This window comes from Calonectris borealis, chromosome 8 (genome assembly GCF_964195595.1).
Source record: "Calonectris borealis chromosome 8, bCalBor7.hap1.2, whole genome shotgun sequence".
NCBI classification, from domain to species: Eukaryota; Metazoa; Chordata; class Aves; order Procellariiformes; family Procellariidae; genus Calonectris; species Calonectris borealis.
The window spans coordinates 30,082,756-30,223,065 of record NC_134319.1 but is presented as its reverse complement, the minus strand read 5'-3'; the positions used below and the strand labels follow the sequence as shown (position 1 = coordinate 30,223,065).

Here is a 140,310-nt window from a genome sequence, read left to right as displayed (position 1 = left end):
GCAGGGAGCATCCCCCACAAAGACCAGATCTCCCCCCAGTTCCCACAGCGCTGCCCAGTGAGACTTGTCCTGTAGCCTTAACCACTCTCCTTTGCTCTCCCCACCTGCTGTCCTCCCTCCTCTGGGGTCTGGAGAGCTAATTAGGACCTAATTTCCTTCTCTCCATGAAGAGCAGAGGAGATGCAACCCAAAAGAGATTTCTTCCATGCAAGCAGCCTGAGGAAATCGGGATCTTTCATGTTGCTGGTGATGCCTGCCTCTTTCAGATTTGGGGGATGGAGGGGGCTTATTGATGGCAAATAGTGCTTGTGCAGGAGACTTGCCCAAACTGAGTGGGACTTTGCCGTGGAATAGTCCCGCTGAAGGTAGCAGAGCTACTCCATGGTCCAAGCGGGACCATAACGGAAGGAGAATGAAGCTCAGTCATGAGGGATACTTCTGGTAGAGTGGCTTAGGTCTTCATCCTGGTGTTTGCTGCAGACATGCTGGGCATATGTAGATGTCCGACAGTGGGCTTTGATAGCCTAAAACAGCGTGTTGTAGGGAAATGAGAAATAAATCTGTTTAAAGTGAAGGTGAAAATTAAACTGGTAGAGGATTAATGGAAATCCAGCCAAAGTATTTGAGCTAACACTGGGAAAAAAGCCCTAAATCCAAACTGGTGTAAGTTGTGCTCATGATTGTGTGTGTGGCTGCTAGAATATTTTTTTCTTCCTGTATGGACTTTTTTGAGGGAAAAAAAAAGAAATCTAATCGTGATCAGGACAAAAAGCTAAAAGTCGCAGATTATGCTTGCAGACCGAACACCAGCAGGGGAAGTGAGGCTGGACAAGCACTGAGTTTTAAGAAATCCATGGTGTTCTGTTTGATCCCTTTTTTTGGCTTTTCCTTCTGTAGTCTGGAGAAGCTAACGTCTCTAAACCAAAATATTTCTATCATGAGTAGTGTGGTTCCAGCTCCTAGAGCCAAGTGATCACGTTGGAAATCTCAGCCTTCACTCAGAAACTCACTCTTGGTTCCTGTGCCTACACAAACAGAGAAACTATTGAAGAACATGTCCTGCACGATCAGAAAGAAAAAGGACCCGGTGCCGTGTAACGTTACTCAGAGGTTGAACCGGTCGTTGAGTGCCTTAGCCTGGTGCTCTCCCCTCCCCTTGCCTTGCTGCCCTCCTCCGGGGTCCACCAAATTCCCAGCAGCAACAGCAGCCTGAATGAACTCCCCTGTGGTAGCCTGAGGCTGCCCGAGTGTCCGCCCTGCAGGTTTCAGCTGTTTTCCTTCAGCATCTTGGTGGCCCGTGGCTTTCCCCTAGTCTTTGTTCACCTTTTCTGCAGTAGAAAGATCACCTCGAGCAGCTTTCTTTGGTGTCTGTGTACAGGCACCCATTTCTGAAGTTAGCAAGGAGACAGTTCAGAGAGCATGAAGCTCCTGGTACCCCGTTACCCATCTGTGGACAAGATCCCTACCCCCACGCTGTGGTGTTTACATGAAGGGGCTCCCAGAAGTGCCTGTGCAAACCCTTGTTCACCCTCCTCACTTTATTTGTGCGAGGAAACGAAATGACTCGCATGGGGCTACTCCTGCAGGAAGGTTGTCTAAGCTTTTGCATTTCCAGTTTTAGTTGGGTCTTGCCTTGGGTTGGGCTGCTTGGTTGGGGATGCCATCACAGCTGACTGGGCTGTTGTCAGTCCAGATGAGACCTTTACATCACCTTGGAGCTGGGCGACATCAAGGGGTAAATCAGAGCATCTGAGACAATGTTGCTTCGTTCACGTGGATTTGCTAAATGGAGTCCAGCTGGATGAATGGACGGGTTGTGTTGTTTGTTTCTTAATTGCTGATGACCTCAGCCAAGAGGCAGCGCGAGCTGTCTATCAAGCCAAAGCGAAATATTATGATCGTGTATGTTTAATCTGTATTTTATTGAACCGTGTAAATAGATGTGCAAATTAAGGGCCTTATCCTGAAAGCATGGAGTTCTCCAGGGTTTTAGTAGACTTTCGGTCGCAGCTCCTAGGAAGTTGCCATGGTTACCCCGGTTATCACTAAGTTTGGGTACCATTCAAGGGAGAAAATGGTCTTGAGGCACATTCCTGTCGCCTGCTCTGTACGAACGCTGATCTCTCAGCCCCCCTGCCCCCGACATAGCAATAGGTGGCCGATTCCCTCTAAGTGGGATTTTTGAGCATGACAGGGATGGATGATTGATGAGGCTGGTGGAGCTTGACGTGTGAAGCCACAGGAGGGGTTCCCAGATGGAAGTGTATCCTGTAAATTATCTCTTGCTTTGTGATGTAAAATGTACAGTGTTTGCACTAGAATAGAAATTATCGTTTTCAATAAAAGGGGGAAAAGACTCCCCAATCCTTTCTATAAGCTGCCACATACGTGTCGCGTGTTGCTGCCCTGAGGTGTCCTACAGCATTGGCTGGGGCAGGGAACACGCTGGAGCTGTGCGGGAGACAGCGGGATCAGGGCTGGCAGAGCAGGGCTCGGGGCTGTCCTTCCCAGCAGGCTTATCCTGGGAACCCCACGCAGCCGACTGGGGGGGCCGCAGAGAGACCAGAGCAGAGAGGGGGACCCCTCTGCAGCGTGCGCTGTGCAAGGCAGCCGGTGAGCCAGGCAGAGGCGGACGCCGTGTCCAGATCCTGAACCACAGGATCCTTCGGTCAACGTAGGCAGCTGCGAACGAGTTCGGCAGGAGCGTAAGGTGGGAAGCATCCATGAAGACTTCTAGAAGAGGTGATTTTCAGGAAGAGGTGAGACACACCCATGGCTTTGCCCCCAGCTCCCTAGACCCCACCGGGCTGGTGAGACATTAGCGTGGAGCTGGAAGTGGGGCAAGAGGAGCGCAAGGGGGTCTCCCTTCAGAGAGGAGAGGGGACGGAGGGCTGGGCATCCTTAGGTGGGCTTTGGGAGGTGGGTGACCAGCACGGAGGGACGGGAGGAGGGAAAGCCACAAATTAGGAGAGGAAAAGGGTTGAATCCCACCACCTGGGCAGGGAGCAAAAAGAGATGGGCTCAGTAGGGAAAACACCCCACTGCAAAGCAGGGGAGATGGTCAGAAGGGGCTCAGAGGCTAATGAGGGCTAATTAGTGCAGTAGGCTATTAAAGTAGGAGTGGGGCAGGTGCTGAGGAAGAGCTTTTGCCAGGGGAAGACACCAAGGTGGGCTGGAGCTGGTGAGTTGTGCTTCAGAGAGCAGGTCTCTGCTGGGATCTGTGGTTGGGGGCGGTGGGGGAGATGCTGGGGGTCTGGGGCTGGTGGGTTTCTGTGTTTTCCCTTCTTGGTTGCCAAGTGATTCATTCAGATTTGAGTTAAATGGTGGGAATCTGGAGTGTGTCTGGGTTGGCCTCGTGTTTCCCTGCTGATCTGGCTTTTGATCCCCCGTGGGCAGAGTGTGTCAGGGTTAAGCAGGCTGAATGCAAGGGGCAATTAAATTTCAGCAGCCCAGCCCATGGAGAGACCCTGTTAAGAGGAGATGGGTATCTCTGCAAAGCCCTCAGCCAAGTTTGCATTCCTTGCAAAGCTGATTATTCACCCCTCTGAAGCTGAAATAATAATAATATCAGCCTCTTTCGTATTATTTTCTGGTTGCCAAAAGAACTAAACTTGCAAATAGCATAGCTTCCAAGTTGTTTTTGAGACTGGAGTGGTTTGGATTGAGTTGAAACAAGCCTCAGATGTCCATCCAGACCTGCAGCCGGCTCAGCTGAGCTCCCTTTGGGCAGGTGTCCATCTCCCAACCTGGCACGGCTGTGCTGTGGTTCCTCACCTGATGGCTGCTGGTCATCAGTGCACCAGGGGTTACCACCCCATGGAGCTCCAGCTCCCAGTTTGGCCTGGATTTCCCAGCAGGACCAATAAAAGCTATGGCAGAAGCAGCGTGCGGCAGCCTCCCCGCACGCAGCTACCGCTGCGTGCGGGGAGGCTGCCGCACGCTGCTTCTGCAGGTATCTGCTGAACATCTGACCATACATTACCGACCCATTCACTTGGGCTTCATCTCTTTAGGAAAGTCCTATCTCCTGCTTACCACTTGCTGACAAGGAGTGACACTGCTTATCTTCATCACAACCTCTTTTTGGGATCAGGAGGAGTAGATCCAGCCCCTCTTACTCTGATTGTAACTGGTGTCGGATTAATTTTCAGCTGGAAAATCTTAATGATAAACATGTGGATGCAGAGGCTGAATATGAGGCTTCTTGATTGAAGTTTCCTTCCAGTGAGAACCCAACAGCCATGGGAACGCTGAAAAAGAGACTTGCATTAGAGCAAGTCCTTGATCCTCTCCCGGGGGTGGTTTTCTCTCCATTCGGGGAGCCTGAACCCCAGCAGCTGGGGTGATGCTGAAGGAGAGGTGCCGGTCCCAAATCACACCATGCCGCTGGAGACCTTCCTTCTCGGCACCATGGCTGGTCCCTTCTAGGTCCAGCTCTCTGACCGGTGGCTACTGCTTGCACCCACCTGGATGGGCTGTCCTAGAAAGCCAGGAGCTGAAGTCCTGCCAGCACTGCTTCTCTGGCCGTGCCCAGCACAGAGCCTCTCCCAGGAGCCCATCTCGAGCAACGCGTGTGCCTGGATTGCATCTTTCCCCAAACTTTGGCATGGCTTTGAGCTTGCCCTTTGCAGTGTGCTGGAAAGCCCTGGGGCTGCCAGGTGAAGCCGTGGGGGCCTTTCACCCTCTTGGCTTTCTCTGCAGCACCCCTTGCTGCTTCCAGGAATATTTCAAAGAGGAGCAGCTAATCCCTGCGGCTCTCTGCCAGACTCCCCATCCGTCCTGGAGAGACATCCTGGCTATTCCCATGGAGGGTTTTCTTCTTGATCCCAGTAGGGAAGGAGAGGCTGGTCATGGCTCAGAGATGACTGGGACTTGCGAAGCAGAGGAAGCTGTGCCCAGCTGCTCTGGGTACTTACAAAAAATCCCTGCCCAAAGGTGACCCTAAACTCGGTCGAGGGCTTCCTGACGTGCTGGAAAACCTGCACTGCCTGAATCCCACCCTGCAGTAGGGTTGGATGGGTTGGGGTGGAGGGACTGGGAGCCTGGAAGTGCAGAGGGGTTGGAGAGCTGGGAGAAGTGGGAGCATAACTTTTCCAGCCTAACAGTGGGTTGGAGCTGGCCCTGAGGTTTTGGAGAGGTTGTTGCTTTATCCAAGGCAGAGGCTGGCCCACAACCCTGCCCTCCCCCTCTGCTCCGTGCTGGTGGGAAAGGGGAAGATGGGAAGATGCTTAAAACATCAGCGACATGAAGAAAAATTGGGTAGCTGTAGAGCTCTGCGAGTAGGAAAACAATAAATGTGCCAAATAGGTTTTTGGCCGATGCTGTCTGTCCAGGAGGCTGCTCAGCCCTTCATCTGCAGTTGTGCAGGCACAGCTCTGAGGGGGAAGAGGAGAAATTTGGAGGCTGTGGCCAGGGCTGGGCTGGGCACCCTGGCACCAGGGCAGTGCCCAGCAGTGCTCCCTGGGGTCTCTGCTTCCTCTTGCTGGCAATTACTTAACAAAATGGGCATCTTATCCCTAAATAATCCCCATCTGCACTTTAATTTGTAAACTCCATACATCTGAGGCTTTGGGGCAAAGCTTTTCAAAGGGGCTTGAGTGACTTGGACCCTTGTAGTCCAAAAGTCATCCACGGAAACGTTCCTGTTGCTCTTAAAGCACAACTCTGGCTCCTAAAGCAGCACGTTGGGCAACTGCTGCCCCTCGCCCACATCACCCCATTTGTGGGAAGCCCCCGGGTGTCTCCAAGCCTGGGGGTTTCCTTGTGGGAGCTTCCCTGCTCGCCCTTCCTGGCTCCTGCCCCCGCCGCGAGGTGCCAGGTGAGCCGGAGCAGCTGCCCGGCGGTTTGGTTGGGTCTCTACAGCCTGGATTTGGGGCTCAGCACCAAAAACTTCCCTTTCAGCCGAGTGGGGCTCCGCTGGGTTATTCCCTGTGATTCTGCCTGCTCAGCAAATGTGATGAAATCACAGGAAACGGCAAAATTCAGAATAGAGGAGTGGGGGAACCCCAGCTCCTTTCACAAGGCTGGAGCACCTGCATTTCCTACCTGCGGGCGGTTGAGGGATGAGGTGTGCACCCGAGGCTGTTCAGAAGTTAGGTCTTACCTAAAAGAAAGTCTCTGGCAGGGAAGGCAGGACAGCAATTGCTTTTGGGGGCTGGTGAGGACCATATGCTGTGCCCAAACCCTCTTCCACATGCCGTGGTGCCTGCTGTGGGGCAGGAGGGCATCTGTGGCGCTGCTGGGACCAGGGTGCCCTGAGTGGGGGGGAACCCCGGTGAGGTTGTTGCATCATCTGAGAGCCAGGTGTTGATTTTTAAATGAAGTTGAAAAGTGAGAGATTGTCCCCTATCGAGGTGGGGCCAGGAGATGGCTGGACCTTGACCTGTGCTCCCCCGCAGCCTCCCAGCCCACCTGCCGGGGTCCCGGGGGCGATGCTGGGATGGGGCCCTGAGGTCTCCAGCTGTGAAGATAAAGCTCAAATGACTTTGGGGCAGGAGGGGTTGACATCTCCATGTCATGGCAGGGACAGGCATGGTGGGAGTTAACAGCAGGCTGAAAGATGACAAACGGCAACCGGCATCTTATAATGTCTCATCTTTTTTTTTTAATAACTTTTTTAAGATTAGAGTTACTCTTTCCAGCGTCTTGGCCAAATTCTGCTCTCTGTCTAGCTGGAGTCCCTCGGCAGGCCCGGACAGACGCTGTTTTCCTTTGCTTCCTGCCTCTGCCTGTCCGAGCGATGCCAGATGTTGTCTCACAGCTGCTGTTTTCCAGCCCAGAGGTGGTTTCAGCACGGGGCCGGGTGGAGCCCTCCTTGCGAATGGGAGGTGCTAAAATTAGCCACGCTATAAACACATCTCAGGACACCACAAAGCACCCTGTTTTGGTGGCCGGGCTGCCCTGGGGCTGGGGGGCAAGACTGCCCAAAAACCAGCCATGTGTGAAGGAGGTGAGCGTTCCTCCATGGCCAACCTCAACGAGCGGAGGAGGTGGTGAGCCTTCCCCAAGGTGAGCGTGGGATGTGTGGGTTTCCCATGGCTCCCTCCTCCCACCACAGGGCTGGCACAGTGGGTGCTCCCAGCAAAGCCCATCCCTGGATAGGAAAGGTCACACCACACTTCTGAGGTTGGTCCTCATAACGCTGCTGAGCTAATGTGGTGGCTCTCCCTCCAGCAAGTGTGCAGATTTGGGACTGGCCTGGTAACACATGGACTATGGTCAAGCTAGAGATGAAGGCAGGATCAATCTAATGGGATGCAGCTCTATGAAAGGCCCTCTGTGGTTAGTGGAAAAACAAATGCAGCTCCAGAGTGTGCTTCATCCCCTGCTACGAAGGGTGTGAAGACAGCTAAGGGTGTCCTCCTTCTCTAGAAGGAGAGCAAGCTCAGGTGAAGGGTCATCCTGCCTGGGAAGTACTGCTTGGTGTGGACCAGAAAGGCATTTGACCAGGAGGACAAACCAGGTCCATGCCACAGCAGAAGGAGGTGCCGTGGAGGAGACTTCTATGGCAAGGGCTTCGCCTGTGGGACTGCACCCCACAAAACCACGCTGACTGTTGTAGGGGTGCAGGTAGAAACGGTTTCTGGAGGAGCTGCGCTGGGGAGTCTTCAGCGGACGTGTGGGTTGACGTGGCTGAGCCGAGGCTGGTCCTTCTGTAGAGCTGGGAACTGAGCTCCTTCCAATTCAGCCCCATCATTTCCTCCCCTGCCTCAGCAACAAGATGTGAGTCTTGTAGATACGGGACCCTTGGGGAACAGGGCTGTCTTGGAGGAGAGCTGACGAAGCATTGGGAGATAGCCGAGCTCTCCACTCCTCTGGCTCGGGAGGGCTGAACGGGACAAGGAGCCAGGGAGCTCTGCCACGTGCCCTCTCCTGCTGTTGCTTCCCATCAGAGAAGCAGCCTCTTGTGGGAAGCTTCAGCCCATCCTCAGAGGGGTGGGAAGGCAGCACCTCCCCGGGCTGGCTGGGGGACAAAGACCTTCTGGACCAAGTTGGGCCCTTATCTGGGAGGCGAGTACAGCTCTCCAGGCTGGCAGAAGATTTATCATCATGGCCGAAGGCTGTATCTAAAACTGGTTGAAAAATGGAGTTTCTTTTCCTGTGGCAGCTTCCAAGATTTCAGATATTTGACTTCATCCCAAATCAGGCCGAGGAGTGGAAATCTCTAAAAATACTGTACGGAAAATGCAAATATGCACAGGCATGGCAGGAGCGCTGACACGATAGATTTTCCAGCCTTGCTGAAGTGGAACATGTTGAGCCTTTGAAAAACAAACTCCAAGAAAACTGTTGCATTTCTGCAATGCCTGTCTTTGTGGCCCAAGTGAAATGTCCGAGCGGGACGCTTCATGTCCTGAGCTTGGCAGGACATAGGCTGTTGTCTCTAGCACTTCTGCCGTGGACTGGTTCTAGGTGTCTCCTCCAACTGTGCAATGAGCTCTGCAGTCAGTCCGGGTGGCCAGATCTTGCCCGTCATCTCTACAATAATCGCACGCACAGACAAAACCGTGTTGCAAGTTCAGAGGACAACCCGGGTGCCTGCTCCTTCCCCATCAGCCAGCTCTTCTAAGGCCATGAGGACCCCACGGTGCCACCCAGGTTGAGACACAGGGCGGGAAGAGCAAAAACCCAAGAGAACAGGATGCCCAAGATCACGGGGACCAGGATGAGGAGTTACAGTCATGCACTTACTGGTTATTTTGGCAATGCCCGATACTTGAATTTTTTCCCTTTGCAAGCTGTTTGTCAAGGTGGGGCTTCACTGATGGAATGCGAATATCCAAGAAGGTTTTCAGAGGTAAATAAAGGGAATCCTTCCAATACAATGACTTGCCTGTTGCGTGAGAAGAGAGATGAAGGTCCTAGAGGCCTTGAGCGTGTGCAGCAGTAAGGCATCCCTTACACCACAGGGTGACTTCTTCCTCCTTGGCCGACGTCTATGAGGGAGCAGCTGTGGCCACCCTCGCTTTACCAAGGAGAGCTTGCTGGCCAAACATGGCAGCTTTGAATAATAAATAATAATAATAATCTGTCTTTAATTTCCCCTCCCTCTTTCTGGTGATGAATGGCTCCCATCACAGCATGTGGAGGAGAAGCAGCTGTTGATGGGGAACAGGGTGGCTTCTCCGGGGTTTATTGTTTTAATCATGGCCTGAGTGAAAGTGACAGCCCGAAGATGAAATATCTGCTGAAAGGAAATCATAACTCTGGGTGACTCCACTTAGCTCCATGACTATTAAGAACGTATTTTTGTTGGACACGGAGGAACATGATTTCAACCGACTATGTATTTAAACGCTGTTTCTGTCTGTGTTAATGCTGTTGGGTTTGCAACGTCTCCGGTGCCCCAGTTGGGAGCTTAGATGTACCTGGAGCCTCGTGTCTGAGCCTCTCCAGCCTCGGCAGGTCTGGATTTTTGGCGGATCTGTGCTGCGCTAAGGAGGGGAAGCCATGAGGCTTTATAATCCCAAAGGAGGCAAGGTGGGAAACATGGTGTGCATGGAGTCTGCTCCCTGCTCAAGAGGAAGGACCCTCCCGGTGGGGGCAGGAGGATGCCAACAAAGGGGGGAATGCATTGGGTGACACCTGAGCAACTTGCACCCACCTGGTGACCATCCTCGCCAGCCACCTCTCGCTCTACCCAGGCTCTCATGTCCCTCTCTGGATATCTGCAGCAACTTGGCACAACCAGACCCTGCTCTTGCCCCGCTTCTGGCCCAGAGCCAGCACCAAAAGGTGAGCACCAGAGCGCCGTATCATGTCCTGATGGTGATAGTCTTGGTGTTGGGTGCTGTAAAGCTGTAGGTGGATGGACAGTGAGGAAACCAGCCTACAATGAGCATGGTCATCCTACCGCCCAGCCACCAGACTGGGACTTCTGCACGCCGCCTCTCCATGGCATGGATGGAGTTAAATGGCACATATTGCTGCAACGTGTTTAAACTGGCGCATCTTTCCTCCAAGCACCATAAATTTGGGGGAGAACAGTTAAAAATAGCATCTTCCATGTTCCTGAAAAAATGTTCTCATGTGCTCTGCTGGCTGCAGCCGCTGTTATGAAACAAAATATTTCCCATCAACAGTCATTAGCCTTCGAGTCTGGGCTACGATGCTGTTTATTACAATAAGAGCCGTTACTGAGAACGGAATGGAATTAGAATAGAAAAGTCAGCAAAATTATTATTTTCCTAATTAAAAAAATACATCATAGACCACTAATGGTGCCAGGACGTTTGCTATCCTTCCACTGGATGGGAGCCCTGGCAGCGCCTGCATTGCTGTGGTCAATCTTCGGCCCCCACCGTCCCAGTGCGGGGGGCCGAGGTGGCACAGGGAGGGTATAAGCATGAATGCGCCCCCGCAGCCACACGCACACGTGTGTATACCCCCGCGCACAACCCGAGGAAGCTGTGCACGCAAAGGTGGGTCCCGTTCAACACCTTTGGGGAGATGGCATTGCTGCATGTGTGTAACCTCAAGCTAATTGTTGCATGCATTGGCTTTATTGAAACCACCGGGAAGAACCATATGCTGAACGGCAGTGGGAAGGTGCCTGTGCCCAAAAATGTGTTTGGAGAATATGCGTTGCATGTGCTGCACACGTGCAACTAATATTTGCTTGCGCCGCATTAATGCATGCAGAGTTACAGCTGTAGGTGCAAGAGTCAGGACAGCAGTGATGAGATTTGATTTGGTTGGTTTGGTTTGCGTATCTCCTCTCCTGCAGGCTTTCATCCTGCCTGGAGGAGCCCTCGTGGGACCTTGACCAAGGACACCAGCCGGCGTGGGCATCCCTCAGCAGTGCATTTACAGCAGAGCGCAGGCACGCCGCACTCCTCGTGTTGCTGCGTGGGGGTGGTTTGCACGTGGAGCTGTGGCATCGCATCCAGTCCAGACCTCACAGCACCGATACATGTGTGGTTGCCCTCCGAGGGTCCCATCGGGCCACCTCACGCACCCTTTTCTTTGTCAAACACCAACAGGTAGCACAGCCCCATTGGGGCAGCAAAAGGAAGAAGGGAAAAGAAAGAGAAGGGGATGGAGAGGAGGTAGGTCCTGGGGAGGGGAGGGGTGGGGTGAGTGTGAGCAGAGCCTGGAGGGAGGGTCTGCTGTGTATTGAGGCTGGGACCATGCAAGGGCTTGGGGACCCCATTGGAGAGAGCTGGGATGAGCCCCGCTGTCCCTGCGCCCAGCAGGGTCCCAAATGGTCACTTTCTGGAAAGGAGGAAGGGTGAGTTTGTGTTAGTGTGGCTGAAAAGCTGCTTTCTCTCCATGTTTTTTGTTCACCTTTCCTAGTTTACAGAAAAAAAAAAAAAAAAGAGAGATTTGTTTAAAGAAGAAAATTTTTTTTTTCCTGGCCAAAAAGTACACTGGACAAACAAATCCAGAATCTTTCAAGAGAAGACTGAAAATGCGAAAACCCCCTCCAAAACTTTTATGTACTCAAACATCACTGTTTTAATGAAATCTAACATTCATGGTTTATTTGACACTGGGTGACTTTGCCTATGCTTGTTTTTCCTGGGATATCTTCAAGGTACAGGTCATTAAAAAAAACAAAGCTCGAAGATGCCGGCGTGCTGGCCAGGATGGCAGCGCGGTCGTCCGTGTCTCATTATGAATGAGTAACAGGGAAACGTACGCGTGGTGATTAATAACAATTCCCATGTTAACGACAAAAGCGATGAGGAAGGAGCCGGGTTTCAAAGCGCGGTGTGCCGGCTTGCTAACCTGGGGAGCGCCGGCTCCTTCTGATGCCAGAGCCTGCTCAGAGCAGTTCATGAAAAACTGGCCAGCAAGGAAGGAGATCTTTAGCTTTTTGACACCCTTTCTTTTTTTTTTTCTGGTCGTTCCTAGGAGGTGTAAGTTGCTTTACTCCATCTCTCAGCATCTCAGGACTGGATGTATCCATCGGATGTATCCTGATGTTGTATGGATGTATCCAACCATACAAAAGGTTTCTTCCCTCCCAGCTGAGCCCTGGCACCTCAGTGGAGGGTCTAGTTGAAGGATACCTGGATATCTGGACAATTCTGCAATTAGTAAATGCTACCTTCAAGCCAAAGGGCTGCTGATCAGAGCAGCCAAAGCGTGTCCTGGTCTCCTCTTGATGAGGCTGAACTGGTCATGGTGCTGCCAGACACAGCTTCGTTACAGGAAATTCAGTGTTGTCGTTTCTAGAAGTAAAGACCGAACTTGTCCTACTAACTGCCAGGAGTGAAAGAGCATCTAAAGCTAGTTTAATTCTCATCAAACCTGACCTGTTTTATTCTGTCACCATGAGAGCTGGAAAGCAAAGATGATGCAGCTCCCAGCATTGTGGTCCTTCAGCTCAGCAGCTCCCACGCTCTGCTCTGGAGCCTTGTTTCTCCCTCCAGCACCTGCTTCTTGCAAAATCAATCACTTTATTACAATTATTTTAATCATATGAATCTTGCTGATGATGTATGTCTGGGCTGAGACCCAGGAGGGAACAATTGCAACCCAAAGAAATTTGTCTTGGGAGGTATATTGGCTGTTGGGCTCAGGGAAAAGTGATGCTCCAGAGCTCATGTCCTGGTGTGCAACTGAGCCTCTCGCAGGTCTATCACGCTTTGAGAAGTTTACATGGACTTTGCCAGCTCTCCTAAACAAAGGAAAAATCTTTTCAAGAATTTCTTTGGCTTGATTTCTGACAGGGAAATTACAAAGACACCCATCAAATCTCTTGCAGTCAAAAACCAGTAAGTAGGCTGTCCCAGCAGAGAGAAAGATCTCCTGAACTTGCTGGAGATGAGGATTTGTTTCCTAGCCAGCATCCCCTGGGAAAGCCCAGACAGAGGGGATCTGTCGTACCACGACTGCTCTGGAAAGCCACCTGCAACACTGAATTTATGGTGGTTTGTAATGCAGCTTGTCCCTAACTCATACGGTCTGCACTTAAACACCAGTGTTGTGAAATGTTTGGTTTGGACCACGACTGGGAGACATGGTCCTTCTCCATCTCTTGGAGGTGGATGTCCTGTAGCCTCACTGCTGTCTCCTGGGCTTCATCCCTGCTCCAGGCATCCTGAAACTGCCTCCGGGCTCTCGTTGAGGGCTGGTTGTGGCCCTTTGAGGGGCAGCAGCGCGGTCACCACTGGCATCTCCCCAGAGAACAGAGGAGCTAGGCGATGGGCATGGCCTCCCTCCCGGGGGCTGGGTCACAGTGGGTTCCCCGCCGCCCTTCCTCGCCTGTCACAGAGCTGGAAAAAGGGAAGCACGTTACAAAATGCTTTCCATCACCAGGCAGCTCCCTTAGCCCTCGTGTTTAGTTTTATTAATGAAAAACATTAGCAGGGCAATATGTCAGCGGGCTACAACGCTCCAGGACTTGGTCTCTCCAAGGAATCACCCTCGAGCAGTAAGACACAGAGCTCTCCGTGTCTCTCAGACGGCACCTCCTGTAACCCTACCTCTGACGGGCCCTATAAATCCCTCTCGGATTGCTGATGGGACATAAATCTCCCTGAAACCGCGATGCTTACCAAACATTATTGCATTATTGAGACATAAATCCCGTGTCAGCTCAGTGAAATATCTGTGGCTATCGTGTTAAACGAGTCAAGACAGCTACTTAACTATTCCCAAACATTAGCTTATTAAAATGCAGGCAAGGAGCATGTGAGGAGCAGCCCAGAGGAGATGTTTTCTGAGCAGCCATTTATCACGTTTGTACAACAAGTCATAAACAGGTCTACGGCTTTTGGCTGTGCCTTGAATTTCCAGGAACGGAGATACGGTCGGGAAGAGCAGATACGGGAGGGTCTGCTCAGATGCAGGTTGTGGAGTTGGGACATCGGCCTAATTGCTGCAAGAAAGGACCAGTTTGCTGCTGCAGGCAGATGGTGCTGTGGCATTTGCAGCTTCCAAGGCTCAGGAAAGGGAGGGGAGCTTCCCAGGAGGGGAATAGAGATACAGGTGCATGGGGTGGGCGGCTGTGAGAAGTGGGAATCTCCGAAAACCCAGTGAGGTACAAAATGAAATACCATGTACTCTTACGGTGAAGTAACAAACAATGGAGCTTTTTGACAGCTTGAGTAAGAAAAAAAAGCCTTTCTGTGCCATATTTTAGCATCCCAGGCTGCAATGAATCCCCGTCTCAAGCTGGAGCACGGTCTGTAAGAGCAGCGCCCAGGCTGGAAGTCGTGAATCCGCCCCCGGAGCTGCAGCTCCCGTGATGGGGAGGATTTACAGCCTCTCGTTCCCGTTACCTTCTCCTTCAGCAGCTGCAGCAAAGGTGCCCTTCTCCCTCGTCTTGGGAGTCTCCCTCGCTTCTCACACTTTGCTTTTTCTTGCAGCGGAGAATGTTTTTTCCCCCCGAAGCACAGGTGAGACCGTCATTCTGCATCAGCCTTGCGACCCCCCGTTGCCCGTGAGGCTGTCCCGGGGGCCAGCGGTGCCTGGCGGGCGGTGGCGGGGGCTCCCGGGAGCCGGTCCTTCTGCAGGCGCTGGGAACTGAGCCGGGACCGCGGAGCCTCTTTGTGCAACTGGCCGGAGAGATCTCCCCGCAGGAAAATGAATCAAACCCGTCGCCAACTGGGACAACCCAATTACGTTGTGTTTGTCTGAGGTCAGGGGCTGGGGAGGGGAAGATTTAAAACCCCTTGAAGCCCCGTGATTTGGCCGCTCCAGCGACTGTTACGGTCCGTGACAGCGTGAAATGTCAGCACGGATGCTCTGCGAGGCCCGTTTGAACCGGTGACGTGGGAGCATCGCATGGGTGGGTGCCTGAGTCAGCACCCAGCGCTGGGACGGTGCCCAGCGTTTATGTAAACTCTGAACTGTGTACGGCCACCGAGCCGAGCTATAAATCTCCCAAGAAGTAGCTCTCGCAAGGATGCTGATCTTTCCAGGGTAAGCTGGAGCTGGAAGTAGAGGGAGAATAAACTTGCCTGCCGATCGGCGCTGCATGGACCTGGATGGAGCGACCTCCTGGGGGATGTGCGAGGAGATGCTGTCTTTGGAGGGTCTCCAGGCTGGATTCAGGACTGGTCCAAACACCCACTCAGGATGTCTCGGGGTAGAAAGCAGCAGCCTATTAGGAGTCAACCTACTCCATCCCCAAAAGGCCACGATTTCAAAGTGAACACTCACACATGCAAGCCATCAAAACCAACAAATACTTTTCTTTCATCTCCAGCGATGCTGTGCTTCTCTCAAAAAACATTTGCAACATTATTGGAAGAGCTCAGGAGGTCAACCCATCAGTTAATCTGCTCAGTAGCATGTCCAAAGTATGCAGGAGCAGGTAATAGAAACATCTTGGAGCTCTCTTGGTGCATGCAGCCATTCCAAATGCTTGAAAATGAAAAAGGACTTTTTCTCCAGAGAAAATAAACACAAGGACTGCCGATAGCTTAATTTGTTCACGGGGTCCCATCCGTTGCCTCACATCCTCCTTTAAAGGCACTTTAAAAATTGTAATATAAAAGCAAAAACCAAGTGCCCCAAGTGCTTTAGGAGCTGGTTTTCAAAAGGAAGATGCTCTTGTGAGACAAAGTCCCTTTGAGACAATGTGCTCAAAAATCAATTGTTTTTGAAAGTGGAAGTTTGGCATCGGCGAAAGGCTGTCAAACAGCAGTCAGAAACCCACTCCACAATCCCCAAAACGTGTTAAAATGAGGATCACATCCTACTGCCACTTGCTTAGACCAGACCTATGGTCCCAGTCTCCTGGGCTGGACCATGTCATTAAAGCCCAACCTGTTTGCATCCTATGGGCAAGCAGCTCTTGTGCTTCATCTAGTAAAAACACCCAACAGCGCTGCCAGCTGGGTGGCCCGTGCCCAAAATCTAATCACACCCAGGCATGAGCTGCTCCATGGTGTTGGCAGGAGAGGCACCGCCGTCCCCACCGAGCACATGGGTCCAGACCTGTATCCCCAAGCGGAGGAAAAACCAAGCCTAGGACATGTCAGCAAATTAACAAGCCAAGCAGTTCCTCCTCCAGAAAACTCTGCTGGCTTCTTCCCATCCAGCTGGACTTTACCCTGTGGGCTTGACCCCTTTCCTCAGGGCTGGAGTTCAAGTGACCTACGTCTAATTTCTCACCGCCTTCTGATGAGTGTTTTTATAACACTTTTCTCCTTCCCAGCTTTGGGGACCTGCCAGAGCTCAGCCAGAGCTGAAATCCTTCTGCTCTTTGACATCTAATTTCATTCTCTGCAGGATATTTCCTGGAGGGCTCGTAGGAGTCTTGAGAGAGGCCGCCCGGCCCCGTGGTGGGAGGAATCGGTGCCGATGGGGATCGCGGTGATGCTTTGTGGCCTTATAAATGGTTGGCAAGCACCAGGACTGACTCAGCCCATGCCAGGGATAGTACAGAACACATCCATCGGCCAACCGATGCCTGGCGGTGATGCAGAGGGGCTGGAGGGGCTGTGGTGCGAGAGGGGAGGAAGGTGGGCAGGGGTGAGGGAGGGGAGCACATCTCCTGCCCAGCTGCGTCCTCCTCTCCTGTGCCAGTGAGTGACCTCCTGGGATTTGATGCAGGATCATGGGCCAGTGCCTGTGCATGGACCTGGGGTGCTTGAGGCTGGTCCTGCAGCCCCGGCTCTGCCTCGTCCCAAGAGGGATGGCAAAAGGTTGGATGGGGGCCATGGGAATGGCTGGAGATCTTGTTGCTGTGCTGGAAACCAGTGGCTGGGAGGAACCGATGTGTGGGGTATGGAGTGGCACCCATGTGGGGGGAAAGTGTGTGTTGGAGGGTGCCGGCTGCCATCCCGCTGTGTGCCCTTCTCTGGGCTGCGCTGCCTGTTGGTGTGGGCACGGGGCTGACCTGAAATCACTGGAAGTGGCATCCAGAGCTCCATGAGAAGATGCTAGATTACCTACATGAGAATTGATTGTTGAAATCCACTTGGATTTTACAGGGACTGGAATACTGCACGTGGAAAGGAGGCATTTCTTCAGCCTTCTGCCCACGCTGCTCTTTGCTTGAACTATCCATTTTCTTTCCCCATCTTTGCAGACATACACCTTCCCACACCTGCCCTCCTCTCCCTGCTGTCTGGCTTCTGGGTGACGTCATTTTTGCAGGTCTTTGTAGCTATGCTTAGGGTCTAAGCTCACAGCAGAAGGTGCATCTCCTGGTCCCTGCTTCCTGGGGCTGGTGGCTTCCTCCCAGGTGCTTTTAGCCCAACAGCCACCCAAGAGCTGCTAACAGTGTGAAATCTCCATGAGTCTAGGCTTATTTGACCCAATCTGGTTTGGTGTGCTATTTTCACTCTTCCACCAGTTTTTGTGGTGTGTTTGTGGCCAAGATTGAGCCCTCTGAGCCTCTCATGCAGCCTGAAGCCTGCACTTCTGGAGGTACGAAGCACTTTGGGTAACCCTTTGGGTTATTTAGCTCCATCGGCATGGCAGAAAGCCCTGCCTTTACAGCCTTTTCGTTGCCCTTCTGTCACTTTGTGGGACAGGGAAGCCATTGTGTGCGCCCTGGACCCAGCAGCCATGGATTTTGAAATGCCTCTGGCCCATGCACATGGAGAGGAGCTGTCTTTTGGTACCTCTGCTCATTAGACATCTCTGCAGCCTGTTGACGTTACTCTCACGTACAAGCGTCTGAGCTGGTGCCAACAGCCCTGCACTCTGACATGGAAGTGGCCAAACTCAATTTTTGGTGTCCTTGGCTTTCTTTGATGTGTCGCCTTGCTGCCCCAAGCTTACGCACCCCAACCCATGCTATTCCCCGAGGTGGACCCCTCTTTCTCAACAGCCATGAGAAACATCCTCCTTGCGGTGTTTCCGAAAGGAAAAATATGTCCTTGGTTGCTGTAAATAGCACAGAGAAATGATTTCTCATGATCCTGCTAGGACCAATGTTTCTGTTGCTTGAGCCTCATAAGGTCCCGAGGCAAATGTCAGTGGAGAGTCCTTCTCACCGCTCCATGGCCAGGCCCTTCCCATGCTGTTGACTTCACACAGGCTTTTAGGAGCCCCTGGGGAGCCAGGAGCCCAACTGTCCCAGGTGCTGTGAGAAACAACCCTTTCCTCTGGGAAGTCAAGCCCTGCAAAGGAAGGATGAGTGTGTCCACTTTTCACACGCCAAATGAAGCTTGGAGACCCTCACTGAACTCAAGTTGCCTGATAATTAGGTGTTGAACCTACAAGTATGAGTCTGGGATCCTTTTAACTGGATAGAAATCAACTCCTCCTGTTTATTTGTCCTATGATAGCTATCTCAAAAGGTATCAAGATGTCTGTGGTTGGGTGAGATGGTCCTCGTCCTACCTGGGAACATGACAGTGCTTACAGTGTGACTGCTGCTCGCTTCTGCCCCACGTGACCATGGGTTTTGTAAATCCCAGGCTGTGTCCTGTCCACACGCCGGGAAAGATGGGGAGGGAAAGGAGGGCAAACCTGTCTTCCCCTTTCTGGCTCCGTTTCTAGTCTTGTGCAGAAGCTCTACACCTGCAGCCTGGAGATGGTTTCCCAGGTGAGTGTTACTGATGCTGCCCCATTCCTGTGATGAGCTCCAGCTTCACCTCCTTCCTGAAGGTACAGGAGGAGCCGGGAGAGCAGAGACATAGGGAGGCTGGAGGCAGCATCTTTTTACTATTGCAGTGACTATGGCAAAACAGCATCTTCCAGGCCACCCGTCTGGCCACTGGCACCACAGACCGGCCCGAATTCACACCAACAGGCTCGCGCTGTGCAGAGATACGGCAGCAAATCGCAAGGGTCAGAGGTACAGCTGGCCTGGCCAAGGAAAGCACAGGGACCAAGGGAGCCATCGCTCCCTCCGCGGGAGGGCATTCGTGTCTGAAGGCAGCGGCAATGTGTCCCCAGAGCACCCCAGGTGCAGCCTGGTAACTAAACAAGTCCCAAGCAGCATCTTCCTCATGTCTGAGGCTGCCCCGTGCATCACTTCCAGGCTGGCACAGAAAGAAAATTGGCCAGGGATAAAGGAGGGTATTTCCCACATGGAAATAGGGCTGCGCATAGGGAGCGCTGCTCCCAGATCCCATGCCGCTATGAATCACCCTCTTCCCAGCCCCTGGGGAAAGTGCTGCCAGAGGCAGACCTGGCATATGGAAATTTCAGCCCTTAAGTCAAATATTATTTCAAAGCTAATGACAAACAAAATCTATTTTTGCAGTGGTCTTGTTTAAAATATTTCCCCTTAATCCTCTTGAAATAGCAGTAATTGAAAACGGTTCTTTGAGATGCCAGTGCATACTTCTTTAATTATATCCTGCGCTGCCTGTTTCCAATGAAAGGGCCCTATCTGTTTGCAGTTACCGGCCTTATGAAAACCAGGCTTGGGCCCAAGTCGGCGGGAACCCGAAATAAGAAACATTTCCCTTCAGAGGCATCATTTGAGCTAATTAACTTTAATCAGCCCAGAAACATCTCTTTGAGATTTCTTCCCCCGCCTTGGAGCTGGTGTGGATCCAAGCAGCCCCAAGGGCGAGGGCTGGCGGGGCAGCGGCATCCCTTCGTCCCTTCGTCCCCAGGTGACAGGCACTGTGGCAGTCCTTGCTGATGCACCCGAGTGTCCTCCGGGAGAGGCTGAGGCTGGCAACGCACTCAGTGGCTGACCGGGGCTGCAAAATCATAGCCTGATGCAAGGGAAAGAGAAACCCTCTTCTGGAGAAAAAACTCACGACTTTACAGGCAGTTTGAGCTGATGAGGTGGGGTGGGATGGAGCTACAATACAAGGACCTGCAGTTGGAAAGAGTGTTTTTACAAACCTGCAACAATCATATTACAAAGAGGGAGCGATGAGCCGCTGGCCAGAGGCATCATCTTTTGGAGGTGAGGACCCAACCTTTAGGAGAGGGAGTTTTCTGCGTGGGGAGCGGGTGATGTGCAGCGGAGCAGCCGCCATGCTGCGTCCCCGACGCACGAGCCAGAGCATCGCCAGCGCAAGAGGGTTGGTGTTTGAAGGCGCAGGTGGCGAGAGGGGAGCAAGTGGCTGATGGAGCATCTTCCCAGCCCCAGGGTGGCACACAAGCTGGAGGGCTGCTCCGAGCCAGGAGGTTTTGCATGGACTGCTTATAACAGCAGAGGCAAAGCAGAGCCCCGTTGCTGCAGCACCACTAATTAATGATAAAGAGCATCGCTGCACTTAAACGGGGCCTGAAATCTTAGCACTTTCACTCCTCTGTTTCTGTGAAGACGGTGGGATCGGAGTGATGCTGTCACCCGGGGGCACGTGAGGTTGTCCCCCCGTTTACGGGGTGATTGGTTCGGGTGCGCAGCCAGTGTGGGAGCTCTTCCCGCTCCTCCCGCCTCGGCACAAGCCCGGGGACGGCAGCTCCATGCTGGACTGTAAGCAGCTTCATTAAAAACGCCAGCCCGGCAGTGGAGGAGCAGCCGGAGCGGCCCCTCCGCGGCCCGCAGAGGGAGCTGAGCGCCCGCGGCTGCCTCCGGGCCCCGGGGCGGCCCCGGAGCAAGGCTGAAGAGCAAACGAGTCGAGCTGGGTACCATCAAATCTCCCCGCGTGGGTTGCGGGGGGATGCTGATGTATTGGTGTGGGTCTGCTTGCGAGTGCTGCTGGAGGAGCTGGTACCCTGACCGTGGCACTAACGGGGTGCTCGGTGCCTGCGGGTGAAGGAAGGAGGGGAAAGGCGGGTGTACGCTCCGTGCACTTTCCACCCAGCCGTGCTTGGTGCCCGGGCTGTGCGTGGGGTGGGATCTGGGGCAGAGCTGCCAGGTTTCCCCATAGTCTGGACCCCACAGCTCTGGGCTCACTCAGCATCAATGGCTGTGGGCACCGGGGAGCCTGGATGTTCTCTGGATCGCTGTGCCCTGTGCGCCTGGAGCTGGGGGCACAGAGCTGGCCGCATCCACACTGAAACCAGTCTGGGGTTGTTAACCCTTCCCGCCATAAGCATCTCTTGCTGCATCTGGGCTGTTTTGGACAGGAGCTGGATTAATTTCACCAAAATGCTTCTCACCCGCTGTTTAACCTGCACCATGATGAAGCCCAAGGGAGGAATTTACCTCATCAGCCTGAGTGTTGGGGCTCTGAGGGCACTAATGGGCTTTAATTGCCCCAGGCAGCCTCACCTGGGACCCCCACCCACACACCTACTGCCATGGACTCAGGAGTCCTATTTAAGCTCAGGTTCAGGCATTCACCTTCTTCCTAAGCATTTTCTCAAGACTTTGTCTGTATTAAGTAGGGAAGGTCCAGTTTTGACATCCTCCCTGATGGGTTTGGGTTTTTTCTCTTTTCAGTAGATAGGATGCCTCCCCAAGCCAGGGGAAGTGAGCTGGGATTTTGACTAAATTCAGGCTGGATGGTACCTTGAAGTCTCCTGCTAGGGTGGGCTGTGCGTGCTCCAGGGCTGCCCAGGCTGAGCCTGAATGCCTGTAGACCCAGCAAAGAGCCTGCTGTCCCATTGCATGTCCCTGGACTGACCCAGGCAGAGGCAATGTGGGAAGAGCAAGTCATGAAGGGCAACTTCTGCACTGCTTGTGGAGGGCTCCAGGCTCTTTCAGAGACCAGAGGCAGACTTAAAAGTCCAACAGGTAAGTTAACTGATATTTTAATGCAAATGTATTTATCCCTAGAGGCAACGTCTTCCCTCAGTTCCTTAAAACCCCTGCAGAGGACAGCCCCCTCACCTTGCAGGAGGAGACAGTGGTGTCATGTAGCCAACCTGCATGATGCTGCCTGCCCGGCTGGGAGCAGCAGGCTCCATGGGACATCCAAATGCTCGGAGCAAGCAGAGTGAGCAATGTCTTGTAATGTCATGAGAGGCTTTAGATGGGGATTTGGGATTTGTTTTTTTGTTGTTGGGCAGATGCTGAGGAACCAGATTATAAAGGGCCTGCAGGATTATAAAGGGCCTGCCAGGAAGGGAGCAGCCCCAGGAGCAGAAGATGCTGCAGCAGCCCAGTGAGTCCCAGCACACACTGGGTCCCAGGCGTGGTGTTACACATGCCCAGCAGGCAGGGTTTGGGCCAGGAGCAGCCTGCTCTGAGACTGGGGGCTTTTCTGCCCCAGATACCCAAATATCTTAGGGCTGCATCTGTCAGGGCTTCCTAAGTGCCTGGCTCTCAGTCTCCCAGGCTGGTTGGCTGCAAACAGAAACTGATGCAGGAGTTAGCACAGAAAAATGGGGAAAATATTCTTTGCAAGCTTGTTTGCTGGGGCATTTAGAAGTAGCTACAGGAGCAGAAATGAGTGATTGCTCACTTTGCTGTCTGCTCCCCGTGCACTTGGAGAGATTTATTGACTGGTAGCAAAAGATCAGATCCCTCCGTTCCAGATTGTCTGTGCAACCGAGCACTAATTATGGTTAATGGTTGTACAGAAGTGGATAATTTTTTTTCTAGCATGACAGCAAGAATAATATGATTTAGCAATATCCCTACAGCAAAAGGCCAGAAACTGTTCCGAGGTTATTTCTGCAAGCTTTGCGCAACAGGCAGAGCAATGGCAAGAAGACAATGGGAAAGGGCATTGGCATGGAAGGGAAATCAGTCCCACTGATCAGGGGCTTGGGATGGGCTTAGCCAACTGAATTGCTCATCCATCTCGGTACAGGGGAGATCTTGGGGCAGCAAGCCACAGGGGAACAAGCCCAGCGATGTTTTGCCATGCAGAGATGTTTTCCTCCAGCCTCCTAGGCTGCAAGCAGCTTACGAGTGCATGGAGCAGAGGTCTGCTTGCGGGGAGGCACGTCGGGAGAGGTGACAGCCAAGAGTCCTCTCTACCCGAAAGCTGCCAGCTCCTACTCGGTAGATGTGTGATGGAGAAAGAGGGCAGAAGTATGTAGCGTTAAAGTGCAGGTCCTGAAGAACAAGGGGGCTGTGTCGCATCCATTGCTGGGCTTTGCTGGTCAAAGCCATTCACCTATCGCTTTGTACCATGAGGAATTTGGTGCTTTCACTTCAAAACCGGTCTGATCACTAGGACTGTCTGGGAATGGGGCATGGGGAGCATAGACGGCTTGTGGGTGCAAAGGTGAGCAGAATAAATAACACGAGCGTAAAGACATCTTGGCAGTAGGGATATTGCTTTTGAATATGTGATATGGGGAAGTTACAAAATATATAAATACATAAAACAGCTCACAGAGTCACGGGGTACGCAACCAAATAAGCTTGGAGAAAGCAATCTGCAGGGCAAACAACATGTAGGTTAACAGTTCAGGCTGGGGCAGCTCCTTCAGGCTGCCTTCCCTGGGGCAGCGGTGATTTAGCATCCCAAAAGGCCATCCGGAATGCGAGTGTGGATGTGAAAACCAGGATGCAAGGTGGGCTTTTGTGTGAGAGGTGGGACTTCGAAGGAAAAAGGCAGCAGGATTTTACCTGTTGATTCAGTGTTTCTCCCAGGTTGCCTGGCACAGAAATCGGACAAACTGGATCGTGTGTGTGATGCCAATGCCCGTTTACACATTTTGCGGTATATGTGTGTTAAGTAACTCCAGGATATGACTGGGAGCTATAATATTCCCATAGTGACAGTAAGATACTGCTTAGTAAAGCTTTATCCAAGCCAGGTTTATAGCAGCCTGTACAGGAGTCACAGGAGGGAGCTAGAGATGAACTTCAGGCTTTTCTTTAAGGTGTAGGAGGGTCAAATTTTCCTTTTTTTTTTTTTTCCTATACAATAGGCATAAAGGCTAGAAATCTCCATTGTAAAGAAAGCTGATACTCCTCTTTAACAGCTTGAGCCCCGAAGCTGGGGCTTGGACAGCCTTGCTTGAGGCAGTGGAGGCATCTCTCCCAAGAGCTGTTTTCCATGGTTTGGGGCTCTGTCCTCCCTTCTAGTTCAAAATCATCTACAAACAAAGCCCTAATTACCTGCCTGGCCCAGATTAAGAGTTGTGGGTTAGTTTTTAAGGGAGCTCCCTGCCTCCTGCTCCAAGCAGCTCTCGAGGCTGCAAAGCCTTTTCACCAGCTGGGTCAGGAGCTCTTGGTGTGGGGAACATCCCTCTAGCCTTCCCAATGGTGAGTCGGGACCTTGGCACTTGGTCTGTCCCCAGGCTGGGGGGAACTGGGACGCAATCCCACCTGCACCCCTCTGCTCTCCTTCCCACCTCACGGATGGGCTGCTGCAAGCTGGATACTTCTAGGAGGATTTGCAGGACTTCTCCCTTGGCATCCCTCACGAATGATCACGTCCGCAAGAAATTTGTGCACGGGGAGGAGAAATCAGTAAAATTCCCCTGCCTGCAGTTCAGGCGGGTGCTGTGGAGTCGGGCTGCTGCACCCAGAGACCATCCCCTGAGCACGTCATCGGGGCTGGAGGAGCCTTTCAGAGAGGAGAAGGGACATTGCCTTCTTCAGGTGGGTTTCTTGTAACTGGCAATTAGCAGCCCTGAAAACATAACGAGGCAACTTGTCTCCCTGTTGCTGGGGAGCAGTGGTGGCCTGTGAAGAGAAAAGGGAGAGCTGTGCTCTGGGAGAGCCAAGCATGAGGACCTCGCTGGACATTTTGTTCCTGCTCTGCCTTGGAGGAAGCAGCCAGGCTAGCATTGAAGATGCTAGTAATTAAAGACCACCTCCCAGGAGTAAGGATCTGATCATGCCCCCGTACTGGGCACTGGTGAGGCTGCACCTCGAATACTGTGTTCAGTTTTGGGCCCCTTGCTACAAGAAGGACATTGAGGTGCTGGAGCGTGTCCAGAGAAGGGCAAGGAAGCTGGTGAAGGGCCTGGAGCACAAGGCTGATGAGGAGCGGCTGAGGGAACTGGGGTTGTTTAGCCTGGAGAAGAGGAGGCTGAGGGGAGACCTCATCGCGCTCTACAACTACCTGGAAGGAGGTTGTAGTGAGGTGGGTGTTGGTCTCTTCTCCCAAGTAACAAGCGATAGGACAAGAGGAAATGGCCTCAAGTTGCGGCAAGGGAGGTTTAGATTGGACATTAGGAGAAATTTCTTTACTGAAAGAGTGGTCAGGCCTTGGAACAGGCTGCCCAGGGAAGTGGTGGAGTCACCATCCCTGGAAGTATTTAAAAGACGTGTAGATGAGGTGCTTAGGGACATGGTTTAGTGGGCACAGTGGTGTTGGGTTGACGGTTGGACTCGATGATCTTAGAGGTCTTTTCCTTAATGATTCTATGATTCTATGTCCAGCTTGCAAGAGTTCATCTCCCCTGGCTCTTGAGCACCACCTCACACTGCCAGCCCTCAGTGATAACAGCGTCATGGGGAGGGCTTGCAAACTCTGGGTTTGCACCAACCTGCACCCTGGGTCCTGCGATCTCCACTGCAGGAGATGGGACAAGAGCGGCCCATGTGGAAAATCAGCATTGGAGGTGCTGAGCTTGATTAGCCTTCCTTCTTTTGCAGCCTTCATCCCAGTGAACATCCTAAACCCTTGGTAGATTTCTCCACTGAAGCAAGGAGGGGATCCTTGCCTTTCCATGAGGCACCTGAGCAAATCGCAGTAGATGGCAACTTACAACTCAACTCATCTGTGCCACCGGGGCTGGAAGGCATGAGGTGAGGACGAACGTGTGCCTGTGGAGGTTTGCTCAGGGTGGTTAAACCAGATGCCTTCTGCTGGGTACCTCTCTCCTGAGGACAAAAGGGAAAGCATGGTTAATTAGCAGGAATTATGTGATTGTTAAAACCTGTTCCAGGCAGGTGTGGTCACAAAGCACCCCAAGCGGTTTTGTGCTAAGACTTGAGCCGCTGGTGTCCTGTTCGCTGAACAAAGGCTGTGTTTGTTCCTTCTCCAGTGGGGGTGTGCCAAAAAACAGCTCAAACCTTGCAATCCCAGCCTGGGACCTCACCAGGACTTGGGACTCCAAGCAAGGCTTGCACGTTTGTGGTGGAGGACAGCCCTTTCCCTGGGGAGGTCCTTGACAAAATACTGGCAGGGCAGGGGTAGGAGAAGCAGCCAGGAGGAAGGGGTTTCCTCGAGCGAAGAGTAACCCTTGAGATAATGCCCACGTTTGGGAGCAGATCCCATGGGTTGTCTGTGTCCGTAGCACCTACAACCGCAGGCGAGCTGCAGCAATCACTGCGAGCATGGCAAGGGCTGTGTATCACTGGCCGGAGCAGTGCTTCGCCGGGGTTGCGGTGAAGGCATTTGATACACGTGTCCTTGTGGGCCTTTGCTCCTGCCTGCCAGGTTGTGTAAGGCTTGGAACAGAGCAGAAGCCAGGCAAACACTTGGGTGCCTTCATGCCAGGTGATTGCCCAAGAAAAGGACGATCCTGTGAGAGATCCTCAGTGCCAAGTACCTTTGAGCAGCTTGTGCTGCAACGAGGGCGGCTGTGGCTTCCCATGAGGTTTCACCTGGTGCTCCAAGGATCCTGCCTGCATCCAGACAGTGCCTCTAGAAAATAGCACATGGGCAGGAGAAAGAATGAGGGAGGACGGAGAGAAGCTCTGCCTAAGGATGAATCCCAGAGAAGGCATGGAGATGGACTGGAGGTCTCCAGAACACCAAGCTCCAAGGTGTAGTGTAGTGGGGAAGGGGTTAGAGGAGAGATGTCTTTGAGATAGACGCAGTAAGACGTGTTATTGTCTTGCAATTGCTGTACCTAAAAAAGATTTCATGGGAGGCACGGTGAGTTTTTTGGTTGGTTTGTCCTTGTCTGGGAAGGTGACTGTGGTGAGCTGTGAAGCTGAGGGCGAGCGATGCCCTCAGAGCTCCCATCTCCGCTGAAAGGCTGCGGATCAGAACAGCTCCCTAGGGAATGACAAAACCAACTTTCAGGGCTGGCAGAGGGTTAAGGAGAGCAAAGAGACGCTGTTACATTTGCTCCCCCATGGCAAGGCATTAGCATCCCCCGGGATGCTCCATCCATCAGCCCCGAACCTAATGGGAATGATCCTGGAGCCCTTTCCTGGAAAAGGGCTTTTCTCGCAAACAAAAACAGGGAAGAAGGGTGTGGAAAAGCAAATGAAAAATGTATCTTTAGCCGCGTTCAAGAAAAACAAGGGCTGGCCTGGGGAGTGCTCCGACGTAATTATTGCAGAGCAAATGCGAGGTGAATGCTCTTGTTTACTGCCTCGCTTTATGTAGCTCCAGCTGTGGATTTATTGTCCCCCCACCAGCTGTGGCTGCTGCAGCGCTGCTGGCTGCTCGGGAGGGCTCTGCCCAGCCTCCCGCGCGGGGTGTTTCTCATTTCATGCTTCAAAGATGGTTGAACAATGTAGCTGCACATCAAAGGGCTGAGCGGAGCCGGAGGGATGCGGGAGGAGAGGACGATCGCCGGCCCCACGGGAGTCGTGGGCGCCCGTGGGGCCCCGCTGCTCCCAGCCAGGCCAGCGGCACCTCCGGCAAGTTCGGTTCATCCCCGGCTGCCAACGGAGCCGGGAGCCCAGCTGCTGCTCTGCGCTCGCGCCGGGCGGAGATCAGAGGAGTCCCGGGGATGAGCCCTCCGCGAGGCTGAAGGCTGCTGCTGGCCGGTGTGATGCCCTGCTGGCCCCAGGCCCATTGCTGCGGTCAAGTCGCTACGCTGGGGCTTATTCCCCTTCGGCACACTGAGGGATCCTCTTCCCGGCTGTTTGGACTGAAATGCAACTTGGGGAAGCATTTGACTCTTGCTGCGGGTGTTGTGCCGCATCCAGCGCCGCAGAGCCCCGTCCGGCTGAAGCAGGAGCAGTGCAGCATGTGGTCAAGCCGCTGCCCAGCCTTGCAGCCAGGGTGCGTGCCGAGCATCCCCCTGGCTGCCGCCTCAGGGAGTCTTTGCATGCCGCAAAGGGATCAAAATTGGAGGATTTTTCACCCTCTGCTTCGACGGCGCTACCAGCGGGGGGGGTTGAGAGTGGCTGCACAGAGACCGGCTGTGGTGGCCGCTGACCACCACCCACCATCCGCCCTCGGTTAATGAACACATGTGTCTCTCTTGGTGCTGATGGCAGCCAGGACAAACAGAGCTGCAATCGCACGAGCTGTGTCAAGGCCGGAATCACGGCACGCACCAAGACAAACAGTGCCATCAGCCTCTCATGGCTCCTGTCACTGCAGGTTGTCCCCGGTCAGATTGCTGTAGCCCCCTCCGAGCACCGCGGGAAGCCACCTCCAGCCTCGGGCGTGCCACTGCTGCGAGGCAGCTTCGGGCTGGAAGAAGGCAGGGTTTTGTAAGTGAGACTGCTTTTTCCTGACTGTTCTTGCTCTTTTGGAGGTTAGGAGCCCTCTTCTGCTCTCACTTTCCTGTAGCATAGAATAAAAAGTCAAACAGGAGTTTGCAGTTGTTGGGCAGAACTACATCTAGTGCCATTAGAGATGTTGAAGCTTTTTCCTTTTTTTTCCCCAGGGAAAAACACCCTGACTTTTCTCTTTTTCTTTGCCTTCCCACACCTGCTGTTCTCCTTCCCTTTGTTTTCCCTTTTTAGAAAGGGGAAAAAATGTCCAAAATATTTTTTTTTTTTGAGGAAAATGGCAGCTGGGAAATGGTGAGTCAAGAGGTCCATGGCCTTTTCCTCTTTCAGACGCTTGACAGCTGTGTCACTCCAGGTTAATGATTGACTCTTCCTGCACCTTTGTTCCCTTCCTTCTGCCTTGGGTTGACCTTTCCTATCTCCATGCCAGGACTAGGAGGAGGCATGCTCTCTCGCTGTGCATTCCTCCTGGGTGTTGTTTTCTGACAAATGCTTTAATTCATAGAAGTCCTCCTCCTCCTCCTCCTCCACGTCGTGTCCTGCAGGAGAGGATCCACTCTTCCTCTAGGAATCCATAAAGCCAGCTTGGCAGTTTATTCATATTAAGTCAACTTAACCATGACTCCAAAGCTGATCCCTTGGAAAGCCCAACCAATTTGGCAGATAGTGGAAAAATTAGCAATTTTATTCTATTTTGGTTTGGTTGTTCAATCATTTTTTCTGGCATTCTCTGTTCTTTTTTATTTCAAGTCAATTTAGCATGAATTAACAGCCCAGCTTAGACAGCTTTAGAGGCTCCAGCAACTGCACGCTGTCGGCTTTCGAACAGGCGTACTCCCAGCTGAACGGTTCTCCCGTCTGGAGGCAGGGATTTGATGGATGAACTCCCACAATGAGACTTAGATGAAGAGTGTAGAGATGGATTGGGATTTGCAAACAGACTCCTCCGCGCTTGCCTGCGCTTTGTCCTTCCCCCACAGATGTCCTCTGAGACACGCTCGCCCCATTTATTAGAAGGGGAGAAAGCGGCCAGGTGCTTCGAACAGGAGCCTGCCCGGTGCCGGGGTGGCTTGTCCCCGGGGCGGTGCTGCCAGCTGCCCTCTCTGCAGGGGAATAACTGCAGTGCTGGGGTGGAAGGATGGGGCGAGGTTGGGCAGCCTGGTCCCACCTGCCGCATTTGACGACACGGGCATTGCTGTGCCGTTTCGGAGAGGGGTGTGTGTGTGCACGTATATGAGAGATGCTGCTCGTCCCATGGGCCGGAGGTGGCTGCTGCTGCTCAGTGACCCTGGGTTCTATCTTGCAATAATTTCAGTCTGACACTTTATTTCCTAATTTAGGAGCTCTGTGCCCACAGCTCCTCCTCGTGTTACAGCTCTGGGCTTGCTGAAGTCCAAACAGCTCAAGTCGCTCATCGATACAACCCCTCGGCGCTGGCCCTGCCTCCCGTGCAACGCTGCATAAAAGCCCTGCTCTTTCGGGGCAGCTCCTCTTGAGCTGCCGCTCCTCTCCACGAGAGATCCCCTGGGTACCAGGAAAAGCTCTTCCACCCCGCCCAAAACTTTTACGCACGTACCTGGGGGCTGCACGGGAAGCAGGTGAGCAAGGATCAGCAAGAAGCCCTCCCCCCTGGGTTATTTAAGGAGCTGGGGGAGCTGTGCTGGGGAGGAGGTGCCCTGCTCCTGCGGGGCATTGCCGGGGGCTGCAGACCCACCTGGGCGAGCGTGCCCGGCCGGTCTCCGTGCCACCACAGCCACGTTTCCCCGCAGGCAGGACAGCATGGTGCGGCGCGTGGCGGTGGTGGGCGCAGGCGTCAGCGGGCTGGCGGCCATCAAGTGCTGCCTGGACGAGGGGCTGGAGCCCATCTGCTTCGAGCAGAGTGAAGGCATCGGGGGGCTCTGGCGCTACACGGTGAGTGGCTTTGGCTGCCTGGTTTCAGAGCTGGCTGGGGAAACCTCTGTCCTTGGGGCTGGGAGTTTGCCCCCTGTGTGCTTGACCCACTTGCTCTGCTCTGATGGCTGCACATGGGAGGGCTTGGCTGGTTCAGTACAGGTCCCCAGGTCCCCTCCCTTACCCTGGGGACAGCCTGGCTGTCCCTTGGCTTGCTGAGCCAAATCCCCTCTGAACTGCCAACCCCTCTCCTTTGGGGACGGAGGAAGCCACCAGCTTCTCTCCAGCAAAGGGGCTGCAAACGCCTTGGGGCGGCACCGAAGACATCTCCCGCTCCCCTCAAAGCCCATGCAGACAGGGACGGCTCCGAAATGCAGGTCTTCAGGCTCTGCAAAAGTCACCCTGTGGGGCTGCCACCAGTCACCCCACCTTGGGGAGCACACACTGCTCCTCAGGGTAGCTCTCAGCATGCTTTTACCTAGTGGCCATGGACCACAGAGCCAAAAGGGAGCCCGAATGAAGAATTAGAGGGTCAGACCCAGAGCCATCTTGTGCCATGTGCCCACCCGCCGGCAGGCTGGGGCCAAGGGGACAGTTTGGGGTGTGATCGCAGTTGCAGGAGCATCTCAGGGTGCTGTTAGGGAAAGGAATTGAGCCCGTGTGAGTTAAAACCTGAGGCAGAGGGGGAGGGCAGAAAGCCTGTTCTGGGTGATCTGCAACATTGGATTCATCTCAAAACACAGACCACATGTTCTGTCTTTTCTGGGGAGGGCTCCAGCTAGTTCCTCCAGAGAGTTTGGCAATACTTTTTGATACATATAATGGAGAATTTCGGAACAGAATATCACTATTGAGGTGAAAAGTAAAAACCACTTCAGGTCTGTATCTGTTGGGTTTTTTTCTTTTATTGGAAGTCGGTAATCATCTGGCCAACCCAAATATGAATTTTCCAGCACGGAAACCTTGCTGCATTTTTCCCAGCTCTGTCCTGGCATCAAAACCATGGGGAAAGGGAAATGCATTACCTGTGTTTTGTGCTGTTAAGTGCCAAGTGTCAGGGCAGACATAGCAGGTGCCCCCCGATGGGGACAGGGTGATGTGTGGGGCTGGCCACTTTGGGCAGAACTGGACCAGGCCAGCACAGGCCCCACTGAATGGTGGTCTTGGGGATTTTGGCAGATCCCCCATGTCCTGACCTTCGGTCAGCGGGACACTGGCTGGCTGGCACGGGCATTGCTGGGTGGTAGGCACAAACCTTCGTCCACGTCCCAGGCCAGACCTGCCCCACGATTGCATAAAGCATGGGCAGCCGAGCCGCTGCGCCAAAGCAAACACATCCTGCTGGGCTTCTGCCTTCGCTTGTGCAATTGCCAAAGGAGCGATGTCCGAGCGCGCTAGCGGGATTTTGGAAGCTTTACGGGCAGACCAGGAGGAAGCTGGGCACTGGGAGGCCCCAGGTTACTTGTCTCCTGTGATATTTTGCATGTGTCCATGTGCACGAGTGTAGCTGTGTCACACCTGACCTCCCGATGCTTTCTGGATGTGCAGCAGAGAGGCTCTGGCGTGGTCCTTCCACAGCACTCCCTTCCCCTGAGGTTTCCACTTTCCCTGGCAGATGCGCATGGAACCGGCTCCTAGGTGCCTCGGGTGATGCCAACCCTCCTCCCGGCCTGTTAGGACACTCCTACACTCACAGGGGGTTATTTGGTCATTGCACTTGATGACTTTGCCATTTTTCTCTTGCTCCAGCCTGGAGGTGGAGGCCAGGAGGTGATGGTATCTGGAGGAGTTGGTGCAGGGCTCCAGGATAGGCAGGGGTCACGTCCCCCATAATGGGACACGTCCATGCTCCTCTCCCTCCAGGACCAGGCAGAAGAAGGCAGAGCCAGCATCTACCGCACCGTCTTCACCAACTCCTGCAAAGAGATGATGTGTTACCCCGACTTCCCCTTCCCCAACGACCACCCCAACTACATGCACAATGCCAGGCTCCAGCACTACATCTGCAAGTACGCTGAGCACTTTGACCTGCTCCGGCACATACGGTTCAAGGTAAAAAGCCTGGAGCGGAGAGGGGCAGTGAGTAGCGGGGGAACGTGGGCAGGAGGGACATTGCCTCTGTGCCTGGGTCTCCCTGCCTCAGGGAAAGTCCTGGGAGAAAATATTCCGGGGGAAAAAACCTCCTGGTTTTGTTAAAGCAGGTCTCATCAGGTCCCCTCCTTGTGCAGTCCCCAGAGCTGCCGGCATGAAATTGCAGGGGCGAACATCCCTGGGCTCCCCGGGACCTCTGAATCCCTAAACCTCTCGGTCTGCTCCGCGGACACCCATGGATCTCTTTCTTTTGTTTCTTTTAAGACCCTGGTCACCAAGGTTAGAAAACGCCCAGACTTTTCTGTGACGGGGCAATGGGAGGTGGTGACCCAGAGAGATGGGAAGGAAGAGACAGCGGTTTTCGACGCTGTTATGGTTTGCTCTGGGCATCACGTCTACCCAAAGCTCCCCCTCGACGAGTTCCCAGGTAAGCTGCGCTGGGACACAGCCGAGCAAATACCTTCCATCACAATGTTCTTCCCTGCAAAAAATGCCTTTTCAGCATTAAAAGGGGAGCAATATTTTTGGGGATAGGGGTCCGTTCAGGAAATCAAAACCTGTTTTTTTTTTTAAAAAAAAAAAAAGCTCAGTATCCAAACCATATCAAAGCAGGGACAATGCTAATCTTTCCCAGGAAAAAATTATTTCAGGCTGTTTCCTTTAACAGAAGATTTTTCATGAAAGGATTTTGTAAAATATTTTTTTGACATTTTACCACGATTTCTGGTACAAATATCATGCGCATTACCAGACAGCCTTTGCCTCTCTGTGTAAAAAAAAAAAAAAAAAAAAAAAAAAAAAAAAAAAAATTTCCCAAATTATTGGGAAAAAATTTCTTTCTGGCAAGAAATATTTGGTGCTGGGGGTCTGGAGGTGCTTGGAGGACATGGGCTTGAGGCACCAACTGGTCAGAAAAACTCCCATCAGGTGCTTTGCCATCTTCTCTTTTAAAAATGAAAGCTGCTTCCCTGTCATTCACTACCGCAAGGGTGTAAAGCCATGCGGAGGGGATGGAGTGCGGCTGTCCAGGCACCTCGGGGCGTTACAATAGTACGCTTGGCGTTGGGGTTACAATAGTACGCTTTTGGGGTACAGAAATACTGCGCAAAGGTATCCTGTGCTTGCACAGTATTTCTTTTTAAATATTGAATGAAGCCAGAGACAAATCCCATCCCATCCCAAACTATGGGTTTGCAGCATCCCTTTGTGTACAGGAAACATCTTCTACTGTGAGAAACACTCAGATGGATGCTCCAGCAGCATCTGGAAGGCCAAGCACAGCCTCCCCTTTTCATTCCTGGGGTGAATTATGACCCTTTCTGTTCTCCTTCCCAGGAATACAGAAGTTTAAAGGCTGCTACTTCCACAGCCGAGACTACAAGGAGCCGGAGAAGTTCAGAGGGAAGAAGGTCCTGGTGATAGGCTTGGGCAACTCTGGCTGTGACATTGCCGTGGAGCTCAGCACCGTGGCATCACAGGTACGGGGACCTACACCAGAGCCACTGGGAAAGGGGGGGGATCCTTATCTGCTTGAGCACATGCCACCACCTCTGAGACAGCCATCATGGGGGCAGCTCACCCTTTCCTGACTGTCCCCCTAGGTCTATCTGAGTTCCCGAAGCGGATCCTGGGTGATGAGTCGCATCTGGGACAACGGCTACCCCTGGGACATGCTGGTCATCACTCGTTTCCAGACCTGGCTGGGGAACATCCTCCCCAGGGCGCTCAGCGATTGGCTGTACGTGAGAGGCATGAACCGGTTCTTCAAGCACGAGAACTTCGGCCTCATGCCACTGAACAGGTACGCACGGGGCCGTCCACCCCCAAACCTCCTAGGGGTGCTGGTTCCGGACAAGGCTGGACTGTGCCTATCCTGGGCCGGCAGCAGAAGTTACCTCTGTGACAGCCCCACCACGTTTGCCCTTGCAGAACTTCCCGCAAGGAGCCGGTGTTCAATGACGACCTCCCGAGCCGCATCGCTTGTGGCGTGGTGGTGATGAAGCCGAATGTGAAGGAATTTAGAGAGACGTCCGTCTTGTTCCAAGATGGGACTGTGCAGGATGACGTTGATGTGGTCGTCTTCGCCACTGGTTACAGTTACTCCTACCCTTTCATGGAGGATGATTCCATCATCAAAAGCAGGGACAATCAGGTCACGCTCTACAAAGGCATCCTCCCTCCTCAGCTCAAGAAGCCAACCATGGCAGTCATTGGGCTGGTCCAGTCCCTTGGACCCACCATTCCAACAGTGGACCTCCAGTGCCGCTGGGCAATCAAGGTGTTTCAGGGTAGGTGGATGGACATGTGCTGGGCGAAGGTCTATTTTCTGTTAATGGGAGGCAGCATTTCCCAGCAGCAATGGGCAGGCTCAAACTGAAAATCAGGGCAGTGTCTGAGTGCTGAGGAACACAACCGGGTTTGGTCAGAAATATCAATAATCAGTTCTCCATGTGATGAGGTGCTTCTCATTGTGGGAGCAGGTCACTTTTCAGCTCACTGCAGATATCAATGAAGTCCCCGTGGTGGGGCTGAAGAGCCTCTTGAGCATCACTGTACACCTTTGAGGACAGGGGAGCCAGTGTCGGATCCCCAACACGTAAGCTTGACCCAAGCCCAGCTCTTGACACCAAAGGGAAGAGAGGCACTCAAAGGCTCGGCTGATCCCTGCAAACCCCATCTGCTGCAGGAGGCATCTCCTGGGCATCACTTCCCTTTGCCGATGTTCTTCCTGCTCTTTTCAGGACAGTGCACGCTCCCCCCAGTCACTGAGATGATGGATGACATTGATGAGAAGATGGGGAAGAAGCTCAAGTGGTAAGTTCAGCTCATGGGACTCCTGTGCTGGCAGAAGAGCCCTGCCATCGTCTCAGCCCCAAGTGGGCTGGATACAGGCACTGCGGAGGCCTGAAACAGGCAAGTTTGGGTGGAAAATTTGTGATGGAAAGATTTCCTGTCTGAAAAGGCTCATTTGCCATCACTGAGCGTTATCAGGCTGAAAAAGCATTTCTCATTCACACACATTCAGGGTGAGGCCCCAGCAGAAATAGAACATTTCCATCATTATTCTTCAAGTGACACTGTTTTGTTTCATAAAGCCCATGGAAGTGCCTTACTCTCCCCCCCTCTCTGAGTGTATCTGATATTATAGTGAAGCAATACTTTAAAAATATGAATATAACCAGTGAAAGCTGAACCTGGCCCAAGCAATGTTTTCTTTTGTTTTTAGAAACGGTTGTATTGTAGGAAGTTTCAAAACGCAACGTTTTCTTGTGAGCCAGATTCCTCCACTAACAGCAGCAATGATGCATGTCCCCTGGAGCCGTGGCCCCCAGCCAGCTCCGCTCCCCAGGTTTGGTGGGGGAGAGCAGAGGACAGACTCTGCCTTCACTGTGCTTAAAGAAAAAAATGGAGAGAGAGGAAAAAAAAAAAAAAAAAAAAGGTGGGGAAAACCTAAAGCAGCCCCTCTTTTCCTCCCTTCTCTCCCCCGAAGGTACGGGAGCAGCACCACGCTGCAGACGGATTATATTACCTACATGGACGAGCTGGCCTCGGCCATCGGCGTGAAGCCCAACGTGCTGAAGCTCCTGCTGACGGACCCGCGGCTGGCGCTGGAGGTCTTCTTTGGCCCCTGCAGCCCCTACCAGTTTCGGCTGATGGGCCCGGGGAAGTGGAGCGGGGCCAGAAAGGCCATCCTCAGCCAGTGGGACCGAACACTGCGGACCACGCAGACGCGCATCACCCCCGCCGCCCCCACCGCCTTCCCCTGCCTGACCGTGCTGGGGCTGCTCTTCCTCCCGCTCCTCCTCCTCCTCGCCACCCTTTACTGCTAGGGGACCCCGGAGGGACGTGGCGAGGACAGGGAGGGATGCAGGAGTATCGAGCGGTGTGCGTGCGTGGGATGCTTTCTCCTGCTGGGCAATGAGTGCTGCTGCCCTATTCGTTACCCTGAAAATAATTCATCAAGACATCCCTAAAAAATGTCATCAATAAATCGGGTGCAATCTCCAGGCCTGGTAAATTTGGGAGGTGTCTCAGCTGGGGCCATGAAAGAGTGTAAATACTAGCCCCAGTAGGTAATGCTGGTTATTTTATCCCTCTAAATCTGTTCAAGTAGTGGTGTATTGCTACATGTCTTTAAATCTCCCTGTCTCTTCTCTCTTTTTCCAGTGGAAAACTGGAGTCAACGTGTTTGGTTTTTCAAGAAAAGTTCTGGTGTAGAGCTTGTGCTCTGGCTAAAATGAGCTTGTCTGAACGATGTCAGGGAAGGAAAGAAGAGGGTTTGTGGGGCGCTGGCAGGGCAGCCCCTCTTCCCCTGGGGTGGTCAATAAATGGATGTGGGCCAGGCTGTCACAAGGGCTGGCTTACATCTGCAAAATGGGTTGAATGACCTCATCGTTATCAGACAGGGCGTCACGGCCCGTGCGCTGCTGAGAGCACGCCGGCTGTGCCGCTCTTCCCTGGGCAGATTGCAGGGAGGAAGCTACACCCAGCTGCTATTTTTTAATTTCTCTCTTCTGTAGCTGTTCTTATGTGTGTAAACCCACCCCAAGACCAGAACCCCAAACCCAACAGCATCTCTCCAAATGAGGACACCATGGGGTAGTCCTTTGCAGAGCAGAGACACGCCTCCCATGTTTCCTTTTACACCACCTTCCACCTTCCTCTGCTATTCAAACAATTAATTATTTTACAGGTGCAAAACCAGTAATCACCCATGATACTTTCACCCATTACCAGTTTGCGCCAAAAAGCCAGAATCTTAGCCAGCATTTCATGACATTGCTACTGCCGGGTGCCTTGGGGATACCAACGCCGAGGCCAGCTGCTGGGTGAAGATCAAGTGAACCTGCTGGGTGTCCTGCAGACCAAACATCACGGCAGTAATTTTTGCTTTGCTGAGGCAAAGTGCTCCACCTAGCAAGGACCAGTTTGCCAGCCCAGCCTGCCTCCCACGGCCCAGAGCTTGCTGAAATGGTGGGAGGCAACAGCATCGGTGCCGGGGGAGTGCCTGCTCCCCACACACCGTGCCACTGGGGCCAGGCTCCCCGTCTCTGTGCGGGTCAGTAAATGCTTGTTTCCCAGAAATCCCCCACCAATTAAGGGGAACGAGCCAAGCCAAACCATTACTACAGTTGGCCCGGGTATTTTAGGGCAGGTGAGGATGGGAAGCACAACTGAGCACCCAGCTCTGCCTGTTTTGCGTCGGCATCGCACAGCGTGCGGGGACCCATGTATTGATGCATTTGCTATGGTTTCCTTTCAGACTACAGCCATCAGGATAAAAAATACAAATGCCGGGACTTCTCAACCACCTGCCAGTGGGCTGTTGTCACCAAAACTAATGGGAAGGAAGAACTGGCCGTTTTTGATGCTGTGATGGTTGGTGTCACTCACCATATACATCCATATGTTCTGCTGGAGTCCATCCGAGGTAAAAGCTGTTTATGGAGTGCTGCTAGAGGCACATGTCTAGGAGCAGGGTTAACAAACTGCATATGTGCCAGATGGGGAAGTTATTTCCAGAATAATACCAGCCGAGCAGCTGTAAGATGGGAAGCCGGGGAGGCGGCTGGCCTGTCCACAGCCAGCCAGGGCTGCTGGTGCCTGGGACCCAGCCTACGCCCCACCGGAGGGGCTGAAACCAAAGCCTTCAGCCTGTCTTTGGCTGGAAGCAAATGGAGGTTCACTATGAGGGTTGGAAAGGCACCATCCTGCATGGTCTGGGGAAAAGCAGAGGAACAGCCCAAATGCTCAGCCAGCATCATCCCCTTCCAACACCTTGGTGCTGCATCCAACGCCGCAGGGCTACAGCCAGGCTACGGCGGTTGTCCTTGGCTGTTGAGACAAATGCCGCATGGCACGAGATGGATGATTCACCGCTCTTGGATTATTCCTCCCTTACGCCTCACAAAATGAGGCTTACACCTTTGGAAATATATCACAGCTGTTTGTGCTTGTGTTTCTGGTTTCATCCGTAAAGCCCAGAACTGACGATATTCCTGGAGACCATGCGGCTGTTACCGGGACCCAGTGCAGGAGGCAGACGATGCAGATCCATGGTCCCCAGATGGGTTACCACGCTGCTCACACGCTTCTCCAGAAAAGTCCACCTAACTCTTGAAGGGGTGGCTGCAAAAAGAGACCGTTGTAGCTGCTTCTCCACTTTCTCACCAGCTCAATCCCTGCCGCAGCCCCTTGTCGAAGATGCCGGCAAAATCCCACCCGGTGGGCAGGGCAGGGGTTACCATCTGGGTTTTCTGCAAAAAAGCTGTTTGTAATCCCAGTTTTTTTCCATGTGCATCCCTGCCATCTTGCAGCAGCAGCGTTGTGCGAGTCCTGTGCATGGTGTTGGGAAATGGGGTGCTGGGAGACGGTTTCTGAGTTTGGGGTCTTTATCTGGGGGAGAGGAGGACCGTGAGGAGCAATGTGTTTCTGAGCTGGTCCCATCACTGTGTGATGCTGCATTTTACAGGAGAGCTGTCGGGGAGGAGCACATGTTCCCGGCTCCCCCCCTCTAGCCAGTCTTTAAATGAATGCCAAAAAACAACGTGGCTCTTTTGCAATACTTAGCAAAGAGCAGCTCCCATTTCTGCTGTCTCAGCAGCAAGACAATGTTTCAATAGTTCTTACAGGCCATTTATATGCTTTCCTGAAAACTTACATTTATTCCGTTCATTCACTTCTCATAGCTCATTTTTTTTCAAGGATGGATGTGTTTCTCGTGAACCGTCGGAGCTCGGGCAAAGGCAGCTCTGTAACGCAGTGGTGCTGAAGTAAGCAATGAAATGGACCCCTGAGCTCAGCCCTGGCTTCACCCACCTTTCCTCTGTCTCCTGACCCAATATATATAATCTGCCTTGTCACCACCACCAAAATCTGGGTCCCAGCACCCTGGGATTTTAGGTTGTACCCAAAGTTGTGCTGAATATGGCAGTTCAAGGCTCCTGGAGCCCTGGACACTCCTTCCATCTCTTCTCCTTACAGATGTCGAGAAGTTCAAGGGCCAGTATTTCCACAAGACCCCTGAGGAATGAGAAGGGAAGACCATGTTAGTGTTTGGTCTGGGGAATTTGGGGTTGGACATGGCAGTGGGGCTCTCCCCAGAGGCCAAGGAGAAAGTGGACCCCTCCAGAGCAGAAGGAACGGTCCCTGCTGGGTGGTCAGTCCTGGCGGTGCCTTTCCATACACCCTAAGCTCGCCACCTGGAGCTAACGCTCTGTTCTGTAAAGCTGCGATTTTTCAAAATGTCTTCAGGGAAAACAGGTACGGCGGTGATTATCAGAACTATTGGGAAACACAGAGCATGACCGTGCTGGTTTATGTGTCCTGCAGACCAACACCACTTCGGGCCGCACTTTCTCTTTAGATAAGAGGAAAAATATTTTTATTATGCATTTGCTATCATGAATTTTGTTGTGTTTTGTGATTGACATGTTACAAGCAGGTCATTTCACCATGAGGACTATGGTCCCACACTACAGGTATTTCTGAGCACAGGGGACGGAGGAGTTGATCCCTGGGAAGACAGGACAGACGAGAACTCTTGTTTCCAGTCCTGACCAACCCATTATTTACTCTCTGGACACTAATCCTTCCAGACAAAAAAAAGGTTTTGTTGTTGTATCGTGCAATTGGTTACATATTTTGCAACCTGATCAAAACCATGGGAGTCCTTCAGCAAAGGTGAGGACTGGGCTGTCAGGGGGAAGCACTGGGGAGCTGGTATTGCTTTAGAAAAGGCAGATACGGGGCGGCTGGTCTTAGGATTTGCCTGTCCCAGGTTTGATTCAGATCAAGATATTCCTTAGGAGCAGCTATTGCCAGGTTATTCCACGTGTCACCACTCCTCTTCCCAGACCCACATGGTATGGATTAAACCGGAGGTCCTAGTCTTTTTTCTTTCCACCCCCCAAGGTCAATGTGTCCCTCCTCCTTCCAGTCAGAGGAGACAAAAGGGGCAGAGCTTGGCTCACAAGCTCCCCCAGCAGCATCGTGTCTCCTTGCTGCACCTCTCTGTGCACGCTGGGCTGTTGTCTCTCCTCCTGCCGCCCACCCTCCCATGCCATCAGTCCATTTAATTATTTGAAGTCTGGCTGCCTTGGCCATAGTGGTCCAACCTCCCTCAACCCTGATCTCATCAGCTGGGTGAAGCTTTCAGAGAAATAATCCAATAGTCTGTCCCCTGCAGAACAATTTCCTCCTAAAAAAGAATTTCCAAAATATAAATAGGAAACACCAGCCAGCAAGGTGGTGCTGAGCAGCCCCAAGACCCCAGGACCACCTGTGAGTGCTCAGCAGCTTCTCAGACCAATTAGCAAGTCACGGCATGAGCCAGTCAGAGCTCCTCTATCAATTTAATCTGGAAAGTTCCCATTTAAACTGATGGAGAGATGATGCTGCAAATTCTCAATTATCTCCAAATGTTGTCAGCTTGTCCCTGCTGTGGAGATAAAAGAAAACTTGACGACCACTCTAAAGGCAAGTATAAGGTTATGTGGGAGGTGCTGGAGTCTCCATCACCAGGGTTTTTTAAAACAGGTGAAGGAAACAAGGTGGTAAAGGTCAGTTAGAGCTGCTTTGAGAAGAAGATGGGTCAGATGTTCCTGAAGTCTCTTCCCATCCTGTCTCCTAGGGTCTGGTGAAGCAATCGGAGGTGAAAGAAGATCTGCCAGCTGATGTGAGCTAACGCAGCTCCACAGTGCCTATGCTGGCTCCTCAGCAAGGTACTTCTGAGAGGTCTGAGACTAGTGACTTGCTTAGTGTTGGGGGTTTTGACCTCTCAAAAAAACCTAATTTCTGGGAATAAATGCACAAAAGTGCTTCTAGGTGGGAGGTTGGGCTGGTGCAGGAGCCCAGGTCTCTACCTGAATTAGGAGTGCTGCCATGTCCCCATGCCAGGGGACGGGAATGTCAGCTACAGGCACATCTCCGCTGGAGATGCTCTTGGAGAGGCGGCAGGAATTGAAAGCATTTGAACTGCCCGGCCTGGGAGCGTGGTCAATATTTACAGAAAGGAGTCAACCGTGCCGACTGAATTTTTGAAAACGCTCGAAGGCTGATGGATGACTTCACCTGGTGGTGGTGGTAGGAAGACGCCTTCTGGTCGCGGTGTGCATGTTTTAATCATCTGCTCTCCAGGCAGCTCTTCCTTACGATTATTTGCTTACACGTTACCTTAACTGTAACTCCTGTTTGCTCTGACAGTTTCTTCAGTAGTTGTGTTTTATTACCTGTGAAATGACAGAGACAGACCCCAGACCCCTGAGGTTTGGCTCAGAAGCGATGAGGAGGGTCTAAAGCCCTTCCTCGCGCTGTGTGTTATTTGGGTGCATCTCCCATGGCACTTGGAGTGTATGTGTTTATCTGCTTTGAGTCCTGGGACAAAGACATGGTGAGCAAGGGAGGGTGTATGTATCCATCAGGGTTGTTCTTGTGAAGGCTTTTGAGTAGTTGTCTGGGGAAACTCTTAATTGTACGTTTTAAAACCTCCCAAACCAAGAATCTTAAAACTGCAGCTCTCCTGGCTTCATTAATGCAACAGGAGGTAACAGGTTTAACAAGCAGCTTCTGCTTGACAAATTCCTCGGGTTACGTGCCTGGAAAACACGGTGACTTATTATTAAATCAGATTAAACTTTGCCAACTATGTAAAACGCTTGTGCCCTCCTTGCAGAGACCTCCTTGCCTAGCAAGCAAATCCCTCCCCATGGTACCTGCTACAGCCCACGTCTGTTCCACCACGTCCTTCGGGTCTCCTTAGCAGTCATGTCTCTTCTGAGGTTTCAGGAAGAGTTTAAGATATTGAACGTACCTAGCTCTGATTGCAAAGAAATCAGAGCTCTGCCAGTGTTTGTCGCTGCTTGCTTCAGTGTCCTCTATGTGAGGGTGATAGTAAAATAAGTAGGAAAATGGCCCCCATGCTTGGGGTAGCAGTTTTGTAATTTTTTTAAGCAGGAAATTGCCTTTTGGCCTTGGGGCCAAAGCATAAGCAATTTTTTTCAGAGCCAAAATCCAGGCTCTAAGAAAAGGGGGTGGGTGGAAAACACATTTTCCCACCAGCAGCTGCTGGCAGCCTCCGTTCACCCCGTGGATCTGCCGTATCCCGCAGCCTCGCGGGAAGCAGTGGGAGGCAACAGCCATCTTTGGGGCAGCCTCACCTCTATGTGCAGTGAAGAAATGGTGATTAAAGCCTTCTGGTCAGTAAGTGGAGGCAGTGATAATATGGGAGAGGGGAAAATTAAGTGTTTCACTGACGAGCCCAGACCCCACATCCGTCAGCTCCTGAGCGTGTGTGGCAGCAGCGGCTGCTTGATGGCAAGCACCCCGCTTTGCTTAGAGACTGGCTTAACAAGAAACGCCACCTTTTTTCCTTTTTCTTGTCCCCCTTCACCATGATATATGCCAAAGGCTGCTGACAGAATCCTAGAAGACAGCAAAGCGGGCTGTGCTAAGACTTGTTTGTCCATAGATTTGCCCCTCCTTGGCTTAAAGTGTTATTTTAAACAGAGATGATAAAATTGGGGCTGGAGTCTTGCAGAGGAGGTGCCTTTCCCATCTCAGTAAGACTAAATGAATATATCAAGTTTCTCCTTCCCTCTACTTTAAGGATAAAAAGCCTGTTCCACAGCCCAGGCTTACGCCACGGTGCCAGGGAGCTTTGCTCCTCAAGGGGATAAGGGGCTTGCCAGCGGGCAGGTGCTTGAGCATCCCCTTCCCGGTGTTCCTCCTGAGCCACCACCGGTTATTTACTGCTCCTGGCTCTCCCCGTGGTCCCCCATGACGGATACACCCCTGGCATCTAATGAGGCTTTTGTCTCAGCATGTGAGGACGTGGATAAACCCAGCTGCTTGGTGTCTCAGGCTGGGCAGAGGGAAGGTGGTAAAATAGTTCCCCAAATTATATGCCCTCACTTGGCCTCACTTCATCCCTCGGCCAAAGCCCGTTTCCCCCAGCAGTTTGTGTGTGCGATGGCAGGGTCCCCTTCCCTCCCCGACGGGGCAGCAGCAGATCCCGCTTGCTCAGAAAGGGGGACAGGGACCTCTGCGGCCGTGCCCGCTCCTGTCTTCACAAGGACAGAAATTCAGGGAGACTGGCCCAAGGGCACCAAGGGATGCTCTGCTTGAATGCCAGACCACGAAGGCTTTTTTCAGCCCTGAGAACCTATTAAAACCCCCCAATGTGCTCGCTCCTCTCTGCTCTGCACAGACTGTCCCCGGTGAGATGGGTCCTGGGTGTCCCTGCCGGCGGGGGATGGCAGAGCACAGGGACCAGGATGCCACCCCTTGCCGTGCCAGCAGCAGAGGTGAATAAAGCAACCAGAACTTCCCTGTGTGTTTCCAAGGGCTTTTCAGCACCCTGGGCATGTGTGTGCATGTGTATAATTCCAGTAATTGTACTCCTGTACTCCCTGCTATCTCACTGTCCATCTCCACTAATACTTCATGTTCTGCACACCTGGTCCAGACCAAAACAGGGGTATTTAGAGAGGAGAACACCAAAGATCTGAAGCAGATCACAGGAAAGTGAGATTTAATCCCAGGGCACAGGGGCTTTGGCGGTGTTTCTACCCTAGACTCATGTGGTAACACTTGCTGCCTCCTGTCCTCCACCTCCGGACAGGCTCCAGACCAGATCCCCCGTCAGGGATGGCTGAAGCCACTTCTGCCGTAAGCAGCTGCAGCCTTTGCTGGCCCCATTTCTATGCCGGTAGCTCATCTATGACAAAACAAAACTTGTTCTTCTAGACAGCTTCCCTGAACTGCCCTCCCAAAAGCACTAACACCGCTCCTGGGAAGCTGCCGCAGTGTCCCGCTAACTGCGAGTCGCTTGGATGCCTGCTGGGAAACCCAGCAGGAGCACATAAAGAACAAAATATTTGCCTTTGTGGACTCCCTACTCCTTTTTGCTAAGTGCTGGCAAGCGTTTTTGCAGGTGTAAGGTTTTGTGCATCTGGAGAAGAGTCCAGTGGGAGGGAGGGCGGGAAGACGTAGCCTGTGCAAACCCCGACAGTGTCAAAGATGTGCGAGGCTTGTTGCCCATTTGCCTCAATAACTGTGTCCCGCTGGCCTGGGAGAGCAAACTCTGAAGTTTGATTTCGCAGGCTCCAGCCCCTGCAAGTGCATCGCTCTTGGCTGCGGCTCTCGGCCCCGGAGCATGGCTGGCACAGCCGGCCCCGGACCAGGCACGTGCTCCGAACCCGATGGGGTCAAACCCAGGAGCCGGGCGTTGGGCAGAAGCGGTGGGAAATCCCGGGGTAGGGAAGCCCAAGAAGGCTGATGTTTCCTCGTGGGTGCTAATGGGTGGCAGCCCAGGCAGTGCCCCAGCACAGGGGCAGTGAGTCCTGTCCCTCCACAAACCAAACATGTTTTGTTCAAGTGCATGGGTCTGCCACAAAGCTCAGCAAACATTTCCTATCGCTAACTTTGTTACCAATGTGCATCTTATTTCCACTTCTAGTTTCAACTCCCAGCTACCGGCCCATCTCGTGCCTCTGCAGCTTTGAACGCAGGCTCTGAGCAGATGTCTCTGTTGGATGGAGCTGCTTTATTTACCACCCTCTGTTCTGCAGACCTCGGATGGGTTTTTCTCCCCCTCCCTTGCAGCCTCCTTGGTTAATCAAACAGCTTAAAGAGCCGATAGCAAATTTGGAATCATTTACCCCTGGGAGACACCTGGATGGGTGCTATGTCCTGCATTGATATATCAGCTAACGTTTCCACTTTCTTTGTCTTTAGGGCCTTGCCACGCTGGTGTTCATGGCCATTTCACACTCTCCCAGTTTGCACGGGGAGCCTCCTGCCCACCACCAGCGTGGGCAGCTGCACGTGCGGCTGATGGCACAACAGCTTCTGCGAGCAGCGACCGCAAAACCAGCTCTTTTTTTTTTTGGAAGGTGCCCTGGGTGCAAGTCCTGCCGAAACCCTGCTGTCCTTCGGCCGCTTTGGCTCCCTTTTGGAAGGCAGCCAAGAGGCGAGTGAAAACATCCCACAGCTGGAGCTGCCCCCACACACGCGGGTCCCCCTGGCACGGCTGCGGGATGCATCTGGACCACTCCGGTCTCTCCCACCTACTCGATCCCCTTCAGGGATCATCAGCCAGGCCGGCCGGCTCACCCCGCACGACAGCAGAAGAGCCCAGCCACTCCTCCCACTGCAAACCTGGGTTGTGCAACCACCGTGGGAGTGGGGTGGCCGTGCCGGAGCCGGGGGAGCTGCCTGCCCTCCCCTGCCTCTGCCAAAGCGCCACGTCTCGCCTATAAATCGGGAGCAGGAAGGGCTCTCGGCGGCGAGACGGAGCACGGGCGGCCAAGGCTGGGAGGTAAGTGTCCCAGGGGGCTGCGAAGCCTTTCCACCCCTCCCTGCCCCACGCGAGCACCCCACAGCTTGAGACTTCTGAGGCTAGCTGCTATCAATACTGGCAGGGACAGTATGGAAAGTGTGGCAGCATCGGGGATGGGGTGGCCGAGGCAGTGTTTTCTGGATGTTATTTCTAGCTTCTCTGCAAAAGGATAAGGAATTAAATAGCATACGTAGCCGGGAGATGTTTGTGATATAAGTTAACTCCCACCATGCAAAAAAAAAAAAAAACAAAACCCAAAACAGTTAACAATGAGCAGCTTATGCTAGCGCTTTCTTCATTTAAAAAGGAAAAAGTCCACTTTTCATTCCAAACTTGGAAAGCAAAGTATTCATTAGGTGTTGCCTTTCTATTGAAAGTTGAAGCTGTTCATGGGGAATTCGGTGTTTTGTAGAAAAAAAAACAACTGTGTGCAACCCCATTTTTCTACTGAAATTTTTTTTCCTGGTGAATACACCATCCCCTGTGTGTGGTGGAAGCTGAAAGAACTTCTTGGGGCAGAAAAGCCAGTGCCACCCGGCTGTAGTGCCGTCCCGGTATGCTGGGTTAATAACCCAGCCCAGCAGGGTGTTCCCACTGGCGCTGGGGTTAAACCAGGGGTTGCAACAGCCCCCCCAGGGCACCTGTGTGGTGGTCCCCGCTCTGGCAATGTCCAGCTCAAGCCACGGCACCTGGCCATCATCCCTTGTTTCATTGCCCACCACTATCAGGAAGGGTTTGGGCCCACCATCCCCACTGCAGCCCTGGGAGCACCGTAGGGCTGGAGGTCGACCCGGGGACTGCTGCCCTTTGAGCCCTGGGGTTGAGCTGTTTGCAACCCTGCAACAGTCTGTCTGTCTGTCCAGCCCAGACCTCCCCAGCCGGGCGGCTTTGGGAGACAGATGCAAAAGCATCCCTAAAACCAAGGTGTGTTTCACCCACAGCCCCTCCGCCAGCCTTGGTGGCCATGTCAAAGTCAGCAGCGTCTTCCTCGGGGATGGGGGACAGGACCGCAGTCAGTGATGCAGAGGCTAAATAGTCCCGCTGCACGTTTTGCTTTCTTTTCTAAGAAAGGCAGGGGCAGATCTCCAAAGATAAAATACAAATATTCACAAGACTGATAAGGAGGGATAGTTTAAACACAACTTGTAAATAAAAATTGGCAGTGATTTGTGGCTTAACTACGTACTTTCAAAGCGAGTTGCCAGGTCAACTGCAGGGTTTTGAAAGCAGCCTGGCGAGCACGTTGTGAAAGTGGATGGATTTATTTAAAACAAAAAAAAAAAAAAAAGAGAGAGAAAATGAAGATTTAAAGTCATTTAATCTAACTTGTAAATTAAGAGCCCAGAATGCTGGTAAAGGGAATGAAGGTTTGGGGGTGGCATATAGAGAAATCCCCTATAGAGGGTACGCTGGCAGCTGCTCCCTGAGGGGGTGGTGACCACCTGCGGGGTTTCTCCCAGGTTAAGCCCCGTTCGCAGCCCGGGTGCCTGGCGGAGAGAGCAGGGATGAGAGTGGCGGTGGTGGGCGCGGGCGTCAGCGGGCTGACGGCCACCAAGGGCTGCCTGGAAGAGGGCCTGCAGCCCACCTGCTTCGAGCAGAGCCAGGACATCGGGGGGCTCTGGCGCTACACGGTGAGCTGGCGGCGCCCGTCCCCCCTTCCCGCGGGAGCTGCAGCTTTGCAGGCTGGGGAGCAGGTCAAGCTGAGCTCCAGTGGGTGGGGAAGGGGTGAGAGCTTGCTGGGTGCTGACCTCTCCCAGCTGCACTCCCCGAGACCACGGGAAGGGGAGCAGGGGGACTGTCCCCACCCCGGGGTACAGGGCTGATGCACCGCGGGTGCCATGCCAGGAGCATGTCGAGGCGGGCCGGCCAAGCCTCTACCCGTCGGTCATCAGCAACACCTCGAAGGAGATGTCAGCGTTCTCTGACTTCCCCTACCCCGAGGACTTCCCGGTGTTCCTGCCCAATGCCCAGCTCCTGGAGTACCTCCGGCACTATGCCAAGCGCTTCAGCCTCCGGGAGCACATCAAGTTTGGGGTGAGTGATGGGTGCCCCGGCGCTGCCCCGCTCCCCGTGCACGCCGGGTGCCAGCGGTGACTCCGCTTGGCTTCCACATTTCAGACCACCGTCGTCAGCGTCAGGAAACGTCCTGACTTTGCCACCACGGGCCAGTGGGACGTGGTCACGGAGGCAGACGGGAAGCAGACATCGGACATCTTTGATGCTGTTATGGTTTGCAGCGGCATTTTGTCCAAGCCATCCCTCCCCCTGCACTGTTTTCCCGGTACGGTACCCAGCTGCCTGCGGTTACCTGCTTCCAGGGGCTGGGGGGAGAAGTGTTAGCGGTTCCTCGGGGAAAATGCTTCCTTCCTTTTCTGGCTTCTGCTTTTCAAACCTCCTGGCACAAACAGCAATACATCCTCATGTTTCAGCAGCTTTGTCTTTGCAGGCACTGGTTGCTTCAGAGCAAACTTCCAAGGTAGGATGGTTTAGCCTTGGAGAAACTTTCTGCACGGTACGCAAGATGGGGCAAGGTCCTCTCAGGGAAGCTCCATCATCTTTGACAGGGCTGTATTCATCACTGCTGTGACGAATCTCCCCAGTTCTCAGCATAGAGAGGGTTGCCTTATCATCAGCGTTATCAAGTGCTTCTGAAGCCGCTCGTAGGACAGGAGAAGAGGTTTACTGGCTTTTCTGAACCTTTGCATCTCCGTCTCATAAAGGCTGAATCCTGAGACTGCACCAGCACAACTCTTGCACATAACTGTCTTCCACGTCCCACCCAGCACATGTGTCCCTGCTCACTGCCATGCAGGCATGTGTGAGACTCCGTTTTGGAGAGGAAGCACCAAGTCTGTGTGCGTGGGATGGAGGGCCACCGATTGCGTTTCCTTGCTCTTGCATCTGGATCTTTTCTACGCCAGTTCTCCCGACAAAATCCACAGTGCTCAAGTAATTAAAAGCTTTGTTTCTTTTTCCCCCAGGCATCGAGAGGTTTCAAGGCCAATACTTTCACAGCCGGCAGTACAAGCATCCTGACGTGTTTCAGGGGAAGCGCGTCCTCGTGGTTGGCATGGGCAATTCGGGAGTGGACATCGCGGTGGAGGCCAGCCGTGTAGCCGCAAAGGTACCACCGCCCAGTCACCCCAGGGGTGCAGGGAGGGTGATGCTGGGGGCAACAGCTCAGTTTGCCATCACCATAGGGAGAGTGAGCTGGGATCACCCCGCACGGTGTCAGTATTTCTGAACCTCTATTTCCTGGTCAAAAATCCACCCTGAAAGAAAGCCTTTGTTCTATTCTCTCCGGTTTCACCTCCATCTCCAGCTGCCAGGAGGTCTTAAAGATGCTGTTGCTGCTTTTTCATTGCGTAGCTGTCTGCACCGTGCCCCTTTACTTCATAAAGGCAAAGCAGCAAATTCATCACCCGAATCGTTGATTCTCCGCTCTCTCCCAGGTGACCGTTTGCACCAGCCGAGGTGCCTGGGTGCTCAGCCGCGTGTTTGACCACGGCTACCCATGGGACATGGTTTTCAACACTCGCCTTATGAGCTTGATCAGAAACAGCCTCCCCGGACCCCTTTCATGGGGGTTAATGAACTACAGGGCAAACCAGTGGTTCAAGCATGAAAACTATGGCCTTCAACCAGAGAAGAGGTACTTGGGGGCTCCCATCCCATGCGGTGTCACAGGGCAGGGCAGGGGGGACATCTCCAGCAACCAACATCAACCAATGCAGCAAACAGCACCCAGACTGGGGTGATCTCCAGCGGGGAGTTTGTAGTCCAGCAGGATAAGCTAAGCTGTAGCCCCCTTAGGTGGTGTGAGATGGAGCATGCTGGAAAAGCCCAGGAAGGACCAGAGTAGTTTTCCTCATGAGGCTCCCTGGAAAAAGAAGAAGAGGGAGGCTTAAAGCAGGGATCAGCTCTGAAAAGAGATGGTTTAAAGAGTAATTGAGTGAATGGAGGAAGAAGGCAGGAGATGTCCACGAGTCACTCAGACTGTGGGACAGGGTGACGTTGCTGCAGGGGTGAAACATGTCTGTGTTTGGAGAGGGGGGAGGCAGGGCTGTTTGCTCAGAGCAGATGACACCGGGAGATGGTGGGGCTGGGAGGGCCCAGGAGGAGGAGGAGCAGGGGCACCAGCAGGGCTTGTTCATGGTCTCCAACGCTCAGAGCCCTTCGGCTCTCTGCAGCTGCTTGGTGCGCGAGCCCGTGCTGAACGACGACCTTCCAAGTTACATCCTGACAGGGAGGATCACCATCAAGCCGGGCGTGAAGGAGTTCAAGGACAACTCGGTTATCTTCCACAACTGCCCTGAGGAGGAGCCCATCGATATTGTCGTCTTCTGCACGGGCTACGACGTCTCCTTCCCGTTCCTAGAAGAAGCAGTCGTCAAGGTGGAAAACAAGCATGCGTCCCTCTACAAATATGTGTTTCCAACCCACCTGCAGAGGCCCACCCTGGCCGTCCTTGGGCTGATCAAGCCGTTAGGAGCCATCATGCCCGTGACAGAGATGCAAGCACGCTGGGTGACCCGTGTCTTCAAAGGTAAGAGAGCTAACATGAGCTCTCCCATGTACCAAAACGCAGTTCAAACTGGACATGTCTTGTCCCCTCCATGCACCAAGAGGGATTTCAGTCCTTGGGGACTCCGAAGCTCACATCAAAGAGGACAAGGGAGCATTTATAGGGCTCAGACTTCTCAAGTTATTTCATTTCAGCTGAGCTACAGCAACGTGAGTGCATGATTGGTCCAAGGTACATGCAAGTTCATGACATCTATCTTAAATAACTCTTTTTTGCCCATTAAGCTGATGTTTTTAAACTAATGCTTTGTACCCTGCCTGCTGCAAGTTGAGAGCATGCACTCTGTTCCTTACTGTGTCTCAGCTGATGTGCAGTCCTGCACCTGAGCCTGCAAACCACCGTCTAAACTAGGTTGGTCAAGACAGTATTTTGTCTCTAAAATATTTTAGAAGTCAGAGCACAGAGATGGATATGTAAACCCAGATGCACAGATAAGAGTCGTTTTTAAGATACTGTGGTGGATCCATCCTGGCAGAATTCACTGCTCTTTAAGGGACAGGGTGGTTTGTCCACCATGACTACCAGAGGAGAAGAGTCCCACTGCCCCACAAGAGGAATTATTTGTAATTATTGGGGTGAGGAAAGAAACCCACTGGTGTTTTTTGTGGGTTTTTTTGATTGTTTTTGGTTTTTTCTTTATAGAAATAATAATAATAACCTCCCACTGGTGTGGAGGGCTGCATCAAGGCTCCTCCACAGAGCCAGGAGAACTCTGGGGTTTCTGGGATGGTGCTCTCTGGGGCTTGCACGGCCCATCTCACCCCACATCATCTGCCTGTGCCCCGATGGTACAGTCCTGTAAGAGCAGGAAAAGTGCAGGTGAATTCGTACCACCATGGAGGGCTGGTCTCTGGCAAATCGCCACTGCCAAGCTAAATCCAGCGACGAGGCTTTCCTGCCTTCCCAGGGAAGGGCTTCCCACATTTTGCATGGCTGAATGAGTTCCCAAGCTCCCCCAGGAGTTAAATTCTGCAGGACACTCTCCTCTTTTTCTAGGCTTGTGTCGGTTGCCGCCTCAGTCTGTCATGGAGAAGGAAGTAAACGAGAAGAAGAAAAACCAGGTGCAAAGGTAAGCCAGTCCCCGGAGCCCCGAAGGCTTTTTGGTGGATTGAAGAGCCCCTGGAGTTTGGGGGGCGGGAACACAGCTCACACTCTGCGCCTGCTCCCTGCACATATAGCGGGGGCGAGGGGGGGATGCCCAAATCCAGCCACCCCCTTATTTGTTTGCCCTGAGCCAACATAGCCTTTGATTTGACGCTGATATTTTGCCTGTTGATGATGGGAAGAAATTAATTCAGGGTAGTCGAGACTAGAGCTTGCTTGGGAGTTGGGGAGGTGTGCCACGGTCCCCAGAGGCTGAGAGATAAAAAGGCAGAGAAATTAATGGTAATAAATGCAAAGTAATTCAGCAAGGGGAAAAAAAGCCAACCCGAGGTGTACGTACAGATTGTCTCACCTCTCAGCACGGGGATCTGAATCACTGTGAATAGATGTCCCAGCACATCGGCACATAGTTCACGGGCAGGCAAAAGGTCAAATCAGAGGCTAAGAATTATTAGGAAATGAATGAGAGAAACCCAGGAAACTAGGCGATGTATTAATCCATGGTTCATCTAGATTGCTGTAGTAGAAAAGGTACAGAGGGCTGAAATACAGAACTGCACAGAACAATTGCTGTGTAATACAAGGCTAAACAGCCGAAGATGGGACACGAAGTGGTGAATTCTGCAGGGAAGGTGAACTGGAAGCAATTCTTCAATTCACCACATATTTTTGCAATACTCAGTGGAAATGAATGTGAGGGAAACTAAAGGGTACTGCCCTTCTCATGTTGCACGTGACTCCTCTGCAGAGAGCAAAGGGAAACTAGTTTAAAAAAAAAAAAAAAACAACAACAAACAAAACTGGTTTGACAAAGTCTTTTAGAAAAGGTCCACCAAAGTGAAAAGAGGGGGTCCAGGTACAACTTGTGGGTGATGGAGTGAAGGGCCAACTGACGCACGTGAGAAAGGTGTGTACCAGAGCCAGCACCACTTTACACGTGCTGCGTCACGGGCAGGACTCGGGACCGGACAAACCCTGGTTCCCACTGCACGTACACCCAGTCCTTTCCTAAGAGCAACCCAGTTGCATTCGGATGTAGTAACAACACGGATGCAGAGCATCTGACCTCCCGTTCCTCTCAGCCCTGCTGACACCAATCCTTTTTCCACCTCTTTTTCTTCTCCAATTCATTAAGGTTCGGTCTGTCCTTTGACGAAGTCCTCAAAACCGATTGCCTTGTCTACACGGACAAGCTCGCCTCCTTCATCGGCGCCAAGCCCAGCGTGCTGGGGCTGCTCTGCAGAGACCCCCGGCTGGCCCTCACCGTTTTCTTCGGCCCCTGCACCCCCTACCAGTACCGGCTGGGGGGCCCCGGGCGCTGGCAGGGGGCACGCCAGGCCATCCTCACCCAGTGGGACCGGACCCTGAAGCCCACAAGAACACGAGTCCCTGCCAGCTCCTCCAGCCCCTGCCCTTCTCTCCTGACTGTGGTGGGGTTTCTCCTGCTCCTGGTTGCCCTGGTTTTTAGTTTCCAGTAGATTTTAGAGCTTGTTTAGGTTTTTTCTTGTCCTTGGGGGTGTTACCTCAGGTCAGACAGTTCCACAGAGTGCTACAGGACAGGGGGAAAGGGATTTCAGCAGATCACAACAAATTTAAAACCTTAACCAGCAGCACAAACCTCTTTCTGCTCCAGCTCACCCCCATGCAGGCCTGATTAGCTGGGGATGGCAGCCTCCCCCACCATTTATTGCCCCACTGTTGCTTTCTTGCCGTGAGCAGAGCATGGCTGTGTGGTGTGGCCGTGCCTGGACCACGCTGGCCAGGATGCAGCAAGGACAAGACCAGCAAAAATGGTTTTGGGTGTTGCAGATGGGAAGGAGCACAGGTGCCCAGCCCTGCCCCGGATCACCCGGGAGCACTTAGTCCAGCGAGGGATTATCTGGGCTGGATATGCAGGTCAGGCTGTCCCTTCTTCCAACCTTAAACCCTATGACCCGAAAATCCCAGTTTGGGTTGAATTGGTGCATCTTTCCAGCGAAAGGGCCCTGGCTGCGGTGGTTTGTCACCCCTGAGACCGGGGCTGGTACCCTGCGGGGCTGAGCGCTCCCGGCTCCGCTTCCCTGCGCTCCCCACCACCGGACAATCCTGGGTTTTGTGCATGGAGAGATTTTCAATCAATAAAATCTCATCAGCTGTGGCAGGAGCGTGCTGCAGGCTGCCGCCTCGTCGTCTCCCTGTGCGCACGGGAAGAGCCGGGGGGTCCCGTGCCTGGGCTGGGGCCGTGCCAGCGGGTGCCACGGGCAACCCACAAGCCTGGGGCTGCAAGGGCTTTCATTGACCACCAAAAATTAGGCTGCACTGTGCATCGTGTCCCGCATCCACGCCGTCCGCTGGCGTGCGGGCAAAGGGAACGTGTTTTGCTGATTTCCCGGGGATGCCAAGCGAGCGCCTGCCCAGCGCAGGCAGCGCATGGTGGGGGCAGATCAGGACAACCCCAAGCTGCTGCTGGGGCTGGGGCAGCGACGAGCTGCAGCGTGGGAGTCCTTGCAAGCACAGCCCGCTTGGGCCAGCACCACCGTGGGGAGGTTGAGAAATTTCTGCCAGCGCATTTAAGCACAGCAGAGCGGGGGAGTGCGGGTGTAAAGGTCGGTGGTGCAAGAGCCGCAGTGAGCTGCCCGGACTTCAGCCTTTCCTTTAAATCTGCGGCTACAGAAACTCGAAGCCGAAGCCTGAGCAGCAAAGGCACAGCACTGCCCCGCAAGGTTTGCTCCTCGCTTCTCTCCGGCTGGGTTTTGCAGGCTTTAAAAGCGGGCAGCCAGCACTCCGGGGTTTTGGCGTTCGCCGCCAGCTTCGCCTCGCTGCTGTGGGGGGAGAGGGGGAGTTGCGGGGACCCTCCGGAGCAAAGCTGTCTGTGGGCAGTGCTGGAAAAGAGGGGTGACTTTAGCACCCCGGGCATGTCGCTACCTTTTCCCAAAGCCAAGGGAGGCTCTGGAAACGGGGGGCGGGTGAGTGTTGGTATGTCCTGCCCTGTTCCTGCAGATCAAGGAGTGGCTCGGGCTGCGCTTTTGGATGCTGAGGGGTTTTTTTTTGCACCTCCCTCATTTTCCCTGGCTTTCTGCAGTTTCCTCCAGTTCCTGTTTACATTAACTTACTTTTTGACACAAAACGGGTAGAAAAAAAGTTATAAATGAGTCTTTCTTCAGTTTCTGCAGTAGGAGTGTTTGTTATCTAATCGAAGTTCATGTGGGTTCATTTTTTTTCTAGTTTGTTTGCTTTCCAGTCAAGCTCGGTGCAGCTCAGTTTACACACCCTGAGCTTTGGGTTCCTCCCATTTATTCCCTGCATTTCCTGGGTTTCTTACCTTTTGTATATTCTGTAATCCCAGCCGCACTTTCACGGTGCTGCCTAACTTCTGAATCGCTGCGCCGTGCTCCTGCTCAGTCAGGCATCACTTTTTATTTTTAAAAACCCTTTTTGTTTTTGAGAGAATGCCCTTTAATGGGAAATTAAAAAGGAAAGCGTGAAAACGAGCCAGCTTAGCTGAAATTGTTTCTTGAAAATGTTTCAGGAGGATCACTTTGTGCAGGCAGAAGCAGATAGCTGCGAGCCCCTTCCCCTTCTTCGCATGCCCTGGTTTGGACCAGGAAAGGGAATAAACAGAAGCAGCAGCACAGCGAGGTTTAGAAGTGCCTCCTTTTCCCCCGCCGGCAGGAGAGGAATCTCTGGGCGCTCAGTGCGGGCTTAGCACAGCGGGAAGGGTAATGAACAGCATCCATCCGTCACGCTCGAGTCAGGAGCTGGGGATGGCTTTCTCCAAGGACAGTTTTCCTCCGGGGACACCTGCAGCCAGAGAAGACCAGGGGTGTTTTGCTGGGGATTGAAAGAAGGGACTGGTGTTTCTGCTAATCCCTGGGCTATTTTATTTCCAGTTGCTCGCACACCGGCCCGTTGCCTGCTGCAGGACAGCATGGTGCGGCGCGTGGCCGTTATCGGGGCCGGGGTCGGTGGGTTGGCCTCCATCAAGTGCTGCCTGGATGAGGGGCTGGAGCCCACCTGCTTCGAGAGGAGCGAGGACATCGGGGGGCTCTGGCGCTACACGGTCAGTGGGCTCTGCCTTCACGGGGAGGATTGTCCCTGGATTTGTCCCCTCCCTCGGATGCCCTTTGCCTGCAGCAAAGACGAAAGGGTGGCCATGCCCTCGGGGACCATCCCTGTCCCACGCTCGGGACTCTCCCTGACTCCAAGGTGGAGAAGGACATGGAGGGAGCAGAAGCCATGGTCATCAGGTGCTAGTCCTGGTTTATTCCTTGTACCCGAATACAAGGAGGAAAAATACGCAAATACTTTGGGGGGAGCAAGTCCTTCCCCGCACACATGCAAACAGCACTGCTGGCTTCACACAGGACTCCATGGATGGCGGGAGGGTCAGCGTGTACCGCTCGGTCATCACCAACACCTCCAAGGAGATGTCCTGCTTCAGCGACTTCCCCTGCCCGGAGGATTTTCCCAGTTTCCTACCCCACGGCCTCCTCCTGGAGTACTTTCGGATGTATGCCCGGCACTTTGACCTCCTGCGGCACATACGCTTCAAGGTGAGTGGGGAGCCCAGACGCCGTGGGGAGAAGAGCCATCAGTGGCTGCAGATACCAGGGCATCGCCCAGGCGGGACGGGACAATGTCGGGTGCGATCCCATGAGGACCACCTGCTTTTTGCACCCTGAACGCAGCCTTTTTGGCTCCATGGCTGCTCGAACATGGGCTGCCTGGTGCATCCCCCCCCAACGCCATCACCAGGGGAAAGGTGCAGGGTAGGATTTAACAGCTTCAGAGGTGACATGCAGCTCCCCGGGGACCCAGCCCGCCCCCAGCAGCCCCAGCCCTTCGCAGGCAGGTCCTCTCCGAAACACGGTGCAGTCCCTGACTGCTGTTTTGTTGGGCTTTGGTGCAAGACGACAGCTCTCAGCGTGAGGAAGCGCCCAGATTTCGCCACCTCGGGCCAGTGGGAGGTGGTCACCGAGACCGACGGCATCCGGGAATCGCATGTCTTCGATGCCGTCATGGTTTGCACTGGCCATTACCAGGAGCCCTACTTACCATTGGCTTCTTTCCCAGGTAAGCCCTGCCTCAGGAGTGGGGTGGGCTGGGGCTGCCCCCCGGGTTTCACCCAGCACCCATGGGTCCCTTGGCTGCATTTTCCTCTGCGAGCCTGCCTGCTCCACGAAGCCCCCATGCTGGGGCAGGCAGGACCCTCACCCTGTGGGAATGGTGGGGAGCATTCCCGGGAATGGGAAAACACCTCGTAAAGATGCAGCCAGGCTCTTGCATGAGAATTTGCAAAGCAGCACCAAGGCGAGGAGGTGCAGGAGGGTGGCATCACCCAGGGAGCCAAGACCTCCACAGGCTTCTCAGCTGCAAGCAGAGGTGGGAGGTGGAGGGTCAGGGGCTGCAGAGGGTCCAGGCACAAGGCTGGGGCAAGCAAATGTAGTAGGAGATGCTCCCTGCCTAGGTATCGACACTCGCTTCAAAGGCCGGTACCTCCACAGCCAGGAATACAAAGACATGGAGGCTTTCCGGGGAAAGCGGATCCTCGTGGTCGGAATTGGCAACACCGGTGGGGACCTCTCCGTGGAGCTGAGCCACGTAGCTGCGAAGGTACAGCTCCGCAGCGGTGCCAAGCCCAGCCAGGGACCATGAGAGCCGGTGTCTTGGGGTATGCGCAGGAAGCTTTGCCCACCGGCTTTCTCAATAAATAGCACTTCAAATTGAGGGCAATTGAAGAAGCTCTGCAATTCTTGGAGAGTTTGGGCCACCTGAGGAGTGGCCATTCAGTAGCTATGGGAACTTTGCAGAAGCCACCACGAGCTGTTCGGTTCATCCGGACGCTGCCTCTTTCCTTCAGGATAACCCTCTCGGCTCCTAAGTGCAGGAGATGGGATTTGCCATTCAGGGCAAAACCGACAACGAGATGTCTGGGCAGGAGGCTGAGACCTGCCTTCTCCCCCAGGTGTTCCTCAGCGCCAGGAGCAGCACATGGGTGTTCAGCCGGGTCTCGGACCACGGCTTCCCCTTCGACATGGTCAACACCACCCGCTTCAACCACTTTCTCGACTGGTTTCTCCCATCAGCCCTCACGAAGAGGATGAGGTTTCAGAAGTTCAATTCATGGTTTAACCACGCGAACTATGGCTTGGCTTCCACCAAAAGGTGTTTTTTTCTGACTATTTTGTTGGTTGGTTAGGGGGTTTTAATGGCGTGAAATGCTCAATTTTTAATTTCAGGGGATATTTGTGGAGTAGCAAACCATTGGAGCGGAACTCTGGCCACAAAAAATGTTTCGGGTCCCTCCCAGATGCTAACATTGCTGTCCTCTTTTCCACCTGCAAGCTCCAACTTTAAGATAATTATCAACGAAGAGCTGCCGTTTTGTCTCCTGTCTGGGACCGTTGTGTTGAAGCCAAATGTGAAGGAGTTCACCGAAACCTCTGCTGTTTTTGAAGACGGGACAACTGAAGAAAACATCGACGTGGTGCTCTTTGCCACAGGCTACATCTTCACGTTTCCCTTCCTTGAAGAGTCGGTTCGCAGCCTCTTCGACGATAACCGTTCCCTCTATAAACGCATCTTCCCTCCCCAGCTGGAAAAGCCGACGCTGGCCATCATCGGTTTAGTCCAGCTGACCGGCTCTGTGATGGTGGGAGCAGAAATGCAGGCTCGCTGGGTGACAGGGATCTTTGCAGGTGAGAGATGGGGTGCAGGGATGGGGGGATCTGCTGGGGTGGGAAGTTTGGGGCAGCCTGACCTGCTGTACACAGAGCCTAGGGCATATTTCTCCTGCCACAGTGCCCATGGTGGCCATGGGCATTAGTAGCACTGTAGCCTCTGCCCCCTAACTGCATTTCCACATCCCTGCTGCTCCACGCACGCTGCCATAACCAGCAAGCATGAATGCTCTTGGTAAAGGGGCTGGGAGCATGGGAAGGGGATGAACTTTTCAGCTTAAGGTGCTGCTGGAGGTCTCTGGTTTCTCTGTTCTTCTCAGGCTGGAACAAGCTCCCTCCCGCTAGCAAGATGATGGCCGATGTTTTGAAGAAGAAGCCACCGGTCAAAAGGTGCGCGATGCTCCCGCGCTGAGGGTGCAACGGGCGCTGTGTGCGTGCCAGGGTAACCTCAGGGAAAGGAGGCCCCTATGGTGGTCGTGTGAGGGACCCTCCCAGGACACCCAACTCTTCTTGGATTCATTTATTCCCTCACCACCCGTAGCAAGGTGGGGAAATGTTGTGGCTCCTTCACAAACAACGGGCCAAGACACCAAGGGCAAGGGTGCTCTGGAGCAGCTTACAGCAAGACCCAGGACCTGCAGGTCCCTTCCGCCAGGCCTTCAAGCTCTGCCCTCATTCCCAGCATGTCAAGATGGAGGTTTGGTTTCCTCCAGACTAAGGGTGCCATCTCGTGGCTTCTCCCTCCCAAATCCAGGCAGCGCAGAGCACTGGGGTCAGGGCCAAGCCCCATCCAGAAACCCCACTGGAGCCAAGCAATGCGGATGGCGGGCATTTTTGTGGCAGTTTTTGACGGATCAAGGCTTGAACCCATCCGTCGTGTACGTGGGAGCTGAAGTCCTGCCTTGTTGGCACTGGGATTTTACAGGAGGTCGAGATGTGACCTCAAGGCTGTGGGATGGGTGATGGTGCTTCCTTGCAGCAGCTTTTGGGAGCAAGGAGGGGACCTTGGGCCAGGCGGGGTGCAGGCTGGGTTAGGTCTTCCAGCGAGGCAGAGCTGGCTCATAGGACACTGATGAAAATCTGGGACAAAACAGAGCTATGGGGATTGTCACCAGGAATCCCAGCTATTGCCGACACGATGCTGTTACACTGGAACACGGGAGTCTGAGGTGAAACGGAGCTAAACTCGAGGTTGGCCCAAATTTGCTGAAGCAAATTAAGCACACGTCCTCCCTCTTGCGAGGGAGATGAGGCCTCGAGCAGAAATATCCTGGAGATCCCTCCCAGCATGGGAAGCTTTCTGCATCTCCCAGTTTTTCCCAGTCCCCTTGGCAGTCTTACCTGTGAATGTCTACTCTACCTCTCAAAATCGGCCAAATCCACACCTCTGAACCTCGAGGAAGGACATAGTGTGGGTATTTGTGGCATTACAATGATGGCAGTATTATGCTAGAACCGTTTTTGAGGCCACAACCAGGTTGCAGAGACAAAACAAGCTTCTGCCTATTCCCTGCCCCAGGGTAACTGCTGGGGACCAACCCCACAGAGGCTCTTTCGGTGCCTTTAGGTTTATTTGGGGCTGAGGGAGCTCGGCCCTGGAGATCGGGGCTTGGCCGATGTCTGAGTCCAGAGCTTTTGCTTTCCGTGGAGCTGGGAGCCGAGATGGGATGACTATTTGATTTTGTCTCTTTTATGTCCCATTGAAGGAATCCATCCGAGAGGGAGAACTTGAAGATAAGTTTTATCAGCTACACCGATGAAATTGCTTCGTGTGCTGGCGTAAAGCCCAGCGTGCTGAGGCTGCTCCTGACGGACCCCCGGCTGGCCCTGGCCATCTTCTTCGGCCCCTGCACTCCCTACCAGTACCGACTGGTGGGACGGGGGAAGTGGAGCGGGGCCAGAGACGCCATCCTGACTCAGTGGCAGCGGACGCTGAAGCCCTTGAGAACTCGGGTGGTGGATGACTCCTCCGATGGCTCCTCCGGCTGGCGCTGGATGTGCCTCCTGGCCCTGCCGGTGGCTCTCACAGCAGGTTTCCTCCTTTCTAAATACCCCCGGCCGGGCTGGAGCCCCTGGGCAGGTCCCCAGCTGTAGAAGAAACCTGGTGAGACCAGGTCCCGGACCAGCTGGGGACGGAGCGAAGCTGTGCCGCTGCCGGGTGCTGTCAGCGGGGCTGGAGCTGGCCCAGCGCCGGCAGGAGCCCGGACCCGGGCGCTGTCTGGTGTCCGGCCTCCTCCTGCCGGTGTTTCACACCCACCAAAGGCCGTACGGAGCGTTTACCCCAAACCTGCCCCAATCCGTGCTCGTGTTGCACCAGCACCGGGCTGGCCAGAGGGCTTTTGGGAAGAGCCATTTTGGGACGGGCTGGTGTGCACGGGGCCAGCCTTCCTCCCACCCTGCTCGCCCAGAGCTTCCTCCGTAAAATTTCAGCAAGACCCACACCACCCTGAGATTTTTCTGAAACACTAACTGTAGAGATCTTTGTAGTTGCCTGGTAACTTTTGGGACATGAAATAGGGAGCCACAAATAAAACTCACGTATTTGGTCTTCCTTGATGGTTTTATTAACGGTTTATTATTAGTGAGGGGGTCAAGTGGACCCACTACCCCGAGTTGTGGCAGAGGGTCCTCCCCCTCCCCCCCATCGTAAGAAATAATATATACAGTGACAAATCCAGATGGGCGAGCGTCCCCCCCCGTTGCCCGAGCAGCCTCAGGCTTGCAGGGAACCCTGAAGCCCACGGGGAGAAGGCAGAGCCTCCCCACGCACCCGCGGGTGCCTTCGTCTGGGGATTTTGCTGCAAACCCAGTGGACGGGCGCTGCGCACTTGCACTCGGGCTGCAGCCCCTTCCCTCCGGGAGAGCGTGTCCCCAGCCGTCCCCCCCACGACAGAGCGCCCGCTTGGCGGCAGCGCGCGCAGGCCGCTGCCGGTCCCCACGCGTGGGGCCGGGGTGGAGGGGGCGGCCCCGCCCGCCACCCAGCGCCGCCAGGGGGCGCACCGGGCGCCGCGCGCCCGCCCGATTGCGGCACTGCGTGGCCACGTGAGCGGCGGCGCGGGGGCGGAGCCGGAGAGCGGGTGCGCGCGCGCGCGCGGCGCGGTGAGGTCAGACGTCGTTGGCGCCGGCTTGGCCGCCCGCCATCTTGGCCCCTGTGTGGAAGCGGCTGAGGCGCGGTGTCGCGGCGCCGGGAGCGGCAGCGGCCTCGCCGAGTCCGGGAGCCCCCGGGGAGGCCGGAGCGCCGGCCCGCCGCGCTGCGCGCCAGGTAAGCGGCGGTGCACTCCGCTTCCCGCAGCGCCCCGCGGGCCTGCGGCGCGGACCGGCGCCGGGAGGAGCGGGCGAGCGGCCTGCGCCGCATGGCCCCGGGCGGGGGCGGCTTCCGCCCGGCCTGGCGGCGGCGAGCCCGTGGTCGGCGGGGAAGGGGGTGCCCCCGGGGGCCGGCACCCCGCTGCCCGCCGCGGCCGGGCGGAGGGAGGCGGCGCGGCGCTGGGCCCGCGGCGGGCGGGCAGGCCGGGCTGCCCCGCGCCGCTGGGCCGCGCCGCGCCGCACCGCACCGCACCGCACCGCATCGCCTCGCCGCCTGGGGCCGGCCGCGCCCCGCGCTGGGCACAGCGCCGGGCCTCGCCCCGCGGCGGCGGGAGGGGGCTGCTGCGGTGGGGGCGGCTGAGGGCCGCTCTTGGGGGTGTGCTGCTTTCTTCTCCCGCCCTCTCCCTCTGTCCCCCGTCCCCCCCCCCCCCCCCTTCTTTTTTAACGGCTCCAGGTCTCTCTCTCGCGAGGGAGATTACTGGAGAAACGTGCCGTCCCCTTCGCGCCTTTGCGCTCACTTTGTGGTTGTGATTCTATCTCCAGAAACGCGGGGGGGGGTGGGGTGGCTTTTCTTACGGGATGCTGGAGGAACATGCTGGGCACGGTGCATTAGTTTTCTAACTATGAAATATTCATCCGCAGTTCTTGAGATGTACAGTAAAAGGCTGTTCCTGGGTTATTTGATGTAGGACTGAGTGAAGCACCGTTCAGGAAGGTATTGTTTCTGCTCCTAGGGACAAGATTTGTGGGGGTGGGGTGAGCAGAGTCAGGGGTGTTCATATTGATAGCGCTTAAAAGATGGTGTGAGCATGGTTAGATGACACGGCTAAAATTCAAGCAGCCAGTCTGCAGTGGGCATAACGGGAGCCATCACCTAGGGATGCAGGAGTTGAAAATCTTGAGGCTAAAGATGGCCCAGATAGTTTCTGGTTCAGGCCCTCTTTATGGGGAAGGGGAGCATGTATGAAAGCGTGGTGCTGGGCATTGAATGGAATATTTTTCTATTTCTTTCCTTTTTGTGTTTCACGCATGTGTTTTGTAAGCTTGTTCCTTTGTGAAAGGTCTTGAACTCTGTATCATTGAGGAAGGACCGTTTTTCCTTGTCGCTCTTTGATTACTGGGGTCAGATGGGTACATTGCTAGAAGCTAGCATTATTTCCAACAGAAGGAACAGGAGTCTAATTTTTAATAGCTTTGTTTCTTCTTGTTGTGGTTTAACCCTAGCCAGCAACTCAGCCCCACACAGCCGCTGGCTCGCTCCCCCCCCCGGTGGGATGAGGGAGAGAATCGGAAGGGTAAAAGTGAGAAAACTTGTGGGTTGAGATAAAGACAGTTTAATAGGGAAAGCAAAAGCCATGCACAGAAGCAAAGCAAAACAAGAAATTCCTTCACTACTTCCCATCGGCAGGCAGGTGTTCAGCCATCTCCGGGAAAGCAGGGCTCCATCATGCGTAACGGTTGCTTGGGAAGACAAATGCCATCACTCTGAACTCCACCCCATTCCTCCTCCTTCCCGCAGCTTTATGTGCTGAGCATGACGTCATATGGTATGGAATATCCCTTTGGTCAGTTGGGGTCAGTTGTCCCAGCTGTGTCCCCTCCCAGCTGCTTGTGCACCCCCAGCCTCCTCGCTGGTGGGGTGGGCTGAGGAGCAGAAGAGGCCTTGACTCTGTGTAAGCACTGCTCAGCAATAACGAAAACATCCCTGTGTTATCAACACTGTTTTCAGCACAAATCCAAAACATAGCCCCATACTAGCTACTGTGAAGAAAATTAACTCTATCCCAGCCAAAACCAGCACTTTTCTGCAGTGAGGCATCAGGCCTGCCTGTTGTCTAGTCTTAAGAGCTCTGCTCAGACAAGGAACTGCTTTTGAAGGGGGGAGGAAACAGGACATGATCTCATTTGTCCATCAGTGAGAAACAAAAGGATTACCATTTAAAACTGAGTGCCAGGAGCTGAATGGCTGTCAATTTTCTTTGAATTACATAGTCTAGAGAATTTTTCTTCGAAGTTAATTTTGGGGTGTTTTAGTGCAACTCTGCTACAGTCTCTGTGGGACTAAGGAATCTCAAAGTTTGGGGAGTTCTTTGAACTTGGTGAATTTTCAGTGAAAAGGCAATTTGTCCCTCAGAATATTGTGTTCAGTGAGTGAGGAGTATGACCGCTTTGGTGGAGATGTGTGCTTAACAGGTGGCTGTTTAAACTGAAGTGAGAACTGGCTTAGGCCAGTGCTTGTGTGTGGAGACTAGGATTGTGGCATTTGAGTGTCTCTGTCACCTAGAACTCTGCCTTAGTGTATATGTGTTTCTTGCATAAAGTGTATTGCTTTGGTAAATAATAGCTTGTAAAATATGTATAAATCAATACATAATCATTTCTGTGAGTTTTGCTAAAAGAAATATTCTGTCTCTTTGCAGTTTAGTAGCAATTTATAATTTCTTTAGTCTCATTTAGACTTCATAATAGGAACCCTAGCTTTTTGTAGAGCAACCTGTAAAAATAGTTACCTCAATCTACAGCTTTAATTTGGTTGCTGGAGTCCTTGTTCAATGGTACAGATTTACGGTATACACCTTCTGTAGGTCCTGTTTCCCCATATCCTGAAGTCTACTAGGGAAAGTGAAACAGGCCACAGAGCAAGGAAAAGATCATACAGTTCAGAAGGGAGCTCTGGTGTAGGTTTTGTTCTGCCTGAATGAATGCTGTATGTCAATAAAGAGAAGGAATGTAAGTCAAAGCAGTGGGTATGTTGTATGGGGTTGCCTTCAGCCAGGTGTCCTGGGTTACTGAAAGTGCAAGCCCTTTATTCCAGAATATTTTCCAGGCTAACTAATGGGAGTCGTGAAAGTGGAGAGAGGGTGGAAAATGTAGTCTACCATGTAAGTATAGTGTGGATAACAGGCTTGGATGTAGAGATAGAAAGAAAAAGGTAGCTCTTGCAGAAGGATTAAACCCTTTCATAGTGTACTCTTGCAGAGGAATAAAACCTTGTGTAGTGTATTGGAGATGTGAACAAAGAAAAAATACTCCTCTTCGATCCTTCTGTTGAAGGAAGAGTGGGACATCTTCAGAGACCGTATATAGTAATGGAGGGTTTGAGGGGGGAAAAAAAAACACCTCCGCCCTGAAAATGCACCACCTTTCCACTAGTTGGGGATGGATGTTGGGCTTGTAATGACGGGACTGCCAGTGGTGTTTTACTGGTAGAACCAGTTGTTCATCTTCTGTAGCAAATTTTTTCTTCGCTCAGCTTTATGCCCTCATTTTTTTTCGGTTCTGGGTTTCATAAAAACCCCATGGAATCTCATGGGTGAAAGCAGGTGTAAAAATAAAAGCTGAGATTTGTGTGAGGAGGTGGGAGGAAATAATACTGTTGGTGAAACAAAAACGGAGTGGACAGAAGTCTTAAAAAATGCATAAAGAGCAGAGGAAGATGAAGTCCTAATAAAAATCAGATGAAGACAGCTTTTATGTCTATGAAGAACAGGCTAACAGAAATAGACTGTTTTTATTACAAATACCTCAACCATTACATAACATTCTAGCTAAATGCTAACGAACTAGTCTGTTACAGATTGCAAACACGTATTAAAGGGAGAAGCTGTGTATCGTTCACATTTTTCATGTTTTTATGTATCTGACACTGTTTTGATTAACGGTAAAATTATAGTGCAGGATCAACATTATATATCTTCAATCCAAAGTATGATGGTGATAAATTTAAACTGATAATGTATTTGAAAATAACGTGGGCTACGCTTTCAGGGGCTTACAACATCAGAGACAGGAATTACAGCACTTTACATTCAGGTACATGAAATGCACAAGTAGTGCCTGAAGAACTGTGGCATCATCCGGTGCTGGGTGACTGAGAGAAGAGGGGTCCATTAAATATTTCTCTAAATCAATGTGCAGCTGACTCCTAAGTGAAATGGCAGCTTTACTCAGTTTTTAGTTAGTTGGGATGTAAGATGCAGCTGCTCATTCTCAGAGGTACCAAATGGTTTCTTATAGTAAAACCAGCAATGGCTAGGTTGCCCATCTTTTGCCGCACTGCTTGCTTAAGCTAGCAAATCAAACTTTCTCTGCTTAGAAAAAGCAAATCTTTTCAGGCTGTTCTCATTAAATCATATAAACAGCTAAGCCTGTTTTAAAATTAATATTTTGTAAGCATGTGACCTTAATATTCCTAGATTTTAGTGTTTGTAAATTTTAACTTGTACTTTAAAATTATGACTGTAGACTTAAATTGTATTTGCAGGATAATAGTTTAAGTTATTCTTGGCAAAAGAAACATTATTTAACTGATTTGAATCTTCAACTAAGGTGGGAGTGCAGGAACATCCTCATTTTGTTTGAGAAGCCAATGATTGTCTCCCAATTTAAGATTTCATATGCTTTAGGACTTAATATATTTCTTCTATTTCAAAGTAACCATATATTCCACTGAAGGACCTCACTGTCTTCAGGTCAGTGCATTGATGCTTTCATTTTGCAAAAAATAAATTATTGTCTTTACAGAGCTTGTTTTATAATAGTGTTTAGGGCAGTCTGTGCTTCCTGTACAAGTGTATCTAGGTGTATATATAGGTGCACAGCATAAGTGTTCTAGTAAGGAGGAACAATAACATCTTCTCTTGCCAATGTGTATAAATAGTCTGTTGGAAAGGATGCATTCTAGTAAGAAAAACTTGCCTTTGGCTTGTGATATAACTACTGGTTAATTTGCTGGAGTCATCTTGGTTAGGGAATGTTTTTCATGCCACAGATCAAGCTATCAGCATGGACAGAGCTTTGTAGTATGCATTTAGCTTTGGATAAAGAAAAGTTTCTTGGTAAGTATTTTGATAATATATTGAGCCTTCTTAAATATTTACCTAGTGCATCTTGAAAGCAGAGTTTCAAGGGACACATGGGATTTTTTTTTTCTAAGCAGAATAAACAACCAAGAGCAACTGAAGATGTTAAACTTCATCTGTAGTCATTTGGCAGATGTGAGTTAACTTCCATGGAAAATGGGTTCTGTAATGCTGAAGGGCAGATACATAAAGCTGGGTATGCTGATAAGGCTTTTCTAATTTAGCTCCTCATCTTTTTTTTCCTTTTCTTTTTTTAACAAAACATGAGTGAATCCAGTCTAAAGCAGAGGGCTGAAGTTGACCCTTACTGTAATTAACTAGTGTTGTCCAGAACTGTTGTCAGTGTGGTTTTTGCAGCTGCATCCCTTACATGCTGAGCATTCTTTCAGTGAAGAAGGAGATGGTCTCTGCTCCAGGAGACTAGCAAGTCACAGGGAAAAACATGTAACCAGAGATCCAGAGGATAACAGGCAGCAGGTAGAAGAGACTGTTTGTGAGCAGGTATCAGCTCTCTCCAAGCTGGACCAGACCAAGGAGCAAATTCTACCACCTTTGTATGCACAGGAGTGAAGGTTTTTTTATTGATGCTGTCAATGGTGTATTATAAGCTGGTACATTTGGCAACCCTAGCTCTCACTATCACAGTGGTTGTATCTTTAATAGCCTTAAAAGCAAATATCCTGTAACATCTCTTAATGTTTCCTCCTTAACAGAGGAGAAATTATGATTATTTTTGATGTACATGAATCAGGTTAGGAATATGATAAGAGTTACAGGCAACACAGAATTTGGGTATTGAGCAAGGTGGGAAGTTTTGAAGGTCGTGACAAGTAGCTTAAGTTATTACTTAACTGATTAGAGTAACTGGTTTTGAACAGTTTTTTTATCATGCTAAGGTTGTACAGAACTCTGTATAAAATTGTTTATTCTGTAGATTCCTCCTGTTGATGACTGTGCTTCCATCTTCGGGTTGGACCCTTCAATAACAAAAGTATCTTTAGAAGGTGAACAGAAAAAAGTTGGAAAAAATAGCTAAAGAAAAGGGAATTCATTTTGGCACATCTGTTCACGAACAGAAGAGCTTGCCTGAACATTATTTCAAAGCAACATCTAACTGCTGATTTCTGAAGTCAAACACCTTAGATGTAACTATTTGTTACTTAAGGACTGATCTATGAATAGGAGCTTTGGAAAAACAAGTTTTGTATAAAAGCTTTTACTTAATTGCAGCTGAGGTCAGGGATACTTCAAAAGTGCAGAAAGGTATGATGTAGAGAGAAATCCATTGCTCGAAGTGAGTTGTGGTTCCTTGGGAAGAACACTGAAACTAAGTGTCACTTCCTCTGTCAAGAAATGTTAATTGTTACAGTGGGGCTCGGAAATTGTGGTAAAGGAGCAGGAAATGGAAGTCTTGAAAAAGATTTTTCAAGTTATTCAAGCAAGGAATGACTTTACATTTGTCTCTTCTGTCCTGCCCTCTTCCACTGTCCAATTCAACATGGGCTGGGTGGGGAGGGCTGGAAATATGCCACCACTTCAAATGGCATTGTTTCAGAGTTTGTAATAAAGTGCAAGGGCTTTTGCAGTAAGAGTATTATAACGAAAGGGAAAAACGAAACAGTGGAGAGATGGGTAATTTTACATGGCTGCAACTTCTGCTGCTCATGTGTCAGGAATTGGTCTATTTTCATGTACCTATTGATTATCTTTCATCAACTTCCTAAAAGGAAGTGTTTTGCACCAAACACTGTGACTGACTTAAGGAGTCAACGCTTGTTCAGCTCAGCTGTTGTTTCTGGTAACTTATCCCAGACAGCCGCCTGCAGAGGAACAGATCCTGAGCACTGTTCAGCCTGCCTCTGGAATCAGATCTGCTGAAGTGCAGCCGGAAGGGAACCGCAGCTCACTGCTACTCTGCATGTTTAGGAATAATCCAGCAGTATGTGGAGACTTCTTGCTCATACCTTTTTTGCTGTAGGATGCAAGTAATTCTGTTTCCTTTATTCTTGCAAATGGATCCTCAAACCCACCATTATCACCAGTTCCGATTATTCTTTCCGTGCAATTAGATCTAAATGTAGCAAGTGCAGAGAAGTGCTGACCATTTGAATATTTTCAGCGCGCTCATTTGAACAGAATGGGAACATCTGTATATCATTAGTTGTGTAGCTTCTTTTGCAGCCCCACTGTGGACTTCCCTTTTGCTCCCCTGTTCTCAGCCTGACAGAGCAACCGCTTCTCAGGATGCCACTAAGGAGGAGACTCCCCATGTCGCTTTCTGTGTGTGTGGAGACAGTGGGTATGCTGGTATTTTTGCCTTTCCAGGCTTCTGCCCGATGGTGTGATACAGTTGAGCAAGAAACAAAGTGGTACTTGTGATGGCATGCTAAGTGCATTTATAATTTTTTTAAGGGACTGTTTGTGATCTTAAACATTAACAGATGCCTTTACAGAGAGCGGCTGTAGTCAGGATAAACTGAACTAAATTAGTTTGTAAGAAGCCTAGTGAATAGTTGTAACTTTTTCAGTTACAGTTCAATTTCAGAATTCTAATGGGTTAGACAGGTCGCATTAGTTTTCTCTATTCATAGAAAAGCGCTGCCTACCAACCTACTATTTGAACACTGTATTTTGATAGCAGGTACGTGGCTTGTTTCTGCAAGAATTTGCCTTAATGTATTCCCTTATCTTTTTCTCAAATAGGCAGCAATTCAGTTTTGAGAGCTTTGAAGTTTTCTCATTCTTCTAATAATGGAAATTTCTGTAATAAATGCTTTTGTAAATCTTTAAAATAAAAATCTCGTTTGGCATCTGCAAGTTGAAAAGCTAATTGGGTGAAAGCACTTGCATTGTTCTGTTCCCAGAAGTAATGAGAACACATCTCATTATGATGCTCTCTTTAATTGTATAGAAACTGTTCTTTTTTTTTTTTTCTGGTCCTGGCTTCCTTCCAACACTTCAAAACTCCTGCCACAATTAAAAATTTGCAGTTTTAAAAAGTTTCTTAACCAACTGCATGAAACTGGAAAATCAAAAATCTGTCTTGCAAAAAATTTGCTCTAATGCTTAGTGATGAAGAAGTAAAGACTTGTAAAGAAATTGTCAGGCTAAGAAGGAATAAAATAGCCTGCCTTAAGAGTGAGCTGCAAAGAAGTTTTGAATCTTACATTTTCAGGAATTAATACATTTTTATTTAAAATGTATTTGGTAATCTTGCAGAACATCAAAATTATTCTAATTTATGTTTGAAGATTATCAGAACATGGCAAGAATAGTTGTGTTAGTGCATTAGCTTTATGGTGTGCTAGTTCTGACTTAGGTGTGGCATGCACTGACAGTCTCTTTACTGGAATATCTTGAAAAATCCTTTCTGGCAAAGCAGCTCTTTAAATGTACTTTGATAACTTGAAAATGGGCTGGTACTTGAAGGAATGCTTCTAATAGTACAGTTGTTAGTAGTTATTAATCTTTGTCATTTTTACTTGAGCTGTGATGGTGGTATTGAGTTTTTCCCACTAGTCTGGTTTATGTAGAACAAATGAGTAAAGGAGCTAGATGCTTGTAATACCCATGAAGGCTGTAGTATATTTTATGTGGTCACTATAGCCCACTGGTGAAATTTTAGTCTAGTAACTGTGTTCTTCTCATATAATATAGATTGCAGTCTTTTCAGGCTCTGGAAGCGTTTTATTCATGTATCAGTAAGAAACAAGATTCGTTTTACATAGCTGCTTTGTTGTGCCTCAACCTAAACTGGGAATTGCTCTGAAAAGAATTGAAAGCTCATTCCACCAGCCTGTGGGTCATTACTATTTGAGTTTGCCAGCAGACATAGAGAGAACTATTTCTTTAAGCATGAGTCCACGTTTACTTCAGTCATCAGTGGGAAGCTATCTGGGACAAATGCAACCTTCCAAAACTGTGACTGTAAGGACAGAAGCAAGATATGCTGGATTAGTGTTGAGGCGGTTGTGTTTATACCAAGACCATTCTGGTCCGTTCCAGTAGAGGTGAACGCTGAACCCAATGTGCATTTAGTCTAGTGGCACGTACGGGATTTCTGATTCTCATAATTTTATGTGACACATGCAACTATGGTGTACAACTTCAGCCTTTAAGTCCATTCTCTTTATTAGTTGGTTGTATGCAAATTCCATCAGTATATTAGTCTAAAGATCTATCCCTCATGTTGCAAAGAAGTTTGGAAAAAATGACCAAAGTAAATTTTCTAATCTCAGAAGCCAAATTAAAATCACTTCTGTCTAGATCTTTTAAGCCAGTCAACTTTTTTTCTTTGGCTACACAGAAGAGTAGAGACCTCAGGCTGAGTTTGGACATTGTGTATTTCACTTCTTGAAGGTACTTGAATGCTACAGTAAGTATGGGAGAGGATTTCTGTAGGAGTATCGTGTGCCTAAAGGTCTTGCTGCTGGAGATAGCAGATTTTCAGTTCAGAATTGTGATGTAAATATTCTAAGCAGAATGGTTTTTAGGGAGCTTGTGTATTTAATTGAGTATAAGCTGTATAGTTAGCCTGGAATTTACTCAAATGTACTTTAGGTGTTCAGGGGAGAGTATGCATGGCTTTGCATGAGTGGTGGAACATGGAGGTGCAGTGATAAGTCTAATGATGTTCAAGACTGGGAAGTTGTAGGCAATAGCAGAGGCTTTTTTGTTAAAACTCTCTTATGATACCTGTACCCTTTTTCATTGTCTAACTTCTGGTAATTCGAATAATTAAATTCTACTACTGTTTTCTTCTGAAATTCTGGAAATAGTGTTTAATGTGACAAGCAAGAGGGGGGAGCTTTGGAGCTTTATCATGTGTATTTAGGTTGAAGATACAAAATACATTGAAGGGAGTTTCTTGATTTGACCTTGTTTGATACTTTGATATTTGATACTTTTAAAAATTGATTTCTATTTTAATTGTAAACTTATCTTTAAAATACAAAGCTGTTGTCTTTCCTTTACAGAGGATGTAAATTTACTAGAAAACTGATTAGAAAGAGTGAAAACTTTAATGTAAAGACATAGGAGCAGTACTCTGAGGAAGTGTTTTTCCCTGCTGGGAAGAAGGGCAGGGGTTGGTTGTTGGTTGGTCCTGAACTCCCTTTAAGTCACCTGTTCATCTGCTGCTGGTTAGTAGGTGTCTGCACTCCAGACCTCATTCACTGCCTGTTGCTGGGGAGCATCTGTTGCTTTCTTAGGTCTCCTTTTCTGTGGTGATGTGCTGCCTCCTTACAAATTTTGTTTGTTGTCTGGGAAGCCCCAATGAGTCTATTTTGTATCTTAGTAGCTACAAAGTAAAAGTTAAATATGTTGCTGGCTCTTGGTGAGCTTCTGAATGGTAACAGTGAAACTACCCATAAAAAGTTACTAGCCACTCTGCTCATTTGAGTCATAGCATGTGAACTTCAGCTCAAATCATACCCTGTAGGAACTTAACTCCCATTGACTGTAGCAGGAGGTAGATGCCTAAATAGATTGGAAGCACTGTGGATGTAGTCTAAAATTTAAACTGAAAGGTGGTGCCAGTGCTTTGTCCTTCCAGATTTTTTCCTTGGAAAAGAGATTTTTTTTTTTTTCTTCCCCATTTGAACCACTTTACTATATTCATTCAGCTTGATATGATAAGGATTTAAAGACCTGCATTGGATTTTATCACAGCCAGAAGAATTCTGTGCAGGGCTTTGGAGAGAACCTTTCTTTTAGTTTCAAGAGAATTTCTTTACTTCAGTAAAACACAAGAAAGTGTTTTAAAAAAGTTAGGTAGTCATTGTTTGGTCATCTTTTAGTACCTATCAACCTCTAAAACCTGCTATCTTTGTACATCTCAAAAACATGGCTTTTTGTTCTTTGATAACTTGTAATATGCCTTCTATAGCCAGTCTTATACTATTTATTTTAAATGTTTCATTGATAGCACTTTGTACATTTTAGATTTAATCTCGTCTAGTGATAAAACTGGGTTTATGTCTGAAATGTGGAAGAATCTACAGCCAGAAGAGTACTTAAAAGTGTAATTGTAAAGCTAAAGTAGACAGAGGTGTTGCGTCTTCTGCATGTACAATAGTTGAGAACTGAGGCGCTTGCTAATTTCAGCATTTTGTTCATAAGAATATCTGTATTTATGTTTGAGTGCCTGTTTACATTGTCTCCTTCCTTTCATGTAAAAGGCAAAAGTGTAAGAAGCTGTTGATGAACAGCTTCTCTTATCCAGTAGGAAGTGGGAGACCAAGATTGGGCCACTGGTGTAAAACATGGAAGGAAGTAACATATGTGAACATTGAAAGCATTGAATTCCTGGGTAACAGTATTGCCTTAGATAATATTTAGATAGTATTTGTAAAAATATCGAACAGCTTTATTTGATACTCTGAATATAAACATGCAAAAAAATTATCCTTAAACTAAATGAAATGAAAACTGTCCTTTCTTTTCCCAGAGTTCTTAACTAGCTGTACTAGCATCATTCTGCCTGTGAAGGGAGGGGACCCTAACCTCTCTGTTACCTGAGGTCACTTCAGAAGGAGAAGATTTCATAAACAGTACAGGTATCAGAAATTGTCGTAGCTAAAAGAAAGAAGCTGTGTGACATGTGAAAATATTTAGTGCATTTTTGACAGTTTTATTGCCAGTGTGAGTTTATCCTGTCTGTGGCTTTTTGATTCCTTGTTATATGGGCACATTTAAAAGGACATGCTGATCGTGATTGATCCTATGGATCAAGCTTCTTTTGGCAGGGCTGTTCCACAGGAATATGATTTCTGTGCATGTTAAGTGAAATATTCATGCATGTATAGTTAAATATATATACAGATCTGTGGATAGAGACCAAATTTGAGGTTTGCATGGTTTTTGTCCTTTTATCTGTGGTTTTTTACTCCAGCCAGCTGTTCTTAACTCATTTTTTCTTTTGTTCTCAAGAATGCACTGGAAAAAAAAATGAATAGAACTGACAGATTATTTTAGTCGTGCTAATATTTTTCTGCTGCCGGATGTGTCCTAAAAGTTTATTTAAAAAGCGTTAGTCACTGCTATTAGTGCCATGTTAGACTTGAGAAACTCCTAACAAAAGCTCCCTGAGATGTTGTGGTTTGTTGCTGGTTGTCCTGTTGGAATGCCATATTCTAAGTGGCAGTATTTCTCACAGAAGACTATTCAACAAGCTGCCTTCCAGTCTTTCTAAGGTAGCAAAAGATTTGTTTGCTCTGTGGATTGCTAGTTTAAACTAACGTGCTTTGTGGTAAAGTTTGTTTCTGTGTAGACTTTGTGGGTGACTAATTTTGGTTGTTTTTCATTGCTTAGCTCAGTAGCTCTATTTAGACTGTTGTTAGGTGTCTCTTAGAACTGATGCAGACATATTTGTGGATGCTCATTTCTGGCATCCACAGGCTGCATTTTTATAAGACACATCTGTAGGATAATGTCCTAAAATGGCTTTCTTCTGTCATGATCTGTTTTCCACCTGACATACCTAGTTTTGGTAGTGTTTTGGAAAGACTTTCTTAGGCTTTAAAGGGGAGTAATTTGAAGAATGATAGAACTAGCAAAGCCTGCTTTGCTACAGCTTTGTCTCATGACAGAGTGCTTTGGTTCTAAGGAGCAAAACTCATTTTGATTTTCTGTTTGGTGGCCATTAAGAATACTCCTCTATAGATTGTCTAGTACCTCAGGGATCGGCCTGTGCTACAGTTTTTCCTCTGAGGTGATGGGTGCAGAAGAGATGGTGATTAAAAGGGTTTTCTTTTCCTACTCCGCCACCTACCTTCACGGAATTTATAGAATCAATGCAATCTTTGCATTGTGTACCCTCTTTCAAGTTCTGCTGAGAACCGCTAAGCCCAAAATCTAGAGATGGGGAAGAAAAATGGAGATGGAAATATGTGTTAGCCTGGCTTTCTAAGGAAATAAAACTTAGTATAGATCTTGTTCACGAATGAGTTGTAGTGAGATCTACCCAGAGCTCTTTTAAGATCTGGAGAGCTTCTGTTCTTGTAGGTCGTAGAGCCATGTCTGAGGTACATGAAATAGAAGCTCAAAGTCCCCAAAATCTTTACTGCAATTTTTAGCCTGCTTAGCAACAACCTACTTGACAATGAACCCTGCTGCAAATTGCTCTTGCGAGGGGAGGGAAATCCTGACCTTAGAGGCTTTTTTATTAGATACTTTGATTTGACAGAGACTTTTGCTACTTAAGTGTTACTGGAGGTTTTTGAAGCTTGTTTTCATGTCATATTAAGCTGACTAGTGCTGAAGCTATTAAGAATTCTTAATAGTGGGATAAATGGCCAAAACATGGTTTGTTGTTTTGGTTTTTTTTTTAATAAAGATTGGGCCTGAAAACCTCAGTCCCAGAATGATGCTTTGGGCACTACAAAGTTGTAAATATAAGGTCATCAATAAGAGACTGTTAGTTAGTGTGTATTTTTTATAAACATCCATGTCAGCGAAGTAAAGTCAGTATGTTTAATTGTAATTCCATTTGTTATTTGTGTGCAACCTTCTCTGCGCAAAACCATGTATTCAATAATTACACAATATTTTGGAGTGTTCATTTAAAATAACAGGGTTTCTTGATAATGGGTTACAAATAAAGCATGAAGAAGGCTTTTTTGGTTTCCAAGTACATTGAATCCAGTATCCTATGTTTCTCTGTTTTAAATTGGCTTTATATTTCTGTAAGTGATCTAAATTAGTCTCTTTTCTGAAGATTGCACAGGGTTTTTTTCAGAATTTAATATCTTGCTGCAGTTTATGCTTAAGTTTTACAGTTAGGAGACAACTTCTTCAGTGAAGTTCTAGAATCTAAATACGCCAGACTTACAGTTGAAATGAAACCTTTCCTTTCTAGCTGAAATTTTTAATGCCACGTTATTTAGCTGGGGTTTTGAGCGCAATCGCCTTTTGAAATTAGTAACACTGAATTTGGGAACATCTGCCTCTAACAACAATCAAGCATGTGGCAAAAAAGCTTCATTTTTTTCGGTTGTATTATTTAGTTCCAGAACTTACTAGAACCACATTCTTCAGTGTGCCAGAAACAAAGCTGTTCTGAGAAAAGTGGAGTTATGGCTGGTACAAATGACAAATTTGTGTATAGTGTTTTTTGCCCCTTAACCACTTTCTTTAGCGTGCTTAAAATAGTGTATGAAAAGTCTTTCTGGATTTGTTTCTTGTTTTCTGTTTTGAGAGAGATGCTAATATGTCCCAGTTATGAATAAACTTTCATGTTTTTTTATGATGATTCCTACTTCACAGATAGGCATTTGAGGCACGGAGAGTTGAAGGTTCTAGGAGATCTTCAGCAGGTTTGAGTCTTAAATGGTGTGCTTTGCCTTAAGTCATTCCAGCTCATCCTTCTCCAAATTTAGCCAAAATATAGCCCTTGGAGTGGAGGTGGAAGGGACTAGATATCCTAGCTGTGTTGAATAGGGAATGTGGGAATTACTCTAGTATTTACTTAATGTTTTTAAGACTTCAGAATTCTGGGAAGCTAATGTACAGGTTACCTGTCCTAACTGATTGTGTGCTTGTTGGCTAAATAGGCGTAGGGTGTGGGATTTCTTAAGATAGGACTGTATAAAAGATGACTGTAATATTGCTGAAGAAGTCTTTTGACATGTTACACTTGTGTAAAAAATAAAGGTGACTTTTTTCTAGAGGTTTAAAAATATAGCATATAAAATACAGATCTAGAGAGTTTGTCATGCGGTCATCTGTGCTTACATCAGCTAGGATGGGATGTCTGAAAAATACAGGGAATAGTAATCTTTCTCCCAAAGGTGAGGAATCACCATGCTGTGCCTCAAACATACACAGAAGCACATTAATTGGAAGGCCATAACGTAGAGAATACACTTATTTCCCATGGCAATAGTAAGAGTTGATCTGCTCCCACCAAAAACTGTGGATAAAGAAGCTAACTTTCTACCTGAACCTTTACACAACTCTCTTCGCCTTTCCATGCCTGCCTGTACTTCTTCACCAAGACAACAAAATACCGTAGCTTACATAGAATGCTGTTTTGTTCTCGCATGTATGTAAAATTGTTTTTTCATATGTATAATAAAACTACAAAATACTGAAATAGACATGATGGGAGAGAAGGAGGGAAACCAGACAAGAATTGCTGAGTTAAGTTGTTAGATGTTTTAAACTTCTTACCGGTCCAGTCCTCAAAAGTGACTTCAAAATATGTAATACTTTCTTCCTTATTTAATCACGTAAGAACTTTTTTCTGAAGTGGAGGCAAGATCTTTCCTAGTCTGCAGCTGGTCCTAATGGAACACTGTGCAACGTTTACAGACATATGATCTATACCATTAGATTCTAAACAGGTAATTTTGGGGAATTCTGAAATGATCAGGGAAGCTGGGAACTTAGTGGAAAAGATCTGTGTGGTATGTATGGGTTTTTTGTTTGCTGGGTTTTTATAATTATTTTAAAAATATAATTCTGCAGTCTGGAATATACTGCATTCTGTTTGCTTTTTTACCAACTATAAGTATCTAAGAGGGCACAAGTAAATATTCCTTAATAGAGACCAGAGTATCTAGAGTTTGTGGCAGCTACTTACTGTGCTAATTTCTGTACACATGCTTCTGAGTTTGTTGCAGAATCTAAATAAGCCAACCAGTTGCAGTCTGAAAAAATAGTCTGATACAGAAATTACAGTAATAATTTTAACCTTAAAATCTTAAGTCCACTGTGAAGGTCAGTTAACTTATTTGATAATGTTACAGAGTGGCTGAAAGGTAATCTTTGCTCCAGAATTTTGGGAGCGTTGTGCCTTCTGTAATTATGCATAATAGTAACTGTAGTCATTCAAAATGAACTGCTGACTTGCTTAAATTTCTTAATAGTGCAGTGAACCCTGCCAACTGCCGTTATTGCTTGTACTGTTGCCTGTCCTGTTCGCTATCATGGTAGTTATTTAGTTCTGGTAAGTAGTTCTGACATCTTTTATATGTTGCTGCTGTTCAGAGGTATACAGCTGTCTCACGTTCTTGCTCACATGACAGTGAGTCTAAACCTAGCGGACAGCAGCACTTCGCTTTTAAGGATTTGACTAATAGAGTTCAGACTAACAGCTACCTTACTGATAATAACAAAAGATATAAATATTAAGGCAAATTGGGAACCACTTGGTGAGTCTATAGTACTTGCCAACCTATTGTGTGCACAAATTAAACACGTCCTCTGTTAAAATAACCCCCCCCTATAGAGGGAATGATTCCAATGCTCCGGTATAGGACTGTAGCATGTACAACTAAAGTTTGAGTGAAAAGGCAAAGGTCTTGAAGCTAGGTGCATTTCATATGGCTTGAAACTATGCAATTATCTCTTTATAACTGTTGTTAGATGGCACTGGATGCTTGTTTAATGTGTGACCTGGCAGGTATGTTTGTAGAGGGCCATATGGGCTCTTCAGAGGGAGGATTTGTCATCCCTGGCTTGAGTACCTGGTCTGAAGTCTAATTTTGCAAGTGTATCTTCTTTGGCAACCAGTATCAGGTCTAAACTTAGTTAAATATGAATATATTGACTGGCCTAATTTAAAAGAGCACTGTTTGCAGTGCTTGATTTAATTTCTGCAAGTCAGATTACTGAGGAATGTGCAATTTTAATCAATTTAAAATATTCTGTTTCTTTCTCTTCGTAGTGTAACTTTGGAAAAACTTGTCAAACAGCATGAATTTTAATACTAGAAAAGGCATAGAGCTCGGCTGTAACGAGCAGACCAATTTTTGTAAATTTGACATAAAAAAGCATTTTTGGGGAACGTGATCACCGCCTCCTGTCCTTTAAGCTATCAAATGTTCTAGAAAGAACAGTTGTTAAGATTAAGATTTGTCCAAGTATGAATTCTGTCTTACTCTGTAAAGAAGAGAGTTATTAAGATTTCCCATGTTTGATCTCTACCAGAGGTACAGGCTTTGGAAAGTATGGCAAAAACTCAACATTATCTTAAACCATCCTCAAACTGCTTTCTGCTCTGCCTGCATCTGTTAGGGCTTTGCTGCTTTTGTGAATTGGGGGGGCAAGAAATGACCTGAGTCGTCATCTTTTTTCTTTTTTTTTTTTTTTCCCCTTGTGTTGTTTTTTTTTGCCAACTTGTAGATTATTCACCATTGTGAAGCTACTTCTTGTTTACAAAATCTGGGGCTGGGATGAGCCTTGGGCTGAAAATTAAAACTGTGTATGAGTTGTTCTCACTTGAAAGAGCGTGCGAGCACAGCTAAGTATCAAGTAATTATAGTGTATTACTTGATATGGTTATTTGCACACCTGAAAGCTTGTTTGCCACCCATGCGCTCCTGGTAATTATCTGCCCAATACCTTCTCCTCAGATGCTCCGGGATGATTGTGGTGGACTCTTTATCATAAATACAAGTCTGGGAGCAGCGAGTAACAGGAGAATTGAAGGGAAAGAATCTGTCAGGTTCTTTCACAGACATTTTACTGAAGTTTCCTCATAGAAGAGGCTAATGCAGGGCCTAATGTCTGATTTAAACTCCAGCTTGATAAACTAGTCTGCCTGGATTCAGGTCTCCAGACTAACTGAAAGCGGTTGCGTGGCCATGAATAATAATAATAGCAAAGCTTGACATGTTGTTGAATTGCAAATAAGTACTGGGGCAGCCATGAACAGTGAATGGTTACTTGAAATCTGCTTGACTGATAGCTCCAAAGATAAGCTTGTCTAAATTCGTATATCAGGCTGTTCTTTTTTCTTCCCTGTGCCTGTAATGATGTTTGAGTAGTGAGCTGTGGCTTCTAGTGAAACTTTGCAGCCTCAATATGTAGTTTTTTGGATAGATAGGGGATGGCCAAACAGCCGTATCCGAGGTCTGTGTTCTGGTTACAGGGTCCACTTGGTGAGCTGGGTTCAGCCTCTTTCCATCCTGTATTTCATGGTTTTGTATGACATGAGGAATGGCTGTTGATATAACACATGCTGTTGAAATAGCCAAATGGTGACTAATTTGGCAAAAGATCTGGGAGATGCTTTCTCCTTGGGAGAGGGGAGAATATATTTCTTAGCCATGTATGTGGCCCTGTATGAAGCTGAAGACTGTCCCCTTTGCAACAGTCTGTATGGATTGTAATAGAATAGCATCTGGCCCAAATCCTACTGAAGCTGGACCGTCCCAAGGTTATTTGCCATCTTCATTTCTTAGTCTTGTCAATCATGGCTTATAAATTGAGGTAGAAGGCAGGGGATGGTGGGAATGTTATCATTCCTATATAAAAGAAACTTCCCTGATCTTTTGACATTGGTTAATGTCTGTCACGACCACGTAAGTGCTTTATTCTTTGGGCTGCTTTCTCCTGCAGACTCTTCTTAATACATAGGTGCCTTGCGCATGAATCGAGTTCCTTTGGAAGATCTTCTGAGGCTCTGAGTTTGACCAGGGAGTTTGCTGATCGCTAAAAGGTTTCAGCAGGATGTACAGCTCTGTCTTGCTTATTGCTGTCTGCTCTTAGAATGAAACGCGAGAGTATTTCAGCTTACATAGCTGTTCTGGAATTCATATGGAAATATATAAAAAATTGTTACTGTAAGGGGGGTAGCAGGGGTTTTGGGTGTTGTTAAGATAAATTGACTATAAAATGTTCTGTTTAAGTGAATGCTCACTTGTGTTCCTGCCTGATGATGAGCAGCAACTCTGTCAAGTTCCTTCTAAGAACTTCTAGTGAAATATCAGTGATAATTACTAGCTTCTTTTTCTCAAGGCCTGCTAGTCTGGGAGAAGGAGGGAGGAGAGGGATAACCTGCTCCAACAGCCCTACTGCTGCAAGAAGAATAGTGTAACTCTTGGTTTAAGGAATTCTTCACCCTCCCTGTCTGAACATACTGTGTTCCTAGTTTTGATAAAGAAAACTTCTGACTCGGTGTATTTCATTTCTCTAGCTGCTGACTTCATGATGCTTTTAATTGGAAAAAAAGGATACAAATTCTAGAAATACTGCACCACAGTTAGTGGTATCTCAGTGTTTGGCTGCAGGAGTGGGTGAAGTCATTGAGCTTCCCTGGTGAGGAGCTAGCTGCTGGTGGAAACTTAGCATGCTTTTTTTTTTTTTTGTGAGATCATGGACAATATTTGCCACTTGTGAAAGGTTTGATACTAATTAAATGCTGATCCTCCTGATTTTGTGACTTTCAAATTGTAGAGATGGAAATATTTTAAAATTACGTAGTGTTACATAAGTAAACTGTTTTACTTTTCTGGTGTTTTTCTTTTCAGGCAAATTTTGAGGGGTGAGCGGGAGGTACCAGACTCGATGAGTTTCCATCGAAATGTCGGAAAAGTCAGGCCAGAGTACAAAAGCAAAGGATGGAAAAACAAAGTATGCAACACTCAGTCTGTTTAATACTTACAAGGGAAAGTCACTGGAAACTCAGAAAACCACAGGTGAGTAAACTGACTTTAGTTTTGCATTCTGTTTCTTCATTACCTTACTGTAGTACTAATTAAGAGCGCGAAGTATGTGAGCAGTTAATCACAGCAAGATTTTTGAACTGCTTGATAAAACAGTTAAGTGGAAGAATTCTGGAAAGCAATCTTGATTACAGTTTCTGGTTAGCTGTAAACAAGAATATTAGTTCAGGGAGACAGCATTTGCAGTCTAGTAGGAAGTAGAATGTAAGTATATAACTGTTTTATAGCTGCAGTCTTCATTTGTTATGAGCATATGACATGCCATTCCCCAGGTGTGCTTTTTACCGTATTTCAGAAAACATTTGCAATACTGGAGGTGTTTGATTAACAGGAAGGCAATGCTCACTTTCAGATCAAGTGCTTTGTCTGTTTTGCAGTCAAACACTGCGTGAAACTTATACTGAAGTTTCAAATAATGCCACTGTGAGCCTGTTTTTTTGTGATTGATTGGGTTGAGAACTGTGGGAAAATGACACTCTGAAGGCTATGAATTTGATTTGACATATTTGCCTAAATTGGGGGGTGAAAGAAGGGAAATGTCTTCAAACTTTGCTAAAATTTGCCACAATATTATTTTTAAAGGTTGAAACAGAGATGTTTGTAATGATACAACATGCCTAGGGTAGTATTGTACTTGTTCACCTGCGTTGGTTAGTTGGTAGGTTGAATATCCCGTGTCGTATGTTAGCTGCATATTGCTTTTTCATACTTGTGGTCTGAAGTAAGTGCAATTTGTAGAAATGTTTTTGCAAGAGCAGCATCTGCCAACTGATACTGGCAGCAAAAAAGAAATGAGCTGAACCCATGTGGGTATTCCTGGACTCATCAAGGTATGTTAAACCCCAGAAGGAGCAAAAGGATGATGCTTGACAACATGTTTAAAGGATATTAAGACATCAACATCGTATTTTAAATAGCTCCTGTAGCTTTCTGTCACTGAGCATTGTATATAAAGGTGGGGCCGCATATCCTTTTTAATTTCTGGAATAGGCTAACCATAGTGACTCGCTATTTAAGAAGTACTCAAGTTCTCCTAAACTAAATATTTCTAATTTCCTTTTTTTTTTTAATTAAATTATGAAGAATTTTGAATTTCTAATTCTTATCTCGTAAATTTTCTGAATTTCTTGCAAAACATTTTTATTGATTTATACAGCTTTACGTGAACACTACCTGCTAAACAGCACTCTTAACTTGCACTTTCTGTTTTGGCGTGCAGTTGCCGCACGCCATGGATTACAGAGTCTTGGAAAAGTTGCTATTTCAAGGAGGATGCCTCCCCCAGCTAACCTCCCCAGTCTCAAAGCAGAGAACAAAGGCAATGACCCTAATGTGAACATTGTGCCTAAAGATGGCACAGGATGGGCTTCGAAACAAGAACAGCATGAGGAGGAAAAGTAAGTGACCAATGAGATCAGGGTTGTTTTGCTGTGCCATTTCTCTCAAGCTTTCCCAAAACTAGGGGTGGGCAGGGCATGGGAAGAAATTGGCTAGACTTGACTGTCCTCAAGATAGCTACCAGAGAGGAAATAGCACCACTATTAATTTTTGTGAGGAAGAAGCTTGCTTTTAGGGGCATAGTTTAAAAAAACAAACAAACAAAAAAAAACCCAATAACAAAAAAACTCCACAAAAACAAAACCCCCTGCACACTTACATTGAAAGCAGGATGCTTATAAATCCCATGTGAGGGGATAAGTGTTTTATTTAGCCATCTGACGTGGCTACATTTGTGTAACTTTTGATGGTTGCTTAAAGGAAATACTGCAGCACGTTTTTGTAAGATCAGTGTAATCACCTTAAAATTCTCTTGAAACTCTAGGAGGAACCCTTAGGTACACAGCACCTTAAGTTAAATAATAACTTGCAAGTTCATGAGAGTATGCAAAAATCTGTTTCATTTAGTGTGATTGTGCTGATGTATGGCAGAGAAAGCTCAAAAATTCTTGGTTTCTATACATCTGTTTGAATCTCTATTTTCCTAATGGTTCTTAATATTTGCATTTTAATTTGTTTGGTTAGTATGCCATAAATTCTACAGACTCACAAAAATTTTCTATCTTAAACTTTACACTATTGTTTCACACTCCCCGGATATGTGATTTAAACAAAACAGAAATAATGGTGATGTTAATGCACTGCTGTATACCATATATAATATAATTTCCCATGCTCAGTACAGTTTCATCTGCTAAGTTTGTTTCATACTTGTACAGGAGATCAGCTAAAGAAAATAGAGACCACAGCTTTTCAATAATCTAATTAGAAAGTATTTTAAAGCAAATTTTTTGCTGTGTAAGCTTAAAATAGGATACGATTCTCACTACAAAAGGTAGAAGTGGGTTTTAAGTGTTTAGTCTTTGACATATAAATTGTTCTGAAAAAACACTTGAAGATAGATGCACTGATTGTATGTCGCTAATACTTGTGAAAGCAAAAGATGATTAAAGGTTTTCTTCCCATTCTTGCTGTCCCTTTATTTCTCCCTGTATACTTTCCTACATTTAAATGTCAATTTTTGACATCTCTCTGAAAAGCTGTTAGACTGCAGGAGTATAATGTTGTGTTTAGCTTTTTATTTTAAGCTTATGAAACTACAACTTTACAATTTTCTGCCCAGTGTTTTCTATAGATGTTTAACAACATCTTCCTGTACTTCAAGGTCACTTACACTTTGTCTAGTTAAATCTGTGTTGAGCCAGTAGCTTGTTTGACTAAAACACACTTTATTTGCATCTTTGTCAGCTTTCCATAGCCTGCTGCATGTGTTAGAAGTATATTCCAGTTGTTGATGTTGTGTTTAAAAATAAATAGCTGTCCCTTATCTGCACCTGGAAGGTGTTTGCCTTTGTATTTTCATATGCATTATTCTGATAAAGGCCTCAAAGACCACATACCAGTAAAACTAGTGGGGGGAGGGACTCATTCCCAGGAACAAATATGTATGCCCAGGCCACGAGTAAATTCTCCAAAATTCAGACCATCTAATGTGTTTGCTCAAGTCTTCAGACCATTTTTGTAACTACTGCTATATTTCTCCAGTATTTCAACATGCTTATAAATGCTGCAGTTTACATGTAAAGTGTTTTGGTATTCCTCTTGTAAGTGTTGTGGATAAAGGTAACTTCTTGATATCAGCTTGCTTTAGTTTAATTCTTTTTCTCTTGTATCACTGCATTGGAGTTCACATGAGTGAATTGTTGCCTGTGATTATGATTTTTTTTTTTTCTGCTGCTTTCCCAAGTTGTCACTCTTTCTATGGGTATTGCCTCAGTCCCCTTTTCCTGGATAGTGCAGCCTGTCATGTATTGATTTGATTAATTCAGCTAGCACCAAGCTGAATTCTTTCCCTTATCAAATGGTACTCCTATAGGACAGTGTTTGGATAACTCAAATTCTACATGGGCTCAGCTTTGAAACAGTAGAACTGCGAGAAATAAACTCTTAACAGTCTTGTTCCTTGTTTCACTTCTGTGTGACAAAGTACAGCCACGTATGTTCCAGACTTCCCCAAAGTTTGTTTAGAAAATGTGCAGCTGTAAGAAAATTAAGTAAGTGGAAACTGAAGAGATGAGTTTTTTTTTTTAATTCCTGTGATCTGTGGAAACAAATCAAAATTGCATTCAGTTATCCTTGTGAGAAGCCAATGTGTTTCCCCGCAGCAGTGATTATATCTTTTTTTTTTTGGTGATGTTTACTTCTACATCATCTCTGAGACTACCATATAAGTGCTTTGGGCTGATCATTGCAGAACCCAAATGGAACTGACTTCTCAGTGGCATTCCTCAGAAATTTCGGATTACTTTGGGATCTATTTAAAGCATTTACAATTGTTTATTGTAAGTTAACTGACATGATATTGCATTAGTTACCATCTTTACTGGCATAATAAAGTGATTCTAGACTACTGGATTTACCCCATAATTCCTGTTTTATCAAAAATGAGTACTACTGAGCTGGAGGTCATGACTTGTAGACACTAATGCTTTGGAGTATTAAGGTATCTGAATATGCAGATTGCAGAAATAGCTGTTCTTGAAAGAAGTTAAACAACATCACTGAATCTGTAGACTAGAAAGATCTTCAAGAATATGCCTGGGTTTTGTATTGGACAAAATGAGTGCTTATGGTAAATGTCTACCTCTTCATCGTTAAGATGGTGAAATTGAAACTTTGTTCTTAATAGACTTAAACTTCTGGGCTCCAATTCATGATACCCATAAATTTTATTCATGATATCTTTAGCTTTCCTTATCAGTTCCTTTTACTTCATAATTTCTGATGTATATTTGCATTCTTTCTCTCAGTTCATGGTGGTCGTTAAGCGCTTTCCTCTCTCAACTCCTGAGGCAAGAGAACACTATTCCGAATTATTCCCTTCCATGGTTGTAGATTGATTGGTTTTTGATTGTCCAATACACTACTTCAAAAGTTATAATTCTATTCATGACTGACTGTGTTTTCTTCCCAGCCATTTTCATTCATTCCTCTACACTTTGGGAAATCTACTCTTGAAAGAATTAGCTAATTTATTGCAATTTTTAAGTGTTACTATAACAACTCCTTTTATATAAGAAAATGGTTTTTCTGCAGAAAAGTGGTTATTGGTTCTTCAGCTGCATAGCTACCTCATTTCATTCACTTGTTTGCAGTAGTAATCCTGATGATTTTATTCTGTGTTCATCCTCTTGTATTCACAAGTGCTTTTCCTCTAATTCCAGACAGCCAGACGTGCCGCAGACACAGCCAAAACCTGCTGTTCCTGCTCCTCCAGAAGCAGCTCCTGTTGCCAAATCGTGGGCCAACACCAAACCAGGCGGACAAGATGGTAAGTGATGTTCAAGGCGGAGGGGTTTTTGACTGGCCTAGCAGTTGGGACTACGAATGTTGTGGAAGAAACTTTCTTGGCCGGAAGGTGAGCTGGTCCCTGTCACCCAAGTGAGCTCCAGCCTGATTTAGCAGCAGGTCTGACTGCCTTTTAAAGGGCTGGTATAGTCACCTCTTTTGGATTGACAGGGAAATGGTGGTGACAGTGTAAGGTCTTGAACATGGCTATGGTGACGAGGGAAAATCTGTCAGTAGTTATAATGCATACAATTTTGGCGTGGGAGGGAGAACCATAAACAGTTAGTGGTTGTTCTAATCATAATTTTGTATCATTTTGTGCAAAATGTGTGTAGTCTTGCTTCTATGTAAATGTCTGCTAAAGCAATATTTTTCCCTTTATTTTATAGATTCCTTGGTTATTTTGGTTTCAAAGTGATAGTGTTCAAGTAGGGTTTTTTCTGGGAAAAGCATTAAAGGTGTGTTTTGGGGTTTTTTTAACATAATTGTATGACAGGATGGAAAACTATTTCCATCAGCTTGAATCTTAGCTTGAGTGTTTTCATTACAGATGTAAGATCAGAGCTAAATCTTCAGCGGATTTTTTAAAATTGCTTGTAGAGTGAGAGGTTACTTAGAATTCCTGTGTCTCCATTATGAAAAATAACCTATGACATGTTTTATTCCTTAAATTTGAGACCTGCAAGCCTTCTGTGGCTATAAAATAGAGTTTTGGCTTCCAGGTTGAAGCAGTGAGCTCTTTTCTGGATAGACATCTTAAAATAGTAAAATCTGAATTGCATGGAGATGACTTCTAAGCCATTATATGGAGTTTGTTAACATTGCATATCTAATGATTTTGCCTTTTTTTGTGGTAAGTATTAGAAGTGACAATTCTAGATTCTTCACTTCGTGCTCTCCTCTCTGTTGTTCAGTGTTTCCCTCGTTGTCAAATATAGGAACTCTCCTCCTTTAAGCTTTTGCAGGAGTTTTGTAGAATAAAAAAAAAGGAATTAACACTGGTGCAAAGTGATCTGCATACCAGCCTTTCTATATAAGCTGATAAGATCATCTCTATGACACAGGAAATAGTGATTCGTCTCAGTGGCTTCAAAATGCATTTAGCTAATTATTTTGTAGTTACCATGGCAGCTTGTGTGCCAAGCCCAGATGGCATGCTCATTTCATTCAATTAATGCGGTAGTGGGTTTGCTATTTCAAGAGTAAATACAGAATGTGAATTGGCATAAGCTGCTTGCTATCCTCCTCAGTTTGAAACTCGGGATACGCCTGTTGTGCCCATGCTTTCCTGATCTGCAGTTGGCTGGTGGAACTTGTAGTTTTTCCAGATGCCCTGTACATGTTCCAGCAGTCATTCGGCTGGCTACCTCGTGCTCTTGTAAGACTTCAGTTGAGTGAGGCAAGACTAAATCCTTCTCTGATGCTGTTGGTGACCATATAGAAAGGAAAGACTTCTAAAATGTAATGGCAGCATGTATTTTTCAGCTCATGCATTGGCTAAGAGTTCGGTTTAATTGCTGCCATAACATCTTTGAATTCTTCAACTTCTTTCTGAACTGTTGGCTGCCAATCTGGCTATTTCAGGTTGATAGCTTAAGTGCTGTCAAGCTGGTCACTGAGGATGCTATTTGCAATTAAAACATTGTTGCTGTCACTGTGTAGGCTTGAGCAGAAAACATTTTTCAAGATTCATAAAACTCATGAATGTTGCATGCCACAGGACCTCTGAAGAGGCTCCCTTGTCTGGCAGGCCATCTGGTTAGTGTGACTGCGGTTTTCATTCCCCTTAAGCAAGTCGTTGGATGTAGCTGCTTGGGAATGTCAAGAGTCCAATGTCCATTAACAAAAAACAGTTAATGTGATCTGTAGTAGGTGAAGTTGGAATGAAGATTGAAAGATTTCAAGGCAGTTTGTAGGCACAGGGATAAATACTGGTATTTGCTGTCATGCCTTTACAAAGAAAGTACAAAGAATAAGGAGTTTATCCTTTTGCTTGACTCTTAATCTTTTAAAAAAAAAAAAATCAGGATCCCTGCGTTTTATTGTTATGAAGGATCCTTTCATGGATCAGCAAGAACAGAAGCTTTTCTAGCTGTTAGCTAAAAAAAAAAAAATATATGGGATTGGGGGGTTTTGGACAGCATATGTTCAGATCTTTTTTTGTGAGTTTGCCCTATAGTCCGTGTAGCCTAATATGATGTCTCTTATAGTAGCCAGTAGTAAAGACAGTATGTGAACAGGGCATAATTCAGGCTGTTGGAATAGAAATCTTCCCTCAATAAGATTAGCAGTGGTTTGGTACTAGAATGCTACTGACCTAATAGGTCAATATCCATTGAGGGGCAGGGGGGCATTGATTCAAAGTAGATGCTAACAAAACTTGCTAAAGAGGAAGATAATCTATGTATTTGGCTTCCCTAACATGTGCAACAGAAGTCTTAAATTCCAATCCAGAGATACGGTGTCAAGGGCTTTAGAAATCAAAGAATGCTACAGTTCTGATACTTTTCTCATAATGTAAAAGCTGTGGCCTTTTAAAGTCCTGAAGAATTGTTATTAGAACAGTAATTAATCTTAAGGGCTTTTGCAGTAACATAGCTGCCCATTCTTGGGTTGACTATAGTTGTAGAATAAAATGAAGGAAATCCTTGTCTGGAAGGGGCAGAGGGGGAAAGGTGTTAACAGAGCTGAGGAACTTCAGGTTCTCCCTGTGTTAAGTCTTGTTCCATTGTCCATTATTGCTCTCTGGTGCTTCTGGATTTTTCTTAGCCCCAACAGGTGTGACAGTTGGCCTAGTAAATTCAACTTTGGTAGCAAATGTGAATGCTTTATAAGGATTGTTCTTTGCTTATGTGAATTATGTTACCAGTAAATTGATGTGGCTTTAAAGTTCACTTTTTAAGGCTGATCAGGCTTTTATCATTTTCTGAACTGTTTTGACTACAGAAAATTGTGACTTTGTGAATATCTCACTGTGTAGGTCCAGCTATTCCAGTAAATAGTTATTTCCAGCAAGAGTTCCCCAGTCTGCCGGCAGCCGGGGATCAGGAAAAGTCAGGCAAAGAGAAAGATGCACCTGAAGAGCTCCATGGATCAGGACCCAACTTGCGACCACAAAGTAAGTATATACTGCAAATTTTTGTGAAATTGCATGGGTTTGTGTGGAACTCGTTTATTACAAGATTACTTGTGCCCTGTACAAAATAAATCGGTAAATTGATCGTTTTAATCAAAACACTCCTACACTGAAGAAACAGATTTTTGGGGCTTTCTTCTGCTATACTGTGTTCCTGGTGAGTGGAAAATAGGGTATTTAATCCTATGCTATAGTTCACTTTCCATTTTCCCAACTTAGTCTGTACTCCACTTGTGCTCTGAGGAACATTTGTTAATTGCACAATACTGGAATTTTCTTACTTCCAGCTGCTAGGTGTCACAACAGCTAAAATACGTATTTAAAGAAATCTCCTAATGTTAACTAATTATATAAATCATCATTAGGGTTGTCCCTAAATGGTTAGTACTCAAAGAGTAGCCTGAATAATCCTGAAGAGGAGGTGTAACCTACAGGATACCAAAAGAGTGGAGTGTGATTTGAAAGGCTAAGGCATCTTTAGCTCATGGCTGAGGTGCTCTGACTAGCTGGATGTATTTCAGCTGTGGGGGGTTAGATCTAGTGGTAACAACCATAACAGTGCTGACTTTACATGTCTCAGTGAAGAAATGTGTATTGCTTCCCCCAATCTTTTGGGAGGCATTTGGGATTGTGCCAGTGAGAAACAAGATTCCTTTCTTCCTCAGTTTTTTTTAAGAGGTTTGATGGACTAGGGATCCTTCCCTGCACTGTAGGTGGCACTACCTTGTGCCAGTGATAGGCAAAATGTGTGCTGCTTTTAGAGGGCTTGGGCTCTCAGGGAATCCTTAACTCCCTTCAGAGTTACAGGCATCAGTTTTCCTTGATTTGTTTCAATCAGGTCTTGCAGACTGAGGCCTATGCTTGTTCAGGTCCTAACTTGATTTTGATGTAAAGAATAAGTTGTCAAGAAATTCGAGAGATGTTCAACATCAAATTAGGAAAATAACTATGCATGTCTGTTCCAGCCTCCTGCAGGCAGTTATAGTTTTGGTCAGCACTGTACATGCTATATTAAGCCCTTCTTTCTGGTCTGACAGCAGAAAGCTAAACGGGCTTGGCAAGTACTGCCCCTTTAGCAGCTGTGCTCCCCAGCAAAGATAAGTGGAAGAACTGTAATGGATACTTAGGAGCATAGTTTAACACTGCTTAAAGAGTTTGCATCCCTAAAGGACATTATTTACAGTGTGTGTCTGCATTTTTGTTGGTCCCCGTGGATCTGAGCACTGCTGCTAAGTTTACTCTTTTTTTGCCCTAATCTGTGCTCTGTGGACAGAAACTCCTAAATGAATGGACTGCCTGGCACAAGTGATAGGTCATTAAAATCACTTACTTTTCCTAGACTTTTTGCTAGACATTCACACCCAGAAGTACAGCCCTCATCACTTCTATTCCATCCTTATCAGATAGAGATACAAGCCAGACTCTGGATACCTGTATTCACTTAGAAAGAGCTGCTTGAGAGTTTTGTGGTAGGCCTTTGCTGCTTAAGAAGCTTGATCTTTCCTTTGACAGTGTCTTCACACTGAGTCAACAGTGGCTCGCTTACCACAGCTAAATCTGTTTTCTCCTGTACTATTATCAGTATCCTTCCTAAATTGCATTGTGTTTTGGAAGGTAGAGTAGGACAACTAGAGCAGTCTATAAATTTGACTCTACCCTTCAGGAACACAGCTGGATGTAGGGCCGAAGAGGATTACAAAACAGCCTCTGTTTTCTCAAGTGGCCATTGCTTGTTTCAGTACCAAGTATGAACGTGTGTCTGCATAGATCACTGCGTCACTGAAAACTGGGTAGGAAGAATGTGTTTTTCATCATGCCTGTCTGTAAATCTGTAATATAAAGTCTGCTCTTGTTTTTTCTTGTACTGATTCTGTCCATGCAGATGCTACTAGTTGGAGAGAAGGTGGTAATAAGGGCAACTCGCCCAGTTCTCCAACCGATCAAGAAGCTAAGGCTCTTGGACAAGAAGATGGTAATGCTACACCAGCAGAACAAAATGATGGCCAGAAAGCAGCAGAGAAGAGGGATGTGCGCTTACCACAGGTCCCTCAGCCCAAGCTGAATGGCCAGCAGCCACCACCTATCTCATCTCAGTACAGAGCAATGATGCCACCTTATGTAAGTGATGGTTACGTGAAAAGTTTTTAAGCAGCAGGGATTGATTATTGGCTAGTGTGATTTCCTTATGCCCCTTTCTCCTCCCTCCATAGAATGCTTAGCAGTTCTGCTAGAAGGGTGGGATTGCAACCAACTCCTTAAAGGATGCGGCTATCTGTTGCCGCTCCTGCTACACTGCATTTGAACTTGTCAGGAGCTGATTAACCCCTGTAATCACTCCACCTTGGTGACTTGATGTGACGCACTTGTGATATTAAGCAAAACTGTCTTGAGTGAAGAGTCTTGCTTTACTTCCTTTGTGATTCCTTTGATGATCTCAGTATGCTTAATGCAATGATGTTTTTTAACGAATGGCTCCTGTTTTTAAACCTTTCTTAGATGTTTAATCAGTATCCTAGAATGGCATATCCTCCTTCCATGCAAGGTCCAACAAGGTTTCCCAATTCTGAGCCTAGCAGGTAAGAAACCTTATAAGTGTTATTGTTGTGTGGGTATGAACTCCTTTTTGTGACTCAATGAAAAAAAAAGAAAAAAAAAAACTTGCACTGAGTGTCTTGATTATGGTTATACACTGCGTAAGAACTGCCGCTGGTTAGTCTCGCAAGTTTGGCTTGTGTGAGCAGTGCCATGGAGTGGTTTGTGTTTGACAACTCAACTGCAAAACTTGAGGGAATTCTGCATGTTACAGGCGTTTTGATTGGGAAGAGCAGGAGTCACTTGGGGACGCTTTTGAAACTTCAACCAGTATTTTGCCCGTAAAAGGACTCTTCTATTGTTATAATGAAAGTAGTTAATTCCTGGTTCTCAACTCTGCTGCTCTCCAATTAAAATAGAACTGTAATGCATTATAAAACTAGTTTTCCTCCTCTCTGTGCATTTCTCCATAGTTAAGGATGGCTGTGCACATGCATGAGGAAATAGGGGATGCCATAGGCAGTAGGGTACAAACTTTGACAGGTGATCTGTGGTTGGGATCAGGAAGAGGACAGAAAGGCTGAGAGGGATGACTGGGAGAACTTGAGTTTGGGAGTAGGGAGAAGGTACAGAGCCTTTGACAGTGGGAAAGCATGAAAAGTATACAGAAATATCTCCGAGGTGGATAAATTGGTGATAAGAAGGATGCCAGATCTATGCAGTGTGTTGTTTGAAAGCTACAAGGCATGTGGTTTTCTACTGTCAACTGATGTTTGGCTTGTTTGTGAAGTGTGCAAGCAAGGCTATAGCATCTAATCATTCTCTTCCATAAAGAACCATCTGGTGGTGTATCAGTAATTGTTTGAACTACAATAGTCGCACGTGTGGATGATAGTTCACATTTATACTGTATTTGAGAGAACAGTACTGTATACTTCAAATAATTGTCATACAAGTTGACCTTTTATCTAGTCATTTTGCTGGATAAATAATGACAGTGGCTTTGTTTCTCTTTTTTTTTTTTTAGAGGGCCAAGGGGAAGAGGACCACCTTCATGGTGTTCAGAACCTATTGAGCGCCCATCCATTCTTAGTGCTAGTGAACTTAAAGAACTTGATAAATTTGATAATCTAGATGCTGAGGCTGATGAAGGCTGGGCAGGTAAGAACATCAGATTAATGGTTTCTGTTATTTGTAAATTGAATCTTTCTGAAAGATTAATTGAATATTTGTTTATGTATCAGGTGCTCAGAGTGAAGTGGATTACACTGAGCAGCTGAACTTCAGCGATGATGATGAGCAAGGAAGTAGTCAAAAAGAGAAGGAAAGTGGGTGAGTTGGTGTTGCCAATTGGGTGTGAATGCCACTTAACTAGCTTAGCTTTTGGGAAGGTTGAATGAAATGAGTGCAAATACTCATTCCAATAACATTTATTCCAGTAATTTAATACTGTATTAAATTGCATAACTGCCTGCAGACTCCAGTCAGCCGAGCATGTAATAGGAATGATCCTTGCTGTGAGGAAATTTCACTCTTGATAAGAAACATTGAGGATAGAAGATAAATCACCAAATACTTTTGTGGAGTACACCTTCCATTTTTCTTATTTCTTTGCACATAGTGATGAACAAACACCATCAAAAGATTCCCAGAGTCCTGATGGCCAGAAGGAAGCAGAAGAACAGACGAGTGCTAAGTCTGCCACCCAGGTTTCCACAGCAGCAACCAAAGGGTCTTACAGCAAAAGCTCTCAGCTTGATCAGGTTTGTGTATTCTTCTCTTCAGCTCTTCTGGCAACAGCCTCATCAGGAGGGGTCCGACTCAAGTGTCTTTCCAAACTGCCAGGTCAATTAAGGTTATGAACGTGAGTGAAAGCATTAGCTACTGTTTATCTGAGCTGTGGTAACTGATCGGGTGCTGCTTAGTCAACTTAGCTGCTTCTGGTCGCAAAATAAAAATAGCACATCTTTATCTAGTGTGTTCTAATGCACAGTTGTGAGGGGGTGAGAGCTCTTGTGTCGGTTACTGTGACTCAACTGACAAGCTTTAACTCGATACTCTTGTCTGTCCATCCCTGTAACAGTGAATGAAGCTGTTCTGGTGTCTATCATGTTTTATAGTGGCACAGAGTAAATAAGTGCCCAGTTGGCCCGTGCATTTTTCCTGGGTGTGGGGTTTTTTTTAGTTTTGTGACCCACTTTCTTCAGTGCAACTTAACAGTAGTATGTCAGCTCATTTCTGACATCTCAGGCGGGTAGATTTTATACAGACCATGTAGAATTCAGCTCAGCCATTTTGGTTATTGGTTTATCCTCTAGTAGAGGAAGATTGGCAACCATCTCAGCTTATGCCTGCTTCAGCTCTGTTTGGTCGTGTGTGTCTGTCCCCGTCCCCCCCCGGAAAAGCTACTGTTGACTTTATCTGAAAATTTCCCAGAAATGTTTTCTCTTGACACCAGTAATAGTGAAGATAGGAGATCTTGAATTGGTTTTACTTGCATTTTCTCTATATGTAAAGATCATGTTGCCTTTCAGGGTTTGGTGCTATATTGAATCTGAGGAAAAACAGTGCAGTAACATAATCTCTGAAATTTGGATGTGTGAATTTTTAAAGTAATTGTTTAGCTCTCAGTACATAAAGTGGAAATGTTCTTGCCCTTGTTTTGCATGCAAATTTGGATCATATGCAGATGGATCACTAGGTGTGGTATCTTAATGCAGAAGAGAACAGTAAATCTAAAATTTGTCAGCTTGACTGTTGTTATGAGCTTGCTTAACCCTGGTACTGTGTTTGATCCAATAGGATCGGGGTCCAGCACAGCCTTCTATACATGAAAGAGGTGGTCCTGCTCTTCATCCAAAATCTATTCTACCGCCGGTAAGAAAGATTGGAATTGCCCTTATTTCCTTGAGTTAAATTCTTTAATGCTGTGGTGGAGGGATTTAGGCTAAGAAAAGACAAGATATGCTTCACATAGGGATAAGCCTTTTCTTTAACAAGTAAAATGATCGTAGTGCCTGGGGCCAATGAGAATGGCACCCCAACACAGCAGTGCTGCTAATTGTGTAAAGCAGCCCCATCTTGTAAGTGGCATATGAAATGCATGAGAACTTCAAGAGCTTTCAGTTATCCGGCCCCATTTGGGAACTAGAGAGGACAGGGACATGGGAACGGTGCTGGAGGGCTGGCTGCCGAGGCAGATGAGGAGATGAGGTCCCAAATGAAATGTGTACATAGTAGCTTCTTACCAATTTTCAACCTTATTAAAATCTCTGTTATCCTGAGCTACCTTGAATTTCTTTGGCTCCTTGGGGGACTTTTGTCTGAGATCTGCCCTGAGTCTCTGTGATTTCAAGCAGCCTGTAACCAAATCTAAAAGATGTTTGTCATCTTTGCTGTCACTTTGCCTTAGTGATGGGGAGGAGGAGTGGTATGAGCCCAACTGAATCTTTACCTCTCCTTTCCGAGCTCAGGTTGCATGAGTCTGAACTGGAGCAGGAAGGTGGGGACTTGCTTTTTCTTCTAGATCTTGCTTTTTAAAGGTGCCATGCAAATACATGTGTTGACAAATAGTTAAATATAATATTTCAGCTAGCTGTTTATATAATACATGCTCAACTTGACATAACTGATTTTAATATTGCAGCACCCTCCTCCCCCTGATCGCCAGGTTGGACCTGGAAGGCAGGGACCCTTTCCCCCTAAACCAGTACCAGATGAAGATGAAATTTGGAAACAGAGGAGAAGACAGCAGTCAGAGATATCCGCCGCAGTTGAGCGAGCCCGTAAGCGGCGAGAAGAGGAAGAAAGAAGAATGGAAGAACAGCGAAAAGCAGCTTGTGCCGAAAAGCTAAAACGGTTAAATGAGAAATTTGGCTGCGTGACAAAACCCTCCCGGGAAGACCCTCTGAAAGAGAGGGAGAGGGAAAGGGAGAGAGAGAGGGAGCGGGAGAGGGAAAGAGAAAGAGAAAGGGAGAGGGAAAAGGAGAGGGAAAGGGAGAGAGAACGAGAGAGAGAGAAAGAGAGGGAGAGGGAGAAGGAAAAGGAAAAAGAGAGGGAAAGGGAGAAGGAAAAAGAAGAAAAAGAAAAACTGGAGAAGGCAAAAGAGCAAGAAAGGGAGCAAGAGAAAGAAAAGGAGTTGGAGAAAGAAGAGAAGGAGAATGAGAAAGAGAAAGAAGAGGAGAAACCAGCACATGAGGTGCCTGAGCCTGTAGAACCTGTGGCAACACCTGTAGTAGAAAAACAAGAAAGTGAAACCAGGAGTAACAAGGAAGAAAAAGGTATGCTTGCACGCAAGTAGGAGTTGTCTGTCTTAAAGCTGAGCCACAGAGCATAGTTGTAATCTAGGAGTCTAATTTGCATACCTAATTAACCTAGTGCATCTAGACCATTTATTTTCCTGGCACATTATAGCTACTCACTGCCCTTTGAGCTAGACCTGTTTGCCCAACTTATCAAAAGGTTAAAGGAAAAATTGGACTCTGTGATTTAGGCTGGACTTTGAAGAATGCAGAAGAAAAGCAGGCTTTCTTTTCATGCTAAAGGAGGGTCAGCAACTCATGTTGCTAAAAAGCAACGTAAATTATTTCAGCTATTCTGTTCTTTCAGCAAGCCTAGAGAAGTAGACACAAAGAGCACGTATTTAAACTTAGTGCATTTTTTGTAGTGGAACTTGAATGCCACAAGAGAACTGTTAGACTGTGCTTAATAAGGCTGTGTTATCCTTTAAGTGGATAAAAGTGATTGTAAAACCAAACCTTGGTTCGTAAAAAAATTGATTCAAATGTAATATGGTAGCATTGATAAGCACTGCTTAAATCACATAATAGTTACAACCTGAATGCCAGTGGTTGATTACCCGGTATATTTGAGTTTAAAGGGCCACTGAGAGATGTATTAACAACAATTGTTCTGTTTTGAGGGGTTGTTCTTAACTTTTTTTGCCTTTATTGGTTTTGGAAACTAAGACTGTGAGGTTAGAGAAGGCAGACTTTTCATTTTAGAACATACTTTATCTGACATTGTGGTGAAATTGTCATAGTTTTAAGATTCACTCTTGTCTCCCACGTGTGTGTTTTTCAGAAGATCAAGTCTTTACCCGACAAGATAGTGGTCGGAATGAGAAAGAGATTTCACAGGTGACTCATGAGAGTGAGCCAGACTCAGGATCTCAGCCTCGTCCTGCCGTTTCCTCGGGCTATTCTAAACAGTTCCAGAAATCATTACCACCAAGATTTCAGAGGCAGCAGGTAACTAACCAGTTCATTAAAAGAAGGAAGTTTATTAAAAGAATAATATCTTCTACCTCATTCTGAATAAGAACGTGACCACAGAAGTTTCAAAAAGCCCAAGTTGTTGGTTTCCAGCTTCTATAACATCTATGGTGTTGGCAGGAATTGTACTGCATGAAACACTTCTTGTCAGTTGCAAAGTATGTAAGTGAGCAGAAGGCAAGAGAGGCTTTTAAAACTGGCGGTTTTTGCATCAGTTGCTGAAGTCGAGCATTGCCCTGTGGTTACCTGTGGAACCTGAGGTTTGATCATTGTTTCTGCAGCTTTTCCTTAAAGGGTGTGACACTCACAAATGTAATTTGGACTTGGGACCTATGGTCTGAAGAGCACTTGCATTGATGACATGCACAAACTATAGGTTGTTCTGTGTCTCAGCTGAACACTAACAAAACTGTAGCTATTCTAAATTGTTCAGTCTGGTTTTCCCCCTTTTCTCCTGATGCATGTTTGCAATTAATTTTCAGAATTATTAGTGTCCTGGAGATAACTGTACTTGTTGTTTCCAAGGGTTATCTGAATTCTGCTCAAGTCTTCATCTTAACAAAAAGTTGTGTAATATTACTTTCTGTTATACAGGAGCAAATGAAACAGCAGCAGTGGCAACAACAACAGCAAGGTGTCCTTCCACAGTCTGCTCCCTCACAGCCTTCTAGTGGCCCTGTCCCGCCTCCCCAGCATAGACCCCTTTACCAGCCCATGCAACCACATCCTCAGCATTTAGCTTCAATGGGCTTTGATCCACGGTGGCTTATGATGCAGTCTTACATGGACCCACGAATGATGTCAGGAAGACCTGCAATGGATATGCCTCCTATTCACCCAGGTAAAATCTGGCAGCATTTTTTTGACTGCTGAGCTTTCTTGGTTTTGAAATAGAAGTCTTTCCCTAACCACACTATGTATAGTAACAGCAAATGGGTGGGTTTTTTAAAAAGAAAACCACATTATTTCATTGTTTGAAACAAAACAGATTTTAGTAATACTGGAAAAATTAGTCATGTGTCAATGTATAGTCAATCTTTGACTGTAAAATAAAATCACAGCTTTCTTCTGTATTGCAGACATGTTAGTGACAGTTAAGGATGTATTCAGAATGTCAGCGTAAGCCTTACTTTGTTACAGATATTAAAGCTGGCATGAGTTAGGTTGAACTGAGAAAAATAGTGTATTTACCATTTGTGTTTCATTACCTGTTAGCACTTGATACTACATTGCTTATTAAAAAAACCCATGAAATTTTGTTATTTTTATATTATGTATTAGCACCTCTAGAGTCATAGTAAATTTGTATTTTCAGATTTTTGGCACTACAAAGTCCTTTTTAACTTGTGGAGTGGCCTAACTTGCAGTTAGGAAAGCTATTGTGCATAAATAATACAAGTCTGGCATGTAATGTAATGGAGATACTTATCCAGCTAATGAACAAGGGAATGGGTATCCTGAATGAGTGCCAGGAAAGAACGGAGCAAATGGCAGGCTAAGCAAAGACAGTGAAAACTGTAGAATTTCTTTAAAATGTTACCAAAAAAAAAAAAGGATCCAGAGTCTTTAATAGAGTATAAAAAACCACCTGTACGTACACTCATCTTGCCTTTTGCTGTTCAGATCTTACATCGGAAACTTCATCCAGGTTTACAGGTCTACAGACCTGGTTCTTCCCATTATAGTGGAAGCAGACAGCTCTTCCTTTTGTTGGTACATGGGGTACTAGTGGTGAATATGATTTAGTCATTCTGAGGTCAGCTGGCAGTGAATAGACACTTGGTTTCAACAACGGAAGGTTCAGAGGGAAAGAGATCGGAGGAGAGAGAATAGCGTTCTTCAGTACATCCTGATATGCTTTGTTTGTCTTGAGGTAGGTTTCTTTGCTAATGTTAAACTGGTTTCAGTTGTTGAACTTAAATCTGTCACAGGAATTATGCCTCCCAAACCACTGATGAGAAGAGACCAGATAGAGGGATCAGCGACTAGTTCAGATTCATTTGAACATATAGCTCGCTCAGCAAGAGAGCACACTGTTCCTTTGTCAGAGCCCCGCATGATGTGGGGGTCAGACCCATACCCCCATGCAGAACCTCAGCAATCTAGTTCTCCTCCCAAAGTGTTAGAAGAGCCTGATGATTTGAGGTAAGCCTGAGTTATGTTCTCCTGCGTGTCACTTCTCTGAGCCGTACTTACATGCTTGGCTGCATAACTTACGTTGCAAAACACAGTTTAAATTGACTGAGTTATAGCTGCTCTTCACACAAAACTTTAAAAGGAGTTGTGGCTGGGGGATGCAGCATACTTGGCACTGTTGCATGAAACAAAAGACATGCCTGCTCTGTAGTGGGGTGTAGAAAGACAATTTACTCCTTGTTTAGGATCCTTAACCTAATTTGATGAATGGTGATTGCCATAATATTTTGAATTTTCAGTTTTGTAGAACACTTCTGTAGCGTTGTCCTGTTCTCCATCTGTTCTCCCTGTATCAGAGAACTTCTGTCTTATATATATTGGTTTCAAAAGTGGTGTGTTAAGCACAAGTGGTATAAAGCAAGACAGTCACTTTTGACCTTTGCTGCATGATGAATGGTCAGGAAGGCTTCCTCTACGTCTTAAAAGTATCCAAAAATTTTTTGCTGTACTGCTGTCTGGGTAATACTTGTTATAGTAGCCTGCTAACTTGGAGGCTTCATTTAAAATTGCATGTATAGCATTAACAATAATAGATTCCTAAAGCTAATTGTACATTTGATACTGAACTCTTAATCAGGATATTGACCTCTACAACTAGCAGCCGCTATAAAGATTAATAACTGTTACTTTCTTGAGCTGACCTTAATCCTTCATAGAAATAGAAAATATCTGATTTAAGTAAATGTTTGAGTAAAATCTTTTCCCCCACCCTAACATTCTTAATTGCTTGCTGCTTAGGTCTGAGGCACACTTGGAGCAAGAACGAGTTGCTGTCCCTGCCACTGCTTATCCTGTAGAACACAACCAGTTGGACTCTCATCCAAAGACAGACTTTTTCAGAGAATCAGGAGAGGTGGAGGTACAAAAGTTCCCAAGCAGGCCTTTGGAAGACGTACAACCTCTCCAAACTGACACACCTAACACAGCAGTTAATTTTGAAGGAGTGAATGAGAAAGTTACACATAGCTCTCCGGAAGAATTGATGCCTGTGGGAGAAAGTCACTCTTCGCTAAAGAGAAGCATTTCCCATGGTTCAAGTCACTCTCTAAAGTCAGAAGACCAGAGGAATGAGACAGCAACAAATATCCCTAAATTAAATAACAGGCCTATTGAGACAAAGGAGACAATTGAGAGACTTGAGATTAAGCCAAAAAAAGAAATTTTGATCAATAATAGAACATCAGAAGGACCAAAACCTGAAAAAACTTTCAAACCTAAGTCTGAAACAAGATGGGGTCCTAGGCCAGGTTATGGCAGGAGAGATGAAGGTGGTGATAGACCAGTAAGAAGATCAGGTCCTATTAAAAAACCTGTGCTTAGAGATATGAAGGAAGAGCGTGAACAGCGAGAAGAGCGTGAGCAGAGGAAGGAGAAAGAAGGAGAAAAGACAGCTAGTGAAAAACCTAGCAAGTCTGAAAAAAGTGACAAAAAGGAAGCACCTCAAGTGCCACTGCCTCAGGCTGAGCCAGAGACATCCGCCTCCAGCAGCGTTCCTCTGGCTAAGAAGGTAACCCAGGATGCTGCTCCGACACCAGCGAGCCAGGAGAGCAGTCAAACTGAGACTGCAGCTAAAGCTCCGGTTCAGCCACCCACACCTCCGGTCCAGCAGCAGCTACCAGCTGCCCAGCCTGCTGCTCCACAGCTTCCCCCTGCAGTACAGCAGCAGCCACCTGCTCAACCAGCAGCACAGCAGCAGCCACACGTTCAGCAACCAGCTACTGCAGTGAAGGAAGAAAAGCAGACTGAGAAGGTAGTTAGCAAGGAGGTTGTAGAGAAACCACGCTTAGAAACCAGACCAGTAAAAAGAGAGCCTGGCTTACCACCTAGGACATACTGGAAAGAGGCTAGGGATAGAGACTGGTTCCCAGATCAGGGATACAGAGGCAGAGGTCGTGGGGAGTATTATTCTAGAGGTCGTAGCTACAGGGGTTCTTATGGAGGACGTGGTCGGGGCAGTAGAGGCCATAATAGAGAGTACCCACACTACAGAGATCCTAAGCCTAGATCAGACCATGTGCCTTCAGGGCCAGTTAGGCAAAGAGAAGAGAGTGAAACTCGTAGCGAGAGTTCTGACTTTGAAGTAATCCCAAAACGGCGGCGACAGCATGGTTCAGAGACGGATTCTGACAGCGAAGTTCACGAAAGTGCAAGTGACACACTGCTTTCGGACAAAGACAGTCTAATCAAAGGCAAGCACCCAAAAAGAGAAGAGAGAGCTGATGGCAAGAAGCCTCCAAAGCCCCTGTCGTTCAAACCTGAAAACAGTATCAGAGTAGACAACAGATCCCTAGAAAAAACATACATAAGAGATGATGAGAACAAACCCAAACCAGGATTTCTTCCTAAAGGAGAGCCTTCTAGACGAGGCAGAGGGGGAATGTATAGACGTGGTGGCAGGGATCCTGGTGGGCGTCCTCCACGTCCGTCTACAATAAGGAGACCAGCCTACAGAGACAATCAGTGGAACCCTAGGCAAACAGACATCATTAAACCAGAAGACGGGGAGCCTCCAAGAAGAAATGAACATTACGGTCCTATACCAGTTGATAAAAGACCTCCAAAATTTGAGAGAAAGTTTGATCCAAATAGAGAGAGGCCACGAAGACAAAGGCCTGCTCGACCTCCAAGGCAAGATAAGCCACCACGCTTTAGGCGCCTAAAAGAAAGAGAGGCCGCATCAAAGATAAATGAGGTGGTAACCAACTCATCAACAAGTGCCACAGTTAGTAATGCAGTTAGTGAGCCCTCCAACACTGCTCTGGATGTGTCAGGAAGTAAGACACCAGACTTGTCCAACCAGAATTCTTCAGACCAGGCAAATGAAGAATGGGAAACAGCCTCAGAAAGCAGCGACTTCAATGAGAGGCGGGAGAGGGATGAGAAGAAAACAGCAGATGTAGCAGCACAGGTGGCTGCAAAGGCAGGAGAAAACGCTGGAGCTCCAAAAAGGGAAATAGCCAAGAGAAGTTTCTCTAGTCAGCGGCCTGGAATAGATCGTCAAAACCGACGTGGCAACAATGGGCCAGCTAAACCGGGGAGGAACTTCTCAGGGCCTAGGAGTGAAAGGCGGAGTGGTCCTCCACCTAGAAGTGGAAAAAGAGGGTGAGTACCAGCTTCTGTAAGGAAGCATATATAGTCGTAGTCTTCTGTTGTCCTCTTGTGGTTCAAAATCATTAATAGTCATTTTAGATTTGTAATAACTGGCAGAAAAGAGAGTAAGACAAACACGTGCACTTGTGGCTGTGTACTTTCTGTTTTTTCTGTTTGTATACAGACACTTGGAACATGGAGCTAAGAGCAGAGTGTTCTTATATGTATGCACAGTGTTAAAAAAGCCTAATTAAGTAAAAATTGCAGTGCTGTTTCTCAGAGTCGAGCTATGTTTCTCAAGATTTGGATGCAAGCTGAAATATTAATGTGAGCAGTTTTGCAGTTTAGTGCATAAATTGCTGCATTGCATTTGGCTTTTTGTATTCATAGATCAATCACCTAACATAGTCGAGCAAGTTGAGAAATGCTCGCCATTGAGACTAAGTTTTGTTTCTCTATATGCTAAAATTAATTGAAACTTGGTAATTATTTAATGTTACTATTTGCCCACTGTTTTGTAGCCACAGTGCACAGTAGTCTGGTAAGTGGGAGGCAGGACCAGATATTTCTTCATTGAATGCCTACCCTGTACTCTAGGACTCCTGGTGCTTGTAGGTTGCTATATTCTAAGTTCAGGTTTTGCCTGGGCTTAAAAACTTGTGATCGGTGTTCTTACCTCTGAGTTAAAACTCTTAAGGGTTTCTTTGGCTAGTCACTTAAAGGTGATGTTGAAGCAAAAGTTGGGTATTCCAGGTTCCACAGCAAAGTCAGAATGCTGCAAATCTGATTCTTAGGGCTTCAGATAGCTTTTGGCAAGTGAGCCTGTGGAGCGAGTATATTGTACCTTGTTTTTATTTGCTCACATTAGGTACTGTAAGCTTCTGTTTTGTTTTTTCCATGGAAGGCTTTACTGGAGTACATAGACCAAGCCAGAGTTGACCTTAAAATTATGCTTTTTTCCCTGTGATTCCTTTTGGCAGCAGTGTGTTTGATATGTCCCCAAAACAGCTTTTGCTGTTAAGCTTCTGCTCCTTAAGCATTGAGGAGCTGAAAGTAAAAGTCTGGAGCCTACTAAGAAGTTGCACAGTAGACACTTGGAGCCTTATAATGTGATCTGCATTAGATTGTTAACTCCTTTCTGAGTGTTCTCTGTGGCTGGTCATTAACTTTCTCAAATATTTTCTAATATAGGCCATTTGAAGAGCAGACAGCAACTGTGCCTGGTATTGATCCCACCAACAGCAACTCTTTACATCAGGAGGATGGAGGTGTTACTGCTGCAGGACAAAAGAGCACCAAGGATGCAAGTGGCAAAAAGAGAGAAGAACCTAAGGCTGGTCCAAAGAAGCCTAAGGAAAAAGTGGATGCCTTGTCTCAATTTGATCTTAATAATTACGCAAGTATGTATTGATAATATGCTAACAAGAATTTGTAACCCTGCTAGCTTTGCTGCATATAGAGCTAGATGTTTGAAAACTTAAAAAAAAGGAAAGGTGATTTTTTTTTTTAAACATCAGAATAATTGTGTACTTGAGTTTTGGTACCTTTGTCATGTCTAATTAACAATGTGTTTGCCTTTAAAAGGTGGCAAATCTCATTGTGTGTTTTTATGTATAGATAAGAACAATTTTGTTCTATCACCTGATCTTAACTCTGTCATTCAAATCATTTTCCACCACACATTATTAATCTGCTTAACCTTCGTAAGCAAAGGCAGTAGATATCACTGATAAGCTTACAGCTAATATTCAGGAAGACTGTTCATTATTATGTTTCAGTTTTTATTTCCTGGAGAGTCTTGTACAGGAACTTCCAATTTTTCACTTCTTAAAGATTAACTCCTTGTCTTCAAACTCAACAGCAAGTTGAAGCAGCAGCTTACCTTTAATCAGAGCCACCATCTGTGTATGTGGGGAAATGGCTTCCACTCTAAAGCAGATTTTGGCTTGGTGCGCTGCATCTGAAGCTGTTAAGACAGCAGCGTCCATACCTTTCCTTTTTCTATAGGTGTTGTGATCATTGATGATCACCCTGAAGTGACAGTAGTTGAAGACTCCCAATCTAACTTGAATGATGATGGTTTCACAGAAGTGGTGTCTAAGAAGCAACAAAAACGCTTGCAAGACGAAGAGCGCAGAAAGAAGGAAGAACAAACAGTGCAGGTACAAGACCAGCATTTATAATGGGAGAGAGCTCCCTGCAGTACTGGGAATGTTGTGAAGTGTGCAGAATCTTCTGTTCAAAGAAGCTATATTTTCACCTTATAAATATAACTAGATAGTTGTATTAATATTAAGTTTTTCAGAATTAGTAAATGAAATTAGTTTTCACTTGGTCATCTTAGGATTCTGTACTTCCTGGTTGGACAGTGTCAGGCAGGTGGAACTGGCAAACTGAAAACACCATTTTTCATACTGTGGTAAAGATTTATACTATTGCTTGTATATCAGTTGATTCCAGGAGGAAAATGGATGAGAAATCATTGTTCCTGTGGTTAAATACCCCTAAAAAAATAAACTTCTTTAAGACAGGGTTAATCAGTTTGCTTTTTGCTGCTACACAATGTACAATTAGTTGTCCATAGAGACTATCAGCTGTAAGAATAAAATTGGCTTGTGCTTACAGGTTTGGACCAAAAAAGGATCAAGTGAAAAAGGCCGAGGTCAGAATTCCAAGCTCCCACCCAGATTTGCCAAAAAGCAGCAGCAACAGGCAGCAGCCGCAGCTGCGCAGCAGGCACAAGCTCAGGCACAAGCTCAGGCACAGCCTCCGTGTACAACGCAGACTCCAGGTCAGCCACAGGCTTCTGTTCAGCCGCAAAACCAGGCTGCAGGAGGGACAGCCAGCACAGAATATACAGTGTCAGGCAAAGTTCTGCAGAACACCCAGGCTCACAATGGTCTAGGAACTGAATTATGGGAAAACAAGGTGCCTCCTACAGCAGTTCTAAATGACATCTCCAAAAAATGTAAGTGGTGTCTTTTGGATTTGGGGTGGGGGGCAAGCGTTGTAGTTGGAGAACGCTCATTGCCAGGTCTCTCTGTTAATGTCTCATTTCTACCTGCAGATATATTTTGCACAGGGAATAGAGGGCAGCATTCCCAAGTGCAGTGTTGTAACCTATGAATATCTTGGAAAAGAGATTTTTGCAGTATGATATTACTCAGTATTTTACGTTGTTGTCATGTTCTTCATTCAGTAGGAATGAGCAGCTCTCACTCCCTTGAGGAATCTGTGTTTTGTTGGGCTTGGTCATGCTTCCGAACATGATGATTGCCCCACTTGAAAGCAGCTAAATCAGTAGCATATTGTTGACTGCTGAATAGGTTAACAATTTCTTATCCAAAGCTTATTTAATCAAGAAGTCTATAATTTAATTCTCAGTCAATTGATAACTTTAGTCAAATGCATTTAGCAACATTGGGGTTTTTTTTAAACTCTCTTTTCTTAATTGTCAGTGGGACCCATTAGCCCACCTCAGCCACCTTCAGTCAGTGCTTGGAACAAGCCTTTGACATCTTTTGGTTCAGCTACATCTCCAGAGGTAAGAATGAAGGGAAGAAGAGTAGCTGTATATGAAGCTTACCCAAATGGTATCTCATTGGGGTTGGGTACAGATTATTCATTTGTTCAGGCGTGCACATACTTAAACTAGTATGTGTAGAATTCCATGAAGTCAGGAGTTAGTACAGAAACACAGGATACAGTACTTCTATGATTGTAGCATGGAAAAACTTTCTCTTAATAAAATCTCAGTCATTCACAGATTCTAATGATAGCTGTTATTCAGTGCATTTTTTAAATAAAAATATTGCCTAGTTTGCATGTGAACACTTGTGTACAGTTAAGTAATGTAGACAGAAACAGGATGTCTCCAAGGAACTAAATGTTTTTTGTGTCCCTTCTTAAATCAGAGATACAAAAAGCAATAGATGCTTTCTAACTATATTAGCTCTACTTACCCATGTAATTTGCATAGCCCTAAATTTTACGTTTAAAGTCCTGTGATTTTGTTTTCTTGGGCTTTTTTGGTCTCGATTGTGTTTTGGTCTCGATTGTGTAAGAATGTGACATAACTCTCTTAGGAGACCATTTTAACTGCATAGGGAGATCTGGAAATATTTTTTAATTTCTTATTGTTCTTCTCGAATTGAACATTAATTTTTGAACTTTCAGGAGAAAGTTTTGGACCTGAATCTGGACATTTTGATATTGCACTTGTCCCTCTCCCCCTTCTCTACCAATTCATCATCTTGATCTTGTTTATGTATTTCTCCACTGCTTTTTTTTATCTCCTTACTCTTGAGCTTGTATAAACAGTAGGAACTTGAGGAGGAGGAAGTGTATGTTCATATATTGTTTACTCTTGCAAATCTGTTGTAATCACAAATAATGCTTTTGCTTTTTTCTGCTTTTTTTGCAGAAAGTAAAAGTACCCTTTTAGAGGTTTTCAGCTGAGCATATTTTGTGCTTTTTTCTGAACCAGTGGCATTGTACTGATCTAGAAGTGTTTTGAAATGTGTTAAATGTTTACCTTTTAACTAGGGGACAAAGCCTGGGCAAGAAGGTGGAGTCGATCTTGGTATAGAAACTATTCAGTTTGGAGCCCCAGCTTCCAGTGGCAGTGACAATGAAGTTGGCCCTGTGCTTTCTGAGAAGTCCACTGATAAGCTACCAGAACCAAAAGAGCAAAGACAGAAACAGCCTCGGGCTGGACCCATCAAAGCACAAAAGGTAAAAGGTCATCTTAAGTACAAACTTTTAAACTTAAAGAAGTTCACCCAAAAAGAGATTACAAATAATGAAATACTCATTCAGTTAGGACTAGACCTATAAAAATTGCATTCCCCTTTTTATATTTCCTAAAACAATCAACGAGTTGGTCTTGGAGAGAAGAGGGGGAATTCAGTTCAAGAAGCAAGTGTACCTAAACAACATCCTAGCCCAGCAGATTTTGTCCATTGGTTCTGTGTTTGGAGCAAGGGATGTGACTAAGAGCAGGGACGGGATTATGAATTTGCGATAGCTTTGTTGGGAGACTATGGATGTGCTAGTGTTTTGTTTTTGTTTTCTAGTTTGGGGTTTTTGATTTTCTCTTGAGCTTACTTCGCTCAGGCTTTGACAGCTGTTTTGAAGCAGGCATTCTGTTTCTGCCCTGGTTATATCTCCAGTTTCAGTAGTTCTTCCTGCCACCATGCCTGCCTTGCCCCGCTCTGAATGGTGCATGGTGCCCTGCTTAGTTTTGTAGCCAGATTACCAAGATGAGTAATACGTCAAGTTGCAGGAAAATTAGTGTTTTGAGGAAAGGGAGGAATGTCAGAGCCACTGATTTGAAGTCTCAAATTCAAATGCACAGATGTCTGGATAATTATTTTTTTTTTGCAACTAATCTAGGAAGATTGGATAGGTAATCAAACTTATCTCAATTTAAAAAAAAATGTGTATTGCTTGCCCTCCAGAGATTTAGGGGCTCCATTCAATCATCATCTTTTATTTCCATTGTTACCACTCATAAGGAGTAATACTTTCTCCTCCTGTTGTTTAGATTACACTTAATGATCTTTCACGTTAATGAAATATACTTTCCTGTTATTTCCACCTCCAATGCATACTTATCTGTGCATCACTAGCACTCAGCACCAGCTTCTTACTCCCAGAAAGAGATGGTTATAGCAGATAAACTTGGCTGGTGACTTGCAGAACCAGCTGTTTCAGTCCCTCTTGATAGACGTCTGAGATTTGGCAGTGGTCCTGATGTAACTAAAGCCCTTTTGTCTTTCTAGAAGATAGGGTGTGTGTTTGTGTTGGTTGTGTTTGGAGGTTTTTTCCAAAAAAGCTGAAATCTGAAAGTGCAGTCACACATAGAATGAATTTAACTTCTGCTACATGAGGCACTCAATGGGTATACTGCAATTCATGGTCTTATTGCAAAATATGAAACCCATACAGCAGAGAAATATGCAGTAGTTAATACTGCTGGTGAATTGTAGTAACCCAGCACATTCAAAACCTGTATCTCAGATATACTAGCAGCATGCCTAAAACTGCCCCCGTGAAATCACTTAAAGATACTGAGCTCCAAAGTTGAATAAATAAATAGAGAGAGAGACTACTTTACACTGTGTAGAAAGTTCCTTTTTTCTGCTTGGTTATAGCTAATCAAGAGTCCTTTAGATTTTGTTGAAAGACAAATGTGTGACTAAATGGTAAATTCATTGGAGATTAACATTTTTGTGCACTCTTCTGAATGAGCAGGCTGTAATCCTTTAACTGTCTTGATGACAAAAAACCTCCAACAAACAAACAATTCCTACACACCCGCCACTCCCATGGTGATATTGTTTGCTATGAAGCCTAAATACAAACTTATGTTCAGGATTGGAGGTTAGTATTGTTGGACTAATAGGGGCAATGTAAGAGACCATACTTGAAACAAAGCAATTTACCTTTCCAAGTATGACCTCAAAGTGTCTGGAAGAATTTCTGCCTCTGCAAACTGTTAGAGCAAAAAGTATTTGGAGTGAGGTGGGTCTGATGTTCCTGACTGCTGCATTGCAGAGCTCTGTTTCTACTGTTGTTTTCTTCCTTCCCTCTGAAAGCTACTCTCTGCTGGCCTCCTGCGGGTACCAAATACCTTTGGGAAACTCCACCCTCCCCAAAGCCCAAAGGCATTGTATTGTAAAGAGTCTTCATCTACTCCTGAAACAGCTGGTTTGTATTTATAGAGACAATACCAGCAGCTTCTGTCTTTCCACTATCAAAGCTTAAGGAATAGGATTTTAAGTACTGCCTGTAAGGAATTTTTGTGCTGTTCTGTAGTGAAATGGGCTGAGTAGTCTCAGCCAGAAAGGATATGGCTATTTAAACAACAGAGCATTTGGGTTCCCTGAGGCCCTTCATTCTGCTTTAATTCAGCTGCACAAAAAGGAACTACTGAATTGCAGCAGTTATTCCAGCCATGGTGTCTGCAATATAAGGCAACACTTGCGCCTAGGTGTTTTATTTTTTCTGGATATTCCTGGTGCTCAATTCCTAGGGAAAAATGCTGCCAACATCCATACATCAAGATATCTTCAAATGAAGATAGAGGCTTCAAGTTCAAGTTTCCTGGGGCCCTGTAAAATCCCGATTCTCTGAAAATTAAAATAACCTGTATGTATATGAAGTCTTGTGACTTCTATACTTTTTTGTGCTTATCTTGTAAGGAGAGTCAAGCTGGCTTTCTTCATAGAATCATAGAATCATTAAGGTTGGAAAAGACCTCTAAGATCATCGTGTCCAACCGTCAACCCAACACACCATGCCCACTACACCATGTCCCTTCTTCTATAGGTTTGAACTAGATCTTATTTTAGTTGAACTCTTACCACTTCACATAAAACATGTACTGCTTGAAAACAATGATTTAGAGTCCTAGTGTTCACCATTAATGCATTTCAGGTACATATTGCTAATTTAGTCTCAAATGATTTATCCGTTAGAAAATGCTTACCCTTCAGGAAAGCTTTGTTAGATTTAAACAATTATTTTAAGCATGTTAGAGTATTCTTGTGGGATAGGACATGGGGGGGAAGACATAACTGACAAGTTAACACTAACTTAGCTTCCAGACTTGAGTCCGGTAGAAAACAAAGAGTATAAACCTGGTCCTATTGGGAAAGAGCGTTCTTTAAAGAACAGGAAGGTGAAGGATGCCCAACAGGGAGAGCCTGAGGGACAGGAGAAGCCATCTCCCACCTCTGTCAGAAGTCCAGAACCTGTCACTACAAAGGAAACCAAAGCAGCAAGTGAACTGAGCACGGAAATAGGAACAATGATATCTGTGTCTGCTCCGGAGTTTGGAACAAACACAAAGGTAAGAAAAATATTGACAAGTTACTAAGCACTGTATGTAAAATATGATTACAATGATGTAACTGACACTTAGTTGCCTGCTGGTGGTAGTTACCTGGACAGCAGAGCCCACTGACTAGCAGATATGAAACTGCTTGAATTAAACAGTTCTCCCAAAGTTGTATGGAGACATATTGTTTGTCATACCCCTGTACAGAGATCACCTTGGAAGGTTTTAAACTTTTTTGCTGCCTTATGAATGTGAAAAGTCTGTCCTGAGCCTTGCTGCGGAGAGTGGCAGTGGAGCCTGGTATAGGCAGATTCTGTAAACTCAGATATATGTGACATATGCAAGATGAGTGCTTGACTTTCAGTAGAGAACTGGAGTGAAGTAGTGTGCGCGATGGTTGGTTGAGTGCATGGATGACCTGAAGCTGTGAGTTAAGTGCTGTTCTGTGAAAAAAGAAATCTCTAAACTAGGAATATGCTAAAGCATTGGATGAGGCTCGTTCAGTTCACCTAAAGGGTCTGTATGTCAGCTCCTGTTGGCTTGGATATTGTCAAGGTATCCCTTGCAGAACTCCTTCAGGATGTTGTCCGTGTGGAACTCCCCTGACTTCTCTATAACTGCTCAACAGTGAGACAGTGACATGCTGTCAGGATTCATTGTTCTACAGCTCAGTTCTTAGCTGTGGTGCATTGATAGCACTGGCTGAAAAACATCTGCAGAGGCGCTCTCCTTTTTGCCTAAGGACCTGTGTGGGGACTGCTCTCCCTAGAGCAGCATTGTGTCTTGAGCAAGAACTATGGTTGTTATCTCTCGAACGTAAAGAAACCATGCAGTTTGAGTAGCTACTAGTGAAGTTACACCTGCTTTGGTAAAGGAAAAATGCTTCTTGTATGTTTGTAAAGCAGTTTTGTGAGTTTAGACTCAAGTTTGTTGCATGCTGTCTCAATCTTCCTTTCCCTAGTCTTAAGCAGAAATTTTCTGATGCTATTTAGGAAAACTGATCCTCTGCAAAAGTTGCATTAATAGTTGAAGAATCTGAAATACAGATCACTCACAATTTATCTTTGTCACCCGCAGTTGGCAAAAAAAAAAGACAATTTGGGCAGTTCTTTGCCAAGTGTCATGCAAGCAGAAGATGCTATCTCAATGAAGTGTTGTTACGGAGCAAGTGTTAAGGAGGATATTTGTGTCTGACATGGTAGCTGCAAACTTGATTTTTGAGTGGAATGGCAAATACGTAAGAAAATTCAGTGCTGGGATTTCTCATCCTTCCTGGCACTTTCCATCTTGTAAGTAGATGTGAATGGTTTATGTTGATACCAGAAACAGATAAAGTGCCCTTCTTGTATGCAGGATCAGAAGTGTAGAGCTGTAAACACCATCTTGCTCAAGTATTTGGTAAGAAGGCTGTTTGTATGTGTCATGTGCTTTCTCACTGTCTTTCAAGCTCCTGTGACCAGAGCTCAAGATAAGAGGAGGAAATGCTTCTACGCGGCATACAGAATAGGAAACATAGCTTTGTTGATTACTCCAGGCTAACTCGATACGGAGTAGCTCTACTAAAATCAGCATAATTTCCCCCCTACAATTGTATTTTTAAAGTATGAGATCTTCAAAAGGGAAGTCTGGATTTTATGCCTTTCTCGCCTGAGTTAAACATGGGTTGCCAAGGTTCTTTGAACCACCACAGTATTAAAGCGCCAAGCTTCTGTCTTCTGGAGGGAAGACCAGAGTGAAAGGAAACTTTCCATTTTGTGCTGGATATGAAAATTCCCAGTAATTTCCTCATGAAGTGGTTGCTAATAGAAGCATTTAATAATAGGCCTAAATATTCCTGCCTCAACAGTTCCAGGTTTGCTTTTGAATTCCTTTGTCATGAGTAGTTCCCGGGGCATCAGAGTTTTTTCTAGGAAAGGGGTGGTCATATTTTATATTTAATTCTAAGGAAGCTGAACCAACAACCTGCAGATTTATTGGATAAGATAAGTTTCATCTAGATTTTGCGGGAATAAACCAGTCTTGCTACTTTTTAAAGTGGCTTTTAAAATGGGTTCAAATACTGCTCCGGCCTTGGAGTTCCCGTACTGATCTGTATTGCAGCTGCTTTCTCTTGTCTTTGTACTCTTTCCATTGCTTATTAATGAGGGAAGAAGTGATGACATCTTTAATCTGTTGTTTCAATGTCAAGTGTTGAAGTTTTAGCAAACCTGAATGATTTCTCTTTTGACACGCTCTAACATCCTTCTCAGAGACTACTGCTCAGCTTCCAGGAAGGCACACTTGCTTTAGTGTATTTGCGGATTTAAATGTCTGTGAAAGTCAAGCCAGCTGTCCTCCTTCAGAAGCTTTGTAAGAGTACCCCATCCATCCCAAAACAAACACCTTAATAAGAGCATATGCATTTAATTGTACAATACTGTTTTACCTTAGAAACTGTAAAATATACATCAACTCATACTGGTGAGATGTTTAAGTTTAGAACATAAGCATGATGCTCCGAAGCAGTTGCAGCTGTTTCTCTTGGGTTTTGCAGTATTTTTGGAGTAAAGACAATTTGATGTGTAAGTGTCTGAATCGGGTAAAACACCTTACCCCTTGCCTTTCCCCACCTTACCATCTCTAAATTTTTGAAGCTTTCAAATCATAGGAACGATCAATACCTGGTTGTGGACATGACAATGAAATGTTTGCACAGGTAGTTGATAACAGCTAAGTCTTACAGAGACGGTGTCTAAAAGAACACAGGCTGTACGTGAGAATAGATTTTGAGTATCTGACAAGCTGTCTGGTTTGGGCAATTTACGTAAATCAGGAACAAATCAAATAGCTAATTAATCCCATATAGTACCCTGATCCTTTATAGCAAGGTCAGCTCTGAGGTTTGCTTTGCCCTTTTGTTCATAAAGTCACTTCAGGTTTTGTGATCTCTTTTTGGGCAAAGTAGGTAGTTACAAAAAGTTTGCCTGTTCTTTTTCTTCAGGTATAAATAACTTGTAGATAACTCCAAAAAATCATGTACAGCTTTTTGCTTTTGTTGTTATTACTGTTACTAGTTTATAATAAAGTAATCAGTTGGTTTCTTCAGTAAAACAGTTGTACAGGAGAATCACTTTATTTGAATTACAAAAGCTTATGGTGATAAGCCATATCTAACAGACTCCTAGACTTATTATACCAGTAAATGAAGGATGGTGGTTAACCTACAGTTTATGGAGTGGTGTTCTTACGGCTAAAGCATTGTCTTATCTGCATGTTCAGCAGGTAACTCATCCTTGTAGGATGGTTCAGCATTGCACATATACTTCTAAGGGCACCAGAGTTGATACAGTGATTTGTTTTTAATTCTAGTGAAAAGGCATTTTTGTGCTGTAAGTTTCCAAAGTGAGAAAGCTAGCAATAGTCTTGATCTGATTTCTTTTGTAAGGAATTTTAGTGCTGAGACCCTGTAAAATTTGCATCCAAACCTTGAAGGAATTTTAATGAAGTTATATTAAAAATTTCCTCTTTCTTATGCAGTAAAGCATTTTAAAAAACCAAGAAGCCAGTTAATTACTTCATTAGAAGGACCATGTGATTAAAGCCCTCGTGGGCTTGCCTTGTTCTACCCAAATTAAGGTTGCCTATTGGAATCAAATATAAATCTGCAACTTGCAGTTTGGTAGTTCGGATTGTGGGAAATATCGTATATCTCTTATTTCACCAGTTTAACAAGTGAAGGAAGTAACTAAATGGAGAAAATAGTTCTGTTTTCCTTCATAAATACAAAAATAAGTCAATGTGCACATCGTGTCCTCTCTCACGCCATTATGGTTTAGCTTGTCCTAGTCTTTTACCAAAATGAGCTCATCGTTTTAAGGAAGGTTCTTTGTTATTTGCCAGTTAGTATCTTGATGCTTTAATTGCTCTTTTAGGAGACATTGCCATAGGCTTGAGGAGTAAATTGAGTGTGCACTTTTTTTAATAGCTTATCATCAGCATACTGGTTGGATGCAATTAAACAAGCGTTACGTGCTTTGTGCCTTCAAAATCATTATGTGTTGGCAAGTCCAGGCACTCATCAGCAGTCCTGCTGCTAATTTGTCCTTCAGCTCCTTCTTGGTGTTTGGCTCTGTAAAAATGATAGAGCCTTTTCTGGGCTTCAGTCATGCAAAACTTGGGAGTTGGCAGTGCTTGCTAGAGAGTGGATCTTGGTTAATTCAGGGTCACACTGTTTATCTAATAAAGTCTGTGGGTCAGGTTCTGATAACATCTGTTTGCCTGTCCAGAATACGCTCAGTAGATATCTAGTGACAAGAGCTAAAAAACAGTGCTCAACACGGCTTCACAGAAGTACCAGTGCCTTTTTTGTTCATTGTAGGTCATTCTCGAGAGAGCTGGCAGTGTTATCAATGAGACACTATACCTACAACTGCAATAGCCACGAGCTACAGCTAGGTCCATGAAAGTGGACGTTGTTCATTGAGCAGATTAAGGTCCACCTAACTGTGACAAATAAGCTTCAAGGAAAGCCTCTGGGTAGACTAGAAACTTCAGCCGTTTTCTTCCTTGAAATCACTACCCAGTGCAGAAATCAGGAGGTAGACTTCATCATCCAGAGAAACTGAGTCTTGTGACTTTCAGAGGCAGGACTTAAAGGAAAGAAGATTGTTCCGCAAATTGCAACCATCCTTATGTGTTCTTTTCAGTCTGGAGGGCCTTACTTGTCATAGGTTTACCCAAGAAATTTCTGTATTTATTTAAAGCTACAGAAAGCTTTCAGCTAATATATTTTACTTTTTAAATAGGCTAAAAGTGCCCACAGGTGGCTAAAGCATCTTGGGTGACAAATGATGTTATGCCACCACAGTTCAATATGTCTAGTGCCCAGGCAGTACATCACTGAATATTCTTGCTTTACAGACTGTATTTTGACTTGTCTCCAGGTGTACGTTGTGAGGTCATGAGGCAAACTGTAATCTCCCAAGAAGTCTTCTGACCTCAGTAGCAATTCAGAAGCAAGAATTGCTGGACATGTCTTCTAAGAAAAAACTGGTGTGAAATTCTAAACTTCTGTTGCTTGGTGAACTCCTCCTGTAGAAAGGCTGACATCTGTCCAAGAAACTTAAAATCTAATTTAGATAAGGGAGATATTTTAATGGAATTATTTTTCTTCACAGGAGTCTGTAACAGACTACACTACACCTTCTTCTCATCCTAACACAGTGGCTACTAGCAGTACAAAAATGGAGGAGACTTTGGTGACGAACGTAAGTCTATTGTAGTGATCGTCTTGACTTTGAAGACAAGAAAATATTTTCGCACTTCTTTAAAGCACAAAATAGTGCCTTCAGTAAACAAGTCACTAGGGTTTCTTTCATGTTATCTAGCTGTGCATTGTCCAGTAATCTTATTCTGAAGGACAGTTGGTTTGATTAGTATCTGTTCTGGAATTCTTCATGTATTTTCTTGTCTTTTGAACAACCACAATGAGCTAAAGAGCACAGAAAGTGGAGAAGATGTGTCTAGGGGCAATTCTAAAAAAGCCAGGATAGGCATAAGGCGAGAGCATGCTCTCGGCAGCAGTTGGGACTTGAACCTGGTACCAGCAGCAAAGCTCTGTAGGCAATTTTGAAGAAAGGCTTTTACAAACAAAGGAATTTTGAGCTGAAATCACAGCAACTGCATGTGAAGGGAGCAGCTTAACGGTTTCTGAAAGCAGACAGCAGGCTTTCAGTTGTTCATTTGCTACGGAGATTAGGTGTGTGCAGTCCTCAAAGCCAATGATCGTGACTGTGTGAGCGTGGTGTAGCGATTGAGAGGACCAGCTGGGTTGTGACTTGTAGCAAAGTCAAGTTTGACTTGAGTGTGCTGGGATGTCAGGTTGGGAACTTGTATCTTGTGATTTTTGTTGTTTGAGTAGCAGAAATAGAATTAGCTCAGAGTTGAGTCCCTTGTTGATTGTGAGAGGAAAGAATCATACAGTAGGATCTCAGGTTTTTATGAAGAGGTGTTGTGAATTCCATCTAAGAAATGCTTTTCAGCTTACTGCGGCATCCTTTAATGCAGTTTTGAAGCAATACTGGTTGAACTTACTCTTCTGCTGGATTTTCTGGTGGTGTTGTGGTTGTGCCTTTGGTGATTAGTGTGGAAGACTGAATTCTTTTGTGTTAATGACGTTAGTGTATGCTCCCCTGTGGGGTGTTGGAGTTGGATTTGCAACACAGGAAATGGGGGCTCCTGGCCACAAAGGATCTTTGCTATCACCTGCTTCAAAGCTTCGGTATCTCTGTCTTTTGGATTAGCCTTACCTCATCCAGTGGAAGTCCATTAGCTGTGCTCTGAATGGAGAAGGAAATGGTCAGAAGTAATAGACTGGCCACTGCAGTATTTTTGATATATTTCATTTAAAACTTCTAGGAAATCCATCAGTGTTTTCTTAGACAAAGATAGCAATAGCATTATGTCACGTTTATTTCCTTAAGTTTCACATCTTTCATCTTTTGGAAGACAAGATAACTGAATTCAGTTATTGGATGGCAAATCTGTTTTGGTTTGGTTCATGGTCTGGTGACTTTGAAGGTTTATAGCTTCCTCTTTTCAGAAACTGCATCTCAGAACTCTAGGTCATGAAGCCCCATGTACTGTATTGGTACAAAAGGGGCCAAACTTGGCTTGGGAAGAATTTTTGCATATCAGTAAACTGAAATGGTACTTTAAAGTAAATCCCAAAGCAGAAAATTGGTATTTGTTTATGCAGGAGACATGGACACTTTAGAACCTTAGTCTTCAGCCTCTTAAAAAGAGATGAGAAGCATCTCAGCACCTGCTGAATGGCCTTTCCCCGCTTACCAAATTTTCACCTTATTTTATCAAAATCTCCCTGCCAAATGCTCAAGCCTTGAAGAAATTGTAGCTCACTTAATAAAGCTTGAGCTTTGCTTTTCTGGGGCTTTTGTAGTAGACGTAGTTAGAATGTGATGTGTGTTGCCTGCCTTTCAGGTGCCCCTGCCCCACACCCTTCCCCTCCCTAGGAGGGAGACTCTACAACAGAGCTCCAGCCTAACTCCAGTTTCTCCCGCTACCGTCGACCTCACCCTCAAGGTATGTACCACATCCCTCTAAGGGTCGTTTTCTTGCATGCAGGGGAAAAAGTTAATGGAGAACTTGCTGGTGAACCTTTTTTTTAGAGCCTTCCTTTGTTTCCTCTGCTGAACTGCTTTTGCATAAAAACGGATGGCTGAAACACAAGACTCTATCAAAGGATGCATTTAAATTATAAATCTCTAACCCCGTTTTGCATTAACACTTGGCATCTCAACCAATCTTGGCTCCCACTGCCCTGAAAAAAAAGATCCTAGCATTTTAGCATTGTACCATAGTGTTCATGACAAACCATCAGAATCTGACTGAGGTTTTTTGAGAGTTTAGCTTAAAGTAAGTTGCCTGGTTTGGTATTAAAGGCTGTAAGGAGTTGCTTGGTAAGCAGAGCTTGATTTCTTCTTAGCTGTAAGATTTTGGTGCAGTGATAATGTGGTTTTGAGTTGGATGGCTAAAGTTCTAAATAATTAAATGTAGGTGGTGTGTTGGTGTCTATGAAGGGCAGTTTGATCAGCTAGTCAGAACGTGTTTTGTTGTGTTATAAATGTTCTGTTGTTTTCTGCTCTCCAATGTAGAGCAAGCGTGTAGAATATTTTGAATGGTGTTTTCCCATTTTGTTGGATTTTGGACTGTGTGCATTGTATAACTCACTAACATAGAGTTGGGCTCTAGCTTTGCTACTGTATCTTTAGAAGTTTTTGGTCTGGTTTTTTTTTTTTGGTGTCCTAGATCAGCTTTGTGATTATGACTGCAGGTGACTGAACCAGTAGAAATACTGTTGCTGCTTCTAGTATGAAGGAAGAGTGATGTTTGAACTTAGTTTCTCTAATTTTTTAAAAGAAGAAATGAAACTAGGGATTGGATGCAGAACTAACACTTTGGAGAAACTTGCTTGTCAGTCCCAGTGAGACTTGCATCTCACTGGCATGGTTTGACAGCTGCTTGCTCATGTTCTCTACAAATGATAGTTATTAATGATCTCTTATTGAATCTTTGCTTTTCTTTTGTTAACACTTTATTTCCTGACAAAAACGTAACATCACTTTAAAACAATAGACCAGCAAAAATGGGGAGAGGGCTGGAGAGGGACAAGTAATTTAACAAAATTCTGGTTTTCTATTGCATTCTTGTATAATAAGTTACCATAATCTGACTTTCTGGCGCCTGAAAGCATTTTTCTAAAATAGCAGTCTCTGACTGTTTAGCAGCTGGATATCCGATTCACGTGTAATACAGGTAGGAATGTTACTAGGGCATGATGCTGCAAAGAATGTGGCACTGCTCAGTTATAGAGCAAACTGCGGTGTTTGTGTCATTCATCCTGCAGTTTCTTTTTCTGCTGTTCTGGTGTCAGGTGATTTGATTGCTTTCTCGGTGGATGATAGATCTTGGATCTTGTGTGCTAACAAAATATGTTGAAGATCCATGTTTTGAGGCTACCGTGAAGAACACTCTGACCAAAATCTAAATGGAAAGGCATTTGGATGCAGCTTTGTCTCTAATTTCTGTATTCCAGCCACTGGAGCTCTACCTCCTTTTTGCAAATGCTGAAGGCAACAAGCTTGTTTTGAAGCATGCGCTGAGACTATCACTTTCACAACAGGCCTTCTGGACCAGACAGAGCAGAGCTGCTCTTTGTCATCCTCTTCAATATAATCCTTGCTTCTTCTAAAAGATCCTTTTGGAGCAGCAGAGGGGAAAGCATTTCCTTCCTTCCCTTAAAAGAACAAAATCTCCAGGCTTTGCCTCCATAAAGAAATAATCCTCACACCTCCTCTTTCCTCCATCCCCTATCACAGAAAGCTGTCTGTGAGGAAACTCGGCAGGGGAACTCAGCCACAATTGCTCCCATTACTTGGCATCATTCTGCCAGGGTGGTATAAGGTGTTCATATGGGAAGGCTTATTGAGATCTCATGTTTCCTTGGAGTAACTTTGCTAAAGATACCTTTAGTAAAGCAGACATCCTCTTAAGGACTTAGCTGATAGGGCTATTGGTAGGTAAGGAGCTCGGCAAAAGGAAGTCCAAAGCAATCTTAAACTAAGTTGCCTGGCCTCTTCCATGTTCTGAGGTTCCATCTAAAATTCCTGTGTAGGCATCTGGTCCAGAATCTGACACGTCAACTTTCTTTTTCTGATCACTTAAACTTTGGCATACTTAAGGATACGCACATTGATACTTGTCTCCAGTTAAGTTTTTGGGTAATATGTACTGGACCATTATTGCAATGTGAAGGCCTCAATGGGTCAACAGTGAAAAGCCTCAAGCAACCATGATCTCCAACCTGTGCTCTCCTTTTCCCATAACTAAGCAAGCAGTGAAATTACAGCGCTTTCCCCAGCCTCGTTTAATTTGGAGCCTCTTAGTCCTTCATATCTGGTCTGTAGATGGTGCTACATTGGTGCTCCTAGAGTACCAGTCTGTTTTGCATCTTTTTGTCTGGCTTAAGAAGTTAGAGATTGTTAAGGAGCTCTCTAAAAGCAAAGCTGTTAGAAAACACAGGACTCTGTTATATGCACTTTATTGCAAATTGGTAGGGGTGTGGGATGATCTGGGATCTTGGCAGTGGTTAGGTTTGGAAGACAAAATGCAGTATGTAGACTCTAGCTTTTGCTATCAGTAGTTTCTCCAGGACATCATGAAACTCATTGAACGAAGCATCTACACCTTCTCGATTCAGACATTCACAGGTACTTCTTCGCTTAATACCAATGCAGTACAAGACTGTTATCCTGTCTTGCCAAAGCCTGTGGTGTTCAGAAAGGAGCCTCTAGTCTTACTTGTAGTCCACCTTAAGCAAAATTCTTTCCAGCAGATTAATAATAAATTTTGAAGTTTGCCCTGTCTGCAAGAATCGGAACCAATTTGGAGGAAAATGTTGTGGAGGGGAAGCTGAGAATGATTGCTGGGGAAGATGGTCTCAAAAAGGAAAATAAGTGACTTGCCTCCGAACGATTTAATGTGTAACAAAGTTTCCCTCCTCCCCCTTTACTCTTTTGAGGAATACAGAACTCCACTTTCCATGTGTGTGTGTATTGATCACCTGTTACCCGCTTCTTTGGATGTTGCTTTGCTTTTTTATCACTTCTGAAGCATCTAAACAAATAATCTAAGTGATGTTTGGTCTGTCCAGACTGTGCCTAACTCATGTAAAACAGGGTAGGTTGAAAGTATGACTTTCAGAGACTGCAAGTCGCAGTTAGGGGGCTCTATTGATCCAGACAGTGAGGTTGGATTTGTTGGTGAATGTATATTTACCCCTTTACATAGATCATTAAAGACAGCACCTGGCCTTGAGAAGCTTACAGTCTGCCAGATGAGCAATTTCAGCCTACGGCATCCAGCTCTGCTAGCAAAATCTTTGTTTCAATTGAGGACAGCTGAAGGCTGTAGAGAAGCCCATGGACTGTGTTTGAGCCTTTAAATTAGTGGGTGTAGTCTGAACATTAATTTTTCCTTTTCAATAGTCCCTCAAAAGTGTCTCAGTTCAAAGATTTGGCATTGCATGTCTAATGTAGCAATAATTAGATTGTTATTGGGTGCAGTAAAACAATAGTTCTTTCCACTTTTGGTGGAAGGGAATGTATAAAATATTTAAATTAAAGTTTCATCTTCCTTGCTGTGCAAGACTTAAACTTACAATTACTATAGAAATAGAGGAGCATGAAGCATTTTTAGCATTAATGTAAAGCAGTGTGCACAAGCTGTGTCAGCTCGTGATTGCTTCTTGAACAGCACTTGCTTTGGAAATCTAAACTTGACTACACTCATGTTTACTGAAGTGTGCATTAGATATTTTTGGTGGTCACTCAGAGTGGATGATTTACCAAGAAAGCAAGAGGCTGTTTCATTTAAATGACCCAATAACTTGTAAGTGAAGGACTTCATGGAAATATTTAGAGGGTTTTTTACCTTTCTTTTGCTCACCGTGTCTTTTGCTTTTCATGTCAAACAAAGCCAAGCCAAGCCAAATTAGTGTGAGTGGATTCTCTTTAGAGCATTGAATGCTAAGATGATGAAATATGCACGTGTGCAGTTGGACAGATAAGAAGCTCCAACTTAAGGCTGTATGCTTTTTGCATGAACAGAGTTGCACGATTATGGTGACTTTTAAAAAAGAGGCTCGCATGAAGCCTGAATTGCCTTTTGAACTAAAAAGAACTGTTAAAAGAGGAAGACTCTTTGACTAGTTTAATCTTCCTAATAGATGAGGAAATTTTGTTTTCTTTTAAATAGATGGAGTCTGCACGCAAAGCATGGGAGAATTCCCCGAACATGGGGGAGAAGAGTTCGCCAGTGACCTCAGCAGCATCTCCCATTGCTGGTGGCAGTGGCAGCAGCAGCAGCAGCAGCAACACTGGGCCAAGCAGTGGTACTTACAGCTCTTTCTCTAGTGCATCAATGCCTCCTATTCCTGTGGCCTCGGTTACACCAACAACTTCACTATCAGGTACCAGACATCAAGATTGTAGTGGTCTGTTGTATTGCTCCTTGGTTACGTTTTCCAAGAGATTAGATTCCTTTTGGAATTCTGTTTAATGCAAAGCCAACAGTGTTATGCTAGTATGAAGTGTTGAATCTGAACAGCAGCTTCCCAAATACCTTTTAATTAATGAGGAGATACTTCACCTGTTTCACTTCAGTCAGCTGAAAAGAATATTAAGATGACATCTCTCTGCCTATGCTACTTATATGGACTTGAAAGAGGAGGTAAACTTCTGTTGGCTGCCTTATTGGTTTCATTTTGTTCAGCTGAATGAAGGCAAGCAAGTAGATTTTGGAGCAGGTGGTGGTTCTGATATCCAGCTAGTTGCAGTCTTACTTTCATTTGTGCTCTTGCTTTTGGAGTCAAAACTTCAACAGCTCATACCAAGATCCCCTCACGCTAGGCAGCGCAAATGTCCAGCTGCTCTTCAGAAATAGTGCTGGTTTCCACCTTGGTTCTTTGCTGCAAACAAAAGATGCTATATCTGATTAAATCTTCACACCTTGGAATATTAGAATGCATGCCCAAATCTGAGCTGAAGTGCTTGAAAAAGACCTTTCTTGGGAGGCCGGCTCTCAACCATGAGAGGCACAACCACCACACACTGCAATATTTTGTTGCATAACTAACCAAGATGTCTACTTCAGTATTTTTATATGCTCCTGTACTTGAGAAGGGAGATGTATTTATGGTTGCAGTTCTTCCTCTAGTGAACTTAACAGAATTGTCATCCCTGTCGATCTTACGTTGATGGAAACAACTGCGTTAGGTTTCAGTGTTCTTAACCAGTTGTGGCTGTGCTTGCATAGCTGCCCAAAACTTTGACCACTGAAAGATGAGGCTTTGAAATATCTTTAGCTGTTTTATGATGTATGACTTGTTTCTCTCCTTCTAGGAGCTGGAACATACACAACCTCTTCACTGAGTACGAAGACTGCAAGCACCTCAGACCCTCCTAATATATGTAAAGTGAAACCACAGCAGTTGCAGACAAGCAGCCTAGCTTCTGCCAGTCACTTTTCCCAGCTGAGCTGCATGCCATCCCTCATTGCCCAGCAACAGCAAAGTCCCCAGGTCTATGTGTCCCAGTCTGCAGCAGGTAATAGTGTTTATGGCTGAGAAGCCACGTGTCTGCTTTTTTGGAGTTCTGAAGCTGGAGAGTTGAATTCAGTTTTGATTTTATCTGCAGTAAAGACAGAATGATGGAGAGCATTCTGTAAGCAAATATTCCTTAATTATGTCTAAATATGCAAGTTTCCATCAGTAAGTATAAAGATAATACTGTGTTGTTAGTTTGTTGAGGGAAGCAAGTCTGAATCTCTTGATGTATCATTTTTCTGTTGCAGAATTGTAAATCACTATTTAAGACCAAGAATGACTTAGTCTTGACTTCTTTCTTAAAGTGCTATAATAGTTTAGAATCATGGCATTTTTCTTTAAAGAAAACCCTACATATAGTTAACCGAAATTGCATGACATGTTCTTCCCCTTCCTTCACTCAAACAGCCGTTTTGGCCAGAATCTGTTGCTTGTCCCCCAAGAATTGCGTGGGACTGGAGATGCATATGCAAGACTGATAGGTTCTGGGGGTGAATTGGAAAAGATACCAAAGCTGGTTAGACACCCAGGTCTTCAGTTGTTTCTTCGCCCAGTCTGTCTGGTAGCTGTCGCACTGGGAAGTACTGACAGTGGCTGCATCTCTAACTCTTGATGAAAACCTTTCTAGCAGGGAGATGTTTAGAATCAGGTACTAATTGTATTGCTCTTCCTGAGGTACTGCAGCTCAAATCCCAGCATTTTATATGGATACGAGTCATCTATTCAACACCCAACATGCACGTTTGGCACCACCTTCTCTGGCCCAACAGCAAGGCTTTCAACCAGGGCTTTCTCAGGTATTTGGGGATTTCTTTTTTCTTTTTTTTCCCCTCCTTGTCTCTTTTGCCTTTAAAGCTCTACTAATGAGCTAATGGGGCAGGGGAGAGGAGGACTAAAGACTTTGCAAAAATGAGATCATGCCTGCCTTTGCTCTCTCCTTCTGGTGCATGCGTGCGGTGTTTGATCTCTACTCTTCCTGAGAATGAAAGCATTTGTCTTGAAAGTTGAGAGAATAAGCTTTCACTCACAAATATACTTTATGTAAAAGTACATATTCACGGGAGGTGTTTGTGTGGCCATGTTAGTGCAGGCTTATTCAACTTTTGTAGTAGAAAATTGTATGCAATCTTGGGCAGTTGTTCTGTATGCAAATCTAAATGATTCATTCAGTCTCTGCTCGCTGTTTGCAAGGAAAAGTGTAAAATTCAACTAGAAAGTAATTTTCTGAATGGGAGCAATGCCAGGTCTGCATGCAGCCTTGGGATTTGGCATTCTTCGTTTACTTTTTATAATGTTACACAAATCCTGGCACACACTGTAGCTTTTCTACGTGACTTTTGTCCTTGGATATTTAATGGTTTCTCTTTTTTATGCAGCCTGCTTCAGTTCAGCAGATCCCCATCCCCATCTATGCACCTCTGCAAGGACAGCATCAAGCTCAGCTGAGTTTAGGAGCAGCACCAGCTGTTTCACAAGCCCAAGAGCTGTTCAACTCCTCCTTACAACCTTATAGGTAGGTAGCATTTGCAAATGTCTTTGTTTTTTGAGTGGCAGAATTTCTAGAACTTGCTTCCCTGCAGAGTTGTGTTCTGTGCTCAATAGCTGCCTCATCTTCCTGTCTTCCCCCAAATCTCTTTTGTCTGTTTGTCTGGCTGAGAACTCTGTGTGCGGATTGTCTGGCTAGTCTGCATATGCAGATGTAGTTGTGAAATAGTGGGTTCAAAAATTATGCATGATATTTGTATCTTTAGGAAACCAGGCTAAAAAGCTGAAAACACCAGTCTTTCATGCTAAGAGAACAGAAAAAGAGGAGTCTGTCTGTTTAATTCAGTAATTTGTGTTTGTTATCTTCTAATCAAACCAACTTTGGAGTGTTGAAACACTTTGAAATCCTAGTTTGAGCCCCATAGGTGGTAGAAACTTAATTTCAGATGCGTAGGGAATAGCAGGGTATGTTTTAGAATAAATGTTTTCTGTTTGCTACAAAAGATAATAGGAAGACCAGTATGTCTCAAATGGCATTGATAGCCAGACAAACTTCCACTGTAAGCCTTTCCAAAGCTTCCTTGCAGTTCCTATAAAAACTGATTCACAGTGGTGTAATTCTGACAAATTTTTAGCTTCACTTTGAGAAAGCTTCTTTGGAAATTTAATTACAGGGTTTTGCATGTGCTGTAGCAAAACCTGCTTGTTGCAATGTAGAAGGCTAAAGCCACAGAAGGTTTAATTGACTACATGTGTATCCTGACTTTGTGCTTGGCTGACTTTGTTGGACCAAATAAATATTGCTGGTCCTGACACAGCTGACAAAAGTTGTTGCAAACAGTTGGCTAGTTGCAAAAACACAAACAGTCTGGCATGCGGTCCAGATTAAATAAATGCTTCTGGCTGATCTGGTCACGCACAAACCCAGTATTAATGGAGTTTTGGGTTGTGCTATTTATACGAGTATGAATGCTTTTCCCACATCTTTAAAGGTGCAGAGGAGGATAAGCTTTGAAATGTACAGGTTACTGGTTTAAAAAACAACAATAAGAAAAAAAAGCTTGTGAAAATGTTTTTGGCTACGTTGAAGACAGTCCTCTGCATGCGTTCTGGAAAAGTTTCTCCAGTGCTCAGAGTACAACTGTAAGAATGTTTTGCAATTAGGGAAAAGTACAGAACAAAGCTAACCCGGGTGTTCTGTTAGGCAAGCACATGGCCACTACACTAACAGATTAACAGGACCAGTGCTATGCTGGTACATATCGACCAAGTGATAAAGTGAAAAGTGTTTTTACATCAAAAACACTCTCCTCTGAGCTGAAGAGCTTTGAGAAGGGCATTTATTTAAAAACTCTGATTCTTCAGTCTGAAGGTGGCTGTTCAGCAGGCTTTTAATGGAAGTGTTTGGATAAATACTTTGTGTGGTGCTTTGTGGTACTGTTTTTGGTCTTTGTTTTTTAAACAAACTGCAACTTCCCCATGCTGGTGACAAGGGAACTGAATATCTAGTTAAAATTAAAGGCTGTGGTGTCTGCCTGTGTTACTATTTTGAAGCCAAAACATTCATTTGGAAGCTACAATTGTCAGCATCCAGTGATTTAACCTGGATTAAAAGTTGGACTATGGAGATCTGTGAAGTCAAGAGAACAAAGCAGTTTACTCTATGACTAAGTGGAACTGCTCACATGTGGTGCTTCCCCACTGTCCTGCCTTATAGCACAGGAACTAAGAACTGGTAGCTTCTGTATGTTACGGTTAAGTTATGCAAAAACTATTTTAGCACACACATCTAAATAGCTAAGTGTACTTTAAGATTTAAATAAAAAGTCTAGTCATTTTCTCTTGTGGCCTTTAGTAGCATCTATTATTTTGTGTGTGGAGTAAATAGAAAAATCTACCACCTACCTTAGGTGAAAATCTGTTCAGTAGAGCTAAGCATTCTAATTCCACTTAAAGAATATAACCTGTGTTCTTAATTTTTGGTGGCTCATTGTTGAGCTCTGTCTGCATTTTTATGTATAATGCTTGAATCTCTTGCAGATCCCAGCAAGCTTTTATGCAAAGCGGTTTGTCTCAGCCATCACCAGTAGTTCTGTCTGGTACGGCCTTACACAACTTCCCAGCAGTACAACACCAGGAGCTTGCTAAGGCACAGTCAAGCCTGGCATTTCAACAGACTTCTAATACACAACCTATTCCTATCTTATACGAACATCAACTTAGTCAAGCTTCAGGACTGGGAGGCTCTCAGCTTATTGATACACACATTCTCCAGGTAGGAAATGCCCCAAAATGCAAAACTTCTGCAATGGTTTGATACAGATAATGCAATAATAAATCAAGTATTGCTCAGCTTGGGATAAGCCCACCTCTGTGATAATTCCATGATAGTCAAGGTGGCAGGAAACTTAAGATGCTTGGAAGAGAATGTTCTTTTAATTTCATAAAGGTATATTAGCATAATCTCTGAATTGAGGATTGTTCCCCAAACTACAGGGCTCCTTGCACTTCTGTCACTAATTGGAGCTTCAGGTTTAATTTCTGTTATGGTAGGTGATAAAGGGCTATTCTACCACTTGCAAATGAGAGCTTTATCACAATCTGAAACCTTCAGGTTGTCAGCTTCCTACGCTGTGATTTCTACTGTACTGGTTGAAATACGGAATGATGTGCCATGCTGTCTCAGAACTGCTCTCCTAAGTATCTTGATGTAATGGTGTCTCTCGCTCTTCTTAGGCCAGAGCTACGCTCACTCAGGCTTCAAATCTGTACTCTGGGCAAGTTCAACAGCCTGGCCAGAGCAATTTCTACAACACTGCACAGTCTCCCAGCGCTCTCCAGCAGGTAAACTATGGCATGGTAAATTTCCTAAATTGTATTCTTCTTAAAAGCATGTTGTTGTTGATGGGTTTTGTGGGATGGGGTGGAGATGGGGGTTGAGACAATCTTTAATTCTTCCAAAATGCAAGAATTGAAAATTGATAGCAAAGGAGAACTACTGCAGCAGCTCTGAAAAATTGAATTGCTGAGAAGTTGGATGGACAAAAGTTCATGTTGATCATTTGTCTCTGGCATCCTTCTCTTAAATAGCTCATTTTCCAGTGGCAGGCAAAGATTTGGTTGGCACGGTGATGTTGCTAATTGATTGAGGCATATGCTGCCTTTATGGGGGCAGGTATCAGTTAGGGGTGGTGGAAAGAGAGACAAATTCCAGGTGCTTAGTGCAGCCTAATTGTTAACACCAAATCTCATTGAGATGAAACCTCAGAGCTGCTACATATGTCAACGATATCAAAATATGTAGAAAACAAATGAGAAGTCAGCAGATAGATGATCATACAGCCAAACAGGACAGCCAAGTCAGTAACCAGTAACCTACATCAAGAGGCTTGTAAAATAACTCCAGTGATTTTAAGTTTTTTTAATTCTTTTGTGAAAGAAATGTTAATTTGATGTGTGCAAGCATTCTATGATATTTACAGGATGCTGTCTAGTGGTTTCCATCTTCTGGTTCAATTTTTTTATTTAAGTGGCTTTTAAAAAAAAAAAGAAAAAAAACTTATGATGGACTGGTTTATTATAATAGCCTACTTCATACGCATGAAAAGTTGCCAAGACAGAAATCTAGAAGAGTCTTAAAAAATTGGATTTCATCTCTTGGAAATCTAGCATAAAGTTTTAAGGACCTCTTAGAAGGGTTAGTGCTTTTAATGTGTTCGAGCTTGGCTGTCTCTATACTTTTAAACTGTTATCCTTCAGAGCAGAAACCTAGTAAGTCTTTCACATCTGGAGAATATCATATCATTCTTCCAGTCATACTTAGAATATAATTTTGCAGGTTGTGGATTGATGGTCAGACTAGGAAATGCAGTAACTCCTGCCAGTAGGGTCACTGCTGTGTTTTCACATTTATCACTACCATTCTGTGGTGTTTTCAGCCCACAGCACTCCCTGTTAATGCAAGCAAGGAACAGGCAGCAGTTTGTTGGTTTGTGTGGGGATTTTTTGTTTGGTTTTTTTTTTTTTAGCTCAAACTGCTGGCTGTTGGGGCTGCTGGAAAGTAAAATCTAGTTTTCATCCCAAACAGTGTCCTTATGACAACTAAAATTACTTGAAGTAAATAAATAACCCATCTACCCCCCCAGTTGGCTATTTCATTCTACTTTTATTTTCTGAGTTGAATTACATTTACTTCTTCATACAATGAAATCATGTTGAATGATGTTGGAGTTAGGAGCTAGCATGCAAGTTTGTTTCTGAAAAGCAAAGACCCAAATGCCATTAGAACTGTATATAAAGACAGGCTAAACAATAAATTCACTTGCTTGCAGCTCTCTGGGTAAATGTTTGAACTCATTAAGCCATTTACCTTAAATATACCTGACATCATAGAGCTAGTAAAGAAAGTTAAATAATGGCCCTTGTGTATATGTTACTGGTGATTTTGTACTTTTTTTCCAGGTGACGGTACCTTTGCCAGGATCACAGATTTCTTTGCCGAACTTCGGATCCACAGCACAGCCCCTTATTGCCCTACCCCAGTCTTTACAACCACCACTACAGCACACGCCACCACAAGCACAGGCTCAAAATCTAAGCAGACCTGCACAAGTAACCCAGCCTTTCAGAGGATTAATCCCAGCAGGAACTCAACACAGCATGATTGCTGCGACTGGAAAGGTAACGATACTGGTAGATCAACAGTTCAAAAATTAATACAAAGCACCGCTGTATGCTGTTTTACAGAACCAGTACGGCAACCCATGTAGACTCTTGCATGTAAAAATCTGCCTTGACTTTAAAAGGTAGGGAGGAGAAGATAGAAAAGCCAGTCAAGGTTAGTTCCTTAGTGACTGGATCTGTGCATTTTGTAAAGGTTCAGCTGAGTTTTTGTAGCTAACTTGATACTAGTCCATTTGCACTATAGGAATGCCTAGTTTGATAAAGACTTCATGGACTAGTAGGATATTTCATGTAGAAGCCATGTAGAAAATAGGAGAGAGCCATTGTTAGAGCAGCAGGCAAACAACGTTACACTGTCAGGACTGTTTTTTTTATTCTGGTCATGCATATGTTTGTCGTTTTTTTTTCTGGTCTCATACTGGAGCAAGTTGTATGGGATCAAGTCTTTCCAATGCAACAAACTGGAGTTTTAGGGGCTTCAATGGACCTTGTATCAGCTGTGACCTTAAAGCAGACTTAAACTCTACTAATGTTGCTGGGGGTCTGCTTTTCTGAATACCACAGCAAGGTGCATATTGAGAACGTAATATTGTATGCAAGGCGGGACCTTTGACATGTAAAAAAAAAAAAAAAGCTGGTCTTGCAGCTGAAGAAAACTGTCCTTGAGTGACAGCTCCAGTAAGGAGAGAACACTGAAATAGTGCAAGAAACCTGAATACCTAGGAGGAAATTCTCTCCTTTATCTGGAGCTGCTGTTGTAATTGCTAATGAGGAGATGCATGGGGCTGGCTTCCAATCACAAGGTCTCTTGTCTTAGATGGAATCACAGCTTTACAGGCACCTGGGATTTTCGGATAGTGTGCAGCACAGCGCAGTTGCAGCATACTTTCAGGTGAGCACTGGGTGACAACACTGGACGTGAACGCAGCTAACCTTTCTGTCAGGTACAGCGAGGTCTTTCCCCAGTGCAGGGAGTAATCTTGTTCTGGAGCTGCACCTGAAATCCTTACAGCTTGCGGCCTAGATTTTAGGGTGCTTTTGAGTACAAAATTACCCTGCTGTCCCAATGGTTTACAGCTGTGATAAGAAAAATCTCTCTCAGGTGTTAATTCCATGTCTTGGACAGTAATTGCAACCAGGATTCCAGATCACCTAGATTAAGTTTTCATCCTGTGACCCACCAAAGTATATGGTGATTTTTGCACCATGCTATTTTCCAGCTTCGTAGGATCTGGCCAAACCTTTTCACCTTTATAATTTTTATGAGCCCATCTTCCAAGCAGCAGCATGTTTCTTGCTACAGTTGTCATTGGAAAATAATCACTCACTTCAACAAGAAATGAGGAAGAACTGCACTGGGATGGTGGCCTTAGGTGACTTTCCTGCCTTATGTTAAGGGTTCCATCATGTTCCTGCTAAAGAAAGTCAACTTAAAACAGCCACTCACTTTTAACTGATTTATTGTTGCTGTTATGCTTCATGGCCGTACGCGGAAAGATACTATTCCAGAGACTAATTTATTCTGTTGAGTGTATCTGCAAACTAACATGCAAGATTCATTGCTCCAATTAGAGTCTGGAGATTTTTTGTGTGAATGACAGCACCATTTTTGCTATGCTTTTGGGTTTTTTTTATAGAACTGGATTATTTTATGGCATTCTTCAGCTTTTTTCAGGATTATATCTAAATATTTTCATGTGGTACCTGAGATGGGGAAGGAAATTTCAACCCCGAAATATTTTTTTTTAGGGCCAAATGTGTGAAATGAGTCACAAATCCCCTTTCATTATGCAGGATGATAAAGTTAGAAAGCCAGTACCGTTGCTGGAAGTGCCAAATAGTGCAGGAAAATTGTACACAGAGGTGCTTGTGGTGCTGGGATTGTCCTAATTATAAGAAGCTGTTTTGCAGTCTGGCTTTCATCTCCACATAAGTGACCTATTTTCACTGAGAAAAATGTGAGGTAAGCTAACAGTTACTTAGCAAATGTAATTTTTTTGAATTAGAATTAACATGTCAATCATTGTGTTTTTCAGATATCGGAAATGGACCTGAAGGCCTTTGGAGGTGGCATTGATGTTAAACCTGGAACACCACCAGTTACTGGTAGAAGTACTACTCCAACCTCCAGTCCCTTCCGGTAAATCTCTCTTAAGTTCAAAATTCCTTGAAATCAGAGCTAGAAAATGTACCTAGTCATGCATGAGCAGCCAATTCTGAAAGGTTTGAGGTGAAGGGCTACTAATATAAAACAAAATGCTTAAAAGCAGCATTCCAGTAGGTCATCAGATCTGCAATAGTTGGCCAGAAGTACATAGCTCTGAAATAAAACGTTAAAAATATTTTTTTGATTAAACGAAACTAAACAAGTCATGTAAAATGACCTGGGATTGTACAAGGAAAGCACAAAAGTGGCAGGGAAGATGTACTTTGGATAAAACTCTAAGACAGTTTATCTTAATTGCGGTGCTCAAAGTAAAAACACTTGAAGGCTTACACCACTGTTGTGGTGACAATTCTGTTAGAGAACTAAGAATCGTTGCAAGATCTATAAGCTTCTCACAAGTGAAATTAGTAAGCTGTTTGCAGATTTGCTTGGTTAATTGACAGAATTAACAGAATCTTGCTGATATGCAGATGAACTTCATGGTAAACCTGTTGGGCTGCTTGTGGGTGAAGTTATCAGGGGGCTGAAGGAACTTCCAAATGGAACTTTGCTACAAGATAGTTTTGTTCTTGGAAGCTGCGCTCCCATGCATAGTAACTATATTTGGTGGCTTTCACTGTAGCAGACTGTGTTCAGGCTTTTCTAGTGAAGTAGAAGTGAGAGTTTGAGCTCAACGCTGAAGTCGTGCCTCCAATACTTCACCTAAGAAAAAAGTGAAGGGATGAGGAAGAAGAAACTTGAATTTGCAAGCTAGTCAGCATTTAGGAGAATTGACTCGATGGTATATATCTTGGAGATTCTACACGAGATGTCTCTCTCTTAGCAACCAAAGCAGGGCTTATTATAAGCTTTTGCTCTTAAGTGTGGAGGTACTGGGAAGATTGACAAAAGCATAACAGATCTCAAGAGTCCAAAGTGAAAACTAAACAGAGACTTTAAGCTTACAAAATGTTGGTGTGTATTGAGTTTAGCTGGCTTCCTTGCCCCACTGGTGCCCCGCTGCTCATTTTATGTTAAGTAAGTGTATCACCCACACACTCTGCATGAGAACCCTCAAGCTCTATTTCCTAAAGAAGACTGTTCACTCTTTTCTCTTCCTCTGATGGCTGTTTGGTGCTCTTCCCCCAGATAATCTTTCAGGCTTCATTTAATTCATGGTGATTCAACAACTCTTAAAAGTTTCAATGGAGGGTCATTTTCTTAGCCAAATAAAACAGGGGGAGAGCGTTTTCTGTGAATTCTTGAAATCTGTTCAAGTGCATTTTGAAATATTTGACAACAGGTCAGAGTTGGAAGCAGCTGCACATGGCAGCTTTTGCTGTACATGCTTAATGCCTGTTGTGACAAGCTCTGAACTTGACACGATAGAGCAAACAGTGTAAAAGGGTAGGTCTGAACATAAGATAGCAGGGATGGGAAGGGGAACACACTTTTAACATCAGTATTTGTGTTACGAATACTTTTGGGAAAGGTCTCTTTCATACACACTTTACCCTGGAATCTTTCCATATCCTAAATATTTATGATTTCTCTTTGTATTCTTAAATTCCTGAGTTTGTTTGCATTTGAAACTAACAGTAGATACGGAATCATATCTGATACCAGCTTCTCTAAGAGATCATTTTTCCCCCTCCAATGCTGAATCTCTAGTTAAGTTGTAACTAAAGGCAGAAACATCCTCTGAATGAGAGCAGTGTGATTCTAACTGGTATGATTTTCTTTAGGGCCAGTTCTACAAGTCCTAACAATCAGTCCAATAAAATGAACAGCATTGTCTACCAGAAGCAGTTTCAGTCAGCAGCTGCTGCTGTGAGAATGACACAGCCGTTTCCTGCACAATTTGCACCACAGGTAGGTGACTGGTGGCTTCCTACAAACAAATCTGTTTCTCTGTATGACCTGGTGACTCTGTAACTCGGCTGTGTTTCCTCAGGCTTTATCATGGGGAGATACAAAATGGAATTCTTAAAATGAAATGGCGTGAGAAAACTGATTTCAAGATCAAAGCCAAAAAAAACCCTCTCTGATCTTGCTAACTAGTAGTGCAGATTTTGTGATGTGTTTGAGAGTTCTGGGCGCACTGAGGAATTCAGTACAAGTTGTGAATGATGCAGAAGAGAAGGTTGTTCTGCTGGCTTCCCCATGCAGCTGTAATGCACCTCATCCTGCAAAAACAGATCATTCGGTCGGGGAAAGGGAGAAGCTTCGTGTCTCAGAAGGGTCCCAGTGCATATTTTAAATGTTTAAAGACAAAGCAGATTTGCAGTTGTTTGTCTGAGATACAGCTCTGAAGTACTGATGGAGCAGCTGAGGTTGGAAAGGATCTCTGGAGGTCATACAGTCCATACAAAGCAGGGGCTGATGGCAAAGGGTTTGATCTGCTTCTGGCATTCCAGGGAGCACAGGGTGGTGCATCCCTGTTACAGGTGACTGTAGCCAGGCTGCTAGGGAAATACAGCCTCTGTAAAAATGTAGGGTATTTCTGTCTGTCTTTCAGCATTTGGAGTGTTTGACTGCAAGACTTGAGATTTGATTTTTGGATCGCCGTTAGCAGAAACTACCTAGCCTTTCCAGGGCTGCCTTTCACTAGTGACTCCTCCACTGCCTTGCGTGGGTCTTCTCCCTTATTACATGCTGGTTTAAGTTGTTGGTACTTTCAGGCACAGCAGCACTATAGGGCCTTTCTTAACATAAAAGCCTATTTTCTTGACATCAGTTTGACAGCAGAGCAGCAACTTTTTCCCCTTTAAAATAATGCCAACATGCAATCTAGTTGGCAGTTTTCTAATTGCGAAATGTCTTTTTGTTGTTTTTCCCCCACTTAGATCCTCTCTCAGCCTAACCTGCTCCCTCCATTGGTAAGAGCCCCATATACTAACACCTTCCCAGCGCCTGTTCAGAGGCTGCCAATAGTACTGCATAGTCAGATGCCGTCTCAGATGACCACAGGCCTTATGAGCCACCCTCGTTTACCGCGTGTGGCCAGAGGTCTTTGTGGATCAGTATCTGGAGCCAGAGGCAATCAGGCCCAGGCTGCGATGAAGGCTGAACGAGACGTGAAGGTTAGTATTTGAACAGCAGTGCTGTTAACACCAGTTCAGTCTTGACAGCTTGTAGGGCAGGAATGTGTCTGCAAATCATGTCTTAATTAAAGTGCCTCTGGACCCAGAGCCGGTAGCTGGGCCTTTAAGAGCTGAACACAGACCTTCTTTAAGCCCTGTTTTGGTTTGGTTTGGTTTTTTTAAATAAGAACTTTAGACTAAAAAATTTGTAGGGAGCTTCCTTTCTCAAATGGTCTTGTGGTCAGCAGTTGTTAAGCTGCCACTGCTGTCAAAGGCAATCTGACAACTAGGTTTCATTTTTGAATGGGAGATGAAGCCTACAAACCCAGTTCTTAACTATCATTTTGCATCTGCCTCCCCAGCTCTGAGCAGCAGTATGAACCTTCCTGTTCCAGCCAGCCTCTCTCTTTGGTGACTCTGGAGATTGATTTCCTGGTGGTTTGAAATGCCTGTGCTTAATGCCCTGTGGTGGAATGCAGTAACATGGTACACTCCACAGAAGAGGTGGCTGCATTGCAGTAGGAGTTGATGAAAGTCATCTAACTTGTTAAAGCAGTTTGGGACCCTTCAGGTTGAGGCAAACTCTTCTTACCAAGACAGGACTGCAATATGGGGCGTCTGTGTAGGGACACTATTGTACACTTAGCCTGTTTTCTGCAGAATAAGTTGCTTGTATGAATAGATGATAGTAAGGAGCTCCTTCATCTACTGTCATTTGCCGTAACACACGCATTGAGGTGTAAAAGCACGAGTGTGTTTTTCCTGGTTATGTCTGGTTGTAGGAGAATTGATTACCCCTTGAATTCTAGGTATTTGGTCCATTTAGTTTTCTACCACCAGTTTATGCTAGCTGTAGACTTACCGGGTGATGCTGAGTATATTGTCTTGAGTCTATATTACGAATTGAATCTAGCCAGTCATAGCAAATACTAATACGCAGTCCTGGTTTTCCGAATCTCCCTGCAAAAAGTGTTCAGAAGAATGTGAGTTATTTTGTCACGCTTGGTTACTTGTGATCAAGTCATCCAGCCTTCTAGCCTTAACCTCAGGGGGTGGCTGAAATCTATGCAAAAGATTTCAGGTGTCCATCTGGCTCCAGTAAAATCAGACTGTTGCTGCAGTCCTGCACAACAGAGTTCACAGGTTTGTTTTCTATTCTGTTGCTGGTTGAGTTACCTGGAGCAACTGCACAGTATTAAAGCCGAGACCTCTTGTTCCAGCTTTTGCTGTTTTGTCCCGTCCCCTCACCCGTTTTCTGTAAAAAAGCGTAAAATACTTAGAGAGGTACATGGAGGCTTAGTGTCTGGTATTGTAGTTGGGGTTCCTTGTATCAAGATATGCCTTTTTAATTTTAAAAAAGGTGTTTGACTGCATTGGGCTTAATTGTGCAGCTTCCAAAAGATTGAACTCTTAATGCAATTCCTGCTTTGCCTGAGTCTGGGCAGGAAAGCTGAGTGCTTGGTCTGAGGCATCTGCACAGTGGTTCACTGACACATGGAAGGTCCAGTGTAAAAATGTAACTGAAACGTGTAGTCACAAAGGCTGAACTTCACAGGTGCAAGTCAAGTTACTGGCAGGATTCAGAGGAGGGATTTGAAGGAAGCCAGGCAGTAGTTTGTGCTTCCTGGCATGGGCGCCTGCTTTGAGTGGGAAGCAGATAAGGCTTCAGCTTACATATAATGCAGCCTTGAACCCGGTTCACTTGCATCCCCATTGCAGACTCTGAAGCCTGTGTCCAGAACACCAGGGGGGAAAAATTAGGGTGCTCAGACTAGACTCTGCTGCTGTCCTACAGCCCCTGCGCTCAAGAAGCCCAGACCACACGGCAGGAGAAATGACAGCTGGCATGGCCCCCGGTGCCGACAGGAGTGTCAGGGCATGGGCAGCGCACAGACGCGCGCCTTCTGGTCATGTCTGACTCTTACTGAGGAGTGAAGCTTCAGTTTTAGCCTACGGTAGGCAGCGTTCATATTTTTTAAGCTCTGCAATAATAGTGGCATAGAAAGATATTAGATAATGCTTCAAACCGTTGTCCTTGATCCTCTTTTCTGGGGTGAGGATTAGGAAGAGCAAGGGAAGCCTAGGCATGATGAGGAGCCAAGTGCCCAGATGTGGTGACATCTGGGAAGCAACTGGATGGACACTGCCTTTCTAGGAAAGTCTGGCCACCGTGGTTAGTCCTTCCTCTTTCATTTAGGAAATACTTCTGTGAAGTCATTCTTATTCCAATGCCCTCTCTTCAGTAAACATATTTTCTCCCTTTCTTAAGGCAAAGCAGAGAGCAGAGGTACTTCAGTCTACCCAGAGATTCTTTTCTGAGCAACAGCAGCAGAGCAAACCCATAGGAGGCAAAGCGCAGAAAGTGGACGAGAACGGGAGCAAACCCACCGAGGCAATTGCTGACTCTTCAGGAGTCTGCCAGGACAAAACCGAGGAAAAGCCTACCCCTGCGCCTGCCGCGGCAACAAAACCTGTTAGAACTGGACCAATCAAACCTCAGGCAATCAAAACCGAAGAAACAAAATCTTAGAGGCTGTGTTTCCATGGAGGTGGGGGAAGAGGGGAGGGTGGGTGAGATGACAGCAGCATGAATTTGTAGCCCAAAGGACGAGACAACAGTCTTCTCTCCCTGCAGGGCTCTGAACAGCGTAAAGGGACATAGAAGCTATCAGCAGTTACGGATGCAAACTGCTGCGTATCCAACCGAGCTTCTAGGCTCTTTGGGCTCCTATCTTCTCTAACAGCATGGAGGCTGCTTTTGGTTCTACACGTGTGCGCGTGTTTTGGCTTACACACCTGTATGCTTCCCAAAGTGAAAAAAATTTGAGAAATGGCAACAGCGGGGAAGAAGGTGGTCGGGGAGGCATGTTCCTACCTGACAAGATGAATTCTCTTATTTTCTTCAGGCTCTGATCTTCAGCTGCTATTTATCTTTTTATAAACCCATGAGTATGAGAACATGCAGATCTGAAGATGGTGCTGGGCCAAGTAATGTGTGTAAGTTTTTAGTGACTTAAGAAGCTTCTATCTTGTAATAAACAGAGGGATTCATACAGCTGGCAAAATTGCCTTTGCCATGTGACATCTAACTTACCGTAACACAAAGAGTAACGCTGGTGATGTTGAATTTCCCTCTGAAGGCCGTGCTTTGCTGGCTGCTGCTTCTTGGATGACAGTATACTGTATTTAGATCACCATATGAAAATGCTACTTGGCCACCTGTGTTTCTCTACACCCACTCCCCCCTCAGTCGTTCACCTCTGGAGTTGAAAGGTTCATTGCATCAATAGTCAAATTTGTTCTGTTCACCTCTGTCCAGCTATCTTTATATGATGCGAGTGATCTTTAAACGGTTTCCAGCTTATGTCTGTATACAGCAACGAGCACTTAGAACTGTGCCACGAGAATAAAAGAAACCTTACCGGATTAAAGAGAGTTTTATCTAAAAGGTGCATTCTTTATATCAGAGCTGCGTCGCACCACCTCCTTGCCCACAGTGTGCTGGAAAGTAGAATCAAGTCGAATAAATGCCTTTTTAATTGTATCCTCTAGTATTATAGCTGTAGGACAGTACTGTATGATACTTCTGTGAATGTAAGATATCCTGTACCTGCTTATGATATGTAGTAGTGACTGTGCTATACTGGAGCTGTTTTTAATAATGTTATTCTAGAGGTTTTTTTCCAGACGATGATTGAAAAAGCTAATAAAAAGCACCAGGTACCACATCAGTAGCAGAATTTGCTGGTTTTTTCTGGGATTTTTTTTTTTTTTACATTTTTTGGAAGGAAGAGTGAGTTGAAAGTCTAATGTGTATAATTTTGTTCAAATGACTGCAGAAGCTGGAAAGGCTGTTGCTGCTATTGATGCCTAGTGAATCGCTATTGGTTATCTTTTTATATAAATATATATATAATTTGAATTTTTGGAAACTTTAGCTGTGATGTCAACTTTGGAAAAAAGTATCCCACTTGTAGTGTGAGTTGGCATTGTACAGAAATTAACAGCCATATTGGTCTAGAAATGTTAAACTTAATTTTTTTTCCATTTGTACAGGGGTAACGCACTGTATTAAATATGTACGGTCTTATTTACATGGGTTTGATTACAGAAACTAATAAAGTATTCTCTAAATAAAGTATCTGGGTAATCTCATGATTAGCGAAGTGCTGCAGGATGCAAGGAGAGCACCTGAACATCGTGTGCCAGGTGAAGAGTGTGTATTAAACCAGACGTGTAAGGAAAAACGGTTTGAAACAGCTTATTTCTGTTTCCCCCGGCACTTTTGATCTCGTTCTCCAGAAAGGTCTCGCAGGACGTGGCTTCTGTCTGGCTCTGGAAGGAGCCCGCCGGTTGCGTTTGCAAGACGTTACATCTCCGGCGTGTTGGGGAGCTGCACGGTGCTGGAGGCTTGCGTTTTGTTTCCGAGAGAAGAGCCGCTGGTCAGAGGAGACCTGGATGACCCCAGCCCCTTACTCTCATTTTAGCCGGTGGGTGACTACCGGCGCCGGCTGCGCAGGCACCCTCGCAGCAAGGGGCTGTTGAAAGCAAGAGGTTTCCCTGCAGGGGGAGCAGGAGCCTTGACGAGAGCCTTGACGTGAGCTGTCCCAAGGGAAGGGGAGGATTCCTTCTGCTGCTGCTCCCGAGCAACACGCACTCGCTACCGCGCATTCAAATCACACAATTACTGACTCGTGCCCTTCAGCACGGGGCAGGATGAAGGGCTGAGCATCCCAGCAGCCCTTCAGCTGCAGGGGTGAAGGCATCCCTGGGCTCCCTGGGGTTATGAAGAGGCAGGATCGGGTCCGGGCTGGCACGGTCAGCTGGCCACCAGAGGGAACTCTGGGTTCATAACGAACACCAGAAACCTTCTCGTGCTTGCTCTCTGGGAAGTCATTCCTGCCTTGGGAGAAGGTGCTGGCTTGCGTTCCATCTCCAAGGGATGCAAAGAAAGGAAAGCCAGCCGCGGGTGTCGGGGTGGCTCTGCAAGCACCGTGGGAGTCGTGCAGTTTGCCTTCGGTCAGGGGTGTCGCTGCCAGCCCCGTGGTGGGTCGGAGCAGGCAGAGCTGCCTGCGCTGGGGGTGGTTTGGGGGCACCAGAGGAGCTGGAGTTGGTTCTTTTAGGGGGTTTCTAGTAAAACTGCACCAATATGGAGTAAATAAAGGTGCTGTAATCCACAGCTGGAGTGATGGGCAGAAGTAACCTCCGAGTAGGCAACACCACGGGTAAATCGCCTTTTTTACAGGAACCGTACAAGCACAGCTACAACAAACACTCAGGGAAAGGAGGATGAAGGTAGGGGGACTGAGTGAAGGCGGACAGCGGTTTGAACTATAAATGTGCTCTAAAAGAGATGGTTTCAATGGTAATTGTTGTGCTGATGTTTCCCTGTTTTGAGGCTGTCTTCTGGTTCATCTTGGAAGGACCCCGTAAAAATGCGAAACTGTTCACTGGCCTATTGTGTTTTTAAGGAAATGCTGCTGAAAGGATTCATCTTAAATTCTTCAATAAAACCACTAGAAAAGTCAGCTGGATTTGCCACAGTCAGCAGTGGGAATATACCAAGCTTATGGCTATTTCTTGCACTGAGCAGAACAAGGGTAATATTTCTGCAGAAACTTATTTAAAAGTAAATGCTTGAGCATTTGGTGCATCCAAATAATCCAATTTTGATGTGTGCCTCCCCAAAACAGCCCCCAGCCACCCTGGCTGCCTTGGAGGCCAGTTTGAGCTTTCAGTCACTGACTCTGGTTCATTGAATATTTTTATGACATTTAACCGGATAACTTGCTCCTGGCCATTTACGCTGGAATAGGTCTTGCGTTTTTAATTTGAGTGGGGTTTGCTGTGTAATCTCTTCTCTAGGACTCTGGTCATCACAAATTGTGCTGAACCTCCCATAAATTAAGGAACTATTTTGGTTGGGGATTTCACTCCCCCCCCCCCCCCCCCCCCCCCCCCCCCAATAATATTCAGTCTGTGAAAAGACCGTCACTTTTCTTAAGGGCAAGAGCAGAAGGGGGTTAAGGTGACCGGGGCCAGATCCAGCAACCCCCCTCGGCTCAGGCCGGCTTCTTCCTGGGGTGCGGGAGGGGAGGGACGCTTGGGGCTTGTTTTGCAAAGCCAGTTAAGTGAGGCTGCGTATTCAGCGCTGTTCAGCTCCCGCCCAGCTTTCTGGAAATCCTGTGTACATTGGCTTGTCTTCGTTTATTTTTTTTTAGTCAATTAAGTGATGGACTTCCCAGCCTGAAAAGACCCCGGTGCTGGCAGAGAGCGGGGAGGTGGGAATGGCTGGGGCTGTCTGCCCTCGGTGTCTCCTCTCGCTGAGAAGCCCTGGGCGCTGCTGCTCCCCGGGGACCTCTGAACAAGCCCTCCCTTTCATGCTGGGGCTCAACCCGTGCTTCCGAGGAGCTTCAGGGCGAAGGGGGGCTCCCTCCCCTCCGGTTTTGGGACAGAAATGCCCTTTTCCCATCCTCAGTGGCAGGTTTTCTGTGCGCGGGGCAGGCGGCCGCTTGCCAGGCGGGTCAGCGCGGCGCAGGCCGGGGCTGCCGGCTGCCTGCCTCCCTCTGCCCAGCCCCAGCGAGCGCGTGACGGCCCCTGCCTGCTCTGGGTGACCCCCATAGCTGCCTTCACCCCCAGCTTTACAGCCCTGCCTCTTGCCCTGGCGTTTGCCTCGTTAAGCTGCACCAGCGCCCTGGGGGTTTTTGCAGAGGGACAGAGGGACGCTGCGGGGCCGAGGCTGCTCCCCGGGGCAGGGCTATGCACCTGTGTTTTCTGAGAGCCTGTAACGCACCATGAATTTATTAGCAGCAGCTCTGGTCCGGTGCAGCGGGTGCCCTCTCCCTGCAGTACGACCAGGGTGCCCCGCTCAGCGCAGACTCACCTCCTCCTCCTAGTACAGCGCCCAGCTGTGTGTGATGGCAGGTGTGGGGCTGTGGGCGATGGCGGGGTCACTGCCACCCCCTGCCAGGAGGGTGGGGAAGGCGTCACCCCAGGGCACAGCTGGCAGCAC

General features: G+C 46.4%; 4 protein-coding genes across 28 annotated transcripts; all 4 read left to right on the top strand.

The window, feature by feature from the left end:
• Positions 1–29,536: 29,536 nt before the first annotated feature.
• LOC142085105 (flavin-containing monooxygenase 3-like) lies at positions 29,537–36,030 on the top strand. Its single transcript, XM_075156706.1, has 9 exons — positions 29,537–29,640; positions 29,812–29,953; positions 31,796–31,984; positions 32,288–32,450; positions 33,359–33,501; positions 33,625–33,824; positions 33,953–34,311; positions 34,765–34,837; positions 35,514–36,030. Exons 2-9 carry the CDS (start codon positions 29,822–29,824, stop codon positions 35,851–35,853), a joined length of 1,599 nt encoding a protein of 532 aa, XP_075012807.1. The 5' UTR covers positions 29,537–29,640; positions 29,812–29,821; the 3' UTR covers positions 35,854–36,030.
• A 10,307-nt stretch (positions 36,031–46,337) lies between these two features.
• Positions 46,338–53,135, top strand: LOC142085104 (flavin-containing monooxygenase 1-like). Of its 2 annotated transcripts, none has more exons than XM_075156705.1 (7): positions 46,338–46,993; positions 47,481–47,643; positions 48,344–48,486; positions 48,815–49,014; positions 49,553–49,908; positions 50,944–51,016; positions 52,187–53,135. In XM_075156705.1, exons 1-7 carry the CDS (start codon positions 46,868–46,870, stop codon positions 52,527–52,529), a joined length of 1,404 nt encoding a protein of 467 aa, XP_075012806.1. In that variant the 5' UTR covers positions 46,338–46,867; the 3' UTR covers positions 52,530–53,135. The 2 variants fall into 2 exon arrangements, with proteins under 2 accessions (XP_075012806.1, XP_075012805.1); XM_075156704.1 differs by lacking the exon at positions 46,338–46,993 and adding an exon at positions 47,208–47,396.
• Positions 53,136–54,926: 1,791 nt separating this feature from the next.
• Positions 54,927–60,264, top strand: LOC142085103 (dimethylaniline monooxygenase [N-oxide-forming] 4-like). The gene is made up of 8 exons (XM_075156703.1): positions 54,927–55,090; positions 55,395–55,583; positions 55,941–56,103; positions 56,498–56,643; positions 56,996–57,195; positions 57,376–57,728; positions 58,031–58,100; positions 59,417–60,264. The coding sequence occupies exons 1-8, from the start codon at positions 54,959–54,961 to the stop codon at positions 59,802–59,804; spliced, it is 1,641 nt and encodes a 546-aa protein (XP_075012804.1). The 5' UTR covers positions 54,927–54,958; the 3' UTR covers positions 59,805–60,264.
• A 500-nt stretch (positions 60,265–60,764) lies between these two features.
• Positions 60,765–137,437, top strand: PRRC2C (proline rich coiled-coil 2C). Of its 24 annotated transcripts, none has more exons than XM_075156683.1 (38): positions 60,823–60,972; positions 72,324–72,432; positions 80,131–80,298; positions 81,545–81,722; positions 85,047–85,153; positions 88,151–88,288; positions 90,189–90,424; positions 90,803–90,882; positions 91,866–91,999; positions 92,083–92,170; positions 92,460–92,601; positions 93,641–93,715; positions 94,485–95,118; positions 95,921–96,087; positions 96,706–96,952; positions 98,019–98,256; positions 99,046–101,409; positions 102,589–102,797; positions 103,405–103,559; positions 104,023–104,365; positions 104,856–104,941; positions 105,943–106,131; positions 109,001–109,252; positions 114,397–114,486; positions 116,219–116,320; positions 120,554–120,767; positions 121,699–121,902; positions 122,577–122,698; positions 123,278–123,414; positions 125,427–125,661; positions 126,123–126,245; positions 127,848–128,066; positions 128,887–128,961; positions 130,106–130,209; positions 131,961–132,087; positions 133,062–133,298; positions 135,018–135,253; positions 135,568–135,772. In XM_075156683.1, the coding sequence occupies exons 3-37, from the start codon at positions 80,184–80,186 to the stop codon at positions 135,057–135,059; spliced, it is 8,208 nt and encodes a 2,735-aa protein (XP_075012784.1). In that variant the 5' UTR covers positions 60,823–60,972; positions 72,324–72,432; positions 80,131–80,183; the 3' UTR covers positions 135,060–135,253; positions 135,568–135,772. The 24 variants fall into 24 exon arrangements, with proteins under 24 accessions (XP_075012783.1, XP_075012803.1, XP_075012784.1 ...); XM_075156678.1 differs by having other exon boundaries at positions 90,174–90,424; XM_075156682.1 differs by lacking the exon at positions 72,324–72,432 and having other exon boundaries at positions 60,765–60,972.
• The last annotated feature ends 2,873 nt before the right edge of the window (positions 137,438–140,310 follow it).

Excerpts from the sequence above, each read along its gene's own strand:
- LOC142085105 (XM_075156706.1), top strand. The coding sequence starts at position 29,822 with ATGGTGCGGCGCGTGGCGGTGGTGGGCGCAGGCGTCAGCGGGCTGGCG. Across the intron at positions 32,451-33,358 it reads CCCCCTCGACGAGTTCCCAG|GAATACAGAAGTTTAAAGGC; the intron begins GTAAGCTGCGCT and ends TCTCCTTCCCAG. Across the intron at positions 34,838-35,513 it reads ATGGGGAAGAAGCTCAAGTG|GTACGGGAGCAGCACCACGC; the intron begins GTAAGTTCAGCT and ends TCTCCCCCGAAG.
- LOC142085104 (XM_075156705.1), top strand. The coding sequence starts at position 46,868 with ATGAGAGTGGCGGTGGTGGGCGCGGGCGTCAGCGGGCTGACGGCCACC. Across the intron at positions 46,994-47,480 it reads GGGGGCTCTGGCGCTACACG|ACCACCGTCGTCAGCGTCAG; the intron begins GTGAGCTGGCGG and ends TCCACATTTCAG. Across the intron at positions 51,017-52,186 it reads AAGAAAAACCAGGTGCAAAG|GTTCGGTCTGTCCTTTGACG; the intron begins GTAAGCCAGTCC and ends CAATTCATTAAG.
- LOC142085103 (XM_075156703.1), top strand. The coding sequence starts at position 54,959 with ATGGTGCGGCGCGTGGCCGTTATCGGGGCCGGGGTCGGTGGGTTGGCC. Across the intron at positions 56,104-56,497 it reads ACCATTGGCTTCTTTCCCAG|GTATCGACACTCGCTTCAAA; the intron begins GTAAGCCCTGCC and ends CTCCCTGCCTAG. Across the intron at positions 57,729-58,030 it reads GGTGACAGGGATCTTTGCAG|GCTGGAACAAGCTCCCTCCC; the intron begins GTGAGAGATGGG and ends TGTTCTTCTCAG.
- PRRC2C (XM_075156677.1), top strand. The coding sequence starts at position 80,184 with ATGTCGGAAAAGTCAGGCCAGAGTACAAAAGCAAAGGATGGAAAAACA. Across the intron at positions 101,410-102,588 it reads CCTAGAAGTGGAAAAAGAGG|GCCATTTGAAGAGCAGACAG; the intron begins GTGAGTACCAGC and ends TTTCTAATATAG. Across the intron at positions 104,366-104,855 it reads AAATGACATCTCCAAAAAAT|TGGGACCCATTAGCCCACCT; the intron begins GTAAGTGGTGTC and ends CTTAATTGTCAG.